This window comes from Somniosus microcephalus, chromosome 3 (genome assembly GCF_052327205.1).
Source record: "Somniosus microcephalus isolate GS21.2 chromosome 3, FLI_Smic_1.0, whole genome shotgun sequence".
Classification (NCBI taxonomy): domain Eukaryota; kingdom Metazoa; phylum Chordata; class Chondrichthyes; order Squaliformes; family Somniosidae; genus Somniosus; species Somniosus microcephalus.
In genome coordinates this window covers 227,521,920-227,651,844 of record NC_140989.1, presented here as the reverse complement: position 1 = coordinate 227,651,844, position 129,925 = coordinate 227,521,920, and the positions used below count along the sequence as shown (strand labels likewise).

Here is a 129,925-nt window from a genome sequence, read left to right as displayed (position 1 = left end):
CACAGGTTTCTGGTGTGCTTTGGCTGCCCGCAGAAGTAGCAGTTGGGTCCCCGACGCGTCGCGGCTGTCGTAGGGCTTCTGGGGGGAGAGCGGGGCCCCGACGGTGTCGGGCTGCCGGGCGGGGAAGATGCCTTCCAAGATGGCGGCGCCCTTGGTGCACACGTGGCGGCGTGGACGGCGCGGGCTGAAGAGTAGGCGTCCGAGTTTCTCTGGGCCACATCCAGGGATCGCGCGGTGTCCGCAGCCTGTTTCAGGTCCAATCCCGTTTTTTCCAGCAGTCTTTGCCGGATGTAAGTGGAGCTGAGGCCTGTGATAAAGGCATCGCGAACAAGCTCGTCGGTGTACACTGCGGCTTTTACATCTCGGCACTTGCAGTCTTTGCCAAGCATTTTCAGGGTGCCTAGGAACTCCTCCACCGATTCCCCAGGTCGCTGTGCGCGAGTGGCGAGCAGATGCCTAGCATACACCTCATTCGTAGGCTGCTGGTAATGCGCCTTTAAGATGTCGCAGGCGGCCAGGTACGTGTCGGCGTCTTGGATGAGGGGGCAAACCTGGTGGCTTACCCAATTCCGCAGAATTCCGAGTTTCATACTCGCAGCGTCCGTAGCGTCTTTGACGGCTGCGGAATTGTCCAGGAAGAATTCCATACACATAAACCAGTGTCCGAAGCGTGCTGATGCGTCCGGAGCATGCTGATCCAAATCCAAACGTTCGGGTTTCAGGAGTTGATCCATTGTGTTGAAAAATAAGTTAATAAAATTGATGTGCCTCAATAATCCCAAGACTCGATGTTAGCGAAACAAAACAAGGCTTTTATTAACTTAGAAGATAACACGCAGTGGAGAGAGGTATCTTCCCTGGAGGTCTGCAGTACTGGCTGTGAGGCCAGACTGAGCTGGCTTACATAGAGGCCAGGTATGGGCGGAGCCCTACACACAACACATTCCATACATTCCAATACACAATACAATGGTCAGGAGAAACCTGAAACCAACCACAGTCACAGGCAATACAATGGTAAGGGGGAACCTGAAACCAACCACAGTCACAGGCAGTGATGAATGGAATATTTCATCACATTCACCCCTTCTATAGATTTAGTCTGTTCGGGGATTTGGTAGTCCTCTGCGACCGACGTGGCTGTTGTGGTGTCGCGGGTGTCGGCTGGGTGTCCCCGGTGGCCTCCTGGGTCTCTGCCGGGGGTGCCGCCAGGGTTGTTGAAGGGGTAGTTGGTGGGGGTGCTGTTGGTCGATGTTCTTCCGGGGGTGATGAAAGAGTAGTGGGTGGGCAAGAGTTGCTGTGGTCGTTGTTGCTGCTATTGCTGTGGTTGTTGTCGTTACCGGCTGGGGTGACGTCTTTTATTGACACGGTGTCCTCCCTTTCGTCGGCGTGCCGGACATAAGCGTATTGGGGGTTGGCGTGGAGTAGGTGCACTGGCTCCACGAGAGGGTCCGTCTTATGGCCCCTCACATGCCTTCGCACGAATACCGGACCCGGGGTGGAGAGCCATGACGGCATGGATACGCCGGAGGTGGATTTTCGGGGGAAGCTAAACATTCGTTCATGAGGCGTGGCATTAGTGGCAGTACACAATAGCGACCGTATCGAATGGAGCACATCTGAGAGGACTTCCTGCCAGCGGGAGATAGGGAGGCCCTTGGTCCTTAGAGCTAGAGTGACTGCTTTCCATACTGTCCCGTTCTCTCGCTCCACTTGACCGTTACCCCGGGGGTTGTAGCTGGTGGTACGGCTCGTGGCGATACCCCTGGACAGCATGTACTGGCGTAGCTCTTCACTCATGAAGGACGCCCCCCTATCCGTGTGGATGTAGCTCGGCATACCGAACAGGCAGAACAGGCTGTTGAGGCATTTAATGACCGTGGCGCTGGTCATGTCTGGGCAGGGGAAGGCGAATGGGAACCGGGAGTATTCGTCCACAATGTTCAGGAAGTAAACATTGCGGTCGACGGACGGGAGGGGGCCCTTGAAATCTAAGCTGAGCCGCTCAAAGGGCCGTGTAGCTTTGATTAAGTGGGCTCTATCTGGGCGGTAGAACCGAGGCTTGCACTCAGCGCAAGTGCGGCAGTTCCTGGTCAGAGACCGAACTTCCTCAATCGAGTAGGGTAAGTTGCGGGACTTTATGAAGTGGAACAGCCGCGTGACCCCTGGGTGGCAGAGGTCGTTGTGGAGGGTCTGTAGCCGATCCCCAGTGGCGCTGGCACACATCCCTCGTGAGAGGGCATCTGGGGATTCGTTAAGGGCCCCTGGCCGGTAAATGATGTCATACTCGAAGGTGGAGAGCTCGATCCGCCACCTAAGAATCTTATCATTTTTGATCTTCCCCCTCTGTTTATTATTGAACATAAACGCTACCGACCGCTGGTCGGTAAGTAGGGTGAAGCGTTTGCCGGCTAGGTAGTGGCGCCAGTGGCGCACTGCCTCCACGATGGCTTGGGCCTCCTTTTCCACGGAGGAGTGTCTGATCTCGGGCCCTTGGAGGGTCCTCGAGAAGAAAGCTACGGGCCGCCCCGCCTGGTTGAGGGTGGCCGCCAAGGCAAAGTCAGACGCATCACTTTCCACTTGAAATGGAGTGTTCTCGTCCACTGCCTGTAGCGTGGCCCGCTCAATATCCTGCTTAATGCTTTTGAAGGCGGCGTGGGCCTCAGCAGAGAGCGGAAAAGAGGATGCTTTCAAGAGGGGGCGGGCTTTGTCGGAGTAGTTGGGGACCCATTGGGAATAATAAGAAAATAACCCCAGGCACCTTTTCAGGGCTTTGGGAGTGTTGGGCAGGGGCAGCTCCCGTAGGGGGCGCAATCGGTCGGGGTCTGGTCCGATTTCCCCATTCTCCACCACGCTGCCTAGTATGCAGAGGCGCGTGGTGTTGAAAACGCACTTGTCCTCGTTGTAGGTGAGGTTGAGTTTTTGTGCGGTTTTCAGGAACCTCTCGAGGTTCGAGTCGTGATCCTGCTGGTTGTGACCGCAGATGGTGACGTTGTCGAGGTAGGGGAAGGTTGCCTGCAAGTGGTGGTCATCGACCATGCGATCCATCTCCCTCTGGAAGACCGAGACCCCATTCGTCACCCCAAAGGGGACTCTGAGGAATTGGTAGAGGCGTCCGTTCGCCTCGAAGGCGGTGTACGGGCGGTCCTCTGGTCTGATAGGGAGCTGGTGGTACGCTGACTTGAGGTCGATGGTGGAGAACACCCGGTATTGGGCGATTTGGTTCACCATTTCTGATATGCGGGGTAGCGGGTAGGCGTCTAGTTGGGTGTACCTGTTGATCGTTTGGCTATAGTCGATCACCATCCGTTTCTTCTCGCTACCCCTTACCACCACCACTTGGGCGCGCCACGGGCTATTGCTGCATTCAATAATGCGCTCTTTCAGGAGCCTGTCTACCTCGGTTGCGATAAACCGCCTGTCCTCCCAGCTGTACCTCCTGCTTTTGGTCGCTATTGGCCGGCAGTTAGGGGTAAGGTTCGCGAATAGCGAAGGCGGCTTTACCTTCAGGGTAGCCAGGCCGCACACTGTGAGGGGCGGCTGGGACCCACCGTACTTGAGCGTGATGCTTTGGTGGTTGCACTGGAAATCCAGGCCCAAGATCACGCTCGCGCATAGATTCTTCATGATTAATACTTTAAAATTATCGTATACAGTCCCGTTAATGGACAATTGTACCGTGCAGTAACCCAGAATGGTCGATGTCTGGGTTTTATCAGCCATAGAGATGGTACCCCGAGTAGGGACCACCTTTAGGGAGAGTTGTCGTGCCAGTTCCGGGTGGATAAAACTCTCCGTGCTTCCACTGTCAATTAAACATTTAACCCGGCACCCGTTTACCTCGATGTCCACCATTGATTTGGATAGCGGGTGGGGCCTGGTCTGGTCCACTGTGACCGATGCCACTGCAGGGCCCTGATCGAGACAAGATGGCGTCCGCGCTGTCTGCTCACAAGATGGCGGACCCCACGAGGTCGGGCAAGATGGCGTCCAAGATGGCCACTCCCACGGCGCACACGCGGCGGTGGCGGGTTTTGGTTTTCCAGCGGGGTTCCCTCTGCACACCTTCCCAAAGTGCCCCTTCTTACCGCACTTAAAGCAGGTGGTGCCTTTCGCCGGGCACAGGTTTCTGGTGTGCTTTGGCTGCCCGCAGAAGTAGCAGTTGGGTCCCCGACGCGTCGCGGCTGTCGTAGGGCTTCTGGGGGGAGAGCGGGGCCCCGACGGTGTCGGGCTGCCGGGCGGGGAAGATGCCTTCCAAGATGGCGGCGCCCTTGGTGCACACGTGGCGGCGTGGACGGCGCGGGCTGAAGAGTAGGCGTCCGAGTTTCTCTGGGCCACATCCAGGGATCGCGCGGTGTCCGCAGCCTGTTTCAGGTCCAATCCCGTTTTTTCCAGCAGTCTTTGCCGGATGTAAGTGGAGCTGAGGCCTGTGATAAAGGCATCGCGAACAAGCTCGTCGGTGTACACTGCGGCTTTTACATCTCGGCACTTGCAGTCTTTGCCAAGCATTTTCAGGGTGCCTAGGAACTCCTCCACCGATTCCCCAGGTCGCTGTGCGCGAGTGGCGAGCAGATGCCTAGCATACACCTCATTCGTAGGCTGCTGGTAATGCGCCTTTAAGATGTCGCAGGCGGCCAGGTACGTGTCGGCGTCTTGGATGAGGGGGCAAACCTGGTGGCTTACCCAATTCCGCAGAATTCCGAGTTTCATACTCGCAGCGTCCGTAGCGTCTTTGACGGCTGCGGAATTGTCCAGGAAGAATTCCATACACATAAACCAGTGTCCGAAGCGTGCTGATGCGTCCGGAGCATGCTGATCCAAATCCAAACGTTCGGGTTTCAGGAGTTGATCCATTGTGTTGAAAAATAAGTTAATAAAATTGATGTGCCTCAATAATCCCAAGACTCGATGTTAGCGAAACAAAACAAGGCTTTTATTAACTTAGAAGATAACACGCAGTGGAGAGAGGTATCTTCCCTGGAGGTCTGCAGTACTGGCTGTGAGGCCAGACTGAGCTGGCTTACATAGAGGCCAGGTATGGGCGGAGCCCTACACACAACACATTCCATACATTCCAATACACAATACAATGGTCAGGAGAAACCTGAAACCAACCACAGTCACAGGCAATACAATGGTAAGGGGGAACCTGAAACCAACCACAGTCACAGGCAGTGATGAATGGAATATTTCATCACACTCTCCTTCCCCCCAGTCTCTCTCTCCTTCCCCCCAGTCTCTCTCTCTCCTTCCCCCCAGTCTCTCTCTCCTTCCCCCCAGTCTCTCTCCTTCCCCCCAGTCTCTCTCTCCTTCCCCCCGTCTCTCTCTCCTTCCCCCCAGTCTCTCTCTCCTTCCCCCCAGTCTCTCTCTCCTTCCCCCCGTCTCTCTCTCCTTCCCCCAGTCTCTCTCTCCTTCCCCCCAGTCTCTCTCTCCTTCCCCCGTCTCTCTCTCCTTCCCCCCAGTCTCTCTCTCCTTCCCCCAGTCTCTCTCTCCTTCCCCCCAGTCTCTCTCTCCTTCCCCCCAGTCTCTCTCTCCTTCCCCCCAGTCTCTCTCTCCTTCCCCCCAGTCTCTCTCTCCTTCCCCCCAGTCTCTCTCTCCTTCCCCCCAGTCTCTCTCTCCTTCCCCCCAGTCTCTCTCTCTCCTTCCCCCCAGTCTCTCTCTCCTTCCCCCCAGTCTCTCTCTCCTTCCCCCCAGTCTCTCTCTCCTTCCCCCCAGTCTCTCTCTCCTTCCCCCAGTCTCTCTCTCCTTCCCCCCAGTCTCTCTCTCCTTCCCCCCGTCTCTCTCTCCTTCCCCCCAGTCTCTCTCTCCTTCCCCCCAGTCTCTCTCTCCTTCCCCCGTCTCTCTCTCCTTCCCCCCAGTCTCTCTCTCCTTCCCCCCAGTCGCTCTCTCCTTCCCCCCAGTCGCTCTCTCCTTCCCCCCAGTCGCTCTCTCCTTCCCCCCGTCGCTCTCTCATTCCCCCCGTCGCTCTCTCCTTCCCCCCAGTCGCTCTCTCCTTCCCCCCAGTCGCTCTCTCCTTCCCCCCAGTCGCTCTCTCCTTCCCCCCAGCCGCTCTCTCCTTCCCCCCAGCCGCTCTCTCCTTCCCCCCCAGCCGCTCTCTCCTTCCCCCCAGCCGCTCTCTCCTTCCCCCCAGCCGCTCTCTCCTTCCCCCCAGTCGCTCTCTCCTTCCCCCCAGTCGCTCTCTCCTTCCCCCCAGTCGCTCTCTCCTTCCCCCCAGTCGCTCTCTCCTTCCCCCCAGTCGCTCTCTCCTTCCCCCCAGTCGCTCTCTCCTTCCCCCCAGTCGCTCTCTCCTTCCCCCCAGTCGCTCTCTCCTTCCCCCCAGTCGCTCTCTCCTTCCCCCCAGTCGCTCTCTCCTTCCCCCCAGTCGCTCTCTCCTTCCCCCCAGTCGCTCTCTCCTTCCCCCCAGTCGCTCTCTCCTTCCCCCCAGTCGCTCTCTCCTTCCCCCCAGTCGCTCTCTCCTTCCCCCCCAGTCGCTCTCTCCTTCCCCCCCAGTCGCTCTCTCCTTCCCCCCAGTCGCTCTCTCCTTCCCCCCAGTCGCCCTCTCCTTCCCCCAGTCGCCCTCTCCTTCCCCCCAGTCGCCCTCTCCTTCCCCCCAGTCGCTCTCTCTCTCTTCCAACAACAACTTGCCCTCGAAAAAGCCTCGGCACCGCCGGGCACTCCAGCTAGTTTAAAGATAAAACAACGTTAAATTTAGTTATGTTATTTTTCAAAAAATTAAATTTTTGTTTTAAATGTTTAATTTAATTGTATTTTAATTAATTTTGAACCTGTAATGATTTATTTTTATTTAAGTTGTGTGAAATTTGTATTTTTTAGGTGATTCCTGTTAAGCTTATGGGGACCCCGTATGTAAATGGAATCCCCATAAGCATAATGGGGATCCCCTTTTCTAATTGGTTGGCCTGACCCACATGTGCCATGGGGCGCTTGCGAACCGTCTGCGCCCCTGGGATACGTGGGCCTTTATGCATGCGTACGCGTAGAGGCCCAGGAGCACGAGCCTACGAACCTCCGGGGCCATCAGGTAGGTTTGTATTTTACTTGCGGTTCGGAGGCATTCACCCGCGGGAAGCCTCCGAACGCAAATTCAGGCCCCTCCTCTTTAACTACAATGTCTGCATCGTCCCTCTATTTTGTGAAGACAGACACAAAGTATTCATTAAGAACCATACCCACGTCTTCCGCCTCCACACACAAGCTTCCTTTTTGATCTCTAATAGACCCTACTCTTTCTTTAGCCAGAGTGATTATCTGCATGAACATTTTTGGGCCGTTCTGCGCATACGCGCGGTCGGCCCCGCCCCTTTTGCACATGTGCACCCAATCACCACCTGTGCATGCGCGCTGTCACTGAGGCCGCGTATGCGCAGTACCCAACAGTTGCGGCCTGCAGTGCAGCGTGGGCCACGCTTTGTTCAGCTCTGTGGGACAAGGCCTGTCACTGGATCCGTGCTGGCAGGGGGGTTAGAGAGATTGGGGGAGAGAGAATCGGAGGGAGGGATAGAGAGGCGGTCAGGAACTCGGGTTGGGCGGGGGGGGGGGTAGTAAAGAGCACAGTGGGGATGAGGGAAGAATGTGATCCAGGCCTAAAGGGTGGGGGAGGGGATTGAGAGCGAGAACGTGATCCAGATGGTAAGACAGGTCACGTTCTTCCAACCCCACCCCCTTTACACCCGCACCACGTTCTTCTCTCCTCCCCCTAGACCTGGTTTCTCGGAAAGCTCGGTGAGTGTGTGGCAAGTGACATCATTGGACTGGACGAAATCCGGAAGTCACGACACTGTCACTATTCACTTCATACGCAATAAACCTGTTGACAATCCTTGACCCACACACACTGTCCCATCTACGGAGAGGATGGTGGGGGGAGGATGGTGGGGGGAGGGGGAACTTGGGCAGGGGGAGAAGGTCAGGAAGCCGGGGTGGGAAGGAGAAGGCCAGGAACTCGGGCGGGGGGGGGGGTGGGGGGAGGAGATCAGGAACTTGGGCCGGGTGGGGGGCGAAGGTCAGGAACTTGGGGGGAGAAGGTCAGGAACTTGGGGGGAGAAGGTCAGGAACTTGGGGAGAGAAGGTCAGGAACTTGGGGGGAGAAGGTCAGGAACTTGGGGGGGAAGGTCAGGAACTTGGGGAGAGAAGGTCAGGAACTTGGGGAGAGAAGGTCAGGAACTTGGGGAGAGAAGGTCAGGAACTTGGGGAGAGAAGGTCAGGAACTTGGGGGGAGAAGGTCAGGAACTTGGGGGGAGAAGGTCAGGAACTTGGGCATGGGTGGTCATGAACTTGGGTGGGGGGGTTGGGGGAGTAGGTCAGGAACTTGGGTGGTCGGGGAGGAAGTCAGAAACTTGGGCGGGAGGGAGGAGGAGGGCGGGTGGGAGGAGGTCAGGAACTTGTTTTGGGGGTGGGAGAAGGTCTTAACCTGCGAGGGTGAGCCCTGTCTGTTCCAAGTGAGCTGTGTTTTGTCTGGAGTAGGCAGTCAGGATGGCTCGAATTACACTTTGCAAAGTAACTGATTACGTCGGCAGGGAGGATCTGATTACACAAACTGCTGGGTGTTTCTTGTCATCCAAGGGGACCAATCAGAGCTTTTGGTGTTGCGAATAAACACACCCTTCTTTAGTTATCCTCTTGCTCTTTATGTATTTATAAAACATCTTTGTATTTTCCATGATTTTACTTGCCAGTAATTTTTCATGCCCTCTCTTTGCTTTCCTAATTCCCTTTTTAATTTCACACCTGCTCTTTCTATACTCCTCCATTTGTGGTTGGCGAAGAGCCAATCCAACGTGATATTTAGACCACATGAGTTGCCATCTTACTCTTTATGGTGCGGAGGACATGTTCCAGCACCCTAACCTGATTTTGTTAGCTCACTCATCAACTTCCTCCGTGTCTAGCCCTACTCGTATCCTGCAGGCCTTGCTCACCGCCCAACCCGCGTCCGGGCTTCTGTGCCCCAGGCCTATTACATCTGTGAAAGGAACAAAAGTGAAGAAATTAATCCTTTAAAAAAAAAATTGACCAGAATGATTTGATTTGCAAAGTTAAAAATTGAAGTGACAGTGGAAGAAGATGATTTTTTTTCTTCAGTGTCTCTTTCCATTTTCTTGGTCCTGGCTATTAGGATGACACAGACAATGGTGGATTGGTTGACATGTCAGTGGAGAAATACTAGCTTTCTCCTTCCTACTCCTGCCCTCCAGTTCAGATAGTTGCTGCAATTGATAATGGTGATTTTGGGTTTTCAGTGTCGACATCCCAAACAGAAAGGACATGACTTAATGCTCAGCAAAAACGAATGTAACTTTTAAACCACGCTGTCGTTCATTCCTTCTAATGGACGTTTCCCATGGTGATTGTTACTGAGTATGGGAATGACTGAAAGGAATGTTATGGAGGTTTTTAACCAACAGATTATCTATGAAATCCGTCAGTCAAGAGTTTCTTTTCGCAGAGATACGGTTCTTAGGAGCAAACTTCCACAACACGTGGGTCAGCATGGTCCTTGAAAAGTGACCGTAACACGTTCCTGTGAGGAGAGAACATTGCCGGTTCAAGGGGTTACGTGGTTAGATTGTTGTGACTATGGTGCTTCATGGCCAATTGCAGTCTCCTGGAGACTGAGTAGCAGGTGATTGAGGAATTCCCCAGAGTTTTCCTTGTATTGGTCACAGGTGTTTTGCTCTTTTTTTTATTTGTTTGATTTCCCTGTTCACCTGCTGAGGAAAAACTAAACAAGGGTTCTCCCGGGCCCACTTGTTGGTACTTTATGCCCAGTGAGACCGAGAGGAAATGAAGGGATTTCACACTGATGAAGAGATGGCAGGATTCACCATCAGTGACTGCATCATTTGGACCTTTCAATTAAAGCGTTGTGCATCACTAGCGGGTCTCTCACAGTCTCTAATATTCATCTTCAGTTACTGCCTGGCCATGTCCCTGGAACTCTGTTTGGCTGCTAGGAGGAATTGTATTTAAGGTTTGCTTTAGCTTACTTTTTGATTGATTATATGTTATGAATGATCTTTATTAAACCACTGCAGTGACTCACGATTTAAAATGGCTCATTGCACATCTGTGTCTCGTTGCTAGCAGTACAGAGTGAAAAATGGCCATGTGAAGCCAACATTTCTGTGCTCATCTGGCTGTATTACAAGGAGAAAGGTTTTAATGATCTGGCATTTGCAGTGGTACTGCAATAAGCTCGTGTGTATTTGCACAACAGGCTGGTACTCAATTTTGTGTTTTCTTACCATCTGGGCAGTTACTTTTGCCTTTTCTTGCTAATTTTCCCAATCACTCCTCTGCTGATGGAGTTAAATCCTCACAGGGTTACCCTTGCACAGGCACCCTCCAATGTCTTGTCCAAGTGGTTGTTACTCATATGCAAGTCTTGGTCAGTATGATGGTGAGCAGCAGCGGTTACTGGATGCTGAGAGTGAGCAGCAGGGCCACTGGATGATGAGAGTGAGCAGCAGGGGCCACTGGATGATGATAGTGAGCAGCAGGGCCACTGGATGATGATAGTGAGCAGCAGGGGCCACTGGATGATGATAGTGAGCAGCAGGGCCACTGGATGCTGAGAGTGAGCAGCAGCGGTTACTGGATGCTGAGGGTGAGCAGCAGCGGTTACTGGATGCTGGTAGTGAGCAGGGGCCACTGGATGCTGAGAGTGAGCAGCGGTCACTGGATGCTGGTAGTGAGCAGCAGCGGTCACTGGATGCTGAGAGTGAGCAGCAGCGGTCACTGGATACTGATGGTGAGCAGCGGGATCACTGGACGCTGATAGTGAACAACAGGGGTCACTGGATGCTGATAGTGAACAACAGGGGTCACTGGATGCTGATAGTGAGCAACAGGGGTCACTGGATGCTGATAGTGAGCAGCAGCGGTCACTGGATGCTGAGAGTGAGCAGCGGTCACTGGATGCTGAGAGTGAGCAGCAGCGGTCACTGGATGCTGAGAGTGAGCAGCAGTCACAGTATGCTGATAGTGAGCAGCGGTCACTGGATACTGGTAGTGAGCAGCAGCGGTCACTGGATGCTGAGAGTGAGCAGCAGCAACACGGGATCGTACTCACTAACCCATCGGCACTGAGGCCAATTGTCAAAACCCTACCAATGTCTGGGTGACATCAGCTAACTCAGCACAGATCTGGTGCCTTCCTGAACTGTGTGGCTGATCTAGTTAATGTATAACCTCTGCCCCATTAGAGGGAAGCAATACTTTTATATCCATCTGTGCACTTTAGTATACATAGCCAGCTGTTCTGTGAGGATATACTTCTCTGTTAACGAGGGGTGTGTTCACAAACTGTAATTAATTGCTTCTCCGCATTCACTGGTTGCACTTAAATCTCGTTGGATCCTTGAGCACATTAACAAGCAATCAGCACTAGATTGGAATTGGATAATGCTTTGAAAGCAAGCCTACTGTTATTATTTAGAGTGGTTGTGCAAATCCAAATGCAGGTTTTGTGCCAGTGGAAGACATTTTAAATCTGCAGGAAAATCCAAATGTCATTTTCTATGATCTGCAGCTGATCAAAGAGTATGCTGCTTTCCAATTGTGTGCTGTGCAAATTGGGAAGCTGACCTTTTTGAATTTCCAGTAGTTTTTAATTTACATCTGGCATCACGGTCTTAAAAGTTTTTCCATTTTTTAAACAAGTTGTTGACTTTGTCATAGTTATGTCCATCAGAAGAAAGCATATTTCAACAACAACGTGGGGTACCGCAGGGATCGGTCCTTGGACCCCAGCTATTCACAATATATATTAATGATCTAGACAAGGGAACTAGATGTAATATCTCCAAATTTGCAGACGACACAAAGCTGGGTGGGCGTGTGTGCTGTGAGGAGGATGCCGAGAAACTCCAGGATGATTTGGATAGGTTGGGTGATTGGGCAAAAGCATAGCAGATGCAATATAATGTGGATAAATGTGAGGTTATCCACTTTGGTGGCAAAAACAGGAAGGCAGATTATTATCTGAATGGCAATAGATTGGGAGAAGGGGAAGTGCAACAAGACCTGGGTGTCCTTGTGCACCAGTCGCTGAAGGTAAGCATGCAGGTGCAGCAGGCGGTTAAGAAGGCAAATGGTATGTTGGCCTTCGTAGCGAGAGGGTTTGAGAACAGGAACAAAGATGTCTTGCTGCAGTTGTACAGGGCCTTGGAGAGACCACATCTTGAGTATTGTGTGCAGTTTTGGTCGCCTTATCTGAGGAAGGATGTTCTTGCCATGGAAGGAGTTCAGCGAAGGTTCACCAGGCTGATACCTGGGATGGCAGGAATGACGTATGAGGAGAGATTGGGACGATTGGGCTTGTACTCGCTGGAGTTTAGAAGAATGAGAGGGGATCTTATTGAAACTTATAAAATTCTGACAGGACTGGACAGACTAGATGCAGGAAGGATGTTCCTGATGGTCGGGGAGTCCAGAACCAGGGGTCACAGTCTGAGGATAAGGGGTAGGCCATTTAGGACAGAAATGAGGAGGAATTTCTTCACCCAGAGAGTGGTGAACCTGTGGAATTCTCTACCACAGAAGGCAGTAGAGGCCAATTCATTAAATATATTCAAGAAAGAGTTGGATATATTTCTTAAGGCTAAAGGGATCAAGGGGTATGGGGAGAAAGCAGGGACCGGGTACTGAAATTGGATGATCAGCCATGATCGTATTGAATGGCGGAGCAGGCTCGAGGGGCCGAATGGCCTACTCCTGCTCCTATCTTCTATGTTTCTATGTTAACGGCTTGCATTTATATAGCGCCTTGAACATAGTAAAATGTTCTTAGGCGCTTCACAGGAGAATCAGTTCTCTTTACCTGAGGTTTGACTTAAATCTCCTTCAGACTGTGTAGCTCAGAGCTGGCATTGTCCTTAGACTGCTGGGACCTGGGTTTGAATCCAATGTGACTGGAAGAAAGGGCTCTCAACAACAACAACAACTTATATTTATATAGTGCCTTTAACATAGTAAATTGTCCCTAGGCGCTTCACAGGAGTATTATAAGACAAAAAAAATTGACAGCAAACCACATAAGGAGATATTCGGGCAGGTGACTAAAAGCTTGGTCAAAGAAGTAGGTTTTAAGGAGCGTCTTAAAGGAGGAAAGAGAGGTAGCGAGGTGGAGCGTTTTAGGCAGGGAATTCCAGAGCTTAGGGCCTCGGCAGCTGAAGGCACGGCCACCAATGGTTGAATGATTATAATCAGGGATGCTCAACAGGGCAGAATTAGAGGAGCGCAGATATTTCGGTGAGTTGTGGGGCTGAAGGAGATTACAGAGATAGGGAGGGACGAGGCCATGGCGGGATTTAAAAACAAGGATGAGAATTTTGAAATCGAGCCGTTGTTTAACTGGGAGCCAGTGCAGGTCAGCGAGCACAGGGGGTGATGGGTGAACGGGACTTGGTGCGAGTTAGGATACAGGCAGCGAGTTTTGGTTCACCTCAAGTGCAAGGAGCTTGGGCAGTTTCAGTCCAGAGCCTAGTGGGTACAGACACTGAGCCCACAATGCAAACAGCCCATCGCTCACCACTAAATTTCACAGCCTTTCTTCTAGCGGCCACGAAATGCCTGGTTGGGGAATGGGAAAATTCCCAGCATAATATGAGGCTCTCTTTTGAGGCAAGGGCTATTGACCATCACTTTGGGTCGGGGTAGATGGCGCTTTAATCAGTCTTTGGCCATGCTCTAACTGATCAGGGAGTGAAAAGCTCCACTCCCCAGCACTGAGTTTCCTCACTTCAATAATAAATTCACAACAAAAATTCTGAAAAAGAGCGATTGACTGGTAAAGTAAAACAGGTACAGTTAAGATCCTGATGCTCATGGAAGAGAGGCAAAGGTTGTACATTGGCAAAATTATCCACATACTTGTATTTTTCTTTTGATCCTGCTACTTATTGGCGAAACACTCAACATTCACACAAGGTGCAAAGCACTGAGATTAGTGCGCGTTTGGGAGTGTGCCAACTCGGATTCTCCGGATATGAATTGGTCACAGCTGAGGAGTGCCATTCATTGCAGCAAAAAAGCTCCAATTTGCTTTTCTTGTAACCCCAAATAAATCCCTTGTTTTGACTGTGACGACAGTTCACACATGCACATTAAAAAGCTACAGTTTAGCTTGTCATATGCTTTCGCCAATGAATAATCTTCAGTGAACAATATCCAAGGGCAATTGTTGAAAATGATTTCTGTACAGTATTACACCAACGCAGCTAGAACTGTCATTCAAACTCACTCGCCTCAGTTTGGTAAATCTGGTTGGTAACGGGAAGTGAGAGGATCTAGCACCAGGAAAGGAAGCTCTGTCATTGGTTTTACTGTGATTGAGGCAAGGCAAGGTGACCAATGTAAGTCATGGAGAATTCTTTCGACCAGACTTGAACCTTTCAAAAGTGAAAGTTGTCCCTCACGTTGTTGCCTCTCCCTTTGTTGCTCACTCAGCATCTCCCTCTTTGCTTTTTTCCTCCATCTCTCTCTCCATGGCTTTTTTTCCATTTTTCCTCTTTCTCTCTCTCTCTTTCTGAATCTCTTAGTTTGCTTTGTCTCAATATTTTCTCTTTCTCTCACTCTGCCTCCATCTCTTTTCTCTCTCATTCTGCCTCTATCTCTCTTTCTGTTGTGTTGCCTCATTTCCTATTCTCTCTATTGCTTGTTTTGCCTCTGCCTCATTCCTCATTATCCCTCTGTTCCACTCCCATTTATTGCTTTTTTTCTTGTAACTACTTTTGCCTCATTTTCTCTTTGGCTCTACCTCCCTTTTCTTTCTTTCACTGGCTCTGTCTCTCCACCCCCCCCCCCCCCCCACACATTTCTCATTCTTGCTCCCCCTCTGCATCTCTTTGCTTCTGTCTTCCTTCTCTCTCGCTCTGCCTCATTTGTCAGTCTGTATGTCTCTGTTTCTCTCTCTTTCTCACTCTCTGCTTCTGCTGGTGTCTCTCCTACTTTGCCTCGTTTTTCACTTTCTCCCTACATATTGAAAATGATTCTTAGCTTCAAAGCCATTGCAGTGTGATTGCTTTAGCAAATACTTTTCAGTAAATTGTGCTGCTTATTAAAATGCCTCTATTATGCAGCAGTTTTCTTTCTGCTAAGTACTGCCTGCTATTGTACGGCAGTAGTAAAATCTCCTTCAGAGGCTGTGAAGTGATTCCTCTGCTGAAAGGAATACCCTTAACACACTTTATTAATGTCAACAGTTTAACTCCTGGAGGCAATGTTATATTTGTCATCTAAGGCAACCTCATATGGATGCCATTAAGCTATGGCCATAAATGTAAGAAAAAAATGCCTTGTGTGTTCAGTGTACAGTCCATGAGATTTTGAACATCTCAAAATTCATCCTTTTATCCAGATTGAATTGTGACTGTTCATATGTCAAGTTGTCCTGTCTGGTAGATCACTTAGCATTGAGATAACATTTCAGAAATTTTCCATCCTGTATTAGTTTCTTGCTGTTTGTGCTGAGCTCCACCAAGCCCGACCCTCTGTTCCAGGTAACATTCTCTTCCTGGTGAACGAGTTTAGACGCGCAGTTTGCTGCCCCATCTATCGGAAAACCAATATAAACTATAAGCTAAATTCATTGGGCTGCACTTCAACAGGAAGGCAGATCATTGCTGAATTTACGCTTATATTCTAAATTAGCCTATCCCAATTAACTTAAGTCCCCTAGGCTAGGGAGAATAAAAGATCAGCTGGTGGTATTCTCACTCCTGATTGTTGTCCAGTCGAAAATGCACATGTGCAGATGCCTAGGATTGTATTCCTTTGAGTATAACAACAACAACTTGCACTTATATAATGCCTTTAAGAAGTAAAACATCCCACAGTGCCTCACGGGCACGTTATCAGACAAAATTTGATACCGAACCCCATAAGGAAACATTAGGACAGATGACCAAAAGCTTGGTCAAAGAGATAGGTTTTAAGGAGCAACTTAAAAGAGGAGAGAGAGGTTGAGAGGTTTAGGGTCTTGGCAGCTGAAGGCATGGAAGATATATAGTACGTCGAGGATTAAGGGGTGATCTAAGTGAGGTGTTTGATGATTAAAGGAGTTGATCGGGTAGATAGAGAGAAACTATTTCCTCTGGTGGGAGAGCCCAGAACAATGGCGCATAACCTTAAAACTAGAGCTCGGCTGTTCAGGGGTGTCAGGAAACACTTCACACAAAGGATAGTGGAAATCAGGAACTCTATCCCCCAAAAAGCTGTTGAGGCTGGGGGGTCAATTGAAAATTTCAAAACTGAGATTGATAGATTTTTTATTAGGCAAGGGCATTAAGGGATGTGGAACCAGGGTGGGTAAATGGACAGATCAGCCATGATCTAATTGAATGGCGGAATGGGCTCGAGGGACTGAATGGCCTCCTCTTGTTCCTATGCCTGTTGAGAACAGCATCATCCTTGCCTGTGATGCTCTCCACAATACTCACTGGTTAGGCTCACAGATGAATAATGGGCACTTGGGTGAGATACATAGGAACATAGTAGGCCATTGAGCCCCTCGAGCCTGTTCCGTCATTCACTGAGAACATGGCTGATCTGCGACCTAACTCCATATACTCGCCTTTGGCCCATATCCTTTAATACCTTTGGTTAACAAAAATCTATCAATCTCCGATTTAAAATGAACAATTGATCTAGCATCAATTGCCATTTGTGGAAGAGAGTTCCAAACTTCTACCACCCTTTGTGTGTAAAAGTGTTTCCGAATTTCACTCCTGAAAGGTCTGGCTCTAATTTTTAGACTATCCACCCCTAGTCTTAGACTTCCCAACCAGCAGAAATTGTTTCTCTCTACCTACCTTATCTGTTCCCTTTAATATACCTAGCGCTCGTGAAGTTGTACCCAGCAGAAATCTGTGTCATGAGTAGAGATGGCGAGGAAAGAGAAAAAAAACAATTGCTTAAAAAAGCAAACTATCTCTATCTCAATTCCTCTCTCTCTCTTACTTCTCCTCCTTTATCTTTATTTCTGACTGTCTTTGGCAGAGATAAACTTTGGATGATTTATTTTGCCATGATGTTAAAAGCTCGCGTTTGTTCTGCAAACTAGTGTAAAACATTAATAATTCCCCCTGCTGAACTACACATTTTATGGGAAACCCTAGCTTTCATCCCTAGTTAGTTCCTAGTCCAGAAACGGGGACAGTATAGTTAGCCTCAGCTTCACTGGTCTGAGGAGAGGGAAAATGGATCGAGGTTTTCTGCTCCTGAAAGTGCACGAGTGAGCAGAATCAGGCTGGGCTGGGATGCCCCCATTTTGTAATATCCCTGATGCTCCCTGTCCAGCCTCTTGCATGGGGAGCGTGCACCAGGACAAGGTAACACAGGCCCACTGCAACCAGTGGGACCATACCATAGTATGAAATGCTGGCTTCAGCAGAGGAAGGAATAAGGGGAGAAAACTGGACGGCGACAAACCATGTGAGTGTAGGAACGGAGGTTCCTAACTAAATAATTCAGCTCAACTCGATGGATTAAAAGACTGGAATTTAATAACAACGAAGTTTGCTGGATGTTACAAGGAGGAAATCAAAACACGTTCGTCCAAGATGCCAGGTAGTCGACGACTGCTGGAAAGTTCTCTAAGCTGACGTCATGACATCCCCACGTTCTTCGCGCCACTGGCGGTCACGTGATCGGCGTCATGACGTCACCACGCAGGATAAAGGCAAACACACACTGTAAAGGTAACAATCAGTTTAAAGGTGCAGTCCCCGGCTGCACTATAATACAATTAAGGGGATTATACTAAAGTACACTGAGTCTCTTGTGGCTCCTCCACAGGTGCCCCCCCAGAAGCCCCGTTAATGGCCAGTGTCAAACGAACAGGGGGCTTGATGGTTCTCTCCAAGCGTCGACGACCCTCCGGCGGCGGAAGTGGAACGTCGGGAGAAAGCATGGAGCCTGGCTGTGGTTGTTGTGGCGTGTCAGGTGCGGCGAACGCAGTGTCTGACTGCGAAAACGATGGTGAGGCATCTGTAGGCAGTTCAACGGCTGGCTGTTGTAATGATGAATCGGCGTGCAACGGCGGTCGTCCTCGGCAAGGTGGCTGGGCAGGCACTATTGTTTCAGTGCGATCGAGGTGAGCGGCCTTCAGACGGTCGATGGAGACGGTCTGCCGCCTACGTCAACGGTGAAATATTTCTCACCGGCAGATATGACACGAAATGGGCCGGCGTATGGTGGTTTAAGTGGGTCTCTATGCGCGTCGTGCCTGATGAAGACATAATCAGCGGACATGAGGTCCGCAGGAACGTGAGGCCTCTGTAAGCCAAGATGCGAGGTCGGAATGGGCAGGAAGTTCTTGGCCGCCTCGCGATGCTGGATAAGCTGCTGAGTTGCAGACCACGGTTCTGTATGCGGAGGCAGGAAGTCACCAGGGACCTTCAAGGTTTGCCCGTAAACTAACTCAGCTGATGAAGACTGAAGGTCTTCCTTAGGCGCCGTCCTTAGCCCTAGCATCACCCAAGGCAATCTGTCCACCCAGTTGGATCCGCGCAGGCTGGCACGAAGGGATGCCTTAAGCGACCGATGGAACCTTTCACACAGGCCATTCGCCTGCGGATGGTAGGCGGTGGTACGATGTAGCTTGGTACCTAAGCCGTGTGCAACGGCGTTCCATAATTCGGAAGTGAATTGTGGACCTCGGTCCGATGATATGTCGGATGGGACGCCGAAGCGAGCCACCCACGACGACAGGAATGCTCTGGCAATATCAGCTGTAGTGGTAGCGACCAACGGAATCGCCTCTGGCCACCTGGTGGTGCGGTCCACTATTGTGAGGAGATGCGTGAAACCCCGTGAACCGGGGAGAGGACCCACTAGATCCACGTGCACGTGGTCAAACCGTCGCTCTGGCACTGGAAACTCAGCCAAAGGGGCTTTAACATGCTGGTTGACTTTCGCTTTTTGACAATCAATACAATTGTTTGTCCAATCTCGGACATCTAAGTGCATGCCCTTCCACACGAACTTGCGGGACATGAGACGTTGTGAAGCTCGCATCCCTGGGTGCGACAACCCGTGTATCGCCCGAAAGACTTTCTTGCGCCACTCGACCGGCACTATGGGACGAGGCACTCCCATGGACGTGTCGCACAAAAGGGTGGTTCCTGCTGAGTGGAACTGAACGTCAGCAACTTGCCAACTGGAAGGCGTGGTCCGGTACGCTTGAACTTCGGGGTCAGCCAACTGCTCTTCCGCTAAGCCAGCGAAATCGACGCCCAGGTTAACTGCCAGGACAGGAGCGCGGGAGAGGCAATCGGCCACGAGATTGTCCTTGCCCGAGACGTGTCGTAGATCGGTGGTAAATTCCGAAATGAAGGTGAGGTGGCGCTGTGGCCGTGCTGACCAAGGTTCAGACGTTTTGGCCATGGCAAACGTGAGTGGTTTATGGTCCACAAACACGGTGAACAGGCGTCCTTCTAGCAGAAAGCGAAAATGTCGAATAGCCAAAAACAGGACGAGCAACTCCCTATCGAACGTGCTGTACTTGCGTTCGTTCTTGCGTAGTTAGCAGCTGAAAAAGGCCAGCAGCTGCCAAGTCCCGTCTATCCACTGCTCCTGCACCGCTCCAATGGCGTAGTCCGAAGCATCCGTTGTGAGAGCGATGGTTGCACCTGGACTAGGGTGTGCCAGCATGGTTGCATCTGCCGTGCTGCTTTGGTATCTAGGAAGGCCTGGTCCATGTGGGGAGTCCAGTTGATGAGGTCTTTGCCAGATTTCCCTTTCAGTGCTTCATACAGCGGTTGCATCAACTGCGCTGCCTTGGGGACAAAACGATGGTAAAAATTAACCATCCCCAGGAATTCCTGCAAGGACTTAACAGCGAGGGGACGTGGAAAAGCTGTAACAGCCTCGACCTTGGTGGCTAGTGGAACGGCGCCGTCTGATGTTATCCTGTGCCCCAGGAAATCGATGCTGGTGAGACCGAATTGGCATTTGACCGGGTTGACAATTAGGCCATGCTGGCTTAACCGAGTGAAGAGCTGGCGTAGATGTAACAAGTGTTCCTTGGGGTTCTTGCTAGCGACGAGTATATCGTCCAGATATACGAAAAAGAAAGGCAAATCCCGTAAAACAGAGTCCATGAGCCGCTGGAAAGCCTGCGCTGCATTTTTTAACCCGAAAGGCATTCTGAGAAATTCGAAAAGGCCAAAAGGTGTGATGACCGCCATCTTGGGAACATCTTGGGGGTGCACCGGAACCTGGTGATACCCGCGGATGAGATCCACCTTTGAAAATATTGAGTTTCCAGCCAAATGTGCTGAGAAATCCTGGATGAGGTATGGGATACCTGTCAGGAGTTGTGGCATCGTTTAGTCGTCTGTAGTCACCGCAAGGCCGCCACCCTCCACCTGGTTTGGGGACGATATGCAGTGGAGAGGACCAAGGACTGTCGGAGCGTCGGACGATCCCAAGGCGCTCCATTGTTTGGAATTCGGCTTTAGCCGCCGCGAGTTTGCTGGGTTCTAACCTGCGCGCCCGGGCGTAAACCGGTGATTCATTCGTGGTGATATGGTGTGCCACACCATGTTTTGTGACTGCTGCTGAGAAGGTAGGCCGGGTGAGCTCTGGAAACTCGCTGAGTAGGCGTGTAAACCCGTCTTGAACTGGTACCGCACAGGCGACCGACCAGGACACGGCGGTGCTGCGGTGGCAGGGCACCGCATGGTAAGTGGACGCGTGAATAAGGCGGCAGTTTTTGACGTCGACTAGAAAACCATTTGCACAAAAGAAGTCGGCTCCTAGTATGGCCTGTGACACTGTGGCAGTGATAAATTGCCAGAGGAACTGCTGACCGCCTAAAGTAACGGTAACCGTCCGTTTCCCAAAAGTGCGAATCGCCGCACCATTGGCTGCCTCGAGTTCAGGGCCGCGGCCGCCGGATTGTAGATCCAGCCTGGAAGCTGGCAAAATGCTGCACTGGGACCCAGTGTCGCAGAGGAATCGCCTTCCCGTTGTGGAATCCGTAACATAAAGTAATTTCCCCGTTGAACCGACCGCCATGGTAAATTGAACGCGTTTTTCAGGGCTTGTCAAAGGATTTTTTGGGGGGGAGAAACTGCAGGGAGGCTTGCAGCATCGAGCTTTGTCGCCAAAACAGGCGTGGTACGTGCACCAGCCTGCTGGAGGAGGGCTGGGCTTCGCACACACAGGAGAAGGGCGCCTCGTGGCTGCACAGCACTGCTGTGAGACTGCAAAAATTTTGTCTGCCTCTGCCGCGAGCTTAACACAGTCGGTGATCTCAGAGCTGGCCAAGGCTGTCTGCACCGCGTCAGGTAGCTGGCAGAGGAAAAATTCTCGGAATAAAAAACATTGGTCTTCCGAACCAAGTAGGGTGAGCATTTGGCTCATTAATTCCGAAGGCTTTGAGTCCCCGATGCCTGGCATGGCAATGAGCCTGCATGCGCACTCTGATTTGTTAAGGCCAAATATTTGCAGTAAACGAGCTTTGAGAGCCTCATACTTGCCCTCGTCTGGTGGACTGCTCAGTAGGCTGACGACCCTCGAGGCCGTGGCGCTGTCGAGAGCAGAGACCATGTAAAAATAACGGGTCGAATCCGCAACGATCTCCCGCAGGTGAAACTGTGCTTCCGTCTGTAGGAACCAAGCTTCTGGTTGCTGCTCCCAGAACTGAGGCAATTTGAGGGCGACGGCATTTGTGCTCATGTTGAATTCTCTTCGAAGTTTGTTCGAGATCGGGGTCACCAATGTAGGAACGGAGGTTCCTAACTAAATAATTCAGCTCAGCTCGATGGATTAAAAGACTGGAATTTAATAACAACGAAGTTTGCTGGATGTTACAAGGAGGAAATCAAAACACGTTCGTTCAAGATGCCAGGTAGTCGAAGACTGCTGGAAAGTTCTCTAAGCTGATGTCATGACGTCCCCACGTTCTTCGCGCCACTGGCGGTCACGTGATCGGCGTCATGACGTCACCACGTTCTTCGCGCCACTGGCGGTCACGTGATCGGCATCATGACGTCACCACGCAGGATAAAGGCAAACACACACTGTAAAGGTAACAATCAGTTTAAAGGTGCAGTCCCCGGCTGCACTATAATACAATTAAGGGGATTATACTAAAGTACACTGAGTCTCTTGTGGCTCCTCCACATGAGTATATTATGTTGCATTAGCTCTGAAACTATTCATAAAGTTTCAGTTTATGTAGAGAGCACATAAAACATTGAGTATTGTTATTTTTTTCCAGCTCATTTGTCTCTTCAAAGAAATCATGTAGCACACACAGATTTGAGATGCATCCTTCACACTTTGTCAAACATATAAATTTCCGCATCACACAAAAAAAACTCAAAGAAAGAATGACTCCACCATCAACCATCTGTTAATAAACTACATGAGGAGCTGCACAAAAAAAACGATCCAATAAGTGTAGCAGTGGCCGATTTGGAGGCTTCATTCTGGTCGCATAAGGCAATATAGCAGACCTTCAGGAGGCTGTGGTTTGACTTGCAAACTGAGTCAGAGATACTTCAAACAAATTAATATTGCTGTGATTCTGATGGGACATAAACTCATTTCCCCATAGTATTTTAGCTCTTAAGATAAACAGTAACATTTCTGATATCCGTGCCTTTTCCAGTTAGTTTCATGTCCCCCCCCCACACAGGATTAGTTGAAGTAGTCATGTGCTGTGGTACAAGACAATACTGATCAGGAAGATTGCAGCTTTACCCTCTGTGCTGTACTCAGCTGATCTTAACCAGACCAGTGATGAGGATGTTGCAATTAGCCTGGGTGAAGATGAGAAAAAAATCATTGAGGGTCCCTGCTCCTAATCGCGGACTAATAACTGCTGAAAAATTAAGAGCATGTGTGTTGGGGTCAGGTAAAGACACACAGTTTTACAACCTCAACGTCAGTCATTCTCTGGGCTGGCAGTAGGCCTTGGAGCTGCAAACACCCCTGAAATTGTACGTCACCTACATACAAGAGAGAGAAAATTGGGAGTGACCTGCTCCTAGATTTCAGACAGTTTTCCTTTGAGCCTTTCACCAAGAGGAGGTATGCAAGAGGATGTGATTCTCCTTCTGAGAGAGATATTTGGCTCCCTCTTTGTGGGGGACCAGGAGGCAATGTAGATTAGTGAGGATAGGGGTGATGGGCAAGCGGGACTGTGCTTGCTCACGCAGCTAATCTCCAAAATTGTTTAGTTATTTTTGATCACTGCCGTGTAACGGAATCTCTACCATGTTACATATCAACTAACTGAAATTTTGATTCTAAATCTGCTCTTTGACAGTGGTTCTGCTGGTTTGACAGCCTCATGTTTATTCTTGCAAAATGGCCTCCAGATGTAGTAAAGATTGAAAGCAATCTCGCTGACGGATGTCTCCACTGCTCTTCATGAAGCAGCCTGCACCCAGCTCAGCCACTTCACAGCACGTAACTTCACAGCATGCGCTCTTTTAATGCCGTAGTGACGCACGGAGCAGTCGAGACCTTTTATTTGGTAACTGTCAGCACTGCTCCCGTTATCTGATGGTTTCCACAGACCACACTTAATTCTCTTATGTTTTCCCTCAGTTTTTCCAGATGTTTCCCTCTTTTTTCCAGATGTTTCCCTCCATTTTCCAGATGCTCTTCCTGTACACATCAAAAAGAAGCATGGAACCAACAAAACCATTCCTTTTGCTTTTCTTTGCGCTCTGATCCAAATGGTTGTACTTTTATGTTGACAGAAATGCAAACCTGGTGGAGTCTGTTCAAACCTACATGTCATGCCACAGTCCAGTTAGATCCATTTGACCCGTGGCAATGCAGAGGAATTGCTGTCAGTTTTGGTTGTTTTCACAGTCAGTGCCTTCACATCTATGCAGGATGTGGCCTATGTGCTGTCAGTCACTAATGGGTTCAGCACCTTGTAAAATGCGATTAAGCAAAGCATCATTGCTGGCAGTATTTCTTCCTTCTGTTCGGCACATCTTTCATTGAGCTACGCTTCCTGTTTAATCTATGGTAAACTCTGAGTGGAATTTAAGCAAACGGCTGTTTCTTTGTGAAATTTGGTCACTTAAAAAAAAAATTAAATGGCAAATTTTGTCTTGATGCTTGCTGGAATATTTTGGTGTCTGTATTTCTTTACAAAATACCGGCAAATTACTCTAGTTCTCCTTATACATTTAAAATGAATGAAATTCAACCAACCCCCCTGCCCTTATTTGCTGGAGAGGGATATCACTGACTTTTCACTGAATCCCATGGATATTTTACTCTATTTTATCGCCCACCATCTGTTTAGTAATGCATATGATGTGTATCTTATTGATAGTAAATTTTGGCCACTCACAACCCTTGTGTCTCCCTGTTTTATCAATGCTACTATAATCATTGATGCTGTCAATGTACCTCCTAAGTGCTGTATGCATTGCCCGATACCCTTTTCCTCATTTTTGCAGACTCACTAGGTTGACTCATTCCAAGGAACTCAAACCTGTGGAATTGAAGGGATAATTACAGTCCTAGCCCTTTTGGGCTATCCCAGATCAGGCGTATTCCCCAGACGTTCACCCTCAACTTAAGTTAGAGATAGCCGAATTCCATAAGGCGCTTAAATGGGTCTAAAGGTTCAGGCTATCTCTCCCTAAAGGAAAGGAACGACTGAAGATATTACCGTCCTCCAGATAGTACTTTTAATAAGTTGAACTAGACTGTAACCTTCCGGATATTCACAGAAATCACAGAAACCCCACAGTGCAGATAGAGGCCATTTCGGCCTATCGAGCCTGCACCGATACATATCCCACCCGATCCCTGTAACCCCTACACCAAGACATATCCCAGTAACCCCACGTATTTAATCCCCCTAACACTAAGGGTCAATTTATCATAGCCAATCAACCTAACCCGCACATCTTTGGATTATGAGGGTCTGGAATACCCCCCAGAATTCTGCAACTCCTTACAAAAGAGTGTACAGAATTTGGGTTTGCGAGTTTATACAGAATTACTCTTTGAGACAATTCTAAAAATATATAGTTTTATTTAAGAGCCGACATTCAGTTAACTGTTGAATCAGTCGCAACATTAACAATTCAAAATACAATTTCTTATTTTTCAGAGATCCTTATTTTCAAATCTTTACTTCGTTACATTTCTTATTTCTTACTTATTTCTAAATCCAGAACATCCACCAAAATCAATCACTTTGACTTCCCGAGACTCATAGTTAAAGACTTACAGAGATGCCTCTGAAGAGTTGAGAAACGCTTTGCCTGTTCAGCGAGTTCTGCGTTTCTGTTGAAAAGGTCTATGTTTTATACTCTTTTGGCAGTGGTTTCTTCTTTGATGTTCTCTGCTGATGTCAGCTAATTGTCTTTATTGATACCTCTGTTTGAATGCTTTCTATCTTTCTATCAATTCAACTATTGCATGCATAATTATTTCTCTACCTTTAGGTGTTCCAAAAACCATCATAAAAACAATGACAGCAATGGTTTCTGTTTGATGTCATTCTTACAAAATGCTTTCCATTTAATTCTTAATATTGGCTTTACTGGTTTTTTGCAGACATTGTGACTCTACTGCTCCAAGTTCAATACAAACACAATGTAATTGCTTGGTGTATCTATTGAAGTCATATCTTCAAAGTATTCTTGTTGGTATCATATTTACTATGCCTATAAATTAAAGACACTTCAACCAGAGTGGTTCATGAATTTCTAGCTATCTCAATTGGTTGCATATTTAATCGTGTTTCCTATCTTCCAAGTTTAACATAAAAACTATTTGACCAGCAGGTGTTTCTTTTACTTGATGTCATTCTTTCAAAGACACTTGCCTCTTTTAATGTTTGTGTTTCTGTTTTACGTGTTAGCTTCTTAACACTTTAAATTGGGTCTTCTCATTGTGTTACCTCCAAACTCTAGACCTTTCAGAAGCACCAATGGTTTGCTTCAATCTTTCATTGTTTTAGAATTTTTAACTAATTCCCATTTCAAAGCTTGTTTACAACTTTGTTATCAACTGATCTTTATCTCAGAAGCCTGTTCTCTGTTTACAGCCTGTGTCTCTGAGGCTTTAGATTTTTAAACCCAGTATATCATGTATTAATAATATTAGAAATCTGTTCATGGTATCGTGTATTTCTCTGAATCATGGCTATTCCTTCACAGAATGTCTTAGCTCCCTTGCCTTTCCTTTCCTTTCCTCTTGGAATCTGAAGGCTTTCGAACACAAGTCTGATGTTACAGCCCATGATTTGATTCATACTGTCTTCTCAATTTTGTTGTTCTGGACTATTACCCTTGGCCCTCCATAACTTTTCTTCATCGAGGAAGAAAAATTGGAGGATGTTCATCGTGACTCATTGGAACATGCCTGCGAATGAGATGTTTTTGCTCAAGCCAAGAAGATTGGCTGCAAATGTCCACCAAGTTTTGCTTACAAATCCGTGAGTAAATTTTGACCTGCACCCCTAGCCTGAGTTTATAGTTCCCAGAAATTAGTTTTTTTTCTGGGCAAGCAGCAGGTCTGCACCCAACAGTTCCTTACAGCAACACGACTAAGAAGGCACATAGGGGCGATGTAGCAAAAACCCATATTACATTACAGCTTCACTGTGTATTGGTGATCTAAGTGTTGCACTGGCGTGCTTATCACTGTGTACAGAAATTTCACTCATATTGTCCTTTAACATTGCAAAACTCGCAAAGCAGTTTAGAAAGGGGTGTGTGCCACCAAGCAGAGGGTTAAGGGAAAGTGCCAAAGGTCGGCAGAGATTGTAGATTTTGAGGTGTTTATGAAAGTGGAGGAAGATGTCGCAAGGCAGATAGGTTTGAGAAGAGAACTCCAGAGTGCAGGGCCTGATGGCTGAAGACTGTTGGTGTTGGTCATGGAGTAGAGGGATGGGGACAAAGTTCAATGGGGTTGAGTGGCTATACTGGGATGCAGCACTGGAGGATGTTGAACAGATCTTGTGGAGTCAGACCCTAGACGGCTTTGCAAATGAGGTTAAGCATTTTGAAATCAATGCACTGGGGTCTGGGAAGCCATTGGAGATCAGCAAATACAGGGCGATACTTCCACGTAACTTCTTATGGCATAGGAAGGATCGACAGAATTCTTTATGAATTGGTATTCGTGTCGGATGATGGTCTAGAGGGCAATTAGAAATCTAGTCTGGAGCTGCCACATAGATGAGGGTTTCAGTGGCTATGGATGTGAGGTGGTATTCAAGGTGGGCAGAATTATGAAGAAGGGGAAGGAGGTGTTTGGTGATTGGCCAGCTATGCTGTTAAAACTCGGTTTGGACATTTTGAAGTTCGTTGGATTCAACCTGAAGGATCTGTCAGGAAGGGGGGCTGTAATCAGGGTTCTTTTGCTGGGAACTGAAAAGCATGACTTTGGTTTCACCATTGTTGCGCCCCGGCCGCAAAATTGGGTCGCGCTGCCTGACATACTGCCGGACGCTATGTCCGACAGCGTCAGGGGGGTACACTTGCGGCCTGGGTGGCGATATTTAAAGGGGAGGTACCAGGCGGCCATTTTTTTTGTGGGCTGCCTGCCAGCACCTGCCCCCTCTGACATCCTCCCACGAAGTGCCGGCCGCGATCCGCCAGTCCGGCACTCCTCTTGAGTGCTGGATCTTTTGCCAGCACCCCGCTCCCTGGTGGCCCAGCAGGGCCCCGGTTCGTGCTGCGCAAGGCCCCTCCCCTTTAATAAGGGAAGGGAGGCCTGCAGTACCGTGGGTACATAGCGCCGTGATGTTGAACTGGAGCGCCTCAAGAAGGAGGGGGAGCGCTTCCAGTAGCGCCCCGCCTCCTGCTTGGGCCGCTACCATTCAGTTTTGGGTGCGGGGGTGCTAACTTTTTCAGGGCACTAAAGGTAGCGCCCTGGCAAAGTTAGCGCCCCAAAGGGGGCGCGAGCCAATTTTTCCCCCAACAGAGGCATTAAAAAAGTGTCTAAAAATCCCTGTTTTCTCACCACATCTCTTCTAATTGCTTTTTAAAAAAATTCAACAGAGAATGACATGTAGTTGCTTCTCTTTCAGTTCAATGAAGCCTGCAATTATGACTGAAAACGAAAAAGCCACAAATTTGGGAAGGAGTCTACAAGTCTACAGCGCCCTTCAATGTTCCTTTTTTCCAAGCCACTTCACCATTTATATTAAATTGTAGCAATAGTTGAATGCAAATTTCAGTCAAAGAATTTGCAGCACAGAAGAGGTAGATAGATCATGATCAGTGCTCAGCTGGCATTTAATGGGTTTACTCTGTAAATGCTAAGTGCCATTTTGAATTTATTGCCGTGCATCAGGGTGAGAAGGCATCTTTGGCCTTGTGGGTTCACTGAAGGCCAAGCTCAGGTCCCCTGCATGAGAGCCCAGTGCATAGCCTGAAAGAGTAACAGGCTCCTGGTAAGCAAAACATTTTTTTTTAATGTTAGTTGAGGTTGAAACAAGACTCTGGTAACATGTGGGATCAAGTGTTCTGAAAAAGATTCCCAGGTGCACTTTAACTGTCCTTTGGTACTTCTGTGGAACAGAATTTTTTTACCCCCAATTGAAATACTAGACAACTGAAAATTGATGTTTCATTTGAGATTAACAAATTGTGTTGAAGTGCTATGTCATCATTTGAACATTGAGACGGGTCACATGGGCTTTGTTTTTGGAGTACTTTGTGTGGTGTTGGAATGTTAATGGTTAGCATTATTGCTTATTCAATACCCAATTGCTGCAGCATGTTTGAGGCATTTGGGAAACTCCTTTGAGCTAATTACCCAGTCTCTCAAAAGCTAGACGATGTACACAGTTTATTAATCTGATTTAATAGTCCACAGGACCTTGTCATCAACTATTAATGATGCTTTTTGAGCTGCTGGGATTTAGTCACTGTTAATTATTTTGTGTTCTATGTTGATACTTTAATGGAACTGTAATAAAGAGACCAAGTAATGTATAGAGCAGCTTTATATAGGCTTTACAGGCTGATTTGAATCAACAAACTGCTGATTAATTAAATACAAAAATTAGAAAGTCAGCTGGCATAAGTTAGAAAGGTTTCATAAATCAAAAAAAAGGACAAAGTAATTGGCTGGCCTGGTGGTAGTGTAAGTGGGAGTACCTACCCACAGCACTATCGAGTGGGTAGGACCCGCACCCACCCCCCAGAAGGAGACAGAGATAATTAATAGGGATATCCTCGTCAGCCTCCTGTCACGTGCCTCTGGCTGCCAATACACACTGGCAGTGGCAGCCCAATCACACTCTCAGTGGTGTGGAACATGCTCAGTCAGAAGCAACATAGCAATAAGAAGAATAAATTTCTGAATGCAAAGTGAAGCTGTAATTTAACAACAAACAAAAGCATGAACCATCAGCCAGCCACACTTAGGGCTAGATTTTCTCAGTGGTGTCGGGATAGCTGTTTGCCGGGTTCCGGTCCCGCTCCCGGCTGCAGCCACTCTGTCAAAGGGATTTTCTCTTGATTGGCCTTGTTAAGCCCGCCCTGCGGGCTTCCCGGCCAATTAACAGGACGCAGGTTTGATGACGCGTCATCAGCCGGTTTCCTTAAAGGGACCACGGCCACATTGAGTTTGACAGTTGTTCTGTCAGTGTTTGACAACATTTGAGGTGCTGCAAACACTGACAAGCACTGCTCAAAGGTGGATGCTTGCACCCAGGCTCTCCAATGACTCCCCCCATATGCTTATGGAAGGAGTCACATCATGCAGGGAGGTTCTTTTCCCTTCCAAGGGCGGAAGAGACCTCCCCAGGACACCAACGCAGCCTGGTTGCACATTGCACAGGAGGGCAAAAGCAGGGATGTCGTCAGGGATCCCTGGCTGCAGTGGCGCCAACCTTTCAACAATCTTAGTGGATCACGAAACATTACTGCAAAGCCACACTCAAACTCACCCTGCTGTGCCACTCAACACATCCCCATCACTCTGCCTTCCATACCCTTCTGCACATCCTTACTCTCACCAACTTACCTTGCACCTCCACCCATCCCTCTCTATCTAAATTATCACTTCCCCATCTCACTAGCCACCCCTCACACTTACCCTCATTCTACTGCAAGCATACCAACTAACAACACATTTGAGAGGTTTAGCCAATGTCCATGTGAAGTTTCTGGTAATGTGTTGTCATACAATGAAATCTATATTTTCAACACTGCCCCTTATTGAACAGATCTGTCCACACCTTGAGAAGTGTCTTACTGAGTTCTCCCGCCACACCCCCCCCCCCCCCACCACCCCGGCTATAGTGCTGAGTGTGCATCGAATGGCTTGGACATTAAAGAGATGCTTTACAGTGCTGGTGTGGGATGGTGTCAACCTGGCGCATCATGTGGCAGCCAGGGTTTACAGCGTCATGTGAAGTAAATCTGGCCATGGTGATGCCATTGCTGGCCTCCTGGGCAGCAATGTTGTCAGGGGCTGATGCCCAGTGTCCTGTGCAGCATCAGGTGATGGCAGAGAAGATTGGTGATGTTGGTGTGCCTGGTGATTTTGGTGTTGGGGCTGATCGTGGAAGGATTCAGAGGACCAGGGTCTGATTTTTTCAAGGGCACCGATGCCGCTGCAATAAATGGCAGTTGCAGGTGAGATGACAGAAGCGATCTGTCACTGGCGAGAGAGGTTGTTCTAATGAGGTGGCACTGGACATACAGTTGGCTCTAAATACTTGCAAGCTAAAGAAATCTCAGTATGTATTACAAATGCAGTAACCAACAGTTTCTGCGCTCTGAAACTGACCATCTGCAACATGGCATCCTTTACACCACATCTGCAGCTGTCAGCTTATCATAAACATCAGAGCAGACTCAACTCACGCCAGGGTGAGCTGGCGTGTTCCCGAGCAGCGGGTAACCCATGGGGGAGGACATAAAATTGGAAGGAAGCCTCAAAATACTATTCATTTTTTTTTATTCGTTTAAGGGATGTGGGCGTTGCTGGCAAGGCATTTATTGCCTATCCCTAATTGCCCTTGAGAAGGTGGTGGTGAGCCGCCGCCTTGAACCGCTGCAGTCCGTGTGGTGAAGGTACTCCCACTGTGTTGTTAGGTGGCAAGTTCCAGGATTTTGACCCAGCCACGATGAAGGATCGGCGATATATTTCTAAATCAGGATGGTGTGTGACTTGGAGGGGAACTTGGAGATGGTGGTGTTCCCATGCGCCTGCTGCCCTTGTCCTTCTAGGTGAAAGAGGTCATGGGTTTGGGAGGTGCTGGCGAAGAAGCCTTGGCGAGTTGCTGCAGTGCATCTTATAGATGGTACACACTGCAGCCACGGTACGCTGGTGGTGGAGGGAGTGAATGTTTAAGGTGGAGAATGGGGTGCCAATCAAGCGGGCTGTTGTGTCCTGGAATCATGTCGAGCTTCTTGAGTGTTGTTGCACTCATCCAGGCAAGTGGAGAGTATTCCATCACACTCCTTACTTGTGCCTTGTAGATGTTGGAAATGCTTTGGGGAGTCAAGAGATGAGACACTCACCGCAGAATACCCAGTCTCTGACCTGCTCTTGTTGCCACAGTATTTATGTGGCTGGTTCAGTTAAGTTTCTGGTCAATGGTGACCCCCAGGATGTTGATGGCGGGGGATTCGGCGATGGTAATGCCATTGAATGTCAATGAGCGGTGGTTAAACTCTTGCTTGTTGGAGATATTCATTGCCTGGCACTTCTGTGGCGCAAATGTTACCTACCACTTATCAGCCCAAGCCTGAACGTCATCCAGGTCTTGTTGCATGCGGGCATGGACTGCTTCATTATCTGAGGAGTTGTGAATGGCACTGACACTGTGCAGTCATCAGCGAACATCTCCATTTCTGACCTTATGTTGGAGGGAAGGTCATTGATGAAGCAGCTGAAGATGGTTGGGCCTAGGACACTGCCCTAAGGAACTCCTGCAGCAATGTCCTGGGGCTGTGATGATTGACCTTCAACCACCACAGCCATCTTTTTTTGTGCTAGGTATGACTCCAACCAGTGGAGCGTTCCCACCCCCCCCCCGATTCCCATTGACTTCAGTTTTACTAGGGCTCCTTGATGCCACACTCGGTCAAATGCTGCCTTGATGTCAAGGGCAGTCACTCAAACCTCACCTCTGGAATTCAGCTCCTTTGTCCATGTTTGGACCAAGGCTGTAATGGGTTCGGGAGCAGAGTGGTTTGGCGGAACCCAAACTGTGCATCAGTGAGCAGGTTATTGGTGAGTAAGTGCTGCTTGATAGCACTGTCGATGACACCTTCCATCACTTTGCTGATGATTGAGAGTAGACTGATGGGGTGGTAATTGGCCGGATTGGATTTGTCCTGCTTTTTGTGGACAGGACATACCTGGGCAGTTTTCTACATTTGTCGGATAGATGCCAGTGTTGTAGCTGTACTGGAATAGCTTGGCTAGAGGCGCGGCTAGTTCTGGAGCACAAGTCTTCAGCACGATAGCCGGGATATTGTTGAGGCCCATAGCCTTTGCTGTATCCAGTGCGCTCAGCCAGTTCTTGATATCACGTGGAGTGAATCGAATTGGCTGAAGACTGGCTTCTGTGATGGTGGGGACCTCAGGAGTAGGCCAATATGGCACTTCTGGCTGAAGGTGGTTGCGAACACTTCAGCCTTGTCTTTTGCACTCACATGCTGGGCTCCACCATCATTGATGATGGGGATATTCATGGAGCCTCCTCCTCCCGTTAGTTGTTTAATGGTCCACCACCATGACTGGATGTGGCAGGACTGCAGAGCTTTGATCTGATCCGTTGATTGTGGGATTGCTTAGCCCTGTCTGTAGCATGCTGCTTCCGCTTTTTAGCATGCATGTAGTCCTGTGTTGCAGCTTCCCCAGGTTGGCACCTCATTTTTAGGTACACCTGGTGCTGCTCCTGGCATGCTCTTCTACACTCCTTATTGAACCAGGGTTGGTTCCCTGGCTTGATGATAATTATAGAGTGAGGGATATGCCGGGCCATGAGGTTACAGATTGTGGTGGAATACAATTCTGCTGCTGCTGATGGCTCACACCGCCTCATGGATGCCCAGTTTTCAGCTGCTAGATCTGTTCTGAATCTATCTCATTTAGCACAGTGGTAGTGCACCCAACACGATGGAGGGTGTCCTCAGTGTGAAGACGGGACTTCGTCTCCACAATGACTGCGCGGTGGTCACTGCTACCAATGCTGTCATGAACAGATGCATCTGCAACAGGTAGATTGGTGAGGACAAGGTCAAGTAGGTTTTTCCCTCGTGTTGGTTCTCTCACCACCTGTCGCAGGCCCAGACTGGCAGCTATGTCCTTCAGGACTTGGCCAGCTCGGTCAGTAGTGGTGCTACCGAGCCACTCTTGGTGATGGACATTGAAGTTCCCCCACCCAGAGTACATTCTGTGCCCTTGCTACTCTCAGTGCTTCTTCCAAGTGGTGTTCAACATGGAGGAGTACTGATTCATCAGCTGAGGGAGGGCGGTAGGTGGTAATCAGCAGGGGGTTTCCTTGCCCATGTTTGACCTGAAGCCATGAGACTTCATGGGGTCCGGAGTCAATGTTGAGGACTTCCAGGGCCACTCCTTCCCGACTGTATACCACTGTGCCACCACCCATGGTGGGCCTGTCCTGCCGCTGGGACAGGACATACCCAGGGATGGTGATGGAGGAGTTTGGGACATTGGCTGAAACGTATGATTCTGTGAGTATGACTATGTCAGGCTTTTGCTTGACTAGTCTGTGGGACAGCTCCCCCAACTTTGGTACAATTCCCCAGATGTTGGTGAGGAGGATTTTGCAGGGTCTGTAACCGGTGCCGAGGTCGATGCCAGGTGGTCCCTCTGGTTTCGTAGCCATTTGTTACAACCGAGTGGCTTGCTAGGCCATTTCAGAGGGCAGTTAAGAGTCATTGCTGTGGGTCAGGATGGTAGATTTCCTTCCATAAAGGTCATTAGTGAGCCAGATGGGTTTTTACGACAATCTGATAGTATCATGGTTACCATTACTGATACTAGCTTTTTATTCCAGATTTATTTAATGAACTGAATTTAAATTCCCCAGCTGCCGTGGTGGGATTTGAACTCATGTCTCTGGATCCTTAGTCCAGGCCTCTGGATTACTAGCCCAGTGACATTACCACAATGCTACCGTTCCCGTAAATTGGCTCATAACAGGCCATTTAATGAGCTCAATTGTCTCTTCTGCCGCTTGGTGTTGGGCCAGTTCTCCGCTGACAGACCCGACACCTGGGAGACTCGCGTGGAGGCGGGTTGACAGCGGGTTTCCTACTCGCTGTCAACCTCTGCTATTTTGACAGTGGACCTGCCTCCAAACCTGCCCTTTGAGCACCAGCAAAATTCCAGCCTTAGACTTTGTAATCCAGCAAAACTGTAATCTGAAAAATGGTCTTGTGCATTCAAGACATGATTATCATGTATGTTTCCTATTCTATATGCCATACACACATTTGTCCAATGTTCCAAACTATTTTTAATTTGTTTTTATATTTCATTTTAATCTCCAATTTTCCATCTCTTTTGGGCTTTCTTCTCCAACCCAGCTGGTTGGTGAGCAGGTAACCAGGCCCTGGGTCACTTCCTCTGAACCCAAGTACAAGGAAGTGTGCAGGAAATGGACTCACCCTGTGATTTAGCCTCCATGTGGGTGGTGAAGCATCGCCTGTCCTCCCATGACTGAGATCAGGACCCACTCAAATGTCACTCTGCTGCATGACAGTATTCTTGCAGCAAGACATTGGGGACATTTCTTCTGTCTTTAACGTATCTCTATGAGCAAAAGTACTAAAGTTTATCATCAATTACACAACACGTCCATTTGTAACAGTAACTCTGTAGACAACAATTTCTGCACTGGCTTCTCAGCCACATGACAGAGAGTATGAGCCATAGACAGTGCTGGAAAACAAGAGGTTGCTGGTACTTTGCTTTTCATTGACCTCAGAACATTTGAACGTGAACCAAAGGTACTAATCTTGGAAAGATAGACAAAATAAAAATCCACCTTTGGTATGAACCACACGCATTTTGGTGGAACAGGAAATAACAAAGGATCAGATGTAACAGAAGATCAGAAAAAGAAATAAATGGAATTATTTGAGAAAAACACTTCCACTTGGCTTTTACGATGCCTGAAGCAGGCACAATTTGAGACAAGTTTCACTTGGCCATTTCCCTACATTACAACAGTGACTACACTTCAAAAAGTACTTCATTGGCTGTGAAGTGCTTTGGAAGGTCCTGAAAGGTGAAATATAAATGCAATTTCTGTCTTTTTTTTTGTTCTTCCTTCTTTCCTTCCTTCCAACATTCAGCAATAACAAATCATACCTCTGCTGAGCTGGCCATTCATCCATGATTATGGAGAAGTGTACAGCTTGGAGAGATAAAATGTTTGCTCTTTTGGAGACAAGAGGTCTCGGGTGGGATAACAGGAAAATACTCCTGAAATTTTTTTAAATAAACAGTGGCACTTGAAATGTATTTACAAAGCTCAGTGGTAGAGCTCTCATTTCTAAGTCAGAAGATCATGGGTTCAAGCCCCACTCCAAAGGCTTGAGCACGTAGGCCCTGAAGTTGTGGTCAGCGCCGTAGCCAAGGAGCACGCCGCTGACCTCCAAAAGAAATCCCCACTTTACCTGGTGCGAGGCCCTCTTCGAAAACTTGCGTTGTTTAGCTGCGGAGCTGCGTAGTGGCCCAGGGGCGCACCGTGTACATAAGCCTACCTGGGCTCACGTGGAGCAGTGCCGCCAATCTGGAAACAGAAACCTCCGATGCCCATTCATGATTTTTTAATGCTTCATTTTAGCGGAGGCGATGTAAATAGCCTGCTTGTGCGCCTAGGTTTCTTGTGTGCAAAAGTCTCACTGCAAGGAAATTGTATTTCATTAATAGTTTGCTCAGTTGGTTCAAATTGTGAAAGCCTCGGAATAGTCAGCAATGTGATTGGCATTTCAAACAGTTAACCGAAAACGTTAGATACTTGTTCTTTTCCGTTTTTTCTGTGGGCGAAGCAGTTGTGTGAAATACATCATAGCTACTGTTTTATCTCATAAAAAAACATCCTTGTAATCTTGCTCGGAAATGAAAAGGATGTCGGTGCTTTGCTAGTTTGTTTTCACCCTTTGCCTATTTGTCTCTGCGAGTTGTGTTGGAATCAGTTTTAATAATTAGAAAGAGGAGATAGTAGTTAGGTGGATATAGATATTTTGTAGATAATTTTTAATTAGATTTTTATCATTATGAAAATAACTGTTGTATATTTCAAGCTGCTGCATAACCCCCTTCCCATTAAGCCATAACATTTTCCTGCATAATTGCTAGGCAGTTGGTAGGCAATTAGCCCAACTCTGCACCAGCAATGGGGATTTGACCGTCACAGCAGACGATCTGTCAAGTCGGAACTTGACATCGCACGGTCGTGATTTAGCGCATGCGCTAATCCCGAGCTTGCAGTCAATTTCAAAGGCGGTATGACGGTGTACTCTGAGAGTAGGCCGTCAAACTGACCGCAAATTCTGCCCCATCATTGAGGCTGGCACTTCAGTACAGTACTATGGGAGTGCTGCACTCTGAGGTGCCATCTTTCGGATGAAACGTTAAACCAAACTATTTTAAATTTGTTTTTATATTTTATTTTAATCTCCAATTTTCCATCTCTTTTGGGCTTTCTTCTCCAACCCAGCTGGTTGGTGAGCAGGTAACCAGGCCCTGGGTCACTTCCTCTGAACCCAAGTACAAGGAAGTGTGCAGGAAATGGACTCACCCTGTGATTTAGCCTCCATGTGGGTGGTGAAGCATCGCCTGTCCTCCCATGACTGAGATCAGGACCCACTCAAATGTCACTCTGCTGCATGACAGTATTCTTGCCAACATTGTCCTGGCCAACATTTATCCCTCAACCAACATCACTAAAACAGATTCAAAAGCAAAATACTGCGGATGCTGGAAATCTGAAATAAAAACAATGGCCCAGAAATTCGGGTTGGGGGCTTCCCGCAGGTGCAAGCCCCCGACCTGCACTTACCTACCGCGCCGGCCGTTGAGCTGTGGGCCCCCGTGGAATTGTGATCCTGGGCCTCCTCCAACTGTAGCGCGCAGTGCTTGCCTATCCCAGGGGTGCAGTTAGTTTGATGCATCCCCTGGGATCACGTGGGCCATGGAGGGCCAATGGTAGCAGGGAATGCTTCATTCATAAGTTTGACGGGAAGACCTGTCAAACCTATAAATACTATAAGCCCCAAAACATCACTAAATCTTCAAATACATTTTTTTTTAAATCACATTTTTAAAATAAACTATAAATTACATGAAATAACTATTTTGAACAATAATTTAAATTTAAAAAAAAATAAAATTATTTTCTAACGGGGCTAAAAATAAACTTACCTTTCTTTAAAGTATTTAAAAATAATAAACCTGTGGAAAAAAATGTTTTAATTTTAATTAATTCACCACTTACCTTGTAAAAAGCAGGCCTTGTGACTGCTTTTTACATGTCTAACTTCTGGAGACTTACCCTCCCGGGAAAACCTGCAAGAAAAACGCAAGTTCGATGCACACGCGCTGCCTCTCCCGCGCACGCGTTCCACCTCTTAACCCCTTCTTTCAGGGGAACAGAAGTGCTGGTTTCCCGCGCATGCGCAGTGCATGCACGAAACCGGCACTTCCATTGGGCTTACGGGTGAGTACCCCATGCGTACTCACCCGTGGAGACCTGAATTTCTGGGCCATTATCAGATTGCCGTTTGGGGGACCTTAATGTGCACAAATTGGCTGCCGCGTTTCCCTACATTGCAACACTTCAAAAGTACTTAATTAACTGTAAGGCGCTTTGTGACGTCCTGAGGTTGTGAAAGGTGCTATATAAATAAGTTCGTTCTTTAACTCATGCAATTGCACGGGGCCCCCGAGCGGATTCAGTGAAAGGACACCTCCTTAATGGTAATAGATGATACCCGATCGTCTTGTCAACTATTTTTCTATTACCTATTGCAGACATGCCTTTTCACAATCGTACGTTTGCGGATTTGACAGCAGATTAAATACTATCATTGTCTAGTAAAATTTGACAGCAGTGACTTTAAAAGTACTTAATTGGCTGTAAACGCTTTGGGGTGACCTGAGATCATGAAAGGTGCTATGGAAATGTACGTTTCTTTTTTTTTACAAGATGTACTGCTGAATCCCTTCATCATTTTTTACTTCATATAGCATCTGGAGTCAAAAAACTGATCCAGATGGTTGCCATTTCCCAGCAATTCGCAGGCAGTGTTTGGAAACTAACCAAATGTAGGTTCGGCAACTGACTGTATATCCATCCAAATCCCAAAAGGATGTCAAAATAATTTTGCATCTCATTTCCTCAGTTTCATTTCATTATCTAACTTGGCCACAACTGAAGGAGAATCTTATCCGTGTAAACCTTTTCTGAACATTCTGAGCTGACTGACTCCAGCTCAGCAGTAAAATTATATGGTTGTCAGGAAATTTCATAAACCATGAATCTCCCAGGCTTCATTGTGGTTGCATAATAACAGACTGAAGTCTTCAAGAGATTAGTCCAACAAGAAGGAGAATCTCTCATCGAAACTATAGATGTTATATAATTGCAAAAGTGCCAAAAATACTGGAAAATAGCAACTTTATTTTAAAGTTGTGTTTTAAAAAACTGAACATTTTCGCTGTGCCATGTCCTATGAAATCAGTTTATTCAACAAGCTACAAGGAAAATATTGCAAGAGTTGTTTTAAGAAATAACCAACTAACCATTTCAGATACCTCATCTGCTGTTGTCCTGTTGGTTTCTTTCTTGCAGCAAAGTGATTGCATCCGGTTACCTGTCACATCCACTAGCAGCCAATTGCTCCCTATACAGTGAAAAATGCTTTGTAGAATTGTGATTTAACAGAACAGCAGAAACATCCCATGTATAAATCAGCAACTAAGGTTTTCTCCAGGTGTATTTCTTCAGAAAATACTTGTAGTTCGAGCGCCTGCATTGGACTCTCCAGCGTTACACAACGCATCCAGAATTCTGAGATAGACTCCCATTCCAATGCCATAAATAGTGTACTTTGTACTACATGCATCCCATCCATATGCTTTGAATTAGATGCTCTCTGAAAGAACAGTCACTTGAGATGAAATGCCTTTATAAGCTTCTGATTTCAAAATTGTTTTAGACAAAAGCGTTCCTTTAGCATCCTGATCCAGACTGCAGATGCACTCCATCATATTTCTATCTACCTCGTGAGCTTTTTCACATTTAAATAACTACTTTACCACAAAAGTCTCCTAAAGAAATGAGATTCTTAAGGAATGAATTTCCCACCTTCTAGATGTATATAGCACTAACCAAATCAATACTGCATCCAGTAACATTGGTGTGCCCTGACAGGGGTAGCAGTAAAATAATAAGTAAATTTATTTTGTCAATAGGAGAATCTATCCTTGCATCAATATTCCAACCCCAGAATCTGGTTGTCACCACCAGGCTGGCATCTCAACTTTTTTCTTTCCAGAAATATATGGCAGAATTTCCTTTATCCAGTTTATTATTCGGCTTTGGTGTCAGCTGTGGCTCAATTGGTAGCACTCTCGCCTCTGAGTCAGAAGGTTGTGGATTCAAGTCCCATTGCAGAGACTTGAGCACAAAAATCTAGGCTGTGTAGCGCTGAGGGAGTGCTGCACTGTCAGAGGTGCTGTCTTTCAGATGAGACGTTAAACCGAGGCCCCGTCTGCTCTTTCAGTTGGACGTAAAAAATCCCATGGCACTGGGAAGTTATCCCCAGTGTCCTGGCCAATGTTTATCGCTCAACCAACATCACAGAAACAGATTATCACATTGCTGTTTGTGGGAGCTTGCTGTGCTCAAATTGGCTGCCGTGTTTCCTACATTACAACCGTGACTTAAAAAAAAGTACTTAATTGCCTGTAAAGTGCTTTGGGATGTCCTGAGGCCGTGAAAGGCGCTTTTTAATTGCAAGCCTTCCTTCCTTCCTTTCCTCCCTCTTGTATGATATGGGTAAATCCGGATATCTGAGGCATGCAGGCTCTATAAGATTTCTCTATAAGTGGACAATGTCCTGTTGTATATCTCTGACCTGTGATTTCCCTTTTTGTTGCCTGTATTATAAGATAAAAGCCGATGTCCTTGGATCTCTTCTGCTTGTAAGCATTGAGACTTTCCTGCCTTTTAAGTGTCCTTTGACTGGATCTGGCACCATGCAATTCTGAACAACTTGCCACTATATCATCTTGTACTCGTGCTCATGGCTGCCTAGTTTCCTTGCAAATTGCCTTATCTGTGCTGATTTCCATCAACTCGAGGATTCCCCAGGGCTCTGCTGTCTAGCCAGTCTTTATATCAGTGATTTCCTCCACTCATTCAGTCCTATCATCTTTTTCAACTGATGATTCCGTTCCATATTCATCACCTTCAGGTAGCATACCCTCAATGCACGGTCTTCATTCCACTTGTAGCTCAGTGAATGCCATCACTTCATTGCGTTGTATATGCCTTTAAGTAGGGCAGTGAAAGTTTTTTTTCACTCAAGATAATTTTTTACAGGTCTCCTGCAAGTTCAGGCAACAGTTGCCACCTCCTCGGATCTTAATTACCTTCTCTGATCCCATATCTTAATTGCTAAACCTGTTTCTAAGAAGCCCATTTAAGACCTGAATATGGTTTCCATATCTGGGAGGCTCATTTAACACCTTTCCCTCACTCTTGCACGGGATACAAGAAACAATGGCCCAGATTTTGTGGGGCTCATGACGGCGTACGCTGCCGTAAGCTCTCAGAATGGCCCCGCAAGTTCCGGGTTTCCACATGCGCTGCCCAACTACTGCCCAGCGAATGCCCACAAAACCCTTACGCCTGGTAAAAGCGGGCATCGGGCCTGCTGTCACCAGTGTAAGGGTTAAAATAAATGTTAAATTAACATTTTTGAAATGATTGAAACATACAAAAACAATTGGTTCACGTAAATTTTGGGCCGGATTAAAATGTTTCTATTATTTTTCAAAAAACATTTTTTTAAATTAAATTTATAATCAAAGAGACTTTTAATTAATTTTGAACATGGGAATATTTATTTTTATTAGAATTGTGTTAATTATTTATTTATATTTTTATTTGGGGATTTCTCATAAGCTTATGGGGATTCTGTTTGTAAATTGAATCCCCATAAGCTTAAGAGGAATCCCCCTTTCTACTTGTTGGCCTGGCCCATGTGATCCCAGGGATGCTTCCAAAATGCCTGCGTCCCAGGGATCCGTGGGCATTTACATAGAACATAGAAAAATAGGAGCAGGAGTAGGCCATTCGGCCTTTCGAGCCTGCTCCGCCATTCAATATGATCCTGGCTGATCATCTATCTCAACACCATATTCCCGCTCTCTCCCCATACCCCTTGATGCCTTTTGTGTCTAGAAATCTATCTATCTCCTTCTTAAATATATTCAGTGACTTGGCCTCCACAGCCTTCTATGGTAGAGAATTCCACAGGTTCACCACCCTCTGAGTGAAGAAATTTCTCCTTATCTCAGTCCTAAATGTCCTACCCTGTATCCTGAGACTGTGGCCCCTCGTTCTAGACCCCCCAGCCAGGGGAAACATCCTCCCTGCATCCAGTCTGTCTAACCCTGTCAGAATTTTATACGTTTCAATGAGATCCCCTCTCATTCTTCTAAATTCTAGTGAATACAGGCCTAGTTGACCCAATCTCTCCTCATACGACAGTCCTGCCATCCCAGAATCAGTCTGGTGAACCTTCGCTGCACTCCCTCTATGGCAAGTATATCCTTTCTTAGCTAAGGAGACCAAAACCGCACACACTACTCCAGGTGCGGTCTCACCAAGGCCCTGTTCAATTGTAGTAAGACATCCTTGCTCCTGTACTCAAATCCTCTTGCAATGAAGGCCAACATACCATTTGCCTTCCTAACTGCTTTCTGCACCTGCATGTTTGCTTTCAGTGACTGGTGTACAAGGACACCCAGGTCCCTCCTGTACATCAATATTTCCCAATCTATCACCATTTAAATAATACTCTGCCTTTCTGTTTTTCCTACCGAAGTGGATAACTTCACATTTATCCACGTTATACTGCATCTGCCATGCATTTGCCCACTCACTCAACTTGTCTAAATCACCTTGAAGCCTCTTTGCATCCTCCTCACAACTCACAATCCCACCTAGTTTCGTGTCGTCAGCAAACTTGGAAATATTACATTTGGTCCCCTCATCCAAATCATTGACATATATTATGAATAGCTGGGGCCCAAGCACTGATCCCTGCGGTACCCCACTAGTCACCGCCTGCCACCCCGAAAAAGACCTATTTATTCCTACTTTCTGTTTCCTGTCTGTTAACCAATTTTCAATCCATGCCAGTATATTACCCCCAATCCCATGTGCTTTAATTTTGCATACTAACCTATTATGTGGGACTTTATCAAAGGCCTTCTGAAAATCCAAATACACCACATCCACTGGTTCTCCCTTATCTATTCTACCAGTTACATCCTCAAAAAACTCCAGTAGGTACGCCTGCAGGCCCAGGACCCGAAGCTCCGGAGACACCAAGTACTTTCGTATTTTTTTCCGGGTCGGAAGCGTACTCCGGAGGTACGCCTCTGACCGCAAATTTCGGCCCAACTTGTCCGACACCACTGTTTCTATAGAATCATAGAATAGTACAGCACAGAACAAGACCATTTGACTCATCGAGTCTGCACCGGCTCTTTCGAAGAGCAATCCAGTTAGTCCCACTCCCCGCTCTTTCCCCATATCCCTGCAATTTTTTCTCCTTCAAGTATTTATCCAATTCCCTTTTGAAGGCTACTATTGAATCTGTGTCCACCACTCTATCAGGTAGTGCAATCCAAATCCTAACCACTCGTTGCGTAAATTTTTTTTCCTCATGTCGCCTCTGGTTCTTTTGCCAATCACCTTAAATCTGTGCTCTCTTGTTATCGACCCTTCAGCCATTGGAAACAGTTTCTCTTTATTTACTCTATCTAAACCCTTCATGATTTTAAACACCTCTATCTAATCTCCTCTTGGCTTTCCCTGCTCCAAGGAGAACAACTCCAGCTTCTCTAGTCGTTCCACGTAACTGTAATCCTTCATTCCTGGAAGCATTCCAGTAAATCTCTTCTCTACCCTCTCCAAAGCCTTCACGTCCTTCCTAAAGTACGGATCCCAGATTAGGCACAATACTCCAGCTGGGGCCGAAGCAGTGTTTTATATAGATTTAACATAACTTCCTGGCTTTTGTACTCGGCTTCTATTTTCAAGCCCAGGATGCGATATGCTTTATTAATTGTTTTGTTAACCTGTCCTGCCAGATTTGTGCACAAGCACACCCAGGTCTCTTTGTTCTTGCACCCCCTTTAAAATTGTATCTTTTAGTATATATGGCTTCTTCTCATTCTTCCTACCAAAATGTTTCACCTCACACTTTTCTGCGTTGAATTTCATCTGCCATGTGTTCGCCCATTCCACCAGCCTGTCTATGTCCTCTTGAAGTCGATCACTATCTCCCTCACTGTTCACTATACTTCCAAGTTTCATGTCATCTGCAAATTTTGAAGTTGTGCCCTGTACCGACAAGTCTAAGTCAGTAATGTTTTATTGATATTTCTGTGATAATTGATCCTCTGAATTTCTCTCTCTTCCTTTTAAACTCATATGCGCTATCCTACATGCTATTCCTCCTCCCTACATCCCCATTGTGTTGAAGTCATTGCACTGCCTCCTGCAGTCGTAATTCTCCATCACCTCAAAACTATAGAATTCTTCACCTCCTTCAATCTTACTTTTCTCTTACAATCTACAGGCATTTAAAACTCAAGGTTGGCATCCTTATTGATTTGCCTCATCTTGATTCATATGATTTCCCTACTGTTCTGAATCTTGGTGGTGCATTGCACAACTAGCGTTGGCCCTTCATCTCGGTTCCTTAATTGAAAAAATATAATCTCTGGCTTTAAGTAGTTGTGAGTGCAGATCTCTGCAGGTAAGCGGTTTCTGTATAAAGCTATTTATTCCCTCTCTACCTCTTTTCCCCAAAGAAAAGTTTATGGGCACTTCGGGAGGCGATGTCAAGACTGTCGCCATTTCCTTAGATCCTTCCAGGAGGAGTCCGCATTCTTAAAATACATATTCTCTCCCATATTTCAGATATTTTTAGTTCTTATTACTTGAGCTATCTTTTAAGAATTCAAACTACCATATGAAAGAAGAAGAAGAATTCAAGCAAATGTGTTCCCTCTTTATTTGGAATGAAAAGTTAGGCAGATCCAGTCCTCCTGCACTCAAGGTGGAGTTTCCTTTTCAAATGATCTATTTAGTTGCACCCAAATTTTATTTGTCTTGGATGAAAATGTGACCTCTAACCGACATCCGTGGCTACTGATGAAGCAGATACACTGACATCCCATTCCTGTTGCAAATCTGGTTTTCTTTTCCAGTAGTTCCTGTCACCATATAGTCTCATCCAATTTATACAGTATAGTTTTACCTCTTTGTTCAGTTACAGCGATATAAGGCATGTTGTTTGTCCTACATTCCAGGTGGCCTGCCTGTCAGTTGACCTATTCAGTATATTCCGAATGCCTCCCCAGCTGCAAGCGGAGGCAGATATTAGGTCTGGGGCAAAGGCTCCATCATAATTGCTAACAGTAATAGGCCACAATGTGCACTGCTCGAGCAAGAGAAGCTGGGATTGTTCTCCTTAGAGCAGAGAAGGTTAAGAGGAGATTTAATTGAGGTGTTCAAAATTATGGGGGGTTTTGATAATGTAGACAGGAAGAAACTGTTTCCACTGGCAGGAGGGTCGGTAACCAGAGGACACAGATTTAAAATAATTGGCAAAAAAGCCAGGGGAGAGATGAGAATTTTTTTTTACACAGCGAGTTGTTATGATCTGGAATGCATTGCCTGCAAGGGTGGTGGAAGCAGATTCAATAGTAACTTTCAGAAGATAATTAGATATATACTTGAAGGGGAAAAAATTGCAGGACTATGGGGAAAGAGCAGGGGAAGTGAGTCTAATTGGACAACTATTTCAAAGAGCCGGCACAGACACAATCTTCCTCCTGTGCTGTTTGATTTTATATGCTGAAACATCACAAGCACAGAAGACATAATTTGCAATGCTTTGTGAAGCATTTTCAGCCAGGAAATACTCCAGATGGGGGATAGAAGGAATGGAACATCCTGCTCAGGCTTTTATATTTATCCCTTTTCATTACACTGCTGTCGCACTGAATCCAATAATAATAGTGGATAGGAGAGGGAGGTGCCTGTTGGAGCCTCTCTGATTCATAGAAACATAGAAGATAGGAGCAGGAGTAGGCCATTCGACCCCTCGAGCCTGCTCCGCCATTCAATGAGATCATGGCTGATCATCCAAACTCAGTACCCTGTCCCTGCCTTCTCCTCATATCCCTTGATCCCTTTAGCCTTAAGAAATATATCTAACTCCGTCTTGAATATATTTAATGAATTGGCCTCAACTGCCTTCTGTGGTAGAGAATTCCACAGGTTCACCACTCTCTGGGTGAAGAAATTCCTCCTCATCTCTGTCCTAAATGGCATACCCCTTATCTTTAGTCGCACAACACCAGGTTATAGTCCAACAGTTTTATTTGAAATCACAGGCTTTCGGAGCGCTGCTCCTTCGTCAGGTGAAGTGAAGCAGCGCTCCGAAAGCTTGTGATTTCAAATAAAACTGTTGGACTATAACCTGGTGTTGTGTGACTTCTTACATTTGTCCACCCCAGTCCAACTCCGGCATCTCCACACCATGGCCCTTATCTTTAGACTGTGACCCCTGGTTCTGGACTCCCCCGCCATCGGGAACATCCTTCCTGCATCTGGTCTGTCTAGTCCTGTTAGAATTTTATAAGTTTCAATGAGATCCCCTCTCATTCTTCTAAACTCCAGCGAATATAAGCCTAATCGACCCAATCTCTCTTCAGACGTCATTCCTGCCATCCCAGGTATCAGTCTGGTGAATCTTTGCTGCACTCCCTCCATGACAAGAACATCCTTCCTCAGATAAGGCGACCAAAACTGCACACAATACTCAAGATGTGGTCTCACCAAGGCCCTGTATAACTGCAGCAAGACATCCCTGTTCCTGTACTCGAATCCTCTCGCTACGAAGGCCAACATACCATTTGCCTTCTTAACCGCCTGCTACACCTGCATGCTTACCTTCAGCGACTGGTGCACAAGGACGCCCAGGTCTCATTGCACTTCCCCTTCTCCCAATCTATTGCCGTTCAGATAATAATCTGCCTTCCTGTTTTTGCCACCAAAGTGGATAACCTCGCATTTATCCACATTATACTGCATCTGCCATACATCTGCCCAATCACCCAACCTGTCCAAATCATACTGGAGTTTCTCGGCATCCTCCTCACAGCACACACGCCCACCCAGCTTTGTGTCGTTTCCAAACTTGGAGATATTAAATCTAGTTCCCTCATCTAGATCATTAATATATATTGTGAATAGCTGGGGTCCTAGCACCGATCCCTGCGGTACCCCACTAGTCACTGCCTGCCACTCGGAAAAAGAGCCGTTTATTCCAACTCTTTGCTTCCTGCCTGCCAACCAGTTCTCTATCCAAGTCAGTACCTTGCCCCCAATCCCATGTGCTTTAACTTTACACGCTAATCTCTTATGCGGGACCTTATCGAAAGCCTTCTGAAAGTCCAAATACACCACATCCACTGGTTCTCCCTTATCTATTCTACCAGTTACATCCTCAAAAAATTCCAGTAGATTAGTCAAGCATGATTTACCTTTTGTATAACTTCAAACTTTTGTTTCATACAGGATAATATTTTACACAAAAAATTCAACTGAGATTATTTCTATCTCCAAACAATCTTTCATTGTACCATAATTTCTATTTTAGTTTTAAAAGTTTTATTTTAATAGCTAAGAGTAAGTTTTATATTACCAATAACTTGTATTTATATAGTGCCTTTAATGTAGTAAAACATTCCAGGGCGCTTCACAGGAGTGTTATAAAACAAAATTTGACACCGAGCCACATGAGATATTGGGACAGATGACCAAAAGCTTGGTCAAAGAGGTAGATTTTAAGGAGTGTCTAAAAGGAGGAAAGAGAGGTTTAAGGGAGGGAATTCCAGAGCTTAGGGCCTTGGCAACTGAAGGCACAGCTGCCAATGATGGAGCAATTAAAATCGGGGATGCGCAAGAGGCCAGAATTGGAGGAGTGCAGAGATCTGGGAGGGTTGTAGGGCTGGAGAAGATTACAGACATAGGGAGAGGTGAGGCCTTGGAGGGACTGAAAACAGGATGAGAATTTTAAAATTGTAGCGCTGCCGGACCAGGAGCAAATGTAGGTCAGTGAACACGGGCGATGCGTGCGGGCAGCAGAGTTTTGGATGAGCTCAAGTTTATGTAGGATGGAAGATGGGAGGCTGGCCAGGAGAGCGTTGGAATAGTCAAGTCTAGATGCAACAAAGGCATGAATGAGGGTTTCAGCAGCAGATGAGTTGAGGCAGGGGTGGAGTCGGGTGACGTTATGGAGGTGGAAGTAGGTGGTCTTGGAGATGGAGCAGATATGTGGTCGGACGCTCACCTCGGTCAAATACGACAACAAGGTTGCGAACGGTCTGGTTCAGCCTCATTAAGTTGCCAGGGAGAGGGATGAGTCGGTGGCTAGGGAGCGGAGGTTGTGACGGGGACCAAAGACAAGGCTTCATTCTTCCCAATATTTAATTGGAGAAAATTTGTGCTCATCCAGTACTGGATGTCAGACAAGCAAGTCTGATAAATCAGAGACAGTGGATGGGTCGGGAGAGGTGGTAGTGAGGTAGAGCTGGGTGTCGTCAGCGTACATGTGGAAACTGACGCTACGTTTTCGGATGATGTTGCCGAGGGGCAACATGTAGATGAGAAATAGGAGGGGGGGCCAAGGATAGAGCCTTTGGGTACACCAGTGGTAACTGTGCAGAAGTGGGAAGAGAAGCCATTGCAGGTGATTCTCTGGTTAGGACTGGATAGATAAGAATGGAACCAGATGAGTGCAGTTCCACCCAGCTGGATGACGGTGGAGAGACGTTGGAGGAGGATGGTATGGTCAACCGGTCAAAGGTTGCAGACTGGACAACACGTTCAAGGACTTTGTAGATTCAGCTAATATCAAACCCTGTTATCTTGCCAGTATTGAACAACAATAGTCATTTAAGAGGTCAGGTCACTTTTGAGGAAATCGGCTTCAGCTCTTTGAGAAGATTTGTTGGTAAAGTGTGGTGTCATTCACCTGTAAGCCAGGCTAGTAAACTGAATCAAAAGTAACTAAGTTTTTACCAAGGAGAAGACAGGTAACTTATTTGATGTGGAAACGAACTAGAGGGTGTTGCAGACACAATTCACATTACTACCACAATGGCAAAATACTGCGGATGCTGGAAATCTGAAATAACTCAGTCCTGACGAAGGGTCACAGACCTGAAACGTTAACTCTGTTTCTCTCTCCACGGATGCTGCCTGGCCTGTTGAGTGTTTCCAGCATTTTCTGTTGTTATTTCACATTACTACCAGCATGACCCTCCTGCCAGTGGAAACAGTTTCTTCCTGTCTACGCTATCAAAACCCATCATAATTTTGAACACCTCTATTAAATCTCTTCTTAACCTTCTCTGCTCTAAGGAGAACAATCCCAGCTTCTCTTGCTCGAGCAGTGCACATTGTGGCCTGTTACTGTTAGCAACTATGATGGAGCCCTTGCCCCAGACCTAATATCTGCCTCCGCTGGAGAGGCATTCGGAATATACTGAATAGGTCAACTGACAAGCAGGGCACCAAATTTGCAAATTTAAGGTAAATAAATCTCAGGGACTGGAAAAGATGCATCCGAGGATCCTTAAGGAAATAAGGGAAGAAGTTGCAAGAACTCACAAGATCTTCCAGAAATGACTGAGTACTGAAGAGGTGCCTGGGACAGGAGGAAGATGGATGTTACTCCTTTAAAGGTAACAGAAGTGACCCAGTAAACTGCAGACTGTAATGTATATACCTTTAAGGGGAACGATCTTTTACAGCTCATGTATACTGCAGTACCGGCAGTGACCACACCTGTATATAGCACTGAGTAGTAATCTGTACAGATCAGTTGCAGTGTGAGCCACGTTCAGTAAACACCTGTTGTACCGTTCTCCGCAGTCTGTGTCTTATTATACACGGACGCAACATTGGCAACGAGGCAGGTTCAAACCTACCTGCAACTCTGCATCACCTCCCGGGGATTCGTTCCTGGAGATCATTGGATTGGAGGTCAAGGCCAGAGACTCGGGCGTCGACCACGGGCAACCGCCCAGTCATCCAGCAGAGACTCGAGGATTGCGGGGGTGGCTGTCGAGAGCCAGGCTTGGCTTTCCAGTCGAGGTGATCCAGCGAAACGGGCTGGCAACAGGTAGTGCGCAGACCCTTCCCGGACAGCGGCGGGCTAGAGCCTGACCGAGCAGCACAGCAAAGGGCCGAGCAGCGTCGACGGGGGAGAGAGAGAGCAGAGCGCACAGGGTGCAGCCGGTGTTCAGGGGCTGAGCAGCGTCGGAGAGAGGGAGAGAGAGACGCGCAGAAACCCGCGAGGCGCCGCCATTGCCACGAGGACCGCCGAGAGCGGCGTTGGCAGCAGCGCAGGAAAAGCGCGCGAAACCTACAGGGCGCTGCCATTGCCACGAGAACCACCGGGAGCGGCGTTGGCAGCAGCGGGGGAGGAAGGAAATCGCGGGAGACGCCATTTTAAGCCATTGGGAGACGCCATTTTAAACCACACCCAAAATGCCGAAGAGTGGCAGTATCACCGCATTTGACAATGAAGTCGAAGATTGGACTACATATGTCGAACGAATAGAGGCGTACTGCAAGGCAAATGAGGTGTCAGATGACAAGAAAGCGTCGGTATTGTTAAATTTAATGGGTGCAAAGACGTATGGTTTATTACGAAATCTAGTAACCCCAACGAAGCCAATGGAAAAGAGTTTTGAAGACATAGTAACGATAATAAAGGAACATTTAAACCCCACACCGCTGCTGATAGCAGAAAGATTCAAGTTTCACAAACGGAACCAGCATAAGGATGAAAGCAATGCTGATTATTTAACAGAACTGCGCAAACTATCGAAACACTGCCAGTTTGGAGCGGGACTGGCAGATACCTTAAGGGACAAGTTTGTGTGTGGGCTTCAAAGTGAAGGAACCCAGAAACGGCTTTTATCTGAAAAGGACCTTACGCTGGAAAAGGCTTTCAGCATTGCGGTATCATATGAAGCAGCAGCACGGGGCGCTGCAGAGATACAACAGAGACTGCAAGAACATGGCACAAACGAAATGTCATATGGAACAGAGAAGTGCTATCGCTGCGGCAGAACAACACACGACCAGAATGATTGCTGGTTCAAAGATAAAGTGTGCAGACAGTGTGGAAAAGTAGGACACATAGCACGAGTCTGCAGGTCAGGAAAGAAAACCAGCAATAAGAAACCTACCAAAGGAAAGTACAAGAAGGTACATAAGATGACGGAGAATAGTTCAGACGAACAAAAGAGTGATAACGACTCCGAAAGCAGGGAACTGAGTTGTCTGAAACTACATAATGTGATCACAACGGAGGATCACCGAACCATTTGGGTCACTCTCAAGATAGCAGGAGTCCAGGTAAAGATGGAATTGGACACAGGATCAGCCCTAACAGTCATAAACCGACGAGACTACGAGCGGCTATTCTCACACATACCCTTGAGAGACACAAAAATTATTTTGAAGACGTACACGGGGCAAAAAGTCTACCCCAAAGGAAAAATAAGGGTGACTGTTATATATAACGGTAAGGAAACACCAAAACTAGACCTGTATGTATTGCAAGATGGAGGACCACCATTACTGGGACATGAATGGATCCGGAAAATACAACTGGATTGGCATGCCATACAGGCACTGACTGTGGCTGACAAAAAGGATGATGACGTCACACCTGGGCGACTGTCAAAGATCCTAACTGACGCGAAAAGTGTTCCAGCAAGGACTCGGAACACTAAAAGGCATGACAGCGACGATTAAAATTGAAGAAAACGCAAGCCCAAAATTTTTTAAGGCCAGACTGGTACCTTATGCGATCCGCCCAGCCGTTGAAGCAGAGCTGGAGAGTCTGGAACGTTCAGGTGTACTGTCCAAGGTAGACTGGAGCTAGTGGGCTACACACATCGTCCCTGTGATGAAAAAGTCATTGAGCAGCACGCCTGGGGAACCAAGGAAGGTTCGCATCCGTGGGGACTTTAAGGTAACAGTGAACCCGGTCCTTCACACCGTACAATATCCACTTCCGCGGATTGAAGATATTTTCGCCTCGCTATCTGGAGGGAAACGCTTCACTAAGATTGATCTGGCCCAGGCGTATCTGCAAATGGAGGTAGAAGAAGCATCAAAAAAATACCTCACAATCAACACCCATAAAGGTCTCTACCAATACAACCGGCTGGTATTCGGGGTAGCATCAGCTCCAGCTATTTGGCAGAGGGCAATGGAACAAGTCCTGCAAGGGATCCCAGGGACCCAGTGTTATTTGGACGACATCCTGGTCACGGGCGAAAATGACAGTGATCACCTTGCCAACCTGGAGCAGGTGCTCACTAGATTGCAGGAATATGGGCTCCAAGCTAACCGCCCCAAATGCGAGTGTTTTAGAAAACTGATCTCATATTGTGGCCACGTTATCGATAAAGAGGGGTTACATAAGTCCCCAGAGAAGATTGAGGCAGTAGTCAAGGCTCCAGCACCGGAAAATGTGTCACAACTGAGGTCGTTCCTCGGGCTGGTAAACTACCATAAGTTCTTGCCAAATTTGCCTACAATACTACACCCACTGAACACCCTACTGCAAACTGGGGTGCCATGGAAGTGGAGTGACGAATGTAGACGAGCTTTCCAGAAGAGCAAAACACTAATCACATCGAAAGAGGTATTGGCCCATTACAACCCAGCATTACCAATTCGGTTGGCATGTGATGCGTCACCCTACGGCATTGGAGCGGTGCTGTCGCACAAATTCTCGGATGGCTCAGAGAGGCCAATAGCCTTTGCGTCACGATCACTAACCTCAGCCGAGCGTAACTACGCCCAGATTGACAGGGAGGCCCTCAGCCTAGTGTGGGGAGTGAAAAAGTTCAATCACTATCTGCACGAGCAGAAATTCACCTTGCTGACTGATCACCAGCCTCTTGTCTCCATTTTTAATCCGAAGAAGGGCGTTCCGGTGATGACAGCGCAACGACTACAAAGATGGTCACTTTTTCTAGGGGCGCACCACTATGAGATTGAATATAAGGGCACGAAACAGCATGGAAATGCTGATGGGCTATCACGCCTGCCACTGCCTACTGCGGAGGAAGCACCAGCAGTGGATCCTGTCAAAATATTCCATTCGACTATAGTTGAATACCTACCGGTAACTAACGCTTGTATCGAAAAGGAAACCCGAAATGACCCGACACTGTCTCGGGTATATGATTTGACGGTGAAGGGATGGCCAGCACATGGCGACTCACTGTTGCCAGCATTCTCGACAAGGAGAGAACAGCTGTCAGTGTGCCGGGGGACCTTGATGTGTGGATCCCGAGTGGTAATTCCACCCAAGTTAAGGGATAGAGTGCTCAATGAGCTTCATGAGGGTCATCTGGGAGGGTAAAAATGAAAAGCCTAGCCAGGGCTTGTGTGTGGTGGCCGGGAATCGATAAACAAATTGAGGACCTGACCAAGAGCTGCTCAGGATGCCAGAAAGTCCAAAATGCACCACCACAGGCCCCTCTACACCCATGGGAGTGGCCCTCATCTCCATGGCAATGGGTGCATATTGATTTTGCTGGTCCATTCATGGACTCAATGTTTTTAATAGCCGTGGATGCGCACTCGAAATGGCCTGAGGTCATCAAAATGTCCTCCACCACCACGGAGAAAACTATTGCAGTCCTACGGACCATTTTTGCCAGGAATGGTTTGCCAGAACAGATTTGCTCCGACAACGGACCACAGTTTGTGTCCGAAGAGTTCCGGAGGTTCTTGAAAAAGAATGGGGTAAGGCATTACACATCCGCCCCGTATCATCCAGCCACAAATGGATTGGCTGAGAGGTTCGTACAAACCTTTAAGAAGGCAATAAAGGCTATGTACAATGACAACATTCCGCTGCAGCACAAGGTGGACAATTTCCTGTTCGCCTAGCGGAATGCGACACATGCAGTCACCAACCAGGCCCCAGCCATGATGTTCTTTTAACCGAAGGTTAAGATCTCGCCCGGATTTGCTCAGACCAAACGTACGAAGAGATGTTGAGAGTAAGCAATTCCAGCACATCCATGAGAAGCCAACAAGGAGCTTCAATGTAGGGCAACCAGTCTTGGCCCGCGACTACCGAACAGAAAAATGGCAGCCAGGAACGATATGCACACGGCAGGGCCCACTAATGTACACAGTGGACGTTGGGGAGAGCATCGTGAGACGCCATGCTGACCAGATCCTAGAGTCACAGGAACAAGTCAACCCCATGCCTCGCCCATACATACCTGGTGATGAACCCAACGTACAGGTCGCATCTACCCCAGAATCAGTAGCATCGGAAGCTGATGAACCAACCGACGACAGGGGGCCAGACTCGCCTCCGCACCAAGAGCAAGACACTCGGGAAAGGCGCTATCCAGAAAGGATCAGGAAGCCTCCCCAAAGACTGAATATATAAATAGACTATTTTCAGCTAATGTTGCATGTTAAAAGTGTTAATTGTAATTAGTTTGATATTTAATTGTTAAATGAGTGTTATGGTACTGTTAATCTAAAAGGGGAGGAATTGTAATGTATGTACCTTTAAGGGGAACTATCTTTTACAGCTCATGTATACTGCAGTACCGGCAGTGACCACACCTGTATATAGCACTGAGTCGTAATCTGTACAGATCAGTTGCAGTGTGAGCCACGTTGAGTAAACACCTGTTGTACCGTTCTCCGCAGTCTGTGTCTTATTATACACGGACTCAACACAGACCAGTGAGTTTGACGTCCATTGCGGGTAAAGTTACGGAACCCTTTGTAAAGATAAGATTATGGAGCATCTGATTAGAAATAAAATCCTAAAAGATGGCCAACATCGGTTCATGAAGAGGAGGTCTCGCCAATCTAATTTACTGGTTTTCTTTGAGGGTGTGACAAAGGAGTTTGATGAGAGTAAGTCGGTGGATGTGGTTTTCAATAAGGCCTTGGATACATTCCTCTGGAAAGGCTGGTACTGGAAATAAAGAAAGCGGAATCAGTGGAAATATTTCACAATGGATACGTAATTGGTTGACTGACAGAACCCAGAGGGTGGTGGTACAAGAATCAGCCTGAGAGGATGTTACCAGTGGGGCCCCACAGGGGTCAGTTTTGGGACTTCTATTGCTTACTATCTTAACAAATGATCTGGAACTAGGAGTCACAAGCACAGTGGCTAAATTTGCATTTGATACAAAGCTAATGAAGGCAGTAGCTGAAAGCTGAACAGGATAAGCTAGAAGAGGATTTGATTATACTTGGGTATTGGGCAGACAGGTGGCAGACGAAATTCAATGTAGAGAAATGCAAAGAAATGCTTCACATGGCGACAAACTATCCAGGAAGGGACTATTACTTAAATGGAAAGAAAATAATGTGTTTTGAAAATGAAACCGACCTGGGGGACCTGATTGATGATAAACTGAAACTATCGCAACAATGCTCGACGGCAGTGAGCAACACAAATCAGATGTTGGGATGTATTAAAAGGTCAATATTGAGCTGAAATAGTGAGGTAATCCTGCCACTTTACAAATCATTGGTATGGCCGCACTTAGAATACGGTGTACTGTTCTGGTCACCGCAGTGCAAACAGGATGTTGCAACTATTGAAAGGATACAGAAGAGAGCTACCAGAATGATTGAGGGGATGGAAGGATTGGATTATGATGAACAATTATGCAAATTAGGCATCTTCTCACTGGATAACAGTAAGCAGGCTGTCGATCCCTTTTAATTACACATTTCTGCCCACAAAGTACCATCCTCTGTCCAGTCAGGCACCTAGTTTGAGCATCCTATCTCGCCCTGTTTTTGGGGAAGTAATGTATGTGGTATATGGATCACTTCAGCGTAAGTTTTACCTTGAAGGTAGTAATTTTTATTGACATCTTCAGATTTCCCTCTCTTACCTAAGCCATGCACTGTAGAAAAACAGCTGGAAAGTCTCTTTTCCAGTATTCACATCCGACAGAAAATTGGTCTCTGCTTTTCTTCCATTTTGCTTTCTGAGAGTCGATTGAACTGTTATACAATGTATCGGGGAGTTACAGTGATTGTTTAATTGCAGAAGAGGAATGAGACAATGCATGGGTCACAACATCAACAACCTGCTACAGGCTGGGAGAGGGACAAGTAAAGACATTGCGCCATATTTCCTGCCAGCTCTCCTCATAATCTCTGCACAAATGTTACATATCATTGGATTCCAATGACAAAACTGTACTGTTTAATATTAAATCCAGTGGTATCTGACATTTGCTGGCAATATCTTGTTTATATTTTGGGTCTCTTCACAAGTTCTACTGATCTGGGATGTAATATTGAAAGAGGTTAAAATGCTGATCAGGATAACCATAGAACTTAATCTGCACCTTGTATTTTGGGATTCTCAATTGGGGTCCCCTTGGTTGCAGGCATAGACTGACCTATTGATCGCTTTATCTGTGCCACATGGTATCAGCCTTTTCTTCCAACCCAGCCCACTATAAACTGCTCTGGAAGGTAGCCCAGTCAGAGAGAATTATACACATGGACTTGTTCCAAAATATGAATTACCTTTAGGCGTGCCTTACACACAGTCACGTGAATTGGCAGGATTCCCTATCTGTCGCTTCTGACTGAGGACCCTTTGAAGGTACTGAAGAGAAGTTGTAGGGGAGATTCAAGAATTCTGGGAACTATTCTCCACCCCAGTGTGGATGCTGATTCCCTTTGGTTCCACTGATTGCACCCCCCTCTCTTGTTCCCGTTTACATGTGTACTTTGCATTGCTAATGTCAGTGACAGTTGTTCAAGCTTCCTTGCAAAAGGATTACTCCATAGTACTTTTGAGCCATCAGTTCTCATCTTGTCATCTCATGACTAGTTCTACCAGTACCCAGAAAATAAACTGTCTTTGTTGTAATGCTGTGTGCCCGTTTGTTTCTGTACTTGGGCAGAAATCTGATTCTGCTCAATTACTTCAATTTATTTAACATAGAAGATAGGAGCAGGAGTAGGCCACTTGGCCCCTCAAGCCTACTCCGCCATTCAATGCGATCATGGCTGATCATCCAAATTCAGTACCCTGTCCCTGCTTTCTCCCCATATCCCTTGATCCTCTTAGCCTTAAGAAATATATCTAACTCCTTCTTGAATATATTTAATGAATTGGCCTCAACTGTCTTCTGTGATAGAGAATTCCACAGGTTCACCACTCTCTGGGTGAAGAAATTCCTCCTCATCTCAGTCCTAAATGGCTTACCCCTTATCCTTAGACTGTGACCCCTGGTTCTGGACTCCCCCGCCATCGGGAACAGCCTTCCTGCATCTAGTCTGTCTAGTCCTGTTAGAATTTTATAAGTTTCAATGAGATCCCCTCTCATTCTTCTCAACTCTAGCAAATATAAGCCTAATCGACCCAATCGCTCTTCATGCGTCATTCCTGCCATCCCAGGTATCAGTCTGGTGAATCTTCGCTGCACTCCCTCCATGGCAAGAACATCCTTCCTCAGATAAGGCGACCAAAACTGCACACAATACTCAAGGTGTGGCCTCACCAAGGCCCTGTACAACTGCAGCAAGACATCCTTGCTCCTGTACTCGAATCTTCTCGCTATGAAGGCCAACATACCATTTGCCTTCTTAACCGCCTGCTGCACCTGCATGCTTGCCTTCAGCGACTGGTGCACAAGGACACCCGGGTCTCGTTGCACTTCCCCTTCTCCCAATCTATTGCCGTTCAGATAATAATTTGCCTTCCTGTTTTTGCCACCAACATGGATAACCTTGCATTTATCCACATTATACAGCATCTGCCATGCATCTGTCCAATCGCCCAACCTGTCCAAATCGTACTGGAGTTTCTTTGCATCCTCCTCGCAGCACACACGTCCACCCAGCTTTGTGTCGTCTGCAAACTTGGAGATATTACATCTAGTTCCCTCATTAATATATATTGTGAATAACTGGGGTCCTAGCACCGATCCCTGCGGTACCCCACTAGTCACTGCCTTCCACTCGGAAAAAGATCCGTTTATTCCAAGTCTTTGCTTCCTGTCTGCCAACCAGTTTTCTATCCAAGTCAGTACCTTACCCCCAATCCCATGTGCTTTAACTTTACACGCTAGTCTCTTATGCGGGACCTTATCGAAAGCCTTCTGAAAGTCCAAATACACCACATCCACTGGTTCTCCCTTATCTATTCTACCAGTTACATCCTCAGAAAATTCCAGTAGATTAGTCAAGCATGATTTACCTTTTGTAAATCCATGTTGACTTTGTCCGATCCTGTCACTGTTTTCCAAGTGCTCTGCTGTTACATCTTTTATAATGGACTCTAGCATTTTCCCCACTACCGATGACAGGCTTACCAGTCTATAAATACCCGTTTTTTTCTCTACCACCTTTTTTAAATAGCAGGGTTACATTAGCTACCCTCCAATCCATGGGAACTGTTCCAGAGTCTATAGAATTTTGGAAGATGACCAGCAATGCATGCATCTATTTCTAGGGCCACTTCCTTAAGTACCCTAGGATGTAGATTATCAGGCCCTGGGGATTTATTGGCCTTCAATCCTGTCAATTTCCCTAACACCATTTCCCTACAAATACTGATTTCATTCAGTTCCTCCCTCTCATTAGACCCTATGTTCCCTGACATTTCTGGGAGTTTATTTGTGTCCTCCTTTGTGAAGACAAAACCAAAGTATGTATTTAATTGTTCTGCCATGTCTTTGTTCCCCATTATAAATTCCTCTGATTCTGACTGCAAGGGACCTACGCTTGACTTTACCAACCTTTTTCTCTTCACATATCTATAGAAGCTTTTACAGGCAGTTTTTATGTTCCCTGCAAGCTTACTCTCATACTCTATATTCCCCCTCTTAATTAATCCCTTTGTCCTCCTTTGCTAAATCCTAAACTGCTCCCAATCCTCAAGTTTGCTGCTTTTCCTGGCCAATTTATATGTCCTCTCCTTGGATCATATGCTATCCCTAATTTCCCTTGTTAGCCAATGTTGAGTCACCTTTTTTGTTTTATTTTTATGCCAAACAGGGATGAACAAATTCTGTAGTTCATCCATGTGATCTTTAAATGTTTTCCATTGCCTATTCACCATCAACCCTTTAAGTAACATTCCCCAATCCATCCTAGCCAACTCGCACCTCATACCATCAGAGTTTCCTTTATTTAAATTCAGTACCCAAATCTCTGAATCAACTACTTCACTCTCCATCTTAATGAAGAATTCTATCATATTATGATCGCTCCGACCCAAGGGGCCTCGCACAACAAGATTGCTAATTAAACATAGAAACATAGAAGATAGGAGCAGGAGTAGGCCATTCGGCCTCTCGAGCCTGCTCCGCCATTCAATGTGATCATGGCTGATCATACAATTTCAGTACCCTGTCCCTGCTTTCTCCCCATACCCCTTGATCCCTTTAGCCTTAAGAAATATATCCAACTACTTCTTGAATATATTTAATGAATTGGCCTCTACTGCCTTCTGTGGTAGAGAATTCCACAGGTTCACCACTCTCTGGGTGAAGAAATTCCTCCTCATTTCTGTCCCAAATGGCCTACCCCTTATCCTTAGACTGTGACCCCTGGTTCTGGACTCCCCGACCATTGGGAACATCCTTCCTGCATCTAGTCTGTCCAGTCCTGTCAGAATTTTATAAGTTTCAATAAGATCCCCTCTCATTCTTCTAAACTCCAGCGAGTACAAGCCCAATCGTCCCAGTCTCTCATACGTCATTCCTGCCATCCCAGGTATCAGCCTGGTGAATCTTCGCTGAACTCCTTCCATGGCAAGAACATCCTTAGATAAGGCGACCAAAACTGCACACAATACTCAAGATGTGGTCTCACCAAGGCCCTGTACAACTGCAGCAAGACATCCTTGTTCCTGTACTCGAATCCTCTCGCTACGAAGGCCAACATACCATTTGCCTTCTTAACCGCCTGCTGCACCTGCATGCTTACCTTCAGCGACTGGTGTACAAGGACACCCAGGTCTCGTTGCACTTCCCCTTCTCCCAATCTATTGCCATTCAGATAATAACCTGCCTTCCTGTTTTTGCCACCAAAGTGGATAACCTCACATTTATCCACGTTATATTGCATCTGCCATGCTTTTGCCCAATCACCCAACCTATCCAAATCATCCTGGAGTTTCTCGGCATCCTCCTCACAGCACACACGCCCACTCAGCTTTGTGTCATCTGCAAATTTAGAGCTATTACATCTAGTTCCCTTGTCTAGATCATTAATATATATTGTGAATAGCTGGGGTCCAAGGACCGATCCCTGCGGTACCCCACTAGTCACTGCCTGCCACTCGGAAAAAGACCCGTTTATTCCAACTCTTTGCTTTCTGTCTGCCAACCAGTTCTCTATCCAAGTCAGTACCTTGCCCCCAATCCCATGTGCCTTAACTTTACGCGCTAATCTCTTATGCGGGACCTTATCAAAAGCCTTCTGAAAGTCCAAATACACCACATCCACTGGTTCTCCCTTATCTATTTTACCAGTTACATCCTCAAAAAATTCCAGTAGATTAGTCAAGCACGATTTACCTTTTGTAAATCCATGTTGACTTTGTCCGATCCTGTCACTGTTTTCCAAGTGCTCTGCTATTACATCTATAATGGACTCTAGCATTTTTCCCACTACCAATGTCAGTCTGTAATTCCCCTTTCTCATTACATAATACCCAGTCTAAGACGGCCTGATCTCTAGTTGGTTCCTCGACATATTGGTCCAGGAAACCATCCCGTATACACTCTAGGAATTTCTTTTCCACAGTATTGTTACTAATTTGTTTAGACCAATCTATATGTAGATTAAAGTCACCCATGATAACTGCTGTGCCCTTATTGCGTGCATCTCTAATTTCCCGTTTAATGCCATCCCCAACCTCAGCATTACTGTTTGGGGGTCTGTATACAACTCCCACTAACGTTTTCTGCCCCATGGTATTTCTCAGCTCTACCCATACAGATTCCACATCATCAGAGCTAATTTCGTTCCTTACTATTGTGTTAATCTCCTCTTTAACCAGCAATGCTACCCCACCGCCTTTTCCTTTTTGCCTGTCCTTCCTGAATATTGAATACCCCTGGATGTTGAATTCCCAGCCTTGGTCACCCTGGAGCCATGTCTCCGTAATCCCAATTATATCATATCCGTTTACATCTATTTGCACAGCTAATTCATCCACCTGATTACGAATGCTCCTTGCATTAAGACACAAAGCTTTCAGCCTTGTTTTTTTAACACACTTAGACCTTTTAGAATTATTGTTTACTGCGGCCATGTTTGATTTACACCCTTGATTTCTCTGACTTCCACTTTTGCTTTTCTCCTTCCTGTCTTTTGCTTCTATCCTTGCTTCCCTTTCCTCTGTCTCCCTGCACAGGTTCCCAACCCCCTGCCATTTTAGTTTAAACCTTTATAAAATGTGAAAAAGTTTTTTAAAAACACATCTGCATGGCAATGTAGTAATAGAGGACAGAGGAGCACCAGGTGCTGCCACTGAGCGATGAAGTGCAGAGGCCTCCCATCCCCACGTTGCTAGATATCTAACCTCAGGTAGTTCGCTCAGATTAGAAACTCGGAAGGAAGGAGGGATATCTGGAGGAACATTGACCTCGAGGCTCTGTCGCACCCTACCCCATAAGCGTTCTCCGAGCGGCATTGGCATAGCCCTCCGAGCAGGTTGGCCGTCTCTCATTTGCACTTTCTGGACCCTCATTGTGTGCAAATTATCTGCCACATTTGCCTACGTAACAAACAGTGATTGCACTTCAGAAGAGCAATTCATCGGCTGTGAAATGTTTTGAGATGTCCTGAGGATGTAGAAGGTGCTACATAAAGGCAAATTCTTGATTTATGTCTTTAGCCATGGATGGCGTTTGATGTGATGAAACTTAATCTATTAATTTGAGGAAAATAACCTTAAAAACTTAAGTTGCGTTATCCTCACACAAATAAATGACATTATTTCCGATATCTTCCTTTCTGGCCCCCCTCCAATTTTCTCACATGCTGTCCTGTCCGAACGGTGTTCTCCATTGTCTGACCCAAGTGGCCATTCGGGCAATGAGTGTTTGCAGGCTATTCCAGAAGAAGTAGAAGGCATCGCATTGTAACCCAATCCTGTGCATTTGATAGTGATTGGCAGTGGGTTTTGCTCCTCTCTAGTCCTGGGCTGTTGGGGTCCATCGTGACCTCTATTGCTGCTCTGGCTGAGATTATCTGACCCAGCACAGTTAAGCTCTTACTATTTTTATGTTTGCTTTAAATTTGACCAGGTTCGGATACAGATATACACGAGCACTGGCAAAGGTCTCAAACGCTGCTTCCATGATTTTAGAAATTTTAAGTACATTCTTCTTATCAAGAATCTCCCTTTATTTTTAAACTGCAAATGAAGTGCTCTCTAGTTAGACGGTCCAGATCCCAGTAAATTGCTGTTTTGTTTCACGTAAGATATTTACTTCAAAGTGTATGGCATTTTGTGACTGAAATCTGAATGAGTGGAAAATGTCAGAAATAGTTTTGGTTTCCTTAACTAATATTTGCACAAAATTGTTGCTGTTTGTAAATTGCCTTCGTATGTTTGAATTTCTGTCAACTGTGAATGTACAATCCAAATTAATTCTTCATTTTGGCAGGCAAGGTAAATTTTTTTAAAGTCTAATTAATAGTTTTTTCAGCTGCAAAGTTCTATGATTGCTCGATGGTCCAGTAGGAGTACAGTTCAGAGTTTTTAAACATAGCGTTTTTGTCTTCATGTTTGTCGCATGAGCTGTAAATTAAATCCCCCTCAAAGCAGGAAATGTGTCTAGAATGAACAGATGGGTACCAGGCTGCGAAAATGCTTTACTTTTTTGTGACTAAAGCGAATGGTTCGGGGATTTGCTGGCACTGAGTCTTAAAGCAGTACCAATGCCACAGACGAGATACAAATTTAATCCCCCTACTTCGCTCCATTTCTGATCATTGTGCCAAGCAGAGGGTATTGCATCTCCCTGCAAGGGGAGGCAAAATCACATGAGCATGTCCTGTCCGGGTAATAGGTCACCCCTCTGAGCAGCCAAACCAAAGAAGTATTCAGAGAAATCTGAGATTGAGTTAGACACACACTCCAGGAGCAGTGACTGGAGTCCAGTTAGCTGGGTGTGGTAGTCAACCAACATCACTGAAACAAGAATATTAGGCCGTTTAACTCAGAGCTGTTTGTGGGACCTTGCTGTGCGCAAATTGGCTGACACGTTTCCCTACATTACAACAGTGACTGCACTTCATAAGTATTTCATTGGCTGTGAAACGCTTTGGGATACCCTAAGGTTGTGAAAGGTGCGATAGAAATGCAAGTTCTATCTTCGTGATTAGGTAGTGTATCCATCCAGAAAGACCCTACAGTCACTCCCCCCCCCCCCCCCCCGCCCCCGCAATTGCTGCATTTAATTGTTTCTTAAGTGATTCCAGGATTTTCACCTCCACTACTCTATCTGAAAGCCCAATCCAAGTTTAGATCACACTTTATAGGTAGAACGTTGCAATGTCCATTGACTCTCTGCTAATGATTGTCAATGCCTCACAATTCTCTCTGGTCTCTCTCAGAACTCTAGGGTGAAGACCATCTATTCTTGGGGATTGATTTGTTGTAACCCCTTTCAGCTTGTCTAGAACTTAGATATAATTTATATTGAAGTCACAAATTTTGCCTTGGTTCTTTCTTGTTTGTGTTTACAATTGTGAATACTTTGAGGAAGTAGTAAATCAGAATATTTAATATTTCATGTTTGTCTCCGGCTTCAAAACTGCTTATATCTTTTAATGTTCTCATCTCTTCACTGACAGCCCTCTTGTAGTACTAAAATACTTTTAAGTTTTGCCTCTCTCACTTTGCTCTTTTATAGGTCTTTCTTAACTCTTCAAATCACTCTTTTGATGTGTTTCTGCATGTTCTTAAATTCATCCCAGTTGCCCTTTCCCTTTCTGCAAGATTGTAGATGTCGTTTTTCCTCCTAATTTCAGCTTTAGTTTGCATGTTAATCCATTAAAGGTCACACTTGTTTAGTCTGTGCTTGCTGGTCTTCAGTATGCATTTGTCCTGCATGCTCAGCATTATTCCTTTTTAAGATGTTATACTTGTCTTCCATTGTAGTCTTGATGAATATCCTCCTCAAATCTATTTACTTCAGTTGTACACTCATTTCTTTGAACTTCGCCCTTTAATATATTTGTACCAGTTATCTTCATGTTGTAACTAGTTGTTTAGGTTGCCGTTACAACTGGCAATTATTTCAATATAGACTCAGGAAGCAGTTAACTGAGATCGAAAAGGGGTTGAGGAAATAAACTGTAATTTGGCCCTTTTTTTTTTAAACCACTCCCACTGGTTGGTACATGGAAAAAAAAAATACACATTTTCAGCTTGAAAGTGGAGCTACTCAACTCACTGAACTCAGATTGGCAACGGTGCAGGGAAGGGTAACGGTATGTTTCATATCAGGATTCAAAGACTGGACCAAATCATTGCAAAGGGTTTGTAGTGCTTTAGTTTATAAATAAGAGAACACAGCATTCCACTCTGCGTGCTTGCTAATTTGTCACTCTGTGTTTGTATTTCAGAACATTTAATCAATGAGCCAAAAGATCATGAGGTGATGATGCAGATTGATTGTGAAGTAATGGCCACCAAAATCATTCACATAAAGACGTCATCTGTCCCTTCTTTTCTACGCGAGAACCGGGAAAACCACACGGATTCATACCAGCGCCCAGCACCTGAAGCCACCCACACCGCACCTCCCATCATCACAGAGCCTGCCCAAGGGAGCGGGTTCAAACTTTACCAGTAGTGCTCGCCTAAAACCACACAACTCTTCGAACCACTGGACTGCTACCTGTTAAGGTCACAGGGTCAGCTTTGAATCTAAGGCTGCGTGTGATCCGATTTTTGAAAACAAAATGATTGGAGAGAGAATTTTTTTTAAAATTTGATATAATCTGAATTTATGCAATACAACTTAACCTAAACTAATCTGATTTGATCTCAGGTGATTCTGATTATCTGTAACTAACCTTTACACCAGTTTCACTTTGGTCTGTTTTTAAAAAGGAAAAATCGTGCTTTGAACAGATTTTGCTTGTGAAATGTTGCAGCCAATGGCTTTGGGAGATAAAAAACTTGGAGGGAAAACCAACCATAGCTCATTCAGAAAAAGCAATAGTCATAAGCATTCTTAACTTCCTCTACAAAATTGGTGTCACCAGAGCAAGCACATCGACACCGTGAAACCTTGATGCATCAGTGTGCCTTGTAATCAAAATGTAGAATGGCTGCATAAAATGAACGTTCATGTAAACTCTCAAAAAAATAAAAAATTCAATTGAAATAAATTGAAATCAATTCCCAATAAATAATTATCTGGATTGGTACCACCCCCCTCTCACTGAGGCTGAAAAAAACTCACCAGAGAGCTTGTTTTTTTTTTAAAAATCCACTATTCCATTAGCCCTTGGTGGACCAGGAACACGAATGCCCAAGCTATGAAAGCTATTGCTTTTACTGACTGGGAAAGCAGCAGGTCCACAGCTCAGTTCTGTTGCTCGTATGGCATTGATTTTTGTTCCTTGAGCAGTTTTCTGAAAAAGCTCTTCCATTAATGCTTTTGGATGGTGTGTCTATTTCGTGCAGGCCAAACCTGTGTCTGCAGCACCTAAGAAATTTGCTTAATAATCTGAACCAGCCCGCCCACAGCAGTGAACAGTATAGTAGAGCTCACTTGACGTCAGCAATGATGTGACCAAACTCCTGAAAAATGACAGTGGAGGATTCAAGTCTATTTGACACTGGACACATTTTCACCTCTTACCTCCTCCTCGTCCTGGTTGATGACTCTCTCTGGAGCATAGCCCCAGGCTCCTGAAGGCCTCAGGTACCTTGTCCAAGTGGCTATTATTTAAGTACAAGCCTGTAAACAGTGAATACAGGCTATTTGCCCATTGTCGGGCATCTCCAAGCCCGTTCCTGCATCCATGTGATATCTCGCTACCAGCAGGGGCCCCTGGATTTGTGACCAAGAGCAGGAATCCTGGTTTACTTTTTTTTTTACCTCCTGAGCCTGGCATTTCTGTAGCAATGTTGTCACTTTCCATCACTGCCCAGGCTGGTATCAACCAACTCAGCACTGACCAAGAATCAGACCTGGGTCTCTGTGGCTCAGTATCATAGCATACTTTAATGCAGTTTGTGGTCATTTATATTTGCGTCTGGATCAACCATTTACACGACTGTAAAAGCAGAATACTGCGCATGCTGGAAATCTGAAATAAAAACAGAAAATGCTAGAAACACTCAGCAGGTCAGGCAGCATCTGTAGAGCGAGAAACAGAGTTAACATTTCAACTTTTTCCAGTTCTGATGAAAGGTCATCGACCTGAAGTGTTAACTCTGTTTCTCTCTCGACAGATGCTGCCTGACCTGCTGAATATTTCCAGCATTTTCTGTTTTTATTTCATTTACATGACTGTTCTTGTTAAAACTCTACTGCAATTTAGTGCACCATTCTGCTGCAATCAAATGCAAATTAAGATACCCAGTATTTGGGGGAATTGGCCAGTTCACTGGAGCTTATCAGCTGCATTGCGATTAGGCAACAGGGTTGCTTGAAGGAGGGTCATTGTTTGTGTCACTGTCACTAAGAGCTCCACCCAACAAACCTGGTCAGTCTCATTCCAGTGACAGCAGACCCCCCTGTCGGTAACCTGCTGCCATTGAAGCCGTATAAACGCACAGCTTATTCCAGCAGCGAAGAACACAGGTTCATTTTTCCGTTATTATCTGCAAGCGCCACCCAGGGCTGTTCAAAGTGCAGCCTGAAAAAGATGATTGTGTGTTGTGCTAAGTTCAGGGTCTCTCTTGTTTCTTTCCTACAGCTCAGGATTGTAAATTGTTTAAAAAAAAGTTGCACTTGGGAGTTAGATTTTCTATGTTTATGCTTTCCTCATTTATATAATTTATTTTGAGACTTCAATTTTTTTCAGCTACTTCTGGAGAGGCTGTGAAGTTGCAAATGTTTCTGTGCTCTATTAAAGTTTGTTACTTGTCTTCTGCTCAAGTAATTTATGTACGCATTTGCGACATAAACCATCAGAATCAGTCTTCTATGGTAAGCGTTGTGACATTTTTATAACTTATACACTTGTTAGTACTAAATTCAGGCTTACCTTTGCTTTTTGGTAAGTGAGACACGAAAGGACTCTCTCCCACAGTGCTCCTGTCCACCACTGTGATCAATTGAGACCAAAAGGAGCTGTGATATCTTGTTTGCACAGAGCAAGTTTGATTGTATTACTGTGTCTGCAGCAAGAGTAAAAGTCTTCAAAGGATCCTGTGGATTTGTGCTGGTTTTTTGGGTCACAGCTCCAGCTTTGAGGAAGGGAGCTTAAGCAAGATGAATAATGATAACATCAGTTTATTAAAGGGCCTAGTTATAGGCTCTCTGCATCCTTCTTAGTCCGAACCACTCATTTCCCTTTCACCACCATCCCACTCCCTCACCCCCAGAAAAAAAAACTCTGTTTAGTTTGGAGTGTGGGTTGATCCAGGCTTCCCCCAATATCCTGTGCATACAGCAGGCACACCAAGTACATTTGTATAAATGTGCCCCAAATACTTGGTCTTCACTATACAAGTTCTGGTGTTAGACATCCAATGTACCTTGCAAAATGCCTTTGTAGTTTAATTTATCAACTTCAATTTGATAATCTTGTAAATTTTCCGAAAGAAAAATAATTTCTTAAGGGATGAAAGCATTTGTAAATGACGGGAATGTCATTCATTGCACTAGTTTCTACACATTATCCATTCGCTCTCCTGCCCCCCTCCCCTCCCCTCCTAGTTGACACCTTTTTCCTGAAGTTATTTTCTGTCTTTCCTTCTCTCACAACCCCCACAATCCGCTGAGCTACTGCGGCCAGGCAATGCTCTCCAGGGCCGCCAACAGTGCTGCTCCTGAGCCAGCTGCATGAGAGCAGCCAGCTGCCAAGGTCTCCTTAATGTAGAAGTTGTTGATGTTCTTGTTGATGTTTTAGAATATTCAGACACAATTCCCAGCTTCTGAACACAACCTTGCTCAGGTTTCTAATGTGAATTTCAGCTTGTACCAGAGTCGGTTGTCTAGAATTTGAAATAAAATCCCCTCCCACTCCACCCTCAAATCCACCATAACTGATTAAGGCACATCTTAATGTTGGAATGCAAATAGCCAAAGCCCAATCTGGGCTGGGTATCTGAGAATGCCAATCCCCTGTATGTGTGAGCACCAAGAACAATGAATGTAGTGATCTTAAAATGAGTTTGATTTATTAATCTGCCTGTGCTTGTTTTACAAAAGGGAATAGCACTACTTGAGTAATTTATAATACACTGACGCTTACTTTAGACAACGTATTGTATATGGCTGCGTTTTCGATTACACCACACAAAATTGGATCTGTTCAGAGATGGGTTTTACTGCGAGCAATGATGGGTTTGGTTTAGGGACAATATAATGCAAAGAGATTTCAAAACAACCAGTTTCTTAATATTTCGAATTTGCCTTTCAAATGTCTATGTCTTTATATAATTACAAACCACAACAACTTGCATTTATATAGTGCCTTGAATGTAGAAAAACATCCCAAGGCATTTCACAGAAGCATAATCAAAAAAGGGATGCTGAGCCAAAGAAAGATATTTGGAGGGATGACCACAAGCTTGTTTAACCAGGTAGGTCATAAGAGGGGTTTTCAAGGAGGAGAGGGAGGTGGCGAGGTTTAGAGAGGGAATTCCAGAGCATGGAGTAAAAGTGGAGAGATGCACGCACAAGACGCCAGAGTCAGAGGAACAGAGAGCTCGGGGAGGGAGGAGATGTCAGGCTGGAGGAGATTGCAGAGATGGGGAGAGGTGAGGCCATGAATAGATTAAACACAATGATGAGAATTTTAAATTTGAGGTGTATGGGGAGTAGCAACCTAAGTAGGTCAGCAAGGACTGGGATGATGGGTGAGTAGGACTTGGTGTGGGATAGGACAGGGGCAGCAGAGTTTTGGGTGAGCTGAAGTTTACTGAGAGTGAAGGCTGGGTGACCAAGAGAGCATTGGAATAATCGAGTCTGGCGGTGACAAATTTCAGCAGCAGATGGGCTGCGGTAGGGGCCGGTGTGGGTGATGTCATGGAGGTGGAAGCTGTTGAGGGATGGAGTGGATATGGTGCAAAGCAAAGTCACTTGGCAATGACACTGCAATTGTAATGTATTCTAAACCATCTTTCGCACATATGTGCTCTGTTTTCATGATATGAGTTTGTCATTAGTGTGTACTTGAGCACATAATCCAGGCTGTCACTTCAAAGCAGTGCTGTATCATTGGAGGTACCATCTTTTGGATGAATTGTTAAACTAAGGTGTTGTCTGCCACACACCATCCTGACTTGGACCTGTATCGCTGTTCCTTCACTGTCGCTAGGCCAAAATCCTGGAACTCCCTTCCTAACAGCATTGTGGGTGTACCTACACCATATGGACTGCAGCGGTTCAAGAAGGCGGCTCACCACCATCTTCTCAAGGGCAATTAGGGATGGGCACTAAATGCAGGCCTAGCCAGCCAGTGACGCCCATACCCCATCAATGAATTTTTTAAAAAGTTGCCGTATTTGCCTCCATTAGTGACTGCACTTAAAAAGTAATTCTTTGGCTGTGATATGCTTGGGAAATCCTGAGGATATGGTAACTATATAAGTGCAAGTTCTTTTTTGAGGTGGTTTTTTTCCTCTTTCTATTCAAGGGTGTGAATCCCTTTATTTTCTGCTCATTCCCTACTCTCGCTGGATCAGATGCCAACTGTGTCTAAAAGGGTGCCCTGCTTATGGACCCCATTGATGCCTCTGTGGAATTGTCTCATTTGAGATTTCCAGAGGTTTTTTTTTGTCTCGCCACTCCATGATGCTGCTCACAACGTCCCAACCCACGACCCTCTGCATTACTGCACGCTGTGTCCACTCCACCACCATGGGCCAATCATTGTGTCACTGCACCTCTGAAATCCTCTCCAAGAACCACAACACTTTGCTACCTGCCTTTGAACATCTTCTGGAAACCATTCTTGTTGACTGTGCTTTCCGTCTCTTTCTCCCCCTTTCCTGTTCCTTCTTATCCTTCTACCTCTCCACCTTGTGATATAATTAGAAATGTTTTCATGTGCTCACCACTCCATAAACATAAGTAATTCTTTAGTTATGCGTGGTTTGTTTTTATTTGGGTTTGTTTGGAGAGTTATCCACGCCTACTGTGTCTGTGAATGCGTTGTTCAAACGTAATCCGGGTTTTTGGAGAATTCCTCGTAAAAATTTCTGTGAATTTTCTTAATTGTTCCAACACATGGTGTGACTGCCCGTTGCTAAAGAAACAAAAAGCTGCTTTTATATTGGTCTTCCTTACATTTGGTTTCTGGAAGTTTATGTTCCCAGTGTTGGTTATTAAATCTCAGACCCAGATACTGGGCTGGCAGAATCTAAATTAATAGAAGACCAATATAAAGGACCCGCAGGGAGTTCTAATGTGAGAGTTGATCACAGAGGGTGGATGTAAATGAATTCTAGAGGCATTTGTATGTTTAAACCATCTAAGCAGCACACCCACATGCATTGGTCCTCCCACAGGTCCCTGAACGTTGTTTGAGAAATGTATGTAATTTATCGACACACAATAAAATCACTGCTGTACTACTTTATTCTGTCACAATTCTGTTGAATCGGTAAAGGACAAAGCTACTTACGCAAGATTAGTATGTAAACTTGATTTTTGAAAGCTGTTCGATATTAATGATTCTGCTGTCACCTCTTTAACGTGTCCCCTCCCCTCAGTTATTTTCTCCTCCCTGATCCACGCACGAACCCCGAAAGGGCAACCAGGTGACTGCTCTCAGGCTGACTCAGTGCTGCTCCTGAGTAAACCAGCTAGCCAGCGACCCAGTTAGCCTCTAGTATTCTCCTCCCATTGTGAGAATCTTCTGGCCTTACCTTACTGTTCTTTACAGTGCATAGCTGTTGTGAAATGTAGGCACAACCTGCCACTGCACCATATTTCTTCTATCAGTTTTCTCCTGTAACTCATTTTGATCACCTTTGGGGGTCAGAGAGCATTATCCCAGAATTTAGTTTTTCCCAGGAATTTTCTTTTTTATGCCTCTCCCATTGGTTAGGGAGCACTGAGTATCATGATGCTTAAGTGTAGAGGAGAGGCTCGATGGACTAGGTGGTCTTTTCCTGTCTGTCATTCTCGTATATGTTTATAAAAGAACATTCTCCTCAGATGCAGGAACATTTTTTCAAGTGCTTTACATTAAGGAGGGCAAAAGAGTGGATGTTGAGCAAGAGGACAAAAGGAGGAAATGGATAACTGAAGGTAAAGATTTTGAGAACGTTTCTGAAAGTGAGTAGGGAGGTGGCAAGGTGGAGGGAACTAGGTAGGGAGTTCTGGAGAACAGGAGTGTAGTGGCTAAAAAAGTAACCAACTATGACGGAGTGAAGGGAATTGGGAACAAGGTGAATCCCAGTGTTGGAGGAGCGGAGGGCACGTTAGGGACTTAAAGCAAGTGAGATCACCAAGTTAGAATGGATCAAGGCCATAGATTTGAAAGCAAGGAAATGAAAGTCTCTTCTCTGGGGCACCAGTACAGCTTGGAAAAGAAGGGGATACTTGGAGTGTGGGACATAGTGATTGTAAGAACATGGGCTGCAGCATCTTGGGTGGGTTTAAGATTGTGGAGGGTTGAGCCAGGGAGGCCGGTTTCGACAGTGATGCAAACTTCGAGATGATGAAGGCTTGATTCAAGGGTATCATCAGCGAATGGTGAGAGTGAGGGGCAGAGTCAGACAATGTTACAAAGGTGCAAGAATGCGGTCCTGTTAAAAGAGTAGATTGGGTGGGAAGCTGAGGTCAGGGTTGAAGACTACACCAAGGTTCTGGACTTCCTGACTCAGCATGATGTGGCAAACAGGGAGATTGATGGTGGTGACAAAAATGATTATAGTGTGGCGGATCGCCACCTAAACGGGCGCCATCCACTTTTCCGTCCGTGGACAATAAATCGGGCACCTTGCCTTTAAGAAGCATGCTGCCTTTAAGGCATGACAAAGGAGCGGGCGTCGCCCTCAGTGTGTACTCAAAAGCGTGGGTGTCGCCCTCAGGCTGTTTTCGGGTTTAGCAGAGAGAGGAGCTGGGGCAGCCATCTTTCAAGAGAATGTAATAAAAACCATGTGTTCCTCAGATCGGTTTGGCCTCCATTCGTGTTCCGCGGCAGTCGCAACATTGGTGACCCCGACGCTCAGAACGTATTCCGAGCACTGCAATGGCGGACACGAACGCAGTTTCCGTGAAACTGCCGGAGTTTTGGGAAAACCAGCCCGAAGCCTGGTTCCTCCAAGCTGAGTCCCGATTCCGGCTGCGACACATCACCACAGATGGGACGAAGTATGACTACCTCGTCGCATCACTCGGTAGCTCCACAGTCACGAAGGTCTGGATAGCGCTGCAGAACTCACCAGAGGAGGGCAAGTATGCACATCTTAAGGCCGCGCTCCTTAAAAAATTTACGACCTCGACATACCAGCGAAACTGCTGCCTCCTCGACCTTCCAGGCCTCGGTGACGCCTCACCGTCAGACCTCCTCTCCCACATGCTCTCACTCACCAACGAGAGCCCACCCGGGTCCCTCTTCCGCACGCTGTTCATCCGCCAGCTACCTCCCAGCATCCGCCCAGCGATCGTGGCGTCCGGCCTCACGGACCTAGAAGCCCTGGCCGACGAGGCCGACAAGCTGCTGTCCGCTCACTCCAGCCGCGACGTCGCTCCGGACCTGGCAGCCACAGCCTGGGCGCGCCCCTCACCGGCCACCACGCGGCCACAAGGCCCAGCCACGGGGCCTTCGCGCCCCACAAACCCGGGCTACTGTTACTACCACGCACGGTTCGGCGCCAGGGCGCAACGATGCACACCTCCCTGCTCCTTCAAGTCCGCCCCCGTGCCAGCCCCCGCGATGGCCGTGGGCCACACGGGCTCCCTGCTGTACGTCACGGATGACAAAACCGGCCGCCGGTTCCTGTGCGACACTGGAGCTCAGCACAGCATCATCCCGGCCTCCGCCCTCGACATCCAAAAGGGCGAACGAGGACAGGCGCTGGCTGCCGCTAACGGCTCGGACATCCGGACGTACGGCACCTGCACAGTCACCCTCGACCTCGCTGGTCGCCGCTACCGATGGGAGTTCATCACTGCCAAGGTACTCTTCCCCCCTCATCGGCGCAGACTTCCTGTGCGCCCACGGCCTACTGGTAGACATCCCTCGACACCGCCTCGTGGACATGAACACCATGTCCCCCATCCTGGGCACCATGGCCCCCCGTCAACCCGCCGACATGGCGTCACAGTGCCACGCCCGGGCCACGGATGACTACTCGGCACTCCTGGCCGAATTCCCGGCCCTCACCAACCCGACCTTCTCCGCGGAGGTCGCCAAAGACGGGGTGGAACACTTCATCCCCACCACAGGCCCCCCAGTGTACGCCCACACCCGCAGGCTGGACCCGGCCAAACTGGAGATCGCGCGGACCGAGTTTGCCACTATGGAACAGCTCGGCATCATCTGCCGCTCCAACAGTCCCTGGGCCTCCCCACTCCACATCGCCCCCAAACCAGGCGGGGGTTGGCGCCCCTGCGGGGATTACCGCCGCCTCAACGATGCCACCACCCCTGATCGGTACCTCGTGCCGCACATTCAGGACTTCTCGGCTAGACTGGCTGGCCGCTCAGTCTTTTCCAAAGTCGACCTGGTGCTTGGCTCCCACCAAGTCCCCGTCCACCCCGCGGACGTCCCCAAGACGGCCGTAATCACCCCCTTCGGGCTTTTCGAGTTCCTGCGGATGCCCTTCGGCCTCAAAAATGCGGCCCAGGCATTCCAACGGCTCATGGACTCGGTCCTTCGGGACCTGAAGTTCCTGTTCGTCTACCTGGATGACATCCTGGTAGCCAGTTCCTCCAAGCAGGAACACCTCGAACACCTTCGCATCCTGTTCGGGCGCCTCAGCGACCACGGGCTCATCCTCAGCCCAGCCAAGTGCCAGTTCGGCCTGGACAAGATCGACTTCCTCGGCCACCACATCACCCATGCTGGGGCCATTCCCCTGCCCACCAAGGTGCAGGCCGTCCAGCAATTTCCCCGCCCCACCACCATCAAAGGACTCCAGGAGTTCCTCGGGATGGTGAATTTCTACAACCGCTTCATCCCCAAAGCGGCGTCCCTCATGAGGCCCCTGTATGAAGCCCTCCGGGGCAGGAGCGGCAAGATGGCGGTCGAATGGACGGCAGACGTATCAGCCGCCTTCAACTCCACCAAGACCGCGCTCGCCGATGCCACCCTGCTCGCGTACCCAGGGCACAATGCCAGAGTAGCGCTCACCACGGACGCCTCCGACCACGCGGTCGGCGCCGTGTACGAGCAGTGGGTCGACGGCGCCTGGCAGCCACTTGCCTTCTTCAGCCGCCAACTACGCCCCCCGGAGGTCAAGTACAGCACCTTCGACCGCGAGCTCCTCGCGCTGTACCTGGCGGTCCGCCATTTTCGGTTTTTGCTGGAGGGCCACCCCTTCACTGCGTTTGTCGACCACAAACCCCTGACATTCGCAATGGCAAAGACAACCGACCCCTGGTCCGCCAGGCAGCAGCGCCAGCTCGCGGCAGTGTCTGAGTTCACCACGGACATCCAACACGTCTCCGGCCGAGACAACGTGGTAGCCGACTGCCTCTCCCGCCCCGCCATCCACGCCGCGCACCTGGCAGTCGACTACGCTCAACTCGCAGCAGACCAGCTCACGGACCCTGATCTGCTCTCCGCACCTACCAACCTACCAGGGCTACGCCTGGCCGACGTCGCCTGCGGCCCGACCGCAGTCACGGTCAAGTGCGACATAGCCCTATCTCAACCTCGGCCCGTCGTCCCAGCGTCCTGGCGCCGCCGGGTATTCGAGATTCTCCACAACCTCTCCCACCCCGGCGCCCGCGCATCCATCAAATTGGTAGCCAACCGCTTTGTCTGGCGCGGCCTTCGCAAGGATGTGCGTACTTGGGCCAACTCCTGCCTAGCCTGCCAACAGGCCATGGTGCAGCAACACACGAAAGCACCCCTCGAGTTGTTCACCGTCCCTTCACGTAGATTCGACCACATCCACGTGGACATCGTCGGGCCCCTGCCGCCGTCGCAAGGCCACACGCACTTGCTGACGATCGTCGACCGCACCACGCGCTGGCCCGAGGCAATTCCACTGACCTCTACCACCACCGCCGACATCGCCAGAGCCTTCGTCAGCACCTGGGTCGCACGGTTCAGCGTCCCCTCCGACATGACGTCGGACAGAGGTCCGCAATTTACCTCTGAACTCTGGACCCCCATCGCACGCAATCTCGGGGTGACCATTCACCGCACCACAGCATACCACCCCCAAGCCAACGGACTGTGTGAGCGGTTCCACAGATCCTTGAAGGCATCTCTTCGAGCCAGCCTCCAGGACGGCACCTGGACCGACCGACTCCCGTGGGTCCTCCTCGGCCTGCGTTCCGCGGTTAAAAAAGACCTCCACGCATCGGCAGCAGAGCTCATGTATGGCCAGCCGCTGCGCGTACCCGGCGAGTTCCTGCCCACCGCCACGACACCCTGGTCAGCCGACCAGCAACGCCACGACTTCGCCTCACCGGCGCTACAGTTCGCCCCGGTGCCCATTGCCTGGCATGGCGAATCCACCTCACATGTCCCGCTAAGCCTGCACCAGGCACAGTTCATTTTCATCCGGCACGATGCCCACCGCGGACCCCTTCAACCCCCGTACGATGGGCCCTACAAAGTGCTACAGGCTGGGGACAAATTTTTCGACCTACAAGTGGGCGACAGGACTGAAAAAGTGTCGGTTGACCGACTCAAGCCAGCACACTCGGAGCCCGGTGAGCAGGTCCCAGTAGCTCGTCCACCGCCACGCGGCCGACCTGCTCTCAAGCCAGTACACCCGGCTGCTCCACGCCCGGCCGTTCCACGTCCACCGGCATCCTACAAGAGCCGCTCCGGCCGGCCCATCAGACCGCCACACCGTCTTGTCCACACCTCCTAAGCGGATTCTGGGGGGAGCTGTGTGGCGGATCGCCACCTAAACGGGCGCAATCCACTTTTCCGTCCGTGAACAATAAATCGGGCACCTTGCCTTTAAGAAGCATGCTGCCTTTAAGGCATGACAAAGGAGCGGGCGTCGCTCTCAGTGTGTACTGAAAAGCGCGGGTGTTGCCCTCAGGCTGTTTTCGGGTTTAGCAGAGAGAGGAGCTGGGGCAGCCATCTCTCAAGAGAATGTAATAAAAGCCATGTGTTCCTCAGATCGGTTCGGCCTCCATTCGTGTTCCGCGGCAGCCGCAACAATAGAATCATACACCACAGAAGGAGGTCATTCGTCCCATCGTGTCTGTAGCACTTTGAAAGAGCTATTCAATTAGTCCCACTCCCCTGCTGTTTCCCCGTAGCCCTGCAAATTCTTCCTTTTCAAGCATATATCAATTCCCTTTAGAAAGTTAATATTGAATCTGCATCCAGCACCCTTTCAGACAGTGCATTCCAGATCATAACAACTCGCTGCGTTAAAAAAATTCTTCTCAGCTTCCCTCTGGTTCTTTCCCCAATTACATTAAATCTGTGTCCTCTGGTGACCAATCCTCCTGCCAGTGGAAACAGTTTCTCCTTATTTACTCATCAAAATCTTTCATATGAGAGTAAGGATAAATGGGTCTTTTTCAGGTTGGCAGGCTGTAACTAGTGGGGTGCTGCAAGGATCAGTGCTTGGGCCTCAGCTATTTGCAATCTATATTAATGACCTAGATGAAGAGACCGAGTGCAATGTATCCAAGTTTGCTGACGATACAAAGCCAGGTGGGACAGTAAGCCATGAGGAGAACACAGAGTTTGCAAAGGGATGTACACAGTCATAGAGTTATACAGCACAGAAAGAGGCCCTTCGGCAGATCGTGTCCGTGCCGGCCATCAAGCCCTGTCTATTCTAATCCCATTTTCCAGCACTTGGTCCATAGCCTTGTATGCTATGGCGTTTCAAGTGCTCATCTAAATGCTTCTTGAATGTTGTGAGAGTTCCTGCCTCTACCACCCTTTCAGGCAGTGAGTTCCAGATTCCAACCACCCTCTGGGTGAAAAAGTTTTTCCTCAAATCCCCTCTAAACCTCCTGCCCCTTACCTTGAAACTATGCCCCCTGGTTATTGACCCCTCTAGTAAGGGGAAAAGTTCCTTTCTATCTACCCTATCTATGCCCCTCATAATTTTGTACACCTCAATCAGGTCCCCCCTCAGCCTTTTCTGCTCTAAGGAAAACACCCACAGCCTGTCCAGTCTCTCTTCATAGCTGAAGCGCTCCAGCCCAGGTAACATCCTGGTGAATTTCCTCTGCACCCTCTCCAATGCAATCACATCCTTCCTATAGTGTGGCAACCAGAACTGCACACGGTATTCCAGCTGCGGCCTAACTAGCGTTTTGTACAGCTCCATCATAACCTCTCTGCTCTTATATTCTAAGCCTCGGCTAATGAAGGCAAGTATCCCATATGCCTTTTTAACCACCTTATCTACCTGTCCTGCTGCCTTCAGGGATTTATGTACATGCACACCAAAGTCCCTCTGATCCTCTGTCCTTCCTAGGGTCCTACCATTCATTGTGTATTCCCTTGCTTTGTTTGTCCTCCCAAAATGCATCACCTCACACTTTTCAGGGTTAAAATCCATTTGCCACTGTTCTGCCCATCTAACCATCCCATCTATATCGTCCTGTAGCCTGAGGCTTCCCTCCTCGCTATTTACCACTCCACCAATTTTTGTGTCATCTGCGAACTTACTGATCATACCTCCTACATTCATATCTAAATCATTAATGTACATTACAAACAGCAAAGGACCCAGCACCAATCCCTGCAGTACACCACTGGACACAGGCTTACAGTCACAAAAACAACCGTCGACCATCACCCTCTGCCTCCTGCCACTAAACCAATTTTGGATCCAATGTGCCAAATTGCCTTAGATCCCATGGGCTCTTACCTTCTTGACCAGTCTTCTATGTGGGACTTTATCAAAAGCCTTACTGAAGTCCATGTAGACTACATCAACTGCACTACCCTCATCCACACACCTAGTCACCCCCTCTCAAAATTCAATCAAATTGGTTAGACATAACCTCCCCCTGACAAAGTCATGATGACTATCCTTGCCTCTCCAAGTGGAGACTAATTCTGTCCCTCAGAATTTTTTCCAATAATTTCCCTACCACTGATGTTAGGCTCACTGGCCTGTAATTCCCTGGATGATCCCTACTACCATTCTTGAATAATGGTACTACGTCAGCTGTCCTCCAGTCCTCTGGCACCTCCCCTGTGGCCAGAGAGGTTCTGAAAATTTGTGTTAGAGCCCCAGCAATCTCCTCCCTTGCCTCACACAGCAGCCTGGGATACATCTCGTCTGGGCCTGGGGATTTATCCACTTTTAAGCCCACTAAAACTGCTAGTACCTCCTCCCTCTCAATACTAATTCAAGTATATCACAATCCCCCTGCCTGATTTCTATGCCTACATTGTCCTTCTCCATAGTGAACACAGATACAAAATATTCATTTAAAACCTCACCTACATCTTCCGGCTCTACACACACATTGCCACTTTGGTCCTTAATGGGCCCTACTCTTTCCCTGGTTAGCCTCTTGCCCTTAATATACTTATAAAACACCTTGGGATTTTCCTTTATTTTGCCCGCCAATGTTTTTTCATGCCCCTCTTCGCTCTCCTAATTTCTTTTTTAAGTACCCCCCTGCACTTCCTATACTCCTCTAGGGCTTCCACTGTTTTTAGTCCTTTGTATCTGCCAAAAGCCTCCCTTTTTTTCCTAATCCATTCTTGTATATCCATTGATATCCAGGGTTCCCTGGGCTTGTTGGTCCCACCTTTGACCTTTACAGGAACATGTTGGCACTGTACTCTCTATTTCCTTTCTGAAAGACTTCCACTGCTCTGATGTGGATTTTCCTCCAAGTAGTTGATCCCAGTCCACTTTGGCCAGATCCTTCCTTATCATATTAAAATCGGCCTTCCCCCAATTTAGAACCTTTATTTCCGGTCCATCTTTGTCCTTTTCCATGACTACCTTACATCTCACCGAATTATGGTCACTGTCACCAAAATGCTCTCCTACTGACACTTCTACCACTTACCTGGCTACATTCCCTAGAATTAGGTCCAGTACCGCCCCCTCTCTTGTATGACTTTATACAAGCTGGCTCAAAAAGCTCTCCTGGATGCACTTGAAGAATTCTGAATCACAGAAACCCCACAGTGCAGATAGAGGCCATTTCGGCCCATCGAGCCTGCACCGACACATATCCCACCCGATCCCCGTAACCCCTACACCAACACATATCCCACCCTATCCCCGTAACCCCACGTATTTAATCCCCCTAACACTAAGGGTCAATTTATCATAGCCAATCATCCTAACCCGCACATCTTTGGACTGTGGGAGGAAACCGGAGCACCCGGAGGAAACCCACGCAAACACGGGGAGAATGTGCAAACTCCACACAGACAGTCACCCGAGGCCGGATTCGAACCCGGGTCCCTGGCGCTGTGAGGCAACAGTGCTAACCACTATGCCACTGTGCATCCTCTAAGCCTTTCACACTCTGACTATCCCAGTTAATATTGGGGAAGTTGAAATCCCCTACTATTATTACCCTATTATTTCTATACTTCTCTGAGATTTGCCTACATATCTGTTTCTCTATCTCCCCCTGACTGTTTGGGGGCCTATAGTACATTCGCAGCAAAGTGATGCCCCCTTTTTGTTTTTAAGTTCTACCCATATGGCCTCATTAGAGGAACCTGCTAAGATATCATCCCTCCTTACAGCAGCAATTGACTCCTTGATTAATATTGCAACACTCCCTCCTCTTTTACACCCCACTCTGTCTCACCTGAAGATTCTATACCCCGGAATATTGAGCTGCCAGTCCTGCCCCTCCCTCAACCATGTCTCTGTGATAGCAACAATATCATACTCCCATGTGTTCATCAACACCTTCAATTCATCTGCCTTACTCGCAAGACTCCTTGCATTAAAATAAATGCCATCCAGCCTTGCCATACTCCCTTGTGCCATTACATATTTTGCTCTGCCTTCCAGGCTGACTTATTTTTCTTCTGTATTTGGCTGTGCATCACCCCCTACTATAGCTCCACTCCATATTCCATCCCCCTGCCAAGTTAGTTTAAACCCCCCTCAACAGTACTAGCAAACCTCCTCGTAAGGATGTTGGTCCCGTTCCGGTTCAGGTGCAACCCGTCCGACTTGTACAGGTCCCATCTTTCCCAGAAGCAGACCCAGTAATTCAGGAAACTGAAGCCCTCCCTCCTGCACCAACTCTCTTTAGCCACGCATTTATCTGCTCTATCCTCCTATTCCTATACTCACTAGCACGTGGCACTGGGAGTAATCCAGAGATTACAACCTTTGAGGTCCTGCTTTTTCATCTGTTACCTAGCTCCCTAAATTCTTATTGCAGGACCTCATCCCTCTTTCTATCCATGTTGTTGGTACCAATGTGAACCACGACCTCTGACTGTTCGCCCTCCCCCTTCAGAATGCCCTGCAGCCGTTCAGTGAGTGGGCAGTAAGGTGGCAGATGGAGTATAATGTAGGGAAATGTGAGGTTATTCACTTTGGTAGGAAGAATAGAAAAACAGAATATTTTTTAAATGGTGAGAAACTTTCAAATGTTGGTGTTCAGAGAGATTTGGGTGTCCTCATGCAAGAAACACAGAAAGCTAGCATGCAGGTACAGCAAGCAATAAGGAAGGCAAATGGCATGTTGGCCTTTATTGCAAGGGGGTTGGAGTATAAGAGTAAGGAAGTCTTGCTACAATTGTACAGGGCCTTGGTGCGACCACACCTGGAGTACTGTGCACAGTTTTGGTCTCCTTATCGAAGGAAGGATATACTTGCCTTGGAGGCGGTGTAACAAAGGTTTACTAGGTTGATTACTGGGATGAGAGGGCTGTCCTATGATGAGAGATTGTGTAGATAGGACCTATACTCTCTGGAGTTTAGAAGAATGAGAGGTAATCTCATTGAAACATACAATTTTCTGAAGGGGATTGATAGGGTAGATGCTGAGAGGTTGTTTCCCCTGGCTGGAGTGTCTAGAACTGCGGGGCATAGTCTCAGGACACGGGGTAGGCCATTTAAGACTGAGATGAGATATTTCTTCACTCAGAAGGTCGTGAATCTTTGGAATTCTCAGCCTCAGATGCTGAGTCTTTGAGTATATTCAAGGCTGAGATCGATAGATTTTTGGACTCTAGGGGAATCAAGGGATTTGGAGATCAGGCGGGAAAGTAGAGTTGAGGTGGATGATTGGCCAGGATCTTATTGAATGGCAGAGCAGACTCGAGGGGCTGTATGGCCTATTCCTGCTCTTATTTCTTATGTTGTTATAATTTTGAGCATCTCTGTTGAATGTCTGCTTAACCTTCTTTGTTTTAAGGAGAACAATCCCAGCTTTTCCAGTTTCTCCACATAACTGAAGTCCCTCATCCCTGGTATCACTCCAGTGGGTCTACTCTGAACCATTTCCAAGAGCTTGACATCCTTCCTAAAGTGTGGTGGCCAGAATTGGTCACAGTACTCCAGCTTACGCCCAACTAATGATTTATAAAGGTTTAGAATAACTCATTTTGATGGGGTTGGAGAGCATTTTCCCAGAATATTGTTTTTCCCAGGATTTTCTTCATCTTTTTTATGCCTCTCCCATCCGATAGGGAGCTTGGAGAATTATGCCTGTTTGGCATAAAAAAATAAAACAAAAAAGGTGACTCAACCGTGGCTAACAAGGGAAATTAGGGATAGCATAAGATCCAAGGAGAGGACATATAAATTGGCCAGAAAAAGCAGCAAACCTGAGGATTGGGAACAGTTTAGGATTCAGCGAAGGAATTAATTACGAGGGGGGAAATAGAATATGAGAGTAAGCTTGCAGGGAACATAAAAACTGACTGTAAAAGCTTTTATAGATCTGTGAAGAGAAAAAGATTGGTGAAGTCAAGCGTAGGTCCCTTGCAGTCAGAATCAGGGGAATTTATAATGGGGAACAAAGAAATGGCAGACCAAATAAATACATACTTCGGTTCAGTCTTCACAAAGGAGGACACAAATAACCTTCCAGAGATGTCGGGGAACATAGGGTCTAATGAGAGGGAGGAATTGAATGAAATCAGTATTTGTAGGGAAATGGTGTTAGGGAAATTGATGGCATTGAAGGCCGATAAATCCCCAGGGCCTGATAATCTGCATCCTAGGGTACTTAAGGAAGTGGCCCGAGAAAAAGTAGATGCATTGCTGGTCATCTTCCAAAATTCTATAGACTTTGGAATAGTTCCCATGGATTGGAGGGTAGCTAATGTTACCCCACTACTTAAAAAAAGTGGTAGAGAGAAAACGGGGAATTATAGACCGGTAAGCCTGATATTGGTAGTGGGGAAAATGCTAGAGTCCATTATAAAAGATGTAATAGCAGAGCACTTGGAAAACAGTGACAGAATCGGACAAAAGGTAAATCATGCTTGACTAATCTACTGGAATTTTTTGAGGATGTAACTGGTAGAATAGAGAACCAGTGGAATTGGACTTTCAGAAGGCTTTCGATGAGGTTGTGGCGGAGACCACATAGGGACAGTAACACAATTCACTATGTATAGCCAATGTTGTTATCGCTCCACGTTATGTACGGAACTTGGTTGGGTTATCAGGGCAGGGTCCCTTTAAGAGTCGTCGATTGTGTGATGACGTCTTAGCCCTGCGACGAGGCCGAGTCCCTCAGTCCATGCGGAGAGTTAATAAAGCTAACACGCGTTTTTCTTTGCTGCTATGAAAGTCTCGCAGTCTGTTTATTTCCAGCGACTCCTACATTGGTGACCCCGTTTCTCTTTTGGATGTTTCCAAAGACTTTATCCGAGATGGCGACGAACGCCGTTTCTCTCAAATTACCGGAGTTTTGGGAACGACAGGCTGCCGCTTGGTTCGCCCAGGCCGAGGCTCAGTTTGCACTCCGGGACATCACCGCGGACGACACGAAGTATTATTTCGTCGTCTCTGCTCTCGGCAGCTCCACCGCGGCCAGAGTCGTGAGCCTGCTCGAGGACCCCCGGTGCACCACAAATTTGCGACGCTGAGAACGCACCTCCTAGAGACTTTTGGACTAACTGAATCCAAGCGCGCACGCCAGCTTCTCTCTCTCCCCGGGCTTGGCGACTCCAAGCCCTCCGAACTGATGGACCACATGTTAACCCTCCTGGGCAAGCACAAGCCGTGCTTCCTCTTCAGAGAACTGTTCCTACAACAGCTGCCAGGACAGGTACGGTCAGCTTTAGCCAACTCTCGTATTAGTGATTTCCGCGCCCTGGCCAAGGAGGCCGACAAATTTTGCGCCGCCGGGCAACAGTACTGCACGGCCATGTGGGGCCCTGCCCCCACCGCCACAGCCCAACAGCGGCAGCCCCCAAGCATGTGCTTCTACCACGCGCAGTTCGGCCTCAACGCTAAGAAGTGCCGGCCCCCCGTGCAGCTTTACCGCGTCGGGAAACGCGAAGGCCCACTCATTAGCTACCATGGCTGTCGGCCGTTCAGGTAGTCGGTTATTCATTACGTACACTGACTCTGGACGTTGTTTCCTCTGCGACACGGGTGCCCAGGTGAGTATCCTGCCCGCGTCAACCATAGACATACAGGGGGGGAACCACGGCCCCACCCTTGAAGCCGCCAACGGCAGTTCCATCCGTACTTTTGGGAAACGGAGCGTGGCGCTGTGTTTTGGCGGGCAGCGTTTCACTTGAGACTTTGTTACAGCGAAAGTGTCCACCCCCCTTCTCGGCGCTGACTTCCTCTGCGCCAATGGCCTTTTGGTGGACGTCAAGAACTGACGTCTCGTCAACACTGAGACTTTCAGTTCGCTCCCGTGTTTGCTCAGTGGTTCCGGCACGACGAAGTTGTCCAGCGCACTCTTGGCATCCGACGAGTTTTCCCGCCTCCTCGCCGGGTTCCCGGACCTCATGAAGCCCACTTTCTCGTCCACCGCCACCAAGCACGGGGTAGAACACCACATCCCGACCACCGGTCCGCCTGTCTACGCCCGCGCTCGGTGCCTCGACCCGGGGAAACTCGCCATCGCTAAAGCCGAGTTCGACACGATGGAGCGCCTCGGCATCATTCGCCGATCGAACAGGCTGCGGGCCTCGCCCCTCCACATCGCACCGAAACCAGGCGGCGGTTGGCACCCGTGCGGCGATTACCGGCGCCTCAACGACGCTACGACCCCCAACCGCTACCCGTTTCCACACATCCAGGACGTTTCCGCCCGCCTGGCCGGGAAAGTTGTTTTCTCTAAAGTGGACCTCGTTCGGGGTTACCACCAGGTCCCCGTTCGGCCGCAGGACGTCCTGAAAACCACGGTGATCACCCCGTTCGGGCTGTTCGAATTCCTCCGCATGCCATTTGGTCTCAAAAATGCCGCTCAGGCTTTTCAACGCCTAATGGACACTGTGTTATGGGACCTGCCATTCCTGTTCGTCTACCTGGATGACATTCTCATCGCCAGCGCCTCCAGGACGGAGCATGTGTCCCACCTCCGGACTCTCTTCGAACGCCTCAGCCAGCACGTCAATCCGGCCAAGTGCCAGTTTGGGCTGTCCTCGATCGACTTTCTCGGGCACCGCATCACGAAGGACGGGGCGGTGCCACTGCCGTCGAAAGTGGAGGCCGTGAAGGATTTTCCGCGACCCCCCACCATGAAGGCCCTGCAGGAGTTTTTGGGCAAGGTGAACTTTTATCATCGCTTCGTTCCCCGGGCAGCCCTTTACGAGGCCCTCAAAGGCAAGCCCGCCAAGCTCGCCGTCGACATGTCCGAGGAGATGGCCAATTCTTTCACGGACACGAAAAGGGCCCTGGCTAACGCGACCATGCTGGCGCATCTGTTGCCCGATGCGCCGATCACTCTCACCACTGACGCTTCGGACTATGCTGTCAGTGCCGTCCACGAACAGTGGGTCAACGGCACCTGGCAGCCGCTCGCCTTCTTCAGCCGGCAGCTTCGTCCCAACGAGCGGAAGTACAGCACCTTTGATCGCGAGCTTCTCGGCCTCTACCTCGCTGTCCGACACTTCCGTTTCCTGCTGGAGGCCCGCCCGTTCACGGCGTTCGTGGACCACAAGCCGTTGACCTTTGCCATGGCCAAAGTTTCCGAGCCGTGGTTGGCACGTCAGCAGCGCCAGCTTTCCTTCGTCTCCGAGTTCACGACGGACATCCAGCATGTGGCTGGGAAAAACAACCCTGTCGCCGACTGTCTCTCCCGGGCCGTCGCTGGCGACGTACACCTCGGCATCGACTACACCCGCATGGCGGCCGACCAGGCCTCCGACCTGGACGTCCAGGCCTACAGGACGGCTGTCACGGGTCTTCAGTTAGCGGACGTCGAGTTTGACAATGCCGGCACCACGCTCCTGTGCGACGTCTCCGCTGGCAGCCACGCCCCGTCGTGTCCGACGGGTGGAGGTGGCAGGTTTTCAACGCCGTCCATAACCTTTCCCACCCAGGCAGGAAGCCATCACAGAAGCTGGTGGCGGCTAAGTTCGTCTGGCACGGGCTCAAGAAGGACGTTCGCGACTGGGCCAATACCTGCATGGTATGCCAGCGCACGAAAGTGCATCGCCATACTAAGGCCCCGTTGGCGCCTTTCGCAGTGCCCGAGAAGCGGTTCGACCATGTTAACGTGGACCTGGTGGGGCCCCTGCCGCCCTCCCGTGGGTTCACCCACCTCCTCACGATGGTCGACAGAACCACCCGATGGCCAGAAGCCGTCCCACTGTCGTCAACAACGTCCGCCGATGTGGCTCGGGCGTTCATCAACACTTGGGTCACCCGGTTCGGCGCCCTATCTGATGTCTCCTCCGACCGGGGGCCCCAGTTCACGTCGGAGCTCTGGAATGCTGTCGTCCAAGGCCTCGGGTCGAGACTCCACCGCAGCACCGCATATCACCCTCAGGCTAACGGGCTGTGCGAACGGTTTCATCGCTCCATGAAGGCTGCGCTCCGGGCCAGCCTCCGGGATGACAGTTGGATCAACAAACTCCGTGGGTCATGCTGGGACTCAGGACCACCCCCAAGGAGGACCTCCAGCCCTCGTCCGCCGAGCTCATCTACGGGCAGCGGCTGCGGGTTCCCGGGGATTTCGTCCCCAACGCCACGGACCCTTGGTCCGCAGCCCGTCAGCGGTCCGCCCTCCTGGACAACGTCAAGGTTTTCGCGCCGTGCCCACGTTGCAGCACGGTCTCCCTCAGTCCCACGTTCCGCCCGACCTTCGTGCGGTGGAGCACGTTTTCGGCCGCCATGACGCCCACCGGGGACCTCTTCACCCACCCTACGACGGACCATCCCGCGTCCTGGAAGCCGGGGACAAGGCCTTCGTGGTGGATGTCGGCGGTAAGCCGGACTACATTTCCGTGGACTGTCTTAAGCTGGTCCACCTGGATCTGGACCGACCCGTTGGGTTGGCTCAGACCTCGCGGCGGGGCCGACCTCCGGCTTCTGCACCCTCAGTCCACCACCGAGCGCCCGGGGACCCTCCTGCAACCCCCCCGGTCCCCGCCCCGGACTTAAGGAGCCGTTTCGGCCGTGTGATCCGGGCCCCTCAACGACTGACATTGCCAGTTCTAGTGAATTCTGGGGGGACGTATGTGGCGGAGACCACATAGAGACCGTAACACAATTCACTATGTATAGCCAATGTTGTTATCGCTCCACGTTATGTACGGAACTTGGTTGGGTTATCGGGGCAGGGTCCCTTTAAGAGTCGTCGATTGTGTGATGAGGCCGAGTCCCCCAGTCCATGCAGCGAGTTAATAAAGCTAACACGCGTTTTTCTTTGCTGCTATGAAAGTCTCGCAGTCTGTTTATTTCCAGCGACTCCCACAAGGTCCCACATAAGAGATTGGCATGCAAAGTTAAAGCACATGGGATTGGGGGTAAGGTACTGACTTGGATAGAGAACTGGTTGGCAGACAGAAAGCAAAGAGTTGGAATAAATGGGTCTTTTTCCGAGTGGCAGGCAGTGACTAGTGGGGTACCGCATGGATCGGTGCTCGGACCCCAGCTATTCACAATATATATTAATGATCTAGACGAGGGAACTAGATGTAATATCTCCAAGTTTGCAGACGACACAAAGCTGGGTGGGCGTGTGTGCTGTGAGGAGGATGCCGAGAAACTCCAGTATGATTTGGACAGGTTGGGTGATTGGGCAGATGCATGGCCGATGCAGTATAATAGCCTACTCCTGCTCCTATCTTCTATGTTTCTATGTAATGTGGATAAATGCGAGGTTATCCACTTTGGTGGCAAAAACAGGAAGACAGATTATTATCTGAACGGCAATAGATTGGGAAAAGGGGAAGTGCAACGAGACCTGGGTGTCCTTGTGCACCAGTCGCTGAAGGTAAGCATGCAGGTGCAGCAGGCGGTTAAGAAGGCAAATGGTATGTTGGCCTTCATAGCAAGAGGATTTGAGTACAGGAGCAAGGATGTCTTGTTGCAGTTGTACAGGACATTGGTGAGACCACACATTGAATATTGTGTGCAGTTTTAGTCGCCTTATCTGAGGAAGGATGTTCTTGCCATGGATGGAGTGCAGTGAAGATTCACCAGACTGATACCTGGGATGGCAGGAATGACTTATGAAGAGAGATTGGGTCGATTAGGCTTATAGTAGAAGAATGAGAGGGGATCTCATTGAAACTTATAAAATTCTAACAGAACTAGACAGACTAGATGCAGGAAGGATGTTCCCGATGACGGGTGAGTCCAGAACCAGTGGTCACAGTCTAAGGATAAGGGGTAAGCCATTTAGGACTGAGATGAGGAGGAATTTCTTCACCCAGAGAGTGGTGACCCTGTGGAATTCTCTACCGCAGAAGGCAGTTGAGGCCATTTTATTAAATATATTCAAGAAGGAGTTAGATATATTTCCTAAGGCTAAAGGGATCAAGGGATATGGGGAGAAAGCCGGGACAGGGTACTGAATTTGGATGATCAGCTATGATCTCATTAAATGGCGGAACAGGCTCGAGGGGCCGAATGGCCTACTCCTGCTCCTATCTTCTATGTTTCTATGAATCATGATGCTCAAGTGTACAAGTGAGGCTCAATGGACCAGGTGGTCTTTTCCTGTCCGTCATTCTTGTATGTTTGTAAAAGAACCTTCTCTTCAGATGCAGCAACAGTTTTTCTTTTGTACTCTACATGCCTCTATTTGTAAAGCCCAAGATCCTATATACCTTTTAACAGTCTCATCAGCTTGTCCTGACACCTTCAAAGACTTGTGTATGTAAGCCCCCAGATCTCTCTGTTCCTGCACTCCCTTTAAAAATGTACCATTTAGTTTATATTGGGCCAGAATTTGCAGTGGGTAATAACGGCGAACTCACAGCGTTTGCTGTTAATACCCCTTTGAACTGACAACAACTTCAGGATGTAGCACATATGCATCTAAATGTAGAAGCTGCGATCAGTCATTCACTGCTCCAACAATGGCTGCACTGTGGGCACCCGCCCCCTCACACAGCCGGCAATCAGTGAAACTGACAAACACTTGGGACTTTTCTGCGGTAATATCACTGTTAAAAGTTAGGCCTTGTTGGATTAGGTGTAACTGTTGTTTTAACAGTGTATTGACGGCTAAATAAACATTATGGTCCTGGAAAACTCATTTTTATTTTGTGGAGTGTCAAATTTCTACATCATGATGATAAAAGTTACAATTTTTTAAAGAAACTTTAAAAAATTCTATTTAACAGTTTGTTCATATTTATTTCAGCTTTACCTTTTCCCCATGTGAGAGCCCTAATCTTTGTTTTGCTCTCTAACATTTTTTAAAAGTCCAAATGACAGGAGCTTCTTCACTTCTTGGTTCCTTGTCTCTGAGAATTCTGCACTGTGATTGGCTGCTTAGACAGCTTGTTGATGTCACAGCAGTTCACGGTCAGGATTCCCCACTATAGAGCGCTGCAATCTCTCATGCGTCGAAAAAGGCAAACTTCTCGTCTCAGGTGGGCAGTATTCTTCGGGGTCAGCGGCGAATGCCTTTGCTTCGCCACTGACCGCAGATTCCAGACCACTGTCTCTCCTCATTCTTCCTACCAAAATGCAACACTTCACACTTCTCTGAATTAATTGTCATCTGTCATATGTCTGCCCATTTCACCAGTCTGTCTCTATCCTCGTGAAGTCTGCTGCTGTCTTCCTCGGTGTTTACTACATTGCCGAGTGTTGTGTTATCTGCAAACTTTGAAATTATGCCCTTTATACCCAAGTCCAGGTCATTAATATATAACAAAAAGAGCAGTGGTCCTAAATCCGACCCCTGGGAACACCACTACACACTTCCCTCGCGTCTGGAAAAACAATGATGGATTTGGTTTTGGCAACATTAAGATGGATGAAGTTTTGGCTCATCCAGACATGAGACATGCAGTTGGAAAATATAGCAACGATGGAGGAGGCAGTGAGGAAGAGCTCCGAGTCATCTGCATTCATGTTGAAGCTGACCCCATGCTATCAAAATCATGGACAGAGACAGATGATAGGATCCCCTGTTCTCATATACTAACCTCAGTACCCCACAAAAATGGAGTTACATTGGATGCGGTCCAGTTGAAATATCAGGAATGTCTCTAACACACAGTGTAATGTATAGTAAGCTCTCATAATTACAGAAGTATTGTACACATGCAGTTATGATGACACAATAAAACAATATTAGATAATCAACAGAGAAGTTTGTTATATGTACCCCAGTAACACATTTGTTATAAACTGCACTAACACACTGGTGTTATGTTTCTATAGGGGTCGAGTACCTCTGTGAAATACTGTAAAATATCCTTCAGTCATATAGGGTGTGGGATGGCGGGTGGTGGTGGGGGAAGAAACCCGGTCACAATAGCAGCAGTAATTCAAGCTATGAGTTTCAATGGAAAAGCTCCAAAATTGGTTACTGAGAGTAGATTGTGAAGTATCAGTTCAAGTCATGGGTGGCTGTACATTTGATGCTGTAAACACATTCCAGGTGGTTACTTATCTGCATTATGATTCATCAAAACATGAATGTTGCAGTGAAGGTCCTCGACCAAGCCTCTAAAATATGTTTGCAGCCTTATAATATGTTCAAAAGCATGGTTTATTCTCCCTACTGTGTGTAGAGAGAATTAAATGCAGATTATGGTGCTATAAATTTGAAGTAAGGAAATCATAAAAGTACTTCCAGCCAGAACAATTAAAACCCACCAGAAGTTTAAACAAGCTATTAAAGAACTGGTCAAATAAAATTTAATTTGAAAATGCTGGAAATCTGAAAACAAACGAGCAGAACTCTTTTGACAAAGGGTCCACACCAAAAATGTTAACCCATCTTTTCTTCTCCGGATGCGAAAAAGTTTGCTGTGTTGTATCAGCATTTTCTGATTTTTATTGAACGACTGATAATGGGGTTTTGAAGGTGGGTGAATTTTGAAAGCTGGAATCTTATATTGGGGTTCAGGTGGCAGTTAGGAAAGCCCTCATAGGTGACATGACGTCCTTTAATTAGATTATTACTTTCTAACCATTCCCAGGTGCACCTTTAAAAATAGTAACCAAACAAATTATAAACTGGGCCACCGAATTGCAGTTTTCACAGAAAAATGTACGGAATCAAGGAATATGATTCTCGCAACTCCACGGAAAATCCCACGTCATCGAAACTGAATTTGACTCATTCAGTCACCATAAACCACTGTCCCTGATGAGAAATCACCTCTCCAGTTGTGGTCTTTTCATATTTTAATCACCAGGAATTCTTGCCCCAATAATTTGATGCTCTCAAATAGTAGGGTGACCATATTTCCTAAACCGAATCCGGGGACACACAGGGTGGGAGCACGGCAAAGTTGCCAAGACGGAAAATGTAGGCTGCGCAGTGTAGCAAGGCAATTTTTTTTAGCAGGCTATATTTTAAACAGTTGCACATATTCACGACAAATGCAAAACAACTGTGCATATAATTACTGTGGATGTGAGGTCACACTATTGAAACACACTCAGACACCCTTTATAAATAATACAATAACACCGTTCAGGAACGTCAGATTTTCGCACCCACTGTCTATACGGCCTATTCAGAAAATCACTTTCTTCACATCACATAGAAACATAGAAGATAGGAGCAGAAGTAGGCCATTCGGCCCCTCGAGCCTGCTCCGCCATTCAATGCGATCATGGCTGATCATCCAAATTCAGTACCCTGTCCCTGCCTTCTCCCCATATCCCTTGATCCCTTTAGCCTTAAGAAATATATCCAACTCTTTCTTGAATATATTTAATGAATTGGCCTCAACAGCCTTCTGTGGTAGAGAATTCCACAGGTTCACCACTCTCTGGGTGAAGAAATTCCTCCTCATCTCATGCCTAAATGGCTTACCCCTTATCCTTAGACTGTGACCCATTGTTCTGGACACCCCCGCCATCGGGAACATCCTTCCTGCATCTAGTTTGTCTAGTCCTGTTAGAATTTTATAAGTTTCAATGAGATCCCTGCTCATTCTTCTAAACTCTAGTGAGTATAAGCCTAATCGACCCAATCTCTCTTCATACACCATCCCAGGTATCAGTCTGATGAATCTTCGCTGCACTCCCTCCATGGCAAGAACATCCTTCCTCAGATAAGGTGTCCAAAACTGCACACAATACTCAAGGTTTGGTCTCACCAAGGCCCTGTACAACTGTAGCAAGACATCCTTGTTCCTGTACTCGAATCCTCTCGCTACGAAGGCCAACATACCATTTGCCTTCTTAACCGCCTGCTGCACCTGCATGCTTACCTTCAGCGACTGGTGCACAAGGACACCCAGGTCTCATTGCACCTCCCCTTTTCCCAATCTATTGCTGTTCAGATAATAATTTGCCTTCCTGTTTTTGCCACCAAAGTGGATAACCTCGCATTTATCCACATTATACTGCATCGGCCATGCATCTGCCCACTCACCCAACCTGTCCAAATCATACTGGAGTTTCTCTGCATCCTCCTCACAGCACACTAGCCCACCCAGCTTTGTGTCGTCTGCAAAATGGGAGATATTACATCTAGTTCCCTCGTCTAAATTATTAATATATATTGTGAATAGCTGGGGTCCTAGCACTGATCCCTGCGGTACCCCACTAGTCACTGCCTGCCACTCGGAAAAAGACCCGTTTATTCCAACTCTTTGCTTCCTGTCTGCCAACCAGTTCGCTATCCAAGTCAATACCTTACCCCCAATCCCATGTGCTTTAACTTTGCACACTAATCTCTTATGTGGGACCTTGTCGAAAGCCTTCTGAAAGTCCAAGTCATTTATTTTTCACAGATTTATTAATTATTGCTGTGCTATCTCCGCGTTTCAAGAAAGCCAGCATGACGACTTTATTGTTTCTGCTAGTTGAATACGCGTAGAGATTAACCTCCATCAACCATCATGCAGTCAACGGTAATGTGGATATGTGGAACAGGTGCTATGCTGTATGCTAGTTCCAGGATATGAAAGATTACATGGGAGGGTCTCTGACGGTTTACCCATGTTCCTATCTTTAGTCTGCACACTGATGACCACAAAGTACAACCAAACAGCACCAGCAGTTATTTCCAAGCTTTCTGTACACTGACTGATACCCAGTGTAGGGTTCTCAAAATTCCCACATTCCCCAAAAGTTATAGATACATAGATACATAGAAGATAGGAGCAGGAGTAGGCCATTCGGCCCTTCGAGCCTGCTCCGCCATTCAATGAGATCATGGCTGATCATCCAAATTCAGTACCCGGTCCCTGCCTTCTCCCCATATCCCTTGATCCATTTAGCCTTAAGAAATATATCCAATTCTTTCTTGAATATACTTAATGAACTGGCCTCCACCGCCCTCTGTGGCAGAGAATTCCACAGGTTCACCACTCTCTGGGTGAAGAAATTCCTCCTCATTTCAGTCCTAAATGGCTTACCCCTTATCCTTAGATTATGACCCCTGGTTCTGGACTCCCCGGCCATCAGAAACATCCTTCCTGCATCTAGTTTGTCCAGGCCTGACAGAATTTTATAGGTTTCGATGAGATCCCCTCTCAATCTTCTAAACTCCAGTGAGTATAAGCCCAATCGACACAATCTCTCCTCATACGTCATTCCTGCCATCCCAGGTATCAGCCTGGTGAATCTTCGTTGCACTCCTTCCATGGCAAGAACGTCCTTCCTCAGGTAAGGTGACCAAAACTGCACACAATACTCAAGGTGTGGTCTCACCAAGGCCCTGTACAACTGCAGCAAGACATCCTTGTTCTTGTACTCGAACCCTCTTGCTACGAAGGCCAACATACCATTTGCCTTCTTAACCGCCTGCTGCACCTGCATGCTTACCTTCAGCGACTGGTGTACAAGAACACCCAGGTCTCTTTGCACTTCCCCTTCTCCCAATCTATTACCATTCAAATAATAATCTGCCTTCCTGTTTTTGCCACCAAAGTGGATAACCTCACATTTATCCACATTATAGTGCATTTGCCATGTTTCTGCCCAATCACCCAACCTGTCCAAATCGTGCTGGAGTTTCACGACATCCTCCTCACAGCATACCCTCCCCCCCAGCTTTGTGTCGTCTGCAAATTTGGAGATATTACATCCAATTCCCTCGTCCAGATCATTAATATATATTGTGAACAGCTGGGGTCCTAGGACCGATCCTTGCGGTACCCCACTAGTCACTGCTGCCACTCGGAAAATGACCCGTTTATTCCAACTCTTTGCTTTCTGTCCGCCAACCAGTTCTCTATCCAAGTCAATACCTTGCCCCCAATCCCATGTGCCTTAATTTTGTACGCTAATCTCTTATGCGGGACCTTATCGAAAGCCTTCTGAAAGTCCAAATACACCACATCCACTGGTTCTCCCTTATCTATTTTACCAGTTACATCCTCAAAAAATTCCAATAGATTAGTCAAGCATGATTTACCTTTTGTAAATCCATGTTGACTTTGTCCGATCCAGTCACTGCTTTCCAAGTGCTCTGCTATTACATCTTTTATAATGGACTCTAGCATTTTCCCCACTACCGATGTCAAGCTTACCGGTCTATAATTCCCCGCCTTTTCTCTACCACCTTTTTTGAATAGTGGGGTAACATTAGCTACCCGCCAATCCATGGGTACCGTTCCAGAGTCTATCGAGTTCTGGAAGATGACCAGCAATGCATCTACTATTTCTAGGGCCACTTCCTTAAGTACCCTGGGATGTAGGTTATCAGGCCCTGGGGATTTATCGGCCTTCAGTCCCATCAATTTTCCTAACACCATTTCTCTACAAATACTGATTTCTTTCAGTTCCACCCTTTCATCAGACCCTATGTTCCCTGGCATCTCTGGGAGGTTATTTGTGTCCTCCTTTGTGAAGACAGAACCAAAATATGTATTTAGTTGGTCTGCCATTTCTTTGTTCCCCATTATAAATTCCCCCGATTCTGACTGCAAGGGACCTACACTTGACTTCACCAATCTTTTTCTCTTCACATATCTATAAAAGCTTTTACAGTCAGTTTTTATGTTCTCTGCAAGCTTACTCTCATATTCTATTTTCCCCTTCTTAATTAATCCCTTTGTCCTCCTTTGTTGAATCCTAAAGTGCTCCCAATCCTCAGGATTATTGCTTTTTCTGGCCAATTTATATGCCCTCTCCTTGGACCTTATGCTATCCCTAATTTCCCTTGTTAGCCACTGTTGAGTCACCTTTTTTGTTTTATTTTTATGCCAAACTGGGATGAACAAATTCTGTAGTTCATCCATTCGGCCTTTGAATGTTTGCCATTGCCTATCCACCGTCAACCCTTTGAGTGACATTCCCCAATCAATCCTACCCAACTCGCTCCTCAGACCATCACAGTTTCCTTTATTTAAATTGAGGACCCTAGTCTCCGAGTCAACTACTTCATTCTCCATCTTAATGAAGAATTCGATCATATTGTGATCGCTCCGACCCAAGGGGCCTCTTACAACAAGATTGCTAATTAATCCTTTCTCATTACATAATACCCAGTCTAAGATGGCCTGATCTCTGGTTGGTTCCTCGACATATTGGTCCAGGAAACCATCCCGTAAACACTCCAGGAATTCCTCCTCCACAGTATTGTTACTCATTTGGTTGGCCCAATCTATATGTAGATTAAAGTCACCCATGATGACTTCTGTGCCCTTATTGCACGCTTCTTTAATTTCTCTTTTAATGCAATCCCCAACCTGCACCTTACTGTTTGGAGGTCTATAAACCACTCCCACTAACGTTTTTTTCCCCTTAGTATTTCTCAATTCTACCCATACAGATTCCACCTCATCAGAGCTAATATCCTTCATTACAATTGTGTTAATCCCTTCTTTAACCAGTAATGCTACCCCACCTCCCTTTCCTTTTTGCCTATCTTTCCTGAATATCGAATACCCCTGGATGTTGAATTCCCAGTCCTGGCCTTCCTTGAGCCACGTTTCCATAATCCCAACCAAATCGTATTTGTTTACTTCTATTTGTGCAGCCAATTCATCCACCTTATTACATTATGGATAAAGGGACCCTGTATGGACAAGTTGTTAAAAATGGTACCCAAAATGGCTTCTGGAACCTTGTGACCAAAACCTACAGGATTTTAAAAGCAAGGCCCTGCAAAAGGCAGGCCTTTTCAAAACCTGAAACGAAACCTAACATGCATGGATCTGTGAAAGACTTTGTGAAGCCAGACAGCTAGGTAAACACAGAATATGCATTCTTCATCTTGGAACAGATCAAGTCAGGATGGACCTAATCTTGAGGCCATTAACTTTTTGCATAAATAATCGGTAACAGCTCAACGCGGCCACCAAGCCAGGAAAAGACGATTAAATTTCATAAATAACAAACAGCCAGGATATTGAAGCCATTAAACCAGGAGACAACCACCCCAAAAGCCGTTAAAGTGGATGACTATAAACACTTTAGACGAGCCCGCCAAAATTTAGAGAAAGAACTGACTTGATTTGGCGCACAGATAAGGGGTTAAGAACCGGGTATAACTGTAGGCCCACCGGTAGCCCGGGCTCGCTCTTGCCTCGTGCCTCATCGCGGGCTCGCTTCTCCCTCCCCGCGCTGCTCGACACCGAGCACGCCCATTACTACACCGGGGGCCATATGCGGGAGGAGAACGGGACCCAAATTCGAAAACACACAGGGCCACAAACGGGCAGATGAGACGAGACGAATGGTAAAACCGATAAGGCAGAGAAGGGCAGCGAAAAAGAAGCGTTGGGGACGAGCAGGTACACACCCCGGCCTAGTTATAAGCTGGCGTTTGAAGCATGGGTAGAAAAATCACAGTGACAATATAAACCGCCAATCGAGTCCCAACCGCAACAAAACCATCGGCGACCAAACCACCACTGGAAGAAGAACCATTTCTGCAAAGTAAAGTACCCAACAAAGACTTTTAACGGAGGAAAAGGAGGGTAATTTGCACAGACGACTCCATCGCTGCGCCCTATGAACACGTGACGACAGCAGGCCCCAAAGGACAACAAGAGCGAACCCCAAGACCACAACCGGCTCGATCAACAGGTTTTGAATTGTCAAGGAAACCCCATTGGTGAGCATAAATCGTTGGCCCCTCATAGCTTAATCTAGTTAGGTATTGGGGGTGGGACAAGGGTAGGGGGATTTTTAATGTGTTTGTTCCCTCGATGTGCCGTGTGTTCCCCATTCCCAATTAAGTGTAACTTTGTATGCCTGTGTGGTAAACCACTGTTTGTATTCCACTGTGTACATGCCTGTACATGCCTCGGCTGACTCCTCCCACAAATCCTTAGTATAAAGGTGACTGCTCCACAGCCCCTTTGTATTCTGGACCGGTCGACCACTCGAGGCAGACCTTCATTCTCTTGTTAATAAAAGCCTGTTAATTACTCGCCTAATCTCAGTCTTTCGAGTTATTGATAGCGCATCAATTTTATTAACAAGATTTTTATAATGGAGAAGATCCTCACACCAGCATGCCTGGACCTAGATCATCGGGAGGCGGACTCATCCACCAAGTTTACTCACTGGCTTAAGTGTTTCGAAAAATTCCTGACCGCCTCCGCTGCAATCAAATCGGACGAGGACAAACTGGATGTCCTGACCTCCAAGGTGAACCACCGAGTGTACTCGGTCATCCAAGACGCGACCTCGTACGCAGACGCTATCAAGCTCCTCAAGGACCAGTACACGCGCCCAGTGAACGAAGTGTACGCCAGGCACCTTCTGGGGAGTCGTAAACAACAACCTGGGGAATCGACCGTGGAATACCTTCAGGCACTGTCTGTGCTTGGCCGGGCCTGTGGTTGTAAGGATGTAAAGGCCGCCGTGTACACAGAGGAACTTATCCGGGACGCTTTTGTAGCGGGCCACAGGTCCAATTACACCCGACAGCGACTGTTGGAGCAGAGTGACCTCGACCTCAACAAGGCCTCTGAACTCGCACTATCATTGGATGCAGCCTACCGGGGCATGGATGCCTACTCCTCTGCACCGTGGACGCCGCGGGGAATGACAGCCTGGGACACGGTAGGACCGTCTCATAGCGCCGTGCCACCCCAGCCACACCCCAGCAACGGCCCAACTACCGCAGCAGTGTCCCAAGGCCAGACAGCAGTGCCCCAAGGCCAGAAATGCTACTTCTGTGGCCAGGCCAAACACCCCAGAGCGCGCTGCCCGGCGAAAAATGCGATCTGCTCGGGCTGCGGGAAGAAGGGACACTACGCTAGCGTCTGCAGGGCCAAAGCCACCCCGAACCCCAGCAGCGCTGCGTGTGGGCCATGCGGGCCGCCATCTTGGGCCTCCCCAGCCATGTGCGAGCCACCGGAACAGCAGCCATTTTGGATGCCTCCAGCCACATGGGGATCATGGACGCCGCCATCTTGGACGACAGCCGGGACGCAGCAGGCCCCCAACACCGCCTCATCTGATACCCGCAGCGACACACCGACCCCTACGCTGGCCTCCGTTACACTGGACTAAGCGAGACCGCACCAGCTGGCCAGTTCCACAATGGACATTAAGGTAAATGGTCACGAAACAATCTGCCTTTTTGACTCTGGGAGCACGGAGAGCTTCATCCACCCTGACATGGTGCGGCGTTGCTCTGTCCCAGTCCTGCCTGCGCACCAGCGGATTTCTATGGCCTCCGAGTCCCAGTCGGCGGACATCGGCGGCTACTGCGTGGTGACACTCGTAGTAGACGGGACTGTGTACGATCATTTTAAACTTCTGGTCCTGCCCGACCTCTGCGCTGCCGTTCTGCTGGGGTTAGATTTTCAGTGCCACCTTAAAAGAGTTACGATGGCGTACGGTGGACCCCTACCCCCACTCACAGTCCGCAGCCAGCAGCTTCCAAATTGCCCGCCGCGCACCATGTGCAACCTCTCCACACTCAGAGTCACCCCCCCCCACTGTTTGCTAACCTCACCCCCGACTGTAAGCCCATCGCCACAAAGAGCAGGCGATACAGTGCCGGGGACAGGGTTTTCATTAAAACCGAAGTGGAGCGGCTCCTGAAGGAAGGGATTATTGAGGGCAGCACCAGCCCCTGGCGAGCCCAGGTTGTGGTCGTTAAGACCGGCGAGAAGCAGCGCCTGGTCATCGACTACAGCCAGACAATAAATCGCTACACCCTGCTGGACGCTTACCCACTCCCCCGCATAGCTGATATGGTCAACCAGATCGCGCAGTACCGCGTCTTCTCGACCATTGACCTGAAATCAGCGTACCACCAGCTCCCTATCCGCCCTGAGGACCGCCAGTATACTGCCTTTGAGGCAAACGGCTGCCTCTATCACTTCCTTAGGGTTCCCTTTGGCGTCACCAATGGGGTCTCCGTCTTCCAAAGGGAGATGGACCGGATGGTAGATCAAAATGCGTTGCAGGCCACTTTCCCATATCTGGACAATGTGACCATCTGCGGCCGTGACTTGCAGGACCATGACGCAAACCTCGAAAAATTCCTCCGCACCGCCCAACTCCTGAACCTGACATATAACAAGGAAAAGTGCATATTCCGCACAACCCGCCTCGCCATCCTCGGCTGTGTTGTGGAACACGGAGTCATCGGCCCCGACCCCGACCGGATGCGTCCCCTTATGGAACTCCCACTGCCCCACTGCCTCAAGGCCCTGAAGAGGTGCCTAGGGTTTTTTTCTTATTACGCCCAGTGGGTCCCCTACTATGCGGACAAGGCCCGTCCGCTGATCAAGTCCACCTCTTTTCCCGTGACGGCAGAGGCCCGCTTAGCCTTCCACCGTATCAAGGAGGACATTGCCAAAGCCACCATGCACGCAGTGGACGAATCCATCCCCTTCCAGGTGGAAAGCGACGTGTCCGACTTTGCCCTGGCCGCTACCCTCAATCAGGCGGGGAGACCCGTGGCCTTCTTTTCACGAACCCTCCAGGGCCCGGAGACCAGACACTCCGCTGTTGAGAAGGAGGCCCAGGCTATTGTGGAGGCTGTGCGTCATTGGAGGCACTACCTGGCCGGAAAACGATTTACCCTGCTCACTGACCAGCGTTCAGTCGCTTTCATGTTTAACAACAAGCAGAGGGGCAAAATCAAAAACGACAAGATCTTGAGGTGGAGAATCGAACTTTCCACCTACAATTACGAGATCTTGTACCGGCCCGGGAAGCTCAATGAACCCCCGGATGCTCTATCGCGTGGCACCTGCGCCAGCGCGCAGATCGATAGACTGCGGGCCCTCCACAATGACCTCTGCCACCCGGGGGTCACCAGGTTCTTCCACTTCATCAAGGCCCGCAACCTGCCTTACTCCATTGAGGAGGTCAGGACCATGACCAGGAACTGCCAAGTCTGCGCTGAGTGCAAACCGCACTTTTATAGACCAGACAGGGCTCACCTGATAAAAGCCACTCGCCCCTTCGAGCGCCTGAGCGTTGATTTTAAAGGGCCTCTCCCCTCCTCCAGCCGCAATGTGTACTTCCTCAACATTATTGATGAGTACTCCCGTTTCCCGTTCGCCATCCCCTGCCCGGACATGACCAGTGCCACGGTCACTAAATGTCTGAACGACCTCTTCACCCTGTTCAGTTTCCCCAGCTATATCCATAGCGACCGGGGCTCATCGTTTATGAGCGACGAACTCCGTCAGTACCTGCTAGCTAGGGGTATTGCCACAAGCAGGACCACCAGTTACAACCCCTGGGGGAACGGACAGGTGGAAAGAGAAAATGCGACAGTTTGGAAGGCCGCCCCGCTAGCCTTAAAGTCTAGGGGCCTCCCAACCTCCCGCTGGCAGGATGTGCTCCCCGATGTGCTCCACTCTATTTGGTCACTGCTCTGCACTGCCACTAACGCCACCCCTCATGAGAAAATGTTTGTCTTCCCAAGGAAGTCCACATCGGGGACATCGCTACCGCCATGGCTGACGTCCCCAGGGCCGGTCCTACTGAGAAGACACGTGAGGACCCATAAAATGGACCCCCTGGTCGAGAGGGTCGACCTCCTCCACGCCAACTCCCAGTATGCTTATATTGCGTACCCGGACGGGCGGGAGGACACAGTCTCCATAAGAGACCTCGCACCCTCGGGGGCCGCAGTAACCCACTACTCACTAACCCCCCCCCCCACGATCCGATATCCAGCCCCAGCAGACGGCAGGCCTGGGCCCCGCGACCCGCTCGACATCTACGAGGACGACACGCCAGTGCCCCAGCCTACGCGAGACTCGACGCCGGAAGCTTCACTACCCCTGCCGTCGCCACGTCGATCACAGCGGCAGACAAGACCTCCGGAGAGACTCCAATACACTAACTTTTAATACACTTCACCCCGCCGGACTCAATTTTAAACAAGGGGTGAATGTGGTAAACCACTGTTTGTATTCCACTGTGTACATGCCTGTACATGCCTCGGCTGACTCCTCCCACAAATCCTTAGTATAAAGGTGACTGCTCCACAGCCCCTTTGTATTCTGGACCGGTCGACCACTCGAGGCAGACCTTCATTCTCTTGTTAATAAAAGCCTGTTAATTACTCGCCTAATCTCAGTCTTTCGAGTTATTGATAGCGCATCAGCCTGTAATTATTCTAGTGATTTTTCCAGTATTATCTTATTGTTGTGCCTTTTAATAAAATTACGGTTTTCCTGAACCAATTGTCTACTCTATTTCTGTATCGCCACCTGTACCTAAGTCCGGTGTCTAGAACCCAGGGGTGTGGGAGCGATTCGAACCGCTCAGAGATGGTCAGGGGCAGAGCTGACTGGACACACGCCACCCGCTACAGAAATGGCGACCGCGGCCGGACACCGGCAACAGGGGTGCGATACAGTAGACAATGGTTCGGAAGAGCAAACCACGATGGAGGAAAGGATTTCTGATTATGTGTTTAGTGAGGTGAATATCACAAAGAAGTGGATCACCAATCTGTTAAAGGCTGGGCATCCGGTCGATGCTGCAGCTAAGTGGACAGAAGGCAAGGAGCACAAGAAATCCCTAGAGAAGGCAGTCTGGCTGATGTGCTTCAAAAAGCAGGTCCAGCTTTTGGACAGGCTCGTTGCAGCAAAGGCAGCCAAGATAAGGGAGTCAGCCCTGGAGGTCCAGGACAAGGCTCTAGCAGGGGAGAAGTTACTTGTAGCATTGCAGGCCCTGAATCAGGAAAAGGTACAATTAATGGGAGAACATAAGGCCAGGTTGGAATACCTACAGTGCCAAGTCACCGAAGCCAAGGGTAATGAGTTGAGGTTACGGGAAAAGAACGCCCGCCTAGCGAGACAAGTAAGAGAGCAGGAGGAGAAGGTAAAAGAAGTAAAGGCAGCCTATAAGTTGGCAAGTGAACAGGGGTTTGAAGATGCGGATCATGGCCCCTGCAAGGAACAGATAGAGAATCTGAGCCTGGCCCTAAGAAAGGCTAACGGCATGGTGTGCCTCATAAGCCTGAAGGCAGGCCAGGCAGATTTCACAGGGAACGAGGGGAGAACGGTTCAGACACCACAGGTAGTGCCAAGGGGCGACCCGGTTGAGGAACAGGAGGTCCCGTGACCACCACCCGTAGCGCCAGGTTTTAGCGAGGTCTGGCAGCAAGGGGGGGTGAGGTCAGGGGTAGAAGCGGAGGCGGAACAATCCCCGCAAGAGAGGCTGGAACCAGGACCGATGTGCTCAGCTAGGCATCGAAGGTTCGGCCCACCCGTTAATGGCGAGGAAGAGGGACCCCTCCTATTGCATCTTGACCGAACAGTAATGAATAGAGGAGACGGAATGTACCTTTTACTATTTACTGAGTAAATGGGTGGACATTGCAGCACATTGTCTGCATGGCAGAACCCGAAACTGAAAGTGAAAGACAAAGTAAAACCGAGCCCCCCAGCACCCCCTTCAGGTAACACCCGGGAACTGGGACAAACTTAATTGAAGCAAAACTCAAAACACAACACTCCTTTCCCCCAGATAAAACCCCTTAGTCCTCCAGGCGTCTGGGACGGAATCTAACCCGACTTGAGCGCCGCTGGACAGGCATAGTGTAGGGGGTTTCTCTTGCTCGTTCTGGTCTCCTACCAGGCTTCGTGCAATAATTACCCTTGAGTGGTTCGACCCACTCTTCCCTACGGTTCTAGACCTTGGACTTAGGTGCAGGGAACTGTAGTGCAGAGAAAAACTCAATAGACCAGGTTGAATAGCACGAAATGGATGCTTTTATTATTAAACAGTTTGCAGCATTATAAAATACATGTCATAAGCACAGATTAAAGTAACTACAAGCATGCACATATCTATAAACTTAACTCTATGGAAATGGGGAACACACGGCACATCGTAAAAGAGGAAACACATTACGATTACACTTAACCCCCTCCCCTAGACCTAAACTAAGTTTCGACTTGAGGAACTGGGGATCATGCTCACCACTTTCAGATTTGCGAAAAGGGGGTTCGCAGCCTTTTTGGCACAGCTTTCCGTCGTCACGTGGATTTGGAAACTTCTGGCGCAGCTTGTTTTCCTCTTGGTTCTCCCGTGATGAGGCTGCCGATACAGCCTTGGTGAGCACTCGCCACGGATGAATCCGTTACCGACGTGACTTTAAGAACTGGATGCACATGGGTGAATCCATTACCGATGTGATGTTGAGACGCTGGAGTGCTGGGCCCTGAGTGTCTTCTTCTCCGGCCTGGGTCGTCGATCTCCCGATGGTCTTCCTCGGGGCAGGACGCTGGTCCCAAAAAGCTTTCTTTATACCGTCATAATGTCCTTCTGAGGGTGTCTTCTTCTTCGGCCTGGGTCGTCGATGATCTCCCGACAAAAGTACCCGGGCCACCCTCGTCGTCTTCCCGTCGTGGCGGAGCCTTGCCTGGCCGAACACCGACCACGTCCCGAAACCGAAGTGCTGCCTTAACCGAAGAGTCGTAGAAGTTCCGAAGCGAAGCGTGAAGCCAAGCTACGAAGCATACCGAAGTGAATCGTGAAGTGAAGCGTCCTGTCCTGATGGACCTTTCAATCCAGTTATACCTTTTTGGGACAGTCTTATCTCCCGCCAAATCATAGTCTTGTCTTTGTAATATTTTTGGCGGGCAGAAATCTCTGCAGGGGCGCTTTGTCTTTGTAACGGGAGCTGGTGATAGCTTAACTGGCCTTCCTGGGCCGATAATGTCTTTTACTTTGTCACCGTAACTCAGTTCGTATATTGATCGGTCTGGAGATTGCCCTCGATGGCTGTTAAACGGTTTTCCTTTGTACAGTAAATGGGTTTAAGTGTTCGTTCAATTGTCCGCCCATTTCTTGATGGGCCTCATCCTGTTACCCAAAACTGTCCTGTACTTAGAATCTAATTAGTATGTATTCTCAGTTCCCTGAGTTTCGGTTTCCCGGAACTGGTTTTCGCGGGCTTAATGTCCTCAATCCACAAGCCTGTCTGGCTTGCAGTAACAGAAATCAAATGGTCCCAGAAACTGATCACGAGGTCCGGCGGCCATTTTGTATGCCCTTTTATCAAAGGTTTTTCTGTACAAGCCTCTTTTGGTCAATAAACTGTCTTATTAACCCTATTTTCTTGCATGATTAATTACTGAAAATTTCGAATCTTACAGTCCCTCCTGTGATACTGATAGCTTGCTTAAAGTATCAATTGACCCTTGGTGAGCAAATTTTCCCTGATTCCTCACATCCAAACATTCCTGGTAATTAGCTATCTATAACCCCCACGACACATGCAGTTCCCATTTCAGAAAAATTACATTGTGTACAGTTGGACAATCATAGGCAGTACCACCTTAAACTATAACACATTCATCTTTCAGATGTGAAGTGGCTGATACCCCTTACACCACCTGCATACATATTTTATTAATCAAAAAATGAGAAAATCTTATCAACGGCTATAGCACAACAGTATTTACACACTTAAATCATGCAGTGGCTAAAACCAAGAGTGGAGGGATGCTTTAACTTTTAATACTTAGCAGCTTAAACTGGGGTGTCCTCTTCCCCCACTCGTACATAGCGTTCTCTCCATTCTCCTGTGTTCTCGTGCCTCTGGAGGCGTTTGCCTCTCTTGCAATGCACAAACAGTAGGAATATTACAATTAAAACCTGACACACTACTAGGATATGGGATGCTATTCTAATCCAGGCCGGGATCTCTATATTAGTGAACAGGTCCCACCATGGTGGGGTGACTATGTCCAATATGTCTTTCCCTATCTCTAATGTCTTCTGCTCCAGTGTGTAAAAATGCTTCTGTGAAACTATAACGGCTTTTAAAATCTTGGTGAGGTGTTCGGGAAGAGGGGGACTGACATAACCAAAATGCGCAACGAATCGCTAAAAGTCTGTGAAATTCTCTTTTACAGTGAGGTGAACAGTGGAAGGTACAGGAATGGGGACAATCCGTTGTTGTGCCACTTGAACTTCAGCCCTGGGTTTAAAACAGAAGCTGCTGTCACTGACCGGACACCACCCGTGCTGTCCGTGGCAGTAGTGAGGCGCTGCAGTGGTGACACAGTATGTCCCACCTCCGATATATGCCACCTGCGGGGGCACATGGTCCTTTGCCATTGCCTCCATGGTGCAATTTATCGGCATCGCGCTAGCGGCTCTGAACCCGCACTGTGGTTTCAAAAAGGCATTCAAGTGCTGGGGACACAGGATGATGTGTGCTCCCCGGCTTTGACACCCCGAGAGGTCGGTGCCTGTCATCGTACGCTCCCATCTGATGACATAAGGTGGGACCACTGCGTAACGAATGTGCGCACCCCCCTGAATGACTCCAATGTTCTCCACCCTGTATACTGGGGCGGGCTTTGCTGCGGGACCCAACACCGGCATCCTTACCACTATTCCCATGATAGTGTGATTTGACCGTCCGCAGTCCACTGGGACTGGGTACGCCTCTGCAGCTAGTCTGAGCTGGCATGGACTTAATGCGTATTTGAAAGGGTGGAGCGCTTGCAAGTGCTTGTTGCTGATCCAGGACGGGACCAAACCTTGTTTTAAATTCTCCAGATTACTGCGGCCCTCGCCCAGTAACCACGCCCCGTATAGCACACAGACGCATTCCGATCCTCCCTAATGAGTGCATTTACCGTTCTAGCGTGTTTCTCCAGCTCAGCAATTATTTCTTTTAAGTGTAGTGTCATGGCCTGGTCCTCATGTAGCTCAGAACCCACTACCTTATTTTCGTTAGTCAGTATGTTCCTTAACTGGGCTTTTAAACCATTGATCTGTGTCTGCAGCTCCACGTTGTCTAGAGCGTTGACAATAGACGTCCCGGTGTTAAAAGCAGTGAAAATGTCATTTACAGTACCCCTTCTTTGCCTCCCTACCCGATCCAAAACTTCCTGTGGTGTGGTGTATAATTTGGCCTTGTCGATGTCGGCAAAGTCAAACTCGTAAAATTGTCTGAACATTTGGGTTAACAGTACCTGGTACAATTGCTCCGTCTCCTTGGGACACCACTCCGGCAATCGTACCTCAGTGAGGTTTAAAATCACTGAGGCCACCGCGTAGTGTACCCCTTGGTACAGCACCTGACCGGTGGGTACCAATACTAAACCGTTCCCGGGTCCCTTTGTGGCGGTGGGGCACCCTTCCTTCTGGGCTAGCGCTACCGGAATCGTGGGCAGGGGCTTGCGTGGGCGGGTGATGAGTTCAGTGGCGTTTACCGGAATCGGGGAGAATGGGGCTCCGCACGCCCGAGTGCTGACATCCCATCTCATCACTTTTCCTTCATCCTGCCACTGCCTCTGGAAAAAGATGGATACGCCCTTGGGGCAAACGTGTTTTGAACCCCACATACAGACATATATCCCTTCATCTGGTTCCCACCATTTGTCCCAACACACACGTAATTGTCCGTCAGTCCCCGTAATTGTCCGATGGGTATTGTTACCCAGTCGCTCCCACTCGATAGTAGAGTTCTTCATGTCCTTTCCCAGCTTTCATAGCCACCACCATCTACTTAGCGGTACGTTCCCATTACACACCAAACAGATCCTCTTTCCCACGGTAACGCTGACTCTGGGTGCAAGGATCCTCACCCGAGGGCACGATAACGAAGTCTCTTGGTAGGCAAAACCGAAATTGCTGGAGCATTCCATAGAATTCGTCCCCAGCCATCCTGGCCATCTCCCTTGGTGGAAGTAGGTGGCGGTTTCCTCAACCTCTCGCTTCCCCGTCCCATCCGTCGCGATGGGGGCTGTGTCCCCGGAACATCCGAACACGATGACGTCCTTGGTGCAGCCTCGGTAGGCCAGCCCGCACCCGATCGCCACGAGAATCCTTTCCATTGTATCCCTGGTTTCTGTAATCGATAAGAGGATGTAGCCAGGCTCCCAATAGGTGCTGGCCTAATTAAACGGACGCGCGGTTCCCTTGACCCCGCTTCCAAACAAACACACATACTGGGCAGACTTCGAAAACTACCTTTAAAACATCCCCATCCTCTTAAACTTTACATACCTTAAACTATCATTATAATTACCTAGCTTAACTTATCATTACCTAAACCTATGTACAGCGCCGCCCTCCTTCGGGCGGCCTACTTAATTCCTGTGAGGGTTGCAGCATGCCGCTCCCTGTGGCGGGGCTGCACTGACCTTCGGCTTTGATCCCCCGCAGCCTGTCGCTGCTGAACGGGAACAGTGCCTTTCCTGGGCTGCTCTGGACCGAGGTTGGGGGAAATAAGGAGAATTTGGCCAACGCTTTCTGGGCTGAGGCGTTCGAGTCGACCTACGAGGGGATGCCTTGGGCGAGGCTCCCAGGGCTGACGGACCGGGGACCGGGACCTTCACCGTCACAGCCTGTGGTCCCACCACAGCTGCCGGCTCCGGCTCCCTTTCCTCAGGCTCCGCCCCCCCGGGGCCGGGATCTGTGGCATCCGACTCCACCTCACCTGTCCCTACAGGTGGTGAGTCTCCGCCCCCAATCCCTACCTCCCCTAAGCTTGAGTCGAGGGCGGGATCTTCGTCCTCTGACTCTTCCTCCTCCGTGATCGGGTCAAGGGCGGGGTCGAGCTGTTCGGGCTCCTCCTCGTCCGAATCCCAAATTAGAGGGAGACCTCCCACTCCATTGGGATGACTCCTCCCTTCACGCAGGCTACAGTTCCAGCCTGTGTGGTCTGTGACTCTGTCGCAGGCTGAGGATTTTTGTCCTCAGACTTGGCCCCTGTTGTTGGCCCTTGTGCACCCGGCTTAAACAGCTTACACTGGTTAATGTGAAACCATTTAGTACGTCGGGGCACCTTCACTGCATAAACCATGGGGCTGGCCTTGTCTACAATGCTGTAAGGCCCCATGTACAGTGGTTCAAAACTCCCCACCCGGGCATAGTTCCTAACCATGACCTGGCCTCCGACTTCCCACTCTTGTTGCTTACGAGGTTCCAGCAACAGTCGATTTCCCTGATGCTGTCTCCCCATGTTCCCAGCCGCTTGCCCATAAATCTGTTTCAGGCGCTCCAAAAGGGTTTGGACGAACTTGTCTCGCTTCACCTCTTGGAGCTGGCCCTCAGTGAGCACCAGGGCTAGTACATGGATGGGTGTTCGCATGATCCTTCCAGTCATTAATTCGTGTGGGGAGTACCCCGTACTTTTGGACTGGCTGGCCTGGATCCCCATGAGGACTAAAGGCAGGATCTCCGCCCATTTCTGGGGCGAGCCCATTGTCGCTTTCCTCAGCTTTTCCTTGAGGGTCCGGTTCATGCGTTCAACAATCCCGGATGACTGGGGATTGTACGCTACGTGCCACTTCCCTTCAATGCCCAAGAGCATGAGGGTGTTCTGCATCACTTGACCGGTGAACTGACTCCCTTGGTCGGACTCAACAAAACGGGGGAGCCCCCACCGTGAGAACACTTCCCGGATCAAGATCTTGGCAGTACCCAGTGCCGTAGCTGTTCTACATGGGAAGGCTTCTACCCACTTGGTGAACACATCCAGCAGGACAAGGCAGTACTTATAGCCTCCCTGGGCGGCGGGCAGGGGCCCTATGTAGTCGACCTGAATCGATTGCCATGGTCCCTCTACCCTCCTGATGTGCCCCATGGGCACCTTCCTTTTCTGGGGGTCTGGGTTGTTGGCAGCGCATACAAGACAGCTTGCACAGAACCCGCGGACATCGTCTCGAAGTCCCGGCCACCATCCCGCCTGCTCTACCCGTTGCCAGGTAACCTCAGGCCCGGGGTGTCCTGCCCCTGGACCCTCATGGGCCAGTTGAAGGAATTCCCTCCGGTGCTGCTGCGGCACAACCCACTGTTCCTCTCGGAACAGCATGCCTTCCTTGACGGAGAGGGCTGCCGTACTGTACGGACCCTCTACCTGCTTGCCCTCAGTAATGGCTTTGAGGACTGTTTTTAGGGCGGGATCCAGGGTTTGGACGGTCTTTAGGTCTAGGGGCGTTGTCACCCCTGTGTTCTCTGGAGTTCCCTCCCTGGCTCGGATCGCTGCCACGGGTCCGGGTCCATAGGGGTCCCAGAAAATGCCGTTGCGGGCACCCTCCCTGGCTAGCGCATCCGCCTGCTGGTTGCCCTGACTGCGGGGTTCTGTGGTGGAATGAGCCTTCACCTTGTGGATGAACACCTCCCCTTCCTCCCCCACAGCTGCCAGGATCTTTTCCAGCAAGGGCTTAACTGTTAAAGGCCGTCCGTCTGCGGAGGTATATCCGCGGCGGGACCAGATGGCGAGTTACTCCGTACACGAATTGCATGTGAACATGCTGTCCGAGCAAATCGTGTATGGGGTTGGGAAGATCTCGGGGTGGGTAACCACGTACGCCACCGCGGACAGTTCAGCCTGCTGTGTGCTCATAGTGCTGGGGAGCTTAATCGCCAGGGCAATGTCTGCCGTAGGGTCATAAACTCCACACCCTGTGAGTCGTTCGCCAGCAGATACCGTGCTGGAACCGTTTACATAGATCTCACGGCCTGTGGGGTGTATCCCGGCCCGTAAACCTATGTCGACCTCCCATACCCCTTCTACGGAACACCGATGGGCTGTTCCGGGATATACCATGTTGGCTGAGAGCTTTGTCTCGCAGAGACTTTTAACTTTGAGATCCATCTGGGAAAGGAGGAGGGTCCAGCGCGCAATCCGAGCGCTGCTCACTGTCCCATCCTTAATCCTTCCATCCAGAAGCATCTTTGTGGGGGTGTGATGGGTGAGGAGAGTGATGGGAGAGGTTCCTGTGAAGATCACTGATCTGTTCACAGCCCAATGCGTGGCCAGGAGATGCCGTTCGCAATTGGAAAAACTCCTCTCCACATCCGTAAGCACCCTGGAGGAATAGACCACTGGTCTCAGCTTGCCGTGTCGCTCCTGGAGCAGCACGGCACTCAGGCTGTCTCCACTAGCGGCTACTTCCAAGAAAAACTCCTCCCCCCCATCTATGGCCCCTAGGGCTGGCGCGGTCTGCAGATCCCTTTTCAACTTCTCGAATGCTGCCTGACAACCCTCGTCCCAAGACCACTCGACTCCCTTGTGTAAGAGTCGGAGTAGCGGGGCTGCTGTGGCTGCATAGTCCTCGATGAAATCTCTGCAGTACCCGGTCAATCCCAAAAAGGACCTTACACCCGTTACTGTGTTAGGGATCGGCAGATCTTGCACCGATTCCCGTCTAGCCTTATCTATGGCTCTTTCCCCAGCGCGGATGGCCAGCCCCAGGAATTTCACCTCCTGCTGGCCGATTTGTGCTTCCTTTGGGTTTACTTTAAAACCCTTCCTTTCCAGCAGCTCCAATAATTCGGCTAATAGTGGGCCGTGCTCCTCCCTTGAGTCTGTGAACAGGAGTAAGTCGTCCACATACTGCACTAACTGATTGGGCTGGCTAAATTCCTTTAAACTTCCTGCCATGCATTGATGGAAAATGCTGGGGCTGTTGTGAAAACCCTGTGGCAAGCAGTTCCAAGTGTACTGTTGCCCTTTAAAAGTAAAGGCAAACTTGTACTGATCCTCCCGCCGCAGCGGAATGGACCAAAAACCGTTCGAGATATCCAGCACCGTGAACGTGGTCGCAGATGCTGGAATACTCCCTATTAGGTCGGCAACTGCTGCTACCATGGGCGCGCAGGCTGGGATGTTACTATTGAGGACTCTGTAGTCCACCGTGGCCCTCCACGAATTGTCCGGCTTCTTTACCGGCCATAATGGGGAGTTCACTTGAGTGGCTAATGGCCTCAACATGCCCTGCTGCACCAATGAAGATATTGCTGTCTCCATGTCGGGTTCTGCCTCCTTGGGGAAGTTATACTGCTTTTGGGGTCGGGTCATGGGGTCCCCGTCTACGCTGACCTCAAACCCGGTGACCCTTCCACAGTCGTGCTTGTGGGTGGCAAACGCGGCCAGGTTTTCCGACACGCACGCTTGCAAGTCCGTTGGGACGTCCGCGACCAGAAGCTCGAGGTCGTAACCCCCTGACGGCTTCATGGTGCACAGGGTCCCCTTTTTTCCCTTCCCTGGGATCACGACTACCTTACCTAACCCATTCTCGGCTCCCCAGAGACAGTGATTTCTGAGGTCCACGAGGATCCCGTGTTCCACCAAGAAATCAGACCCGAGGATGCCTTTACCACCCCCCTCATTCCACTTCAACAGGATACACGTCCATGTGGTGTGGAGTGCTCCCAAATGAATGGAGAGCGGGATGGAGTACGTGCCAGCCTGTTCTTTGCCTGTGAAACTCGCTACTGAGAATGGAGCCTGGGTAGACAGAGGTGAGGCAAAAGGCTTAGCTGTGTGGATCACGGTGCATGATGCTCCCGTATCCAACAGGTAACTACCCTTTTCCTTCTCCACCTTCATCTCCACAACGGGTCTTCTCCACGCGTCATAGCGGAGCGGACACAGGTAGACGGGCTGTGCGGGCTTCAGTCATTTGGGCGCTTCGGTTGGGGAAGCAACAGGGCTGTTGACGACTGCCACTTTCCCCTGCGAGGTCATTAGAGATCGCATTGCCTCTAAAACCGACTCGATCGTATCGGGATGGATCGACACATCGGCTCCCTTCTCCCGGATGGGCGTTTGGGCTGGGGCTGAGGGAGCTTTTCCCTTTAAATCCTTCCAGGGATTTTTACAGTCCCGGCGCCAATGACCCTCCTTCCCACACCCGTAACAACTGCTCTTGGCTTGGGGAGGGCGATTCCCCTCCTGATGCCATTCCTTTTTAGCAGGAGCTGCAGGCCTCGCCTCATGCACCTTTCCCTTTGAGGAAGGCACATCCCTACTCTTGTTGTTCCTGTAACCTATCGTGAACTGATCAAGCACTAACTCTTCCGTGGAGCGGGGGTTAGTGGGGTCAAACCATGTTTTGGCCTGCTCCCTCACCTGTGGCAAGTGTAGAAGTGCCTTACTTCTTAGCTCTGGGTAATGACTCAATACACACTTGGATTCGTCAGACGGACAGGCCTTTTATTTTACTTCTCTTGCAAGGGGAATCAGCACCTCCACTCAAGGGGTGAGGCTACTATTCCAATGATACAGCGTAAGCGTTCCATATTTATACAGTGTAACAAACAAGTTTGATTGACATTCCTTTGTTCCTCTATCAGGATACATTTTAGATTAATCATCAGGTAGAAATAACATATTGACAGAAGGATCCTGGACACATAAGTCAACCGTTAATCTATAACAGGGCATGAATCGTGTAACCGGAGGTCCTCTTTAATCATATATAAGGGAGGCAAGCTTTGCTTTCGGTCACAAGTTATCAGGTCATTGGTACCATTAGGTGGGCAGGCATCTGTTCTTGGCTGTAGTTCGAGTACGTGCAATAGCTCTAGTTACACATCGACACTTGCCCAGTGTCAAGTCTGAAAACTTTTACCCAGCAAGCACTTGAAATTAACCCCTTATATCATGTAGATTTCCTCATTCCCCCCTTTTGTCCTTTCTAAGGACAATCTATTTCGCTAAGTTTAAAAAAAACTCTACATCAAAGGTCTCACCCTTAATATCCTCATATTCAGACATCATTGGTACTGGAGGAGTTGACGCTAATAAGGAAAGGACTTTTGTACACAATAATTTTATATCATCACAATTGCGATAAAAGCTTCCAAAATTTGCTTTCCCAATGCTCCTCCCCATCCTGAAATCCAATCCCACATGGACCATGGTTCAGGTTGACGTAGTTTCTCTACAGCCTTCTTTATGTGGTTTACCAGATTGGTGATATTTTATTATCATCACAATTGCGATAAAAGCTTCCAAAATTTGCTTTCCCAATGCTCCTCCCCATCCTGAAATCCAATCCCACACGGACCATGGTTCAGGTTGACGTAGTTTCTCTACGGCCTTCTTTATGTGGTTTACCAGATTGGTGATATTTTCTGAGCTATCTGGGATATAGGTGCAACATTCGGTTTTTATGATTGCACATGTGCCCCCTTCTTTTGCCAACAAATAGTCCAGAGCCATGCGGTTTTGTAAGGCAACAGTGCGCAAAGCCACCATTTCTGCGTTTACATCACTAAGAGCATCTGCAGTATCATTGGCTATTTGTTCCAACACTGCTGCCATGTTTATAGATTCTCTTGTTAACTTCCCTGTTCCATACCAGGGAAATGTTTCTGTAATGGCTCGTTTTGCTCGTGTCCCAGGGTGGCTATCCAAAGATGAAATGTGATGTATATAAGGCACTACATATCCCAAATAACATGACCCAGTCCAATTTTGTGGTAACCAGGGGTATGCTCTATGCCCACAGATGAAATAGGTGTTATTATAGGCTTCAAATTTGTTCCATATCTGGTGCATCATTCCTATTCCGTATTCTCCTTTCCAGATTTTTTTGCTAGTCAAATTTTGTACTGTGGACAGATTCCACCATCCCCAATAAGGCCATTCGATTGCACCTGGTGGTTTAGTAGTAGTTTTAGTCAAAGTGTAGTTACATTTGCACTCACTCCATCCAACCATCAATCCTTCTCCATTGTCGTTTACAAGACAGACTTCTCCTTTTGTTTTATTTATGGTTCCCATTGACGTAACTAATAGACTCTCTGGATTCCTTCGATTATCATATAGGGGATGAAACCACCCTTCAAATTTTATAAGGTTGTATCCTGCATTTTTCCATTCATTTTCCAACTGATCTGGGTTTAAACTATTTTGGGTCTGAAATGTACTGGCTGCCTCCTTATTCCAGGTGGTATTAGACTGTAATAACCACCCTACCATCTCTTTTATTTCGAAGGGAATGGGCCTTAGAGGTATTCCACCCTCTGCATGCACAGGGATGTGGCTGCATATCCAGCATTTGGCAAGGTTCTGTCTTTTAGCGTACAGATAACTTGATGATAGTTATGAAAAGGATTATCACAAAACATTGACTTAGCTGTCAGGGCCAGTCCTCCCCTTGAATTACCATTGCAGATAACCCCTCCGTTCGCAGTTTTGTCACTTGGTAATACAGTATCAGGGCATGTGACCCACAGCTTATCAAGCCTCTGTCCACTATCTTCTTCTACTATCTTACCCTGTCTTACCCTAAGATTTAGGGGTTGATACAGGGGTACCTGCATAGTATGGTCCTGAAGCTGAACTTTCATGGTCTCATTATAGCATATAACATAAAAGAGATTTTTGGTTAAAAGTACACATTCTTCTATACATAGTTTGCCTTTCAGAGGATCTGGGTAAATCCATATGGCAGTTTCAATTATCGTTAACAAAAGGAACAATCTCATCAGAGTCCAAATCCAGTTCATCTTGGTAGTGTATTGTCTTCAACTGATGCCTTCTTACAATGGGACGCGTGTATCCATGTTGGTCGCTCCTTTACTTTTACAGCGGTGTTTGTGGTCAGGAGTACTTGGAAGGGTCCCTCAAATCTGGGTTGAAGGCCATTCTTTCGTTTGAAGATTTTTATGTAAACGTTATCTCCTGGCTCGAAAGTATGGCACTTTCCTTCAGCGGGATCGACCTGGGCTTCCTTCACCTGTTGATGGAAACTAGAAATGCATTTGGTTAGTGCAATGCAATAACTCAACATATCTTCCTCCATTTTATGAATGTCCATTTGTTTAGCTGTTAAAGGTGCCGAAAAAGGCAATCTTTGTGGTCTTCCCATGACGACCTCGTGAGGCGACAATCCTGTAGTTCTGTTGGTAGCAGACCGCATTGTCATTAAAGCTATGGGTAACAGATCAATCCATTTAAGTCCAGTTTCTTTACACAGTTTTGCAAGCTTGTTTTTCAGCATCCCGTTATATCTTTCCACTAGTCCAGCCGACTGTGGATGATAACTGCAATGGAGGTGCTGGCTAATCTGTAAGGCTTTGCATAGTTCCTTAATCACTGTTCCCGTAAAATGGGACCCATTGTCACTTGACAGTTTTGCTGGTATCCCAAAGCGAGGTACAATGTCCTTCAATAAACATTTAGCAACAGTGGTAGCGTCATTCTTTCTGCAAGGAAAAGCTTCAATCCATCTTGAAAACATATCAATAATAACTAATACATATTTAAAGCTCATACATACAGGTACAAAAGGGCCCATGGGGTTTGGGTGGGATGCGGGCTGTACCTTCTTTATTTTCCCTGCATTCATGGTCTGGCAGATAGTACAATTTTCACATATTTGTTTTGCCAACTTTGAGATTCCTGGTGCATACCAGGTCTTGAGGATATAGTCCGCCATCCCCCCTTTGCCCGCATGGGTGAATTTATGAACACATCGGGCAATTGGTGATAGTAATGATTTGGGTGCCACCATGCGGCCGTCATGATGAACCCATAAGCCGTCAGTGTTTTTAAAACAATGATTAACAACCCATTCCTTTACTTCATCAGAACTGGCCCTATCTTGATGGGTCAGCACATCATCTAAGGACGGGGGCTGCGGTATCTCTGGCTTTTCCCTAACAGGGAAGGCTGAAACTTGTCGTTCAGTACTTGATATAGCTACTGACTTAGCAGCGCTATCTGCAGCAGCGTTTCCAAGCGCAACCTTGTCCAAATGCCCCGTGTGCGCTTGGCACTTAATAATTGCAATCTGTTTACGTCTCTGAATAGCTAGTAAAAGATTTTTCACTTCTTGTGCATTTTTAATCTGGGTTCCCGAGGAAGTCAGGTAACCGCGAATTTTCCAAATTTGTCATGCTCATGTATTCATTGTCTACAATAGCCAGTCATTCTTAGAAAATGCTTCATTTCTCTTTTAGTTTTTGGCAACGATGTGTTGCAAACAACCTTTATTCTATCCGGCGTTAACTCCCTGTTTTAACAATGATTCCATCACTGGCTCAATTCCTTTTTCTGCTTTCTCTGACAATGGATACTGTGACCTTTTGGGTAATGGTGCAGCTGGATTAATTTTAACTTTATAGGGCTGTGCAGTCTAATAGTTAGGAGGTATTTTAAATCTTGTCCTGTTTTGTCATAGCAGGCCGTGCAGTGCAATTTTGAATGCCATTTCCCTAGTTTCAGGGATTCCTGGTATTGTTTTATGGAGCTTGTCCCCACGCTCCTAACAGACTGACGAGTTTGGGACTCAAACTTGGGTCGGCAATTTCCCATGCGTAAAGAACAGGGTGTTTTATTTCTGTTACTGGGTACGCATATGCCTTATCTACTTGGATTTCTACCGTTACTCCTGATGGGGAGCAAATGATTGTAGCATTCATTTTGCACAGCAAGTCTCTTGCACATAAATTCATAGAGACATCTCCTGATAACAGAAAGGAGTGTTCTTCCTCAAATTCTTCTACTTTTACTGTGGGGGGAGTCGATTGATTCAAGCATTGTAGTATTCCAGCCAATCCAGCTATTGGGGTCTTTTTCCCATTAATAGGCATTCCTTCAGAATATCCTTTCCCTAACACCGAAAAGGTTGCTCCTGTATCTACTAAAATGACATAGGTCTCCCAGCTATTTGCATTTTAATTTCAGGTTTGCTGCGTGAATTTAAAGAAACAACGGGCATTTGGTGGTCTGTGGCGCCTGGGGCTGCTGGTGTCAGTCAGTAATTCTGATCTCTATTTCTCCTAAATCCCTGTCCGTTTGTAGGGTAACCTCCTGACTGGTCCGAAAAAGGGTTATGGACAGTGAAATTAGGACCTTTATTCTCTAACGGAGGTCCATTATTGGAGGTTTGGTTCTGACAATTTTTCGCAGGGCATTGGTTTGCCCAATGTCCGGGTTGTCCGCAATTGTAACAATTACCAGATCGTCCATACCCTCTTATTCTACCACGTCTTCCTCTATATTCCCCTCTATTCATCCTTCTATAGTTACCTTGTTATCCTACCATAATAGAGGAGAAAGGTGTTTCTTCGGGGTAATTTTTTTTTTTTTCTTCTGACTCAACAAACATAGAGGCAGTCTTTTTATCTGGCTGTTCTCTATTTCTCTCTTGTCCGTTAAACATTCCTCGAGGCAAGTAATTCTTTCTATGTTAAATGACTATCTGAGGGAAAGGGTCTAGTCTTATTTACAGTCCATTTGGACCAATTTGGTAGGTGATCAATGGATGATTGACCAGTTCTTTAACATAAAGGCTGCTGGCGTGCCTTTCTCGGGTGGCTTACTGGTGCTAGCACCCATTTTAGCAGCTTAAATGGTTCACTTAAAACAATCTAAACTCCCGTGACAATCCATGATCTGCGTTGTACGCCCCTACAGATCAGATTAATAAACTATACATACGTATAAAACTCGAGGGTTCTCAACCCTCGTGGAAGGTATTTCTAACTGGGGAAAATACTGAATCCACAATAGCTTAGTGGATCATGTAAAAGACATCACTATTTTCTCAACCATACATTCCGCCGCGGGACTCACTTCCCCGGCTTGGGTCTTTTCCAACCCCTTCTGCAGTTTTTTTTTCAGCTTAAATATTTTAGTTAAAACATACAACAATTCCGTAACACTCTATGATCTGCGTGGGACGCCTCTACAGATCAGACATGACTAAACATTAATACATATAACAATAAACAATAAACAATACACTTGTTAAACAACAACCAAAGTGTTACTAAATCCCCAACCTATGCAGCCTTACTGGACAAAGCTGCAAAGTTGATTGATAATAACAAGTAGTTAAATACTCACTCTCATAAACATTAAACATTGACACTGTGTTTCAGACAACCGCCCACTCTTCTCTCTTTTTTTTACCCTATTCCCTTTAGCCAAATCTTTAGCAAAAAGGGCCTTCAATTTGTCCCAGCTAACTTCAAGCTCTTCTCTCCTTCTACCCTACTCCCTTTAGCCAAATCTTTAGCAAAAAGGGCCTTCAATTTGTCCCAGCTAACTTCAAGCTGGAACCTTGCTAGTTCAATTTCCAGTAAATCGCTAGCTCCTTAGTTAATCAAATTCCTGACTTAACCTTCTCTCTCAGCAAGCTGGAACCTTGCTAGTTCAATTTCCAATAAATCGCTAGCTCCTTAGTTAATCAAATTCCTGACTTAACCTTCTCTCTCTGGTACCTTTATTTCAGCGCTTCCTACAGTCCTTTTCTGCACGATCCTGTTCGCGGGGCGTCAGCGCCTCATGGCTGGTCCTCTGTTCCGTTTCTGAAAGGGAAGCAGTCACAACGGCAGTTTAACCCCCGAACCTTGTGAGTCAATTACCCGATGGCAGTGCTGTCCAATGGAATAAACAGACTGTGCACAGCTATGCTTATGGCAGGGAAAGTCCCAAAAATGTGGCAAAACACCACCTTCGGCCGATGGGATTTTCCCAACCGAGCAACGTACTCGGCGTCTGTTAACTCACCAATTGGTACAGCAAGCCATCTCGGTGGGACCTCCAAATTGTAGAAGTGCCTTACTTCTTAGCTCTGGGTAATGACTCAATACACACTTGGATTCGTCAGACGGACAGGCCTTTTATTTTACTTCTCTTGCAAGGGGAATCAGCACCTCCACTCAAGGGGTGAGGCTACTATTCCAATGATACAGCGTAAGCGTTCCATATTTATACAGTGTAACAAACAAGTTTGATTGACATTCCTTTGTTCCTCTATCAGGATACATTTTAGATTAATCATCAGGTAGAAATAACATATTGACAGAAGGATCCTGGACACATAAGTCAACCGTTAATCTATAACAGGGCATGAATCGTGTAACCGGAGGTCCTCTTTAATCATATATAAGGGAGGCAAGCTTTGCTTTCGGTCACAAGTTATCAGGTCATTGGTACCATTAGGTGGGCAGGCATCTGTTCTTGGCTGTAGTTCGAGTACGTGCAATAGCTCTAGTTACACATCGACACTTGCCCAGTGTCAAGTCTGAAAACTTTTACCCAGCAAGCACTTGAAATTAACCCCTTATATCATGTAGATTTCCTCACAAGCAATTGACGACCAGGCACCGGAGCCAATGAGCCTTTTGGTCATTATTCAGCCCGTTCCGGTCCGGCCCGCCCGGACAGCTACGCCGTTACACTGGCCACAACCTTCCGGCGAAAACCCGTGGGGGTTCTCCCTCTAGCTGTACCGTCCTTTCCAATCGGAGGAACGGAGTTCCGTCACCCTCCCCTATAATCTCCAGGATCTCGTCCCGTAACTCCTCATACGCCTTGTGCCCTCTCTTGCTCTCGTCAGGGAGACACTGGAGGAGCGAGCTGTCCAGGGAGAACAGCAGCATTTTGGACTGTTCAACCCCGTTGCAGTCATTAACTGCTGCGGTCTGCTCCACGTCCCTAAAATGGACGGAGGGATCTCCTGACTCGGGGAGTTTTGGGATGTGACTGATCATTTCCCTTAACTGTCGTGCGCTATGGGGCATTATGATCTGATTCACGAGGGGTCCATCCTCGCCATCCGCTACGCCCGGACCGAGCCTCCGGTGTCGCGTGGGACACATCGGCGCCGGTCCCGACTCTACTACCTGGTGTTGCCCTACCTCAAAAACCTCTGTGTCTGACTTCTCCGTTTCCTTCCCCGGAGTCCAAGGCTCAGTATAGGCGGGAGGTGCCGAGGGCTCGGGGGTTAGTAGCCCAACTGCCTCTTGCGGAATCGGTCTTTTGGATTCCTTGGCTAACAGTAGCTGGCTCGCTGGTGAGTTTATGAGGCACACCAAGCCGTTTGCCTTCGCTAGGGCCATTCTCAGGTCCTCTAGCTCCCTGTGGCAAGCACTATGGTCGGTGTTCTCAGACCTATCCTGCATGGCCATCTTATATGCTGCCCTAGCCCCCAAAATACTTTCCTCCTGTGTCGCTACCTGCTTAGCTAGGCGGAAACACCTATCTCTCATTCTACCTTCACTGGCCTTGGCCTCAACGACCTGACACTCCAAGTAATCTATCCTGGTCTCATGGCGGTGAGTTACGGATTGGCGTTCCTGATTCAGCGCGTTAAGCGATTGAATCAGTTTCTGACCTCCCGCAACCTTTTCCTCTACTTCTGTTAGTAGCCCTTTGATCTGGGCCGTCTGTGCTACAACAACCTGGTCCAAAAGCTGGACTTGCCTCTTGTAGCACATCAGCCAGACCGCCTTTTCTACCGATTTCTTATGCTCTTTGCTTTCTGTCCACTTGATGGCTGCGTCTAGCGGGCGCCTATCTCTCAATAGGTCAGATATCCACTGTTTTGTAAGGTTTACCTTCCCAAAAACATAATCCGCTATTCTCTCATCCATCACATTTCGTTTATTCAAACCTTGATCTAACACACTACATTCCTGCTGCCAAGGTCCTGCCGCGGTCGCCATCTCTGTAGGGGGTTTCTCTTGCTCGTTCTGGTCTCCTACCAGGCTTCGTGCAATAATTACCCTTGAGTGGTTCGACCCACTCTTCCCTACGGTTCTAGACCTTGGACTTAGGTGCAGGGAACTGTAGTGCAGAGAAAAACTCAATAGACCAGGTTGAATAGCATGAAATGGATGCTTTTATTATTAAACAGTTTGCAGCATTATAAAATACATGTCATAAGCACAGATTAAAGTAACTACAAGCATGCACATATCTATAAACTTAACTCTATGGAAATGGGGAACACACGGCACATCGTAAAAGGGGAAACACATTACGATTACCCTTAACCCCCTCCCCTAGACCTAAACTAAGTTTCGACTTGAGGAACTCAGGATCATGCTCACCACTTTCAGATTCGCGAAAAGGGGGTTCGCAGCCTTTTTGGCACAGCTCTCTGTCGTCACGTGGATTTGGAAACTTCTGGCGCAGCTTGTTTTCCTCTTGGTTCTCCCGCGATGAGGCTGCCGATACAGCCTTGGTGAGCACTCGCCACGGATGAATCCGCTACCGACGTGACTTTAAGAACTGGATGCACATGGGTGAATCCATTACCGATGTGATGTTGAGACGCTGGAGTGCTGGGCCCTGAGTGTCTTCTTCTCCGGCCTGGGTCGTCGATCTCCCGATGGTCTTCCTCGGGGCAGGACGCTGGTCCCAAAAAGCTTTCTTTATACAGTCATAATGTCCTTCTGAGGGTGTCTTCTTCTTCGGCCTGGGTCGTCGATGATCTCCCGACAAAAGTACCCGGGCCACCCTCGTCGTCTTCCCGTCGTGGCGGAGCCTTGCCTGGCTGAACACCGACCACGTCCCGAAACCGAAGTGCTGCCTTAACCGAAGAGTCATAGAAGTTCCGAAGCGAAGCGTGAAGCCAAGCTATGAAGCGTACCGAAGTGAATCGTGAAGTGAAGCGTCCTGTCCTGATGGACCTTTCAATCCAGTTATACCTTTTTGGGACAGTCTTATCTCCCGCCAAATCATAGTCTTGTCTTTGTAATATTTTTGGCGGGCAGAAATCTCTGCAGGGGTGCTTTGTCTTTGTAACGGGAGCCAGTGATAGCTTAACTGGCCTTCCTGGGCCGATAATGTCTTTTACTTTGTCACCGTAACTCGGTTCGTATATTGATCGGTCTGGAGATTGCCCTCGATGGCTGTTAAACGGTTTTCCTTTGTACAGTAAATGGGTTTAAGTGTTCGTTCAATTGTCCGCCCATTTCTTGATGGGCCTCATCCTGTTACCCAAAACTGTCCTGTACTTAGAATCTAATTAGTATGTATTCCCAGTTCCCTGAGTTTCGGTTTCCCGAAACTGGTTTTCGCGGGCTTAATGTCCTCAATCCACAAGCCTGTCTGGCTTGCAGTAACAGAAATCAAATGGTCCCAGAAACTGATCATGAGGTCCGGTGGCCATTTTGTATGCCCTTTTATCAAAGGTTTTTCTGTACAAGCCTCTTTTGGTCAATAAACTGTCTTATTAACCCTATTTTCTTGCGTGATTAATTACTGAAAATTTCGAATCTTACAATAGTCAGGGTGCCACTGCTAGCCGCAGGAAAACCTTCCTCCGTGGCTGCTGACTCCGTGACGCCTTCTGTCGATGTGGCTTCCGTCGTTGTTGCAGGAAGCAGGCCGCCACTGCCTGGCAGAGGTGGCGGAGACAATGGCCTAGCCTGTGACGTCTCTGTTACTCTCACCGGAGTACGACCCCGTAGCTGGTCTACGTGGCGTCTGTGTAGCTGGCCATCAGGTGTACAGACGCTGTACGACAGGGGACCCGTGGCCTGCTCCACTACGGCAGGCATCCATTTGTCTCCTCCTGCATAGCAACAGGCAAACACAGTCTCTGATGGCTCGAACTGCCTGGCGGTGCCCTGGTGCTTCTTAGCCAGCTCTTCTTGCTTTGTGTGCATCTCATCCCTGTAGTCCGGGTGCAGCCGGTCCAGTGCAGTCGCCAGCCGGCGACCCATCAGCATCTCGGCAGGACTCTTCCCCGTTGCTGAGTTTGGTGTGGTATGCTGTGATAACAGGAACCTGGCCAATCTGGTTTGCCAGTCCCCCACCGATATCCTCACCAGTGCCTCTTTTGTGGTTTGGACCATCCTCTCTGCCTGCCCGTTAGAGGAGGGGTGATAGGGTGCTGTGGTCATGTGGCGGATCCAGTTTCTGCCTGCAAAAGCCTTGAACTCTGCTGATGTGAAGGCTGCTCCATTGTCCGAAACCAGCACGTCGGGGACCCCGTGTGTGGCAAACAGCAAACGCATCGCGTTGATCACTGCACTGGATGTCATGGAGCTCATGATAGCCACCTCCAGCCATTTCGAATGAGAATCCACCACTATCAAAAAGACCTTCCCCTGAAATGGCCCTGCAAAGTCAATGTGGAGTCTTGACCATTTACGAGTGGTCCACTCCCAGGGGTGAAGGGGAGCCTTGGATGGGCTATGGCGAGTCAGCTGACATGTCTCACAGCTCTTTACCACCTCCTCCACGTCTCGGTCCAACCCTGGCCGCCAGACGTAGCTTCTCGCCAATGCCTTCATGTGCACAATCCCAGGGTGTGAGTCATGCAGCATTTTCAGCACCTCCTCTCTTGCGGCGGCAGGAACCATCACACGGCTTCCCCAGAGTACGCAGTTCTTGTGTGCAGACATTTCATGGCGCCTCTGAACGAAGGGCTTGAAATGCTCCTCCTGGACCTCGGAGGACCAGCCATGCAGCAGCCAGCGTAGCACCCGTGATAAGACTGGATCTTTCTGTGTGAGGCTGCCAATCCGCTGGGCATGGAGTGGGGCCTCCGGAACCTCCTCCAGTAGCAGCACCTCCAGGGGTGGTGGCGTCTCAGCCATTGGCCGGTTCAAAGGCAAGCGACTCAGAGCATCAGCATTAGCCAGCATCTTCCCAGGCCTGTAGCAAAGTTCATAACTGTAGGCCCCCAACATCAGACTCCACCGAAGCATATGCGGTGATATGATCTGGGGCATGGGCTTGGAGTGATGCAGGAGCCCCAAGAGTGGCTTGTGGTCTGTGTAGATGATGAACTGTCTCCCTAACAGGTACTGGCTGAACTTCTTTACCCCAAATATGATGGCTAGGGCCTCCTTGTCAATCTGGGTGTAATTACGTTCTGTTGTTGAGAGTGTTCTTGAGGCAAAACTGATAGGTGTTTCCCGGCCATCTGGCTCTATGTGACCCAACAGAGCTCCCAGCCCGTATGGTGAGTGTGGTAAACCACTTTTATCGTTCACTATCGTTACACTATAGTTATCACTGTTGTATTGTTATCACCGTTCTCACTGTTGTATCACTATACGAGGTCGCCTCTTGTCGCGCTGTTATACCTGGGCTGACCACCTCCGACTCCGCCCATGGCTCCACCTACCTGCCCAGGTATAAAGGTAGTCGACTGGCTGGTATTCCTCCTTGTTGGACCCGATCACCCACGAGGGTGGGCTCTGTTATTTAGTCAATAAAAACCTTTAGTTACGTTCCTAACTCGTCGCTTTTTATTGGACGAATTGATAGGTATATCAATTTTATTGACTAAATTTTAAAGATGTTTGCTACTGACCAGCCAGGAGCCCTCCCAGAAGCACAGCCACAGCAGCCTTCAGACACCGGGCTACACCAGCCACGCCAGCCGGCTTGGCTGCAAGCCCTCAAACCACCGTACCTGGATCTAAACCCACAGGCAGCAAACTCAGCCCTCAACTTCAAACACTGGCTGGACTGCTTCGAATCCTACCTGGAAGAATCCGGCGTCCCGCAGAGATCCAAACTAAGACTTCTGAACGCCCAAGCGAGCCCGAGAGTATACGCACTCATCCAGGACACGACTACATACGAGGCCGCTATCAACCTACTGAAACAGCAGTACCGGAGCCCGGTAAATTACATGTACACCAGGCACCTCCTAAGATCCCGCCCGCAACAGCCAGGAGAGTCTGTAGCTGAATTTTTACGGGCGCTAAGAGCACTCGGCAGGAACTGTGACTTTAAAGCGGTGACGGCTGTTGAAAATACGGAAGATAATATCCGCGATGCCTTTGTGAAAGGCCTACGGTCCGACTACTCACGGCAAAGACTGCTTGAAGCTAAAGACCTCGACCTGGACAAAGCTGAAGCCCTCGCTCTCTCCCTAGAGGTGGCCCATCAGGACCAGGAGGCGTTTTCCAGGTACTGCTCGCGACCCTGGGACTCGGGCCCGACCCCTACCGCAATACCCTTCGCAGCGCCGCCCCCGGGACCTACCTCAGCGTCGGCGTCCCGGACCCGACCGGGCCCGCCACCCCCGGTACCGGCTCCGACATCGGGCACCCGCGATCGGGCCGCCGGCTGCTTCTTTTGCGGCCAGGAGAAGCACCCGAGGTCGCGCTGCCCAGCCAGGAACTCTACCTGCTCAACCTGCAGGAAGAAAGGCCACTTCTCTAAGGCCTGCAGGAGCGGATCTTCAGAGGCCAGCAGTGCCTCATGCGAACTGTGGGGGCGGCCATCTTCTTTCACGGCAACTGAGGCCAGCATCCCCACACGTGAGTCATGGGGCGGCCATCTTTGATCAAGGCAACCGACCCCAATAGTGCCTCATGTGAGTTATGGGGGCAGCCATCTTCTCCGCCATTTTGTCCTACCTCGTGGGAGACGCCATTTTACCCACCACGCCCGACTGCCACCGAGCCCCCGGACCTGACGACCGCCGACGACAACGACTCACTTACCTACACACTAGCCTCCGTCACTCTGGATCAAGCCCGCCCACACCACCTGTCCAAGTCGATGATGGACATCAAAGTAAACGGACACGCCACGACCTGCCTGTTCGACAGCGGAAGCACGGAGAGCTTCATCCACCCAGACACGGTGAGCCACTACTCCCTCCCTGTCCTGCCAACGCGCAACCGAATCTCGATGGCATCGAGGTCCCACGCCACGGACATTAGCGGCTACTGTGCTGTGACCTTGTCGGTTAAGGGCACAGAGTATAAAAATTTTAAACTCCTCGTCCTCCCCCAGCTCTGCGCTGCCGTCCTACTAGGGCTGGACTTCCAATCCCACCTCCAAAGTGTAACCCTAGCATACGGTGGACCCCTCCCCCCTCTCACAGTCGACAACCAGCGAATGTTAAACCGCCCACCGCGAAACACCTGCAGCCTATCCACCCTCAAGGTGCCGCCACCTTCCCTGTTCGCTAACCTCACCCCCGACTGCAAACCCGTCGCTACCAAGAGCAGGCGGTACAGCGCTGGGGACAGAGCTTTCATTAGCTCTGAGGTGCAGCGTCTCCTGAAGGAGGGCATCATCGAGGGGAGCAACAGCCCCTGGCGTGCCCAGGTCGTGGTCGTTAAGACCGGCGATAAAAATCGCCTGGTCATCGACTACAGCCAGACCATAAACAGATACACCCAGCTGGACGCATACCCCCTTCCCCGCATATCTGACATGGTCAATCAGATTGCACAATACCGCGTATTCTCGACCATCGACCTTAAGTCGGCCTACCACCAGCTCCCTATCCACCCCGAGGACCGCCAGTACGCCGCCTTCGAGGCGAATGGGCGCCTATACCACTTCCTTAGGGTCCCCTTCGGTGTCACCAACGGGGTCTCGGTCTTCCAAAGGGAGATGGACCGGATGGTTGACCAGAACGGACTGCAGGCCACATTCCCCTATCTAGATAACGTCACCATCTGCGGCCGCGACCGGCAGGACCACGACGTGAATCTGGAGAAATTCCTCCGTACAGCCCAACGGCTGAACCTCACCTACAATAAGGAGAAATGTGTGTTTAACACCTCGCGCCTTGCCATCCTTGGCTGTGTAGTAGAGAACGGACTCATCGGCCCCGACCCCGAAAGAATGCGTCCCCTCATGGAGCTACCCCTCCCCCACTGCCCTAAGGCACTTAAGAGAACCCTGGGGCTCTTCGCCTACTATGCCCAATGGGTGCCCAATTATGCGGACAAAACCAGACCCCTCATGAAGTCCACATCCTTCCCCCTCACGGAGGAAGCGTGCGCGGCCTTCTCCCTCATCAAGGGAGACATAGCCAAGGCCACAATGCACGCAGTGGATGAGTCCATCCCCTTCCAAGTGGAGAGCGATGCATCCGACTTCGCCCTAGCCGCTACCCTTAACCAGGAGGGGAGGCCGGTGGCCTTCTTCTCGAGGACCCTACAGGGCCCCGAGATCCGACACTCGTCGGTCGAGAAGGAAGCCCAGGCAATTGTGGAGGCGGTACGGCGCTGGAGGCATTACCTGGCAGGCAAACGATTTACCCTCCTCACCGACCAACGTTCGGTTGCTTTCATGTTTAATAACAAGCTGAGGGGCAAAATCAAGAATGACAAGATCTTGAGGTGGAGAATCGAGCTATCCACCTACGATTATGATATCTTGTACTGGCCAGGTAAGCTGAATGAACCCCCTGATGCTCTTTCACGAATTACATGCGCCAGCGCGCATATTGATAGACTTCAGACCCTCCACAACGACCTCTGCCACCCCGGGGTCACCAGACTTTACCATTTCATTAAGGCCCGCAACCTGACCTACTCCATCGAGGAGGTCAGGACCATGACCAGGAACTGCCAGACCTGCGCCGAGTGCAAACCGCACTTCTATAGGCCGGACAGAGCAAGCCTGATCAAGGACACCCGCCCCTTCGAGCGCCTGAGCATCGACTTTAAGGGGCCTCTACCATCATCTGACCGCAATGTGTACTTCCTCAACATCGTTGATGAGTACTCCCGTTTCCCTTTTGCCTTCCCCTGCCCAGACATGACCAGTACCACGGTCATCAAGTGCCTGAACGACCTCTTCGCCTTGTTCGGGTTCCCGAACTATATACATAGTGACCGGGGCTCCTCCTTCATGAATGAGGAACTCCGTCAGTTCCTACTAGCGAGAGGTATTGCAGCAAGTAGGACCACCAGCTACAACCCCCGAGGGAACGGCCAGGTGGAAAGAGAGAACGCGACGGTATGGAAGGCCGTCCTCTTAGCCTTAAAGTCTAAGGGCCTCCCAACCTCCCGCTGGCAGGAAGTCCTCCCGACAGCGCTGCACTCCATCCGGTCACTACTTTGCACTGCCGTTAACGCCACCCCCCATGAACGAATGTTTGTTTTCCCCAGGAAGTCAACTACGGGAACCACTCTACCAACCTGGCTGACCTCTCCGGGGCCCGTCTTGCTGCGAAAGCACGTGAGGGCCCATAAAACAGACCCCCTGGTCGAGAGGGTGAACCTCCTGCACGCCAACCCCCAGTACGCCTACGTGGCTTACCCAGACAGGCGGGAGGACACTGTCTCCTTACGAGACCTCGCACCCTCGGGCACTCCGGAGACACCACCTTTACCCCCCCCCACCACCCCCCCAATTCCAGCCCAGGTAGACGGCATGCCGGAACCCCACGAGCCTTCGCCGACCACGCAGACACCAGCACTAACACCGGATAATGCAGCACCGCCGCTGCGACGATCGGAGAGGCTTACGAGGCCTCCGGACAGACTGACATACCAGAACTGGTAGTACACTTCACCCCGCCGGACTCAAATCTAAACAAGGGGTGAATGTGGTAAACCACTTTTATCGTTCACTATCGTTACACTATAGTTATCACTGTTGTATTGTTATCACCGTTCTCACTGTTGTATCACTATACGAGGTCGCCTCTTGTCGCGCTGTTATACCTGGGCTGACCACCTCCGACTCCGCCCATGGCTCCACCTACCTGCCCAGGTATAAAGGTAGTCGACTGGCTGGTATTCCTCCTTGTTGGACCCGATCACCCACGAGGGTGGGCTCTGTTATTTAGTCAATAAAAACCTTTAGTTACGTTCCTAACTCGTCGCTTTTTATTGGACGAATTGATAGGTATATCAGTGAGGCATCACACACCAACACCAATGGCTTGTTTTCATCATAGTGTGCCAGAACCTTATCTGCTTGTAGCAGTTCCTTTGCCTGTCTGTAGGCTGTTTCATGAGCTGAGGTCCAGTTCCACACTGTTGCTTGGTCTAACAGCCTGTGCAGTGGCTCTAAGATTGTGGCTTTGCCCTTGAGAAAACAACTGTAGAAGTTTAACAGTCCGAGGAATGCCTGCAGTTCGGTCTTGTTCTTGGGGGTGGGAGCGCTCCTGATAGCCTCCACCTTCTCCGTAGTCGGATGCACACTGTCTTTGTCCACTCGGAATCCCAAGAACTCCACCCCATTGGCAGCGAATACACATTTCTCCTTCTGAAGGCGCAGTCCTACCTCAGCCAGCCGGCGTAGTACTTCCTGCAGCCGCTCATCATGGGCTTCCTGTGTCTTGCCTGTAATCAGTATGTCATCCAAGTAAGGCTGAACTCCCGGAACACCAGCCAACAGGGTGTCCATGAACCTCTGAAAGATTGCCACAGCTGTAGACACCCCAAACTGCAGCCTTGTGGCTCGGAAAAGTCCTCTGTGGGTGTTGATTGTCAACAGCTCGGCTGACTCTTCATCCAGGACCAGTTGCTGGTATGCTTGCTTGAGATCCAGCTTGGTGAACAGAGTGCCTCCAGCCAGTGTTGAAAACAGCTCTGTAACTGTTGGTAAGGGATACACACCTGGTAACACAGCAGTATTAACCGTACATCTGTAATCTCCACAGATTCGCAGGCCCCCATCCTTCTTTGCAATGGGCACGATAGGGGTGGCCCAATGGGAGTTCTTCACTGGCAAGAGAACCCTTTGGTTCACCAGCTTATCCAGGGCCTCATCCACCTTCTTGCGCAACGCAAAAGGAACTGGTCGCGCCTGGACGAACTTAGGCGCTACCCCTGGGTCCACTTCGATTGAGACTGGCTGTCCCCGACAGGCCCTGAACTCACCAAAAACCTCTTCATAGTTCTCCAACATAGGCATTATGGGCTGTCGCTGTACCGTGTGTACTCCTGTCACTTCAATACCGAGGGGCTCAAACCAATCTCTGCCCAGCAGGCTTGTGCCCTGCCCCACCACCACATAAAGTGGAAGTGTGTCCTTGACTGCCTGATACTTAACTTCCACATGAATCATACCCAGCACCTGGAGTTGAGCTTGGGACTACTGCCGTAGCACGCCACTGACCTGAGCCATCGCCGGGGGTTCACTTGGCCACAGCCTATTGTAAGTCTCTTCACTTATCAACGAACATGCTGAGCCTGAATCCACCTCCATTCAGAGTGGTTCCCCATTCATGATCACATTTGCCGTGTATCCTCACCGTCTGTGGGGTAGCTGCTCAGCTTCCATGGTATACACTGTGTACTCATCGTTGTCCTCCAGTGTCAGGGTGTGTGTCTGCGATGCTTGTGTTGGCTCTGCTGCAGCAGCCTGAGCTTTCTTCATGCAGACACGAGCTATGTGTCCTCTTTTCTTACAGAAATGACATACCGCTGACACAAATTTGCATGTAGTGGAACCATGGAGAGCCCCACAGCGGAAACATTTTCTTCCTGTCTCTTTAGTTGCCTCCATGTCTCTCGCAGCAGCAGCTGCATGTGTGGTCTTGTGCACCTCCTCGGCGGCCTGAGATGGTGCTGCCTCTGTACGGAGCATACGTGTGTTCATCGATGCAGCCTCTGCTGCTAAAGCCTTCTCCTCGGCCAGTCGGAACGTCAGGGCCTTCTCCGCTAACAGCTGTCTCTGCAATGCCGAGTCCAGCACTCCACACACAATCCGATCACGGAGCATATTGTCTAACTGGTCACCAAAATTACAATGTAATGAGCGTTTCCTCAACTCAGCAATATAACTTGAAATAGATTGTCCAGGCTATTGTTTACAATTGTGAAAATGGAAACGCTGCACAATCTCTGAGGGTTTTGGGTTAAAATGTTTCTGCAGCTTCTCAATCAAATCAGCATAATCCACCTCACTAGGTTTACGAGGAGCCACCAATGAACGCAGGACGGAGTAAGTAGCAGCTCCGCATACACTTAGCAACACTGAGCGCTTCTTCTCTTTGTCAATATTATTGGCCTCAAAGAAACACCCCAGTCTTTCTGCGTATTCCTCCCATGAACTGTCCTTATCCCCAGAGAACTCTTCAATACGTCCCAAGGTCATCATAGTTTTAATGTGCACTGTCCCTTTAAGATCCACGGACTTTTTTCTTTTTTTAAAATTCTTT

At 48.3% G+C, this 129,925-nt stretch overlaps 1 long non-coding RNA gene across 1 annotated transcript; it reads left to right on the top strand.

Moving 5' to 3' along the window:
• The first annotated feature begins 9,202 nt into the window (after positions 1–9,202).
• On the top strand, positions 9,203–70,106 carry LOC147121752 (uncharacterized). The gene is made up of 2 exons (XR_015077613.1): positions 9,203–9,970; positions 63,965–70,106. It is a non-coding gene; the product is annotated as an uncharacterized LOC147121752 (long non-coding RNA).
• The last annotated feature ends 59,819 nt before the right edge of the window (positions 70,107–129,925 follow it).